The sequence below is a fragment of the Hypanus sabinus genome, chromosome 16 (genome assembly GCF_030144855.1).
Source record: "Hypanus sabinus isolate sHypSab1 chromosome 16, sHypSab1.hap1, whole genome shotgun sequence".
NCBI classification, from domain to species: domain Eukaryota; kingdom Metazoa; phylum Chordata; class Chondrichthyes; order Myliobatiformes; family Dasyatidae; genus Hypanus; species Hypanus sabinus.
In genome coordinates, this window is record NC_082721.1 from 63,507,226 (window position 1) to 63,639,342 (window position 132,117).

General features: G+C 44.1%; 1 protein-coding gene across 2 annotated transcripts; it reads right to left on the reverse strand.

Annotated features, from left to right (window-relative positions):
* Positions 1–4,441: 4,441 nt before the first annotated feature.
* Positions 4,442–102,743, reverse strand: LOC132406374 (phospholipid phosphatase 3-like). Of its 2 annotated transcripts, XM_059991962.1 has the most exons (7): positions 102,590–102,743; positions 102,075–102,342; positions 55,220–55,377; positions 42,715–42,995; positions 40,047–40,104; positions 15,099–15,275; positions 4,442–6,746 (listed from the first exon to the last, which is right to left on the reverse strand). In XM_059991962.1, exons 2-7 carry the CDS (start codon positions 102,247–102,249, stop codon positions 6,645–6,647), a joined length of 951 nt encoding a protein of 316 aa, XP_059847945.1. In that variant the 5' UTR covers positions 102,250–102,342; positions 102,590–102,743; the 3' UTR covers positions 4,442–6,644. The 2 variants fall into 2 exon arrangements, with proteins under 2 accessions (XP_059847945.1, XP_059847943.1); XM_059991960.1 differs by lacking the exon at positions 102,590–102,743 and having other exon boundaries at positions 102,075–102,580.
* Between the last annotated feature and the right edge of the window lie 29,374 nt (positions 102,744–132,117).

Sequence of the window (132,117 nt, forward strand, 5' to 3'; positions counted from 1 at the left end):
GTATGACCTGTGTGGTGGCAGTCCTTGATGATAGATGATGCTTTTTTGTGACAATGCTCTGTGTAGATGTGTTCAATGGTGGGGAGAACTTTATCCATGATGGACTTAGCCATATCCACTAGTTTTTGTAGGAGTTTTTGTTCAGGGGCATTGGTGTTTCAGAACCAAGCTGTGATGTGGCCAGTCAATATACTCTTCACCAAACATAGAAGTTTGTCAAAGCTTCAGCTGTCATGCCAAACTTTGCAAACTCCTAAAGAAGTAGAGGTCCTCTGAAATGATAGCACAGAAGTTATTGCTGTGGCACCACTCAGCCGGATTTTCAATCTTCCCTTCTACAAGCTGATTCGTCACCAACTTTGATTTGGCCAATGACAGTGATATAGTCACTAAACTTAAATATGGTGTTGGAGCTGTGCTTGGGCACACAGTCATAAATGTACAACGACTAGAGCAGGGCTAAGCACACTACCCGTTGGTGCTGATGGAGATCATGGAGGAGATGTTGTTGCCAATCTGAACTGACTGGGGTCTGCAAGTGAGGAAATCAAGGATCCAATTGCACAAGGAGGCATTTGAGGCCACGATCTTGAAGCTTATTGATTAGTTTTGAGGGGACAATAGTATTGAATGCTGAGCTGTAGTTGATATGATCATCCTGATGTAGGCACCCTTGTTGTCCAGATGTTCCAAGTTGAGTGAAGGGCCAATAAAATGTGGACCTGATGTACTGGTGGGCACATTAGAGCACATCCAAGTTACTTTTAGGCAGGATTTGTTATAGTTCATCACCAACCTCTCAAAACACTTCATCACGGTGGATACTGGATGATAGGCATTGAGGCAGATTACCACGCTCTTCTTAGGCACTAGTGTAATTGAAGGCTGAGGTACCCCCCTACTTCAAGCAAAGTGAGAGGTTGAACATCTCAGGGAATACTCCAGCCGGATGATCAGCACAGGTCTTTAGTACTCTGCCAGTTACAGTGGGATCACATCAGCCTCAGAGACTGAAATCGCAGGGTCACTGGGGGTGTGGGAGTTTGTGATATTTCCACCATGCTTTGACAGCCAAAGTGAGCATAGAAGGTATTGAGTTCATCTGGAAGCGAAATCCTGTTGCTACCCATGTTGCTTAATTTTACTTTGTAAGAGGTGATAGCATTCAAGCCCTGCCACAGCTGTGGAGCATCCTTCATTGAATCAGATTTAGTTCGGAATTACCACTTCACCCATGAGATAGCTTTCTGGAGCTTGTATCTGGACTTCTTGTAACTTTCTTGGTTGCCAGTCTTGAATGCCTCTGATCTGGCTCTCAGCAGATTGCAGATCTCATGGTTCTTCCAGTGCTTCTGGTTAGGAAAGACTCTGAAAACTTTTGTGGGGACATGCCTGTCTACAACTGTTTAAATAAAGTCTGTGACAACTGTGGCGTATTTGTTCAAATCCACAGATGAGTCCTTGAGCAAGTCTCAGTCCATTGATTCAAAGTAATCCGTAGCTGTTCCTTTGCCTTCCATGACACCTCTCTGTTGTCCTCATTTCTGGAGCCTTGCTCTTTAGCCTCTGCCTGTATGCAGGTAGAAGGACAGCCCAGTGATCAGATTCCCTGAAATACCATCTGGGCATGGAAGAGGAGGCAGTCCTTATGTTTGTATAGCAGTGGTCTCATGTGTTTGGTTGGATTGTTTCTTGTTCGGTGATGGCATCAGGCGGTATCTCAAGTGCTCAATTATAGTTGGTGCTGGTGGTATGCAAACTGCAATCAGTTCTCTTGGTAAATCAAGTGGTTGGCACGGCCTTTGAGTGTTCCAGGTCGATGAGGACACAAGTACAATAAAACTGCCACATCACAGTACTACAGAGTTTTATCATGAAGCACACACTCCCATCTTCTGCCTCTTCCGAATCAGCAGCTTGGTCCATCCTGCGTATCGAGAAGACTTTGGGTGTGCTTGTCGTATCTAGCATGCTCTGGTAAGCCATTGAACACACCTACAAAGAGTGCTGCCCAAAGAAAGCAGCATCCATCAAGTACCTCACCATCCAGGCCATGCTCTCTTCTTGATACTACCATGAGGAAGGAGTACAGGAGCCTTAGGTTCCACACCATCAGTTTCAGAAAAGTTATTACCCTATAACCGTCAGGCTCCAGAACCAGTGTGGATAACTTCACCACAACACTGAAATTCTCAGTATTATTTATTTACTTATTTAGTTATTATTATTATTTGAAGTTTGTCTTTTGTGCATAGGTTGCATGTCAGTCTTTGTCTAGTTTTTCATTGATTTTATTGTATTTCTTTGTCTTACTGTGAATGTTCGCAAGAAAATGAATCTCAAACTTTGATAACAAATTTATTTTGAACTTTGGATGGCACACAAATAAGTTTTTCACCGTACCTCTGTGTACGTGATAATAATAAACCCATTGCTATTATTTTGCATCCTAACAAATTGTGGTCACCACCTTTTTAAAGTCTGAAGGGCATCAATTTCTTCATTCTCTCTTATAATTCAGCAATCTGAAGTTGGCGCCAGCTCTTCTTTGGAGTGCAGTATCTTGGCTTCTCTCCTAAACCGAGGTGAAACAGTTTGCACCACACAGTTCTGATATAAATTCCCCCTGGATGATTCACCAAACACTGCTCAACACTCTAAGCAAATTGTTTCCTGTTGCACGACAACACGATGTGCGCTGTGCGATGAAGCAAGGGTGGGTGGGAAAGGTAAAGGGCTGGAGAAGAAGGAATCTGATAGGAGAGGAAAGTGGACCATAAGAGATAGGGAAGGTGGAGTTGATAGGCAGGTGAGAAGAGGTAAGGGGACAGAGTAGGGAATAGAATAATTGGGGAGGAGAGGGAACTTTTTTGTTTTAATTGGAAGGAGAAATCGATATTCATGCCATCAGGTTGAGGCTGCCTAGGCAGATTAAAAGGTGTTGTTCCTCTGTCCTGAGACTGGCCCCATCATGGCACTTCCATCTATTTTAAAGTTTCAAAGGTTCATGTATTATCAAAGCATGTATCCATATGCATCTCTGAAATTTGTCTTCTCCAGATAGCCACATTTATTTTGTTATATGCTATAAATGCAAGCTCTTATTGAAATTTTGTTTCACAAAAAAAACACAACTTAGTTCTTGTTAAAATTGAAATAGGAATTAACTTTTATTTACAATAAATTTTTTATAGATATATTGAAGCATTCTCTAAGTTTCTTACAAATTATACTCACAAGTCATAATAAACATCAAAAACCTTGATTAAGGCTGTTGAAGAGTCTACAAAAGTTGCCTGATACAGTTTAAAATAAATGGATCTAGCAGCACAAAGAAGCAATTCACAATCAGGCCATTTCCATTGCATCACATATTGACAGAATTCACAATCTGTACAGCTAAGTGTGGCAGTGATTTAGGAATCAGACTGCCTTTTCATCTTGGTTCGTCTTGCTCAAATCCATCAGTGACTAATGCAATGAGAACCGCTTTCCTCTGGTCTAGAAATGTCCCCTGTAACACGAGACTAGATTTATCCATAGCCCAGTTGTCCTGGCGACACCAGTATCCAGTGTAAACCATCAATGGCTGCTTTAGACTAAGGCACCTTGAACAGGAACATAATCATTCCTCTGGTTCAATATAATAATAGAGAAATTTCTTAACATTTTCATGCAATTGCAAACATTTTGTAAATTTTTGTTGGGCTCTTCAGTATATAAAGTAGAGACCACATTTCAAATGTGATCCTGTAGATTTAGAAATATTTTGGGAAATCGTATCATACAAGGTGCAATCCAAATGCAATTCTTTCTTTCGTTAGAGTCCTGCATCATAGAAGCAGATCCTTTGACTCACTTTCACATCCATTTATATTACTCGTACACTAATCCATTTCTTTACTGAATTGAGGCATACAAATGGCCCTTAATTGCCGAGTTCCCACTCATTTGGCAGTGTCACAATGGACTTGACAGCAGGGGAGAATGGAAACAAGACTGGGAAAACAATATTTCAATTCAGCTTGAACTTCGGCTCCAGTTTTCTACTCTATTGAAACAGATTTCACCCATCCCTACTCTTTTTGCAGCAATTCAGTGAGGCTCCCTTCCAAGTCCAGATCAGATGAGTGAATGTCAGTTTGCCCTTGAGAGGGCCGGAGACAGGAATAGAAAGTTCTCGGAAGCATGGAATATTCTGAATCCTCAGCCAAATACCAGTGTAAGCCCAGTAACATTTATCATGGCAAATACTGTACTTTGTAATGCCCTTCCCCCTATAATAAGTCTACAGTATTATGCAGAGGACTGTAAAAATTCCGCAGTATTGCAGAGATCGAGACTGGCACCAAGTGTGACTGAAATGATGCTGTGGACCGGGAGTTGTATTTGCAAAACAAGCCAGACACCACGCTCTGTGACAATCTTAAAGCGGATTGGATTGGGAAAAATACTTCGGAAACTTTATAATCACACACACACACACACACACACACACACACACAGAGCATGATCAAGAATAAAATAAATCCACAGTGCCAGTGTGCACCAACTCAGTTTTATAATAAACCAATAAAAAAGACATTTATTGCAATTAACAGCATTTATCAGCTTCTTCATATGAAAGGAATAAATTATAGTGGAATATGAATTCTCCAGTTATGCACCTTCAGATCAGATACCACAACAGTCCCCTGTGGTTTTCCCCTGTCAGGAACTGGTTCACCAACTGCTGAGGGCTCTCAGTCTAATGATAACTTAAAGGGAATTGTCACTTGCTCTCCACACCATCTTTCAGTTCAATTACTGTTCCCCCCTCTCACAACTGAAAGTTCCAATCCTCCAGGTTGTCGCCTTTGATTAGGAGACACCAGAATGGATCTCCTGTTGTATTTCGGTAGAGGCATTTTGCTGGGATGATGTAAAAGCTGAGAATTCTTAGTGTCCATAATAAAAAGAAAGACAATATAAAATATCAGAATTAAAACTGCAGTCGAGATGCACCTCAAATTAAACAGCAATGAACACTGTAAGGGTGAATCAGATCCTTTTGAGTACATTACGAGCTACCTGAAATTAGAGTTATTAACAATAGCTTCCAACATTCTCTCCGTCAGATGATCCGGCTCAAAGGCAGACCTATCACATTGCCAGCAAGCCTCAATCAGCTTCTTTTCAACAGAAAATTCTGGAAGCAGTTAACAAGTCAGTCAGCATCTGCGGAGGAGAAACAGAATAAGTGTTTCGGGTCGAAGCCCTTTGCCAGAACTCTGAGGAAGGTTCCTCAACCTGAAACGTTGACTGTCTATCATTCGACAGGTACTAGCTGACCTGCTTTTAGAATCTCTGTTACAGATTTCCAGCATCTGCAATATTTTAATAAAACCTTTCAGCTTCTTTTCAATGCATTACAACTCACCGAGGTCACTCTAGATGAAGCTCACTCCTTTAGACAAGCACCATTCTGTGTTTCAAGGGTCACCCTTTGTTCAGAACTTAGTCTTCTCTTCCCCTTTCTCGCATTTTATGGGACTTACTTCAATTGATCTGTCCAGCTCATCACTTTTGGAGAGAGTAATTGAATGAATTACCTTTCTAATGGTTTTTGCTCAACCATCAACTCTTGACCAACTGCTCACAGATGCTGCCTGTCCTGCTTAACTCAGATAATCAGCATCTGCAACATTTTGCTTCTGAATCCCCTCTTATCTGCTCTCCAGTAATGAGCATTTCTCTGTTTATGGCTCTTTTCTCCTGCCTTATTCCCTTTTGGACAAATTATTTTTGTTTTATCTAAACAGCCGCCACAGAACGTTGTAATAATCAGTCTGGTGAGCCGATATCAGAAACAGAATCCTTGTCACTTTCAACATTAACTGCATTTCCGTCCAATATGATGGTTCTGACATGAGATTTCCCAAAGTCAGTTAATGTTTGGCTCAATTTTGCTTAGTTACAGAAAGTCCAATACCACCCACCTTCAAAAGCAGTGAAGCAAGTTCCGGTTGGTTAGTCTCCTAGAGAAAACAGGACCCATTAATAAAACATGTCATCAAGCTAACTTCCATCCCTGATTTAGATACCATTAGTTAAAGATATAATAAATGTGGGTATTTAATTTTGAATGAAATTAGCTTTTCTTCATCCATGTACTGAATAACTGGTAATATCTTAATTATAGATTTGTTTTTAGTCACAAGAATACACTCAAAAAAGGCTCAACACAGACTGTGATCTATAATATTAATTATTATGGTATTTATAGAATACATTGTTGCTCACAGCATTCAGTTTCCATAGTGTATGGGAAATCTATGAAGTCAGGCACTTTAAGGTTACTAATAAAGGTCCAAAATCCATAGGTCATTGTAGGAGAAGCGGAATGAAATAATTCCTCAGGGAGCAACAGAAAATCCAGCATAATTCCATACAATGGTTGCTGAGCGTCCAGTGAACATGGCTTCAAGGACTTGCTGGAAAAGAAAATCAGAGTGAGGCCATGTTGGTGATTATCCTGGAGATTAAAAAAGAAACTGTGGAAGGTTCTTTGAACACTGGCTTCTTGCTTGGTTTCTGGTCCAATACTGGTACGGTGGCCTGTTCGACCCACAAACATATTTTCCATATCCTGGACCTCAATTACGCTAACACGTTGTATGATTGGTCAGTATGGAATTGTCCGAGTTGACTTTCGATTCCTTTATCACCTTTCTCTTCAACTTAAACATGTCCGATACGTGAAATGCCTGGAAACAAAGAAAGAGCAACTGTGATTTTCTCTTTTCTCATTCTCCTAGACTTATCCACATAAAAATCATTAAGACCGCAGTCATTTGGCCACTGCACCCCCCACCCTCTCAAGTCATGAACTCTAGTTCAACACATGAGCACTCCCGTATTGTACTCCCATGCGGAAATAGGTTCTGCATGGAGTTAACATCCCAGAGAAGGCCACAGGAGGTACAGCAACCACCCCTTCACCTTTTCCCTCCCCACCATCCACGTAAAGTAGCGATTCCTTTGCACTTTTCCCAGTCTAGTGCACTGTATTCAATGTTGAGTTTTGTTTACACCGGAGAGACCAAATGCAGATTGGGTGATTGCTTTGTGGAGGGATCCCTTCACCAGCACACTACAACTTCTCTGCCTGTAGCCTCCAGGTCTGTTACAATGAGGCTTGAAGAACTAGATCTCATCTCCCCAAGGGCTCATTGCAGCATGCAGGACCCAGTACTGAGATCTCCAGCTTTGCTGCCATTGATCACTTTCTTGGTTCTCCTTTTCCATGAGTATCGTTTGGCCTGCTGGCCTTGCTAAGAGCAACACACAACTCAGACACACAATGGGGCTTCTAACTAACGGTCCTTCAACTATCTGACTCCTCGATAACTTCACTCACCTCAACACTGAGCTAATTGTACAACCTAAAGACTCCTTTTCAAGAATGCTACAACTCATGTTCTCAGTATTAATTAATCAATCCAGCAACCATTTCTTTATTTATTATTTGTGCTATTTTTTTATTTGCACATTTGGTTAGTGTTAGTCTTTGTGTGTAGATTTTTATTGATTCTATTTTAATTCTTTGCTCTACTTGAATACCAGCTAGAAAATGAATCTCAGGGTAGTATATAGTGGCATATATGGATTGTGATAACAAAGTTACTTTGAATCTGAACTGTGTCATCACATTCAAAAGCCGACTGTACTTCACTAAATCTGTACCCTACCATACCAAAAAATAGCTAATTTATGGATGCAACATTATGGATGCTAATTTGCTCATTTTGGGCTCGTTCTACCAACTAAATCAACATCACTGCCTATTTTCACTCTTCCTTTAAAAACACCATGGAAGTATATTCAAGATTTCAAAACGTGACTAAATTTTGTGAAGGTTAGCTAGTTCCACTCTGTAGCATGCTCCTATTAAACAATAAACATAAGAGATTCTGCAGATGCTAGAAATTCGGAGTAACACGCACGAAATGCTGGAGGAATTCGACAGGTCAGGCAGCATCTAAGATGAATGAATAGCTGATGTTTCCAATCTCTTCCTTTCCACTCTCGAAGTAGGGTCTTGACCTGAAATGTTGACTGTTTATTCCCCTCTATAGATGCTACCCGACCTGCTGCGCTCCACCAGCATTCTGTGTCTGTTACTTCTGATTGAACAAACTGTCTTGGGCAAATGTTGGAGAGAGGAGACATGTTCCTCTGTTGGTCTCACTGTAATTGGCCTCAGATGTCTCTTCGAAGAAATCTGCTTGGCCCAGAAAGCACTGGGGCTCCTTTTTAAAGAAAAAATCAGTGACCAACATTTTAATATCAGTTTCCAACTGCAATAACAGACGTACGCACACACATTTCAGCATGGCAGTCACACAGCATAATCTCTCCTCAGCAAAACAAGTGCAATTTGAACACATGGAACCGTGCCACTCTCCAGCAGCATCTGACACCTGTGCCAGCCTTAGAATCCGCATTCCTCCTGGATCTGAGGCCTCATTATTCAATTCCTGGACCTTAGCCATTTTGGCGGAGTTGGTGGAAAATGGATAACTCTCACATTACTTGGTAACAACAAATACTCTTGAAGATTGTGCTAAAAAACACTGGCCTCAAAATCTGAGCTTGTCGAACTCATATACAGTAGATGGTTTATTTTTATTCTAGCTCCCTGGGCTGGATTTAAGTTCAAAACTGTGGATTAAAAGCAGTATTTCCAAGCATGCTTAGGGTGCAACAAGGAACTGAACTGCATGCTCACTGAGATTATGAAAGACAAACAACAGTGACAACGATCACCACCCAATATACACCCGTGTCTGTGAAGGGAGGAGGGGCAGGCTCTCAGGAGTTGTAGAGGAGGTTTTTGAGAATAACATATGACGAATATTTGATGGCTCTGGGCTTACACGTGCTAGAGTTTGGAAGAATGAGGAGGGATCTTATTGAAAGCTATTGGATAATGAAAGGCCTAGATAGAATAGACATGGAAAAGTCGTTTCCTATAGTGGGGGCATCTAGACCCAGAGGGCACAGCCACAGAATAGAAGGCTGTCCCTTTAGAACAGAGATAAGGAGGAACTTCTTTTGCCAGAGGATGGTGAATGTGCGGAATTCATTGCCACAGATGGCTGTGGAAGTCAACTTATAGGTATATTTAAAAGAGAGATTGATAGTTGCTTGGTTGGTAAGGGTGTCAAAGGTTATGGGGAGAAGGATAACAGATCAGCCATGATTGAATTGTGAAGTGGACTCAATGGGCCAAATGGCCAATTCCACTCTTATGATCTTATGATCTAAATGAAGGGAAAGGTTGACTGGTACTTACTAAATGGGAAGTCCTTACCCTGGCCATTGTCCAGGAAAGGGTGAGGGTTTGGCGATGGAAGACAACACTGCCATTCACACTGCCTCCCCACTGGAGTAACTTTTAGAAAAGCCAGTTTCTAGCCAACTCTCCATTCAAGGGTGTTCACAGAAGTGCCGAGCAAGTATTGGAGAAGAGGAACAGCCAATCCCATACTTGTCCATCCATTATTTGAATCTAACCCAGCCCACTACCACCAGCACAAGTCCCACTGAGCACTTGCTGCACAGGGACACTAGGGGGCAGTAACTCACACTTCCAGGCAATTCAGAACCAGAATGGCATTTCTTGTCACTGTCTTGTATGACGAGTCATTACCCAGCACTACAGTAATATAGGTCTCGCAATTACACTGCTCACATGCAGGGGACATGCACAATGAAATCCCTCCCTCCCACCCCAGACAAATTCCAGCCCCTAAGATCATAAAACACTATGATTAAGGCCATTCAGTCCATCAAGTCATAACATCATGGCTGATTAATTATCCCTCTCAACCCTATTTTCCACCCTTCTCCCAGTAACCATTGACACAGTTAATAATCAAGAACCTATCAACCTCTGAGTTAAATATACCCAATGACACTTCCCACAGCTATCTGTTGCAATGAATTCCATAGAGTCAGCACCCTCTGATTAAAGAAATTTCCCCTCGTCTCTGTTCTATCCCATTATTGTCCCTTAGCAATTCTACAAAAATTATCACAAGTCTTCGATTTCCAATCTAACCACCAGATTCAGGGCTGCAGAGATCATACTTCCACAAATCCCTCCAAATTCTACGGAAAATTAAGTGGAGCAATGCTAGTGCTCTTTCCCAGACCAACATCCCAGACTTATATTTATGTTCCAATTACACTTAAGCAAAACCAGGTGCTGTTGGGAAGACTCAGCAAGTCAGGCAGTATCCATAGAGTTCTGAGTTTAAAGCTCAATGTACATTTATTTACGAAGTGCATTTATGTCATCACATACTATCCTGCAAGCATTTGCAGGAGAACAAAGAAATACAGGACTGACAAACAACCAACGTGCAAAGAAGACAAACTGTGCAATAATAATTATAATAATAATAATTTTATTTCAGATCTTCAGCATCTGCAGCTTTTTGAATTTTCCCAGATTTACTTGTTATGTACTGATTGGTGACTTCTGTAAGGGTGAATTTCTGAAACCCAAACAGTATCACACCAGATCACTTGCATTCACACTATTGCAATGTTTAAGAATTTTACTGTTTATTGCTCAAGGAAATGAAGACAAAAGTTACAAGCTTACAAACACAAAGCACACTGCACCCGACCTGCTGAGTTCACCCAGCTTGTCTGTACGTCTTACAAGCTTACAAATTACAGGGCATTGATGGGAACACATCTGGTGAACTGTGCATGATGTTTAAACACAAGAGATTCTGCAGATGCTGGAAATCCCGAGTAACACATACAAAATGCAGGAGGAACTCAACAGGTCAAGCAGCATCAATGGAGAGGAATAAATAGTCCTGATAAAGGGTCTCAACTCGAAGCATTGACTGTTTATTCCTGCCTGACCTGCTGAGTTATAGCATTTTATTTGTGTGTGATACTAGTCAACACTGAGGGTTGTTGTAAGTTACAATGGACCACAGCTGGAATGCAAAGTTGGGCAGAGAAGTGGCAAATGGAGTTCAACTCCACCAACTTTCGTGTCAAGTGAAAAACAATTATATTGAATGGCAAAGCAGGTTTGATGGGCTGGGTGGTCCACGCCTAAATTATACCACATCAACTAGTTACAAATATAGAAGCCCACAGGTGGTGCTGCTTGGTCTACTGAGCTCAGTCCGAACGAATACATCCGTGGAGCAAGCATTGCTTACATTTACAAGCTCAGCTAGTCAAAGGCCAGCGATGTGAATGCATGAGAAAGGATATCTGTGGTGGTTGTGCTGTCCCAGGATCAGATATCCATGCAAGCAGGAGGCATGAGATGCCAGTGAGTCAGCAGGCCTGTAGTTCAGTGTCCTGTCATCAGCTAGTCAGGGTTTGACACAGAAGATTGAAGTCCGAAGGTCAATCAGAACGATGGAAGTCAAAGCCCGATGGCTGAGGCCTGGCGGAGCCTGGGATTGAGGATTGTCTATGGGTTGGAGGGAGGAAAGGGGTCTGTTTTGCTGTTGTTGTTTTGTTGCTTGCTGTGTTCTGTGTTTTTCTGCCGAGCATTGTGGGCTCTTTGTGTTGGCACCGGTCTTGTGTGGCAACACTTCTAGGCGTACCCCTGGCACATCCTTAGGTGTGCAGGTGTAAATGCAAATGATGCGTTTCACTGCATGTTCCAATCTACACATGATTAATAAATGAATCTGGATTTGAACAAGCTGCTTCATCACATGACCCTACAGAGGAACGAATCAACAGTTGGCCTCAGAATCCAGGGCTAATGGAGGATAAAACAAAGCAGTATGTTTCGGAAGTTGACTGATGCAGGAATTTGAGTTCAATTTTACTGTTGTCACAAGGATTCAAGCCCGGGATACAAATGCCATGAAAATGGCTTTTTTTTGCATTAGCAGCGAGGAATGTTACAAGAGGAGGACAAAAGAGGACAAGCATAATTTAATATTAACTTAAATTAACTAAAACTATACACATGAAAAGTAACAACAATGACAATACCAGTGCGAGACAGAGAGAGAAGAAAGAAATATAGATTGAGGGCATATAGGTATACAAGGGTTTTTTTTCAAGTTAGTACAAGAACTTGATGGCATTGAGGAAGAAGGTGTTGTTGAACCCTGAGATGACAGGGGCCGGGTGAGTCTTCAGGCTCCTCTTTTGATGAAGGGTCTCGTCCCTAAACGTCGACTGTTCATTTCCTTCCACCGAGGCTGCCTGACTTTCTGAGTTCTTCCAGCAATTTGTGAGGTATTAAGAGGTACAGCTCCTGTGCCTCTTGCCCGATGGCAGCATTGAGAAGAGGACACAGCCCAGATGTTGGGGGTCTCCTTCCCGCTTGGCTGCGATATCACTGGTGTTGGTGATTGCTGGTGGGTGAGTTCAGCACGGTCACGTGAGACCCCCACCTTTGAAGGTGAATTTGTTCCATCAATGACATCAGAGGAACGATTGTTTAAACCGTCCTCGCAGTCATTGCTCAGACGTCAACAGCTTAGCACAGGTTGCCGCAATCCGATTTCCTGATCAGTCTGGCACACAATAAGGTTAAATAAAGTTCAGCTTTAAGCAATAACATAAGGCTCTTCCAGTTTTCTTATTCTCAAAAGTAATAATGGAAAGAATGATACCTTCAAAAACACTGAGTCATTTCTTCCCACTTCAGAAGAAGAGACTTGTCACCTGCTTGACATGGTAGCGGAGCAGCAAGTATGCTTTGTTATACCTCCAGTGAGCTTGGTTTGGTGCTGTCTGTGTGGAGTTTGCATGCTTTCTCTGTGACTGTCTGAGTTCTGCCAGTGTGAAGAGCCCAAGACGCTAATTGCTAGCTTGGCAATGTGATCTTTCCAAAGGATCAGAGTCTTTGTGACAAAGTTAATAATGACAAAAGACAGGGTGACAGAAAGAAGGATTTGAATGCATTCTTTAACCTACTGTGCTGACTCATTCATCCGCAACTTGTTGGTATGCTCTTTCAGTTCCCATGAATAGTACCAGCATTTGGAAATCCTTTGCAGTTTATAAATCTTTTGGAATTTAGAAATAATTTTTCAATCATAAATCCTCTGTAAGTTCTAAATGTGTGTTAACAATTTAAACGTGTATTGTTAAAATAAACTGTGTTTAAACTAATTTGTTAGGTGGAAGCACGTCTTCCTTTGTATGGAATCCACTCAAATAGAGGGTATTAGAAGCTGGAGCTCACTGCAGAGAGGAGACAGGGAAGTCAGCTGGTCTTTGAAGAGCAAAATAACCTCCCTATTGTGACAGTTCGGATAGATATCTATATCAGATAGGACTTTAAATCTTTGCAGACAGTGAGCCCAATACCATCACACCAGCAGCCTTTATCCTGGAAGGATCAAAGATACATCTTCAAGAGGCCGTGCCTCAGGAATGTGATACCCATCACTAAGGACCCTCACCCACACTCAATGATTCAGGAACAGCTCCTACCCTTCCGCTCTCAAATCTCTTTATTGTCCATGAACCGATTAACACTACCACCACATTATTCTCTTTATTTTGCACTATTTATTTTGTAATTTATAGTAACTTCTTAATTTGCACGGTACTGCTGCCCCAAAACAACAAATTCTACAACGTATCAGACAGTAATAATTAACCTGATTTAATTTTACAGTTTTTGATAGATATTCCTACTTCCTTGAACAAAAAACCCAGTAAGTTACTGATGCACCATCAATAACTCACACTGAGACGTAAGGCGAGATATCGGCTTTTATTGACTGGAAGAAGGAACCAGGGGTGAGTGTCTATCATACAATGTCCTGGAGACTGAGGCCGAGCGTCAGGCCTCAGATCTCCTTTATACAGGGGCCTGTGGGAGGAGCCACAGGAGCAGTCAGCAGGGGGCGTGTCCCGACAGGCACATAGTTCATCACAGTTACTTACTTCACAGATCTAAAATGTGACGGAAGTGAGAAAGGGGAACAAAGATCCAGTTGCTTTTGGAGAAGTCATTAATAAAGTGGGCGTCAGTCGTTGCACAAGATGAAGAGTCACGGTGACAGACAGGAGGATGCACCTGGGTCAACATGTTTACCCACTCTCACTCAACTTTTTGTGACATGGAGGGCAGAAACAAGCACATGGTCCCTATCCCTCTATTCCCTGTGTATTTATTCATAGTCTGAGCCTCCTGAACATCTTCATCACATCTGCCTTCACTGCCACACTAGCAGCAAGTCTGAGTCACCCCCCCCCATTCTCTTGTAAAAAACTTTCCTTACACATTTCCTTTGAACTTACCCCTTTAAAGCCAAGTGCATGCCCTTGGGTATTAGACATTTTGACCCTGGGAAGAAGGGACCAGTGACCTATTCTATCTATGCCTCTCATAATCTTATAAACTTCATCGAGTTTTCTCTCAGTCTCTACTATTTAAAAAAAAACAAAGACAGAAGGGATTCTGCAGATCCTAGAAATCTTGAGCAACACATACAAAATGCTGGAGGAACTCAACTGGCCAGGCAGCATCTGTGGAGGGGAATAAACAGTCGACATTTTAGGCCGAAACCCTGCATCAAGACTGGAAAGGAAGAGGGGAGAAGCCAGAAGGTGGTGGGGGGAAGGGAAGGAGTACAAGCTGGCGGGTGAGGTGGGAGGTGGGTTGGGGGAGGCAGGTGAAGTGAGGAGCTAGGAGGAGATAGGTGGAAGAGGTAAAGGGCTAAAGAAGAAGGAATCTGATAGGAAAGGAGAGAGCACCCTGGGAGAAAAGGAAGGAGGAGGAGCACCAGAGGCAGATGAGGAGAAGAGAAAGGGTAGGAGGGGAGCCAGAATGTAGAATGGAAAAGGAGAGGAGGAGGATAGAGAGAAATTACTGGGCATTAAGAGAAATCAATGTTCACACCATCACGTCGGAGGCTGCCAAAGCATTTCATTTCCCTCTGTAGATGCTGCCTGATGGGTTCCTCCAGCATTTTGTGTGTGTTGCTCCAGAGAAAACAACCCAGGTTTGTCCAGCCTCTCCTTACAGCACATGCCTCTAGTCCAGCCAACGTCCTTCTTCACCCTCTCCATGTGAAAACAGTATACCAACTACTTACAATCCAGTAGGCAATTATCGCTCCCTGCAGGAATCCCACAACGACATCGGATGGGTGGTGCCTGTAATCTGACACGCGGGTAAGTCCTGTGTAAATTGCCATCATGATCAGGAGAGCCTGTAGGAGGGGTCTCAGCAGCCTCGCTCCTTTCCAGGTAAATCGAGCCTCCAGGTAGAACTGAGAAAGAGAGATCAAAGTAAACTTATTATCAAAAAATGTCTCGTGATGAATACCCTCCAGTGTACATCTATATAAATTAGCCAAAGTTTTCGGTGACATACCCAATCTACACAAATTCCTAAGAAAGTAGAGGTGCTGGCGTGCCTTCTTTGTGACGGTCCCCGGACAGATTCTCTAATAGGACAACGCCAAGGATTTTAAAGTCACTGACCCTCTCACTTCTGATCCCCTAGTGAGGACTGGCTCATAGACCTCCGTTTTTTTCCCCCTCTTACAGTCAATAATCAGCTCTTTGGCTTTGCTGATGTTGAGTGAGAGGCTGTTGTTATGGCACCACTCAATCAGACCTTCAATCTCCCTCCTAAACAGGTACCAATTCATCACCACCATTGATCTGGCCAACAGAAGTGGTGTTGCTAATGAACATACTGTAAGTACAGCACTGGAGTTGTACTTAGGCACATAATCACAGGTATAAGTGGAGCAGAGCAGGGGGCTAAGCACGCAGACTCGTGGTGCACCTGTTCTGATGCTGGTTGTGGAGAACCTGTTGTTGCCAATCCGTACTGTAGTTAACCCTCAGTTTGCAATACTCTTGTGAAGACGGCAATATTTTGAATTCTTTTGCAATGTCAGTACCCGGTCCATAAATATTGATGTACTCTGGGATACCTATAAATACTAATGCTTTCTGGGATCACATGCAACTAATAATACATTCCTAGCAATCTTCTGTTAACACTATGCACTCTCAGGGATTATCTACAAATATTGACGCTCTCTCAGGGAGTCCTGTAAATACTAACGTATTACTGGAGGTTTTTTCCAAATAGTGCAGTGCTTTCAAATATGGCCATTTATTAATGTTCCCTAGGTATTCCAAGGCCAAAACAGTCCTGTAACTCCATGTAGGAGACTTCCAAACACCAATATCAAAGATATTCCACAAAACATTGAGGCATCTAAAACACTCTCTGAAAATAGCCCACATCTCTAGGGTCCGCCTTAAAGTATTAATATAAATTAATATAAATACAATATTCTTAATTCTGAAATACAGTAACAGCTAATTCAAAGGAAGCGATATAGTCAGAGTCCGTATTTTTTGAAATAACACACACAAAATGCTGCAGGAACTCAGCAAGTCAGGCAATGTCTATGGAAGGGAATAATGAGTCACTATTTCAGGCTGAGACGCTTCATCGGGACCAGAAAGGACCTGTATCTTTGCTGCATTGCTTTGTGTTTCGAAGATATATATTAAAAATGATATATATTAAAAAATGGTTCATAGAACGACAGTCTGTTCCAGCTCAGCACTGTTGGAGATGAACCTCACATTGGCAGATTTGTATGAAGTCCTTGTGCAGACTCTGAGGTGTCAGATGCCCAGGTCAAAAAGCTGAAGCTCAGAAAGGGCAGTCTTTACTTTGGCGCATACACCTGCATTCACAGTACGGAGCAGAATTAAAGCAATGAGGACAATCTGAATCAGTATCCTGAAATCCCAATTTTAGATCTTTTAAAATAGCACTTTATTAAGTAGACCTGTACACCCTCTTGTTAATGCAAATGTCTAATCAGCCAATCATACGGCTGCAACTCAATGCACAAAAACATGCAGACATAGTTAAGAGGTTCAGTTTAAACATCAGAATGGGGAAGGAATGTGATCTAAGTGACTTTGACCTTGGAATGATTGTTGGTGCCAGACGGGGTGGTTTGAGCATCTCTGAAACTGCTGATCTCCTGGAATTTTCACACACAGGTCTTTAGAGTTTACAGAGAATGGTATGAAAAACAAAAAAAAACTTCCAATGAGCAGTAGTTCTGTGGATGAAAATGCCTTGTTAATGACAGAGGTGACGGGAGAATGGCCTGACTGGTTCAAGCTAACAAGAAGACGACAATAATTCAAATAATCACGTGTTACAACAGTGGTACACAAAAGCACATCTCTGAATGAACAGTGCATTGAACCTTGTAGTGGATGGGCTACTGCAGCAGGACCACAACAAATAGGAAGTACCTAATAAAAAGGCCACTGAGTGAGTGTATTTATGAATTCAGAACAAATGAACACTTATGGATTTCTCTTTAACTTCCTTTGGAGGAGAGACAGTACTCATGTAAAGTAAGTTGAGGTAACAGAGAAACAGGTCCTTCAGCCAGACATTTATACTAATCCTACTTTAAGTCCATTTTTAATTTTCCCCATATTCTCATCAGCTCTATCTAGATTCTGCCACTCATCTGCATCCAGGAGCAACTTACAGTGGCAATTCAGCTACTGCTAACAGGCCTTTAGGGTGTGGCAGCAAACTAGAACCCCAGAAGGAAACTCAAAGTTGGGATTGAACCAGGATCTCCAGCACTCTATCAGTGATTTTAACCACTTCATACCCATGGGATATAAAGTGCCCTAGGCAGGCCTGTTACAGATGCAAGTTTGGGCTGACGGGCCCTGGGTCGAGGAAGTGACAACATAGACAACCCGCTCATGGTTGACAGGGAAGCCCAGACACCAGAGTGAGAAACTAGCAGAATAGCTCTGCACAAGGTATTATAGTGCGACCCTGTTGTCTGTTCCTATGGATACAGAACAGTCTTTAATAATGATTTTGCCAAATGTGTCTGGAAACTGATTGTGGAGATTCCTTCCTCAACTAACGACACAAGAAAATCATACCTTATATAAACATAAAGAACACCGCAGATGCTGTGGTCAAAGCAACACATACAACAAGCTGGAGGAACTCAGCAGGTCGGGTGGCATCTGTGGAAACGAGCAGAAACATTGACTGCTCGTTTCCACGGATGCTGCCCGACCTGCTGAGTTCCTCCAACTTGTTGTATGTGTACCTTATATAAAACTTGTAGTTACAATATAAGCCTATTTATTCCCTCAAGTTAAACAAAACTTATTCCCTCCCAATAACAGAAAAAAACTGGCAGTGCTCAGCATGTCGGGGAGCATCTATGGAAAGAGAAACAGTTAATGCTGCAAATTAATATTCCATTGCAATCAGAAACAGGTTTTGAGTTACAGAAAGAAGAAATGGAAAGTGCAGGTGGAGATCCTCTCTCTGGACTCTGTACACACTTCTCACTGCCTCGGTAAAGCAGCCAGCACAATCAAAGATGCCACACACTCTGGACATTCTCTCTGCTCCCCTCTCCCATTGGGCAGAAGATACAAAACCCTGAAAGCACATACCACCAGGCTCAAGGGCAGCTTCTGTCCTGTGTTATCAGACACTTGAATGGACCTCTTGTACAATGAGATGAACTCTTGGCCTCACAATTTACCTTGTTAATGACCTTGCAATTTATTGTCTACCTACACTTTCCCTGTAGCTTCTGCACTTGACTCTGCTTTGTTTTACTTTATTCTGACTCAACGCACTGGGATCTGTATGAACAGTGTGCAAGACCAGCTTTCCACTGCGTCTCTGTACAGGCATCACTAACAAACCCAACACCAATATCAACCACAAGAGAGTGAGTGGCACAACTGTGGTGGTGCGGCTGAGAGAGGTGACAAAGACTGGTTAATTGTAGAGATTCCAGGTGGAGGTGGTGTAAAGAGATGGAATGAATGAACCAAAATCAGGCTTATTGTCACTGACATATGTTGGCAAGTTCATTGCTTTGCAGCAGTACAGTGCAAGACATAAAAATTACTACAAATAGTGATGCTCAGATGTCAGAGGTCACTGGGTCACTAGACACGGTGGGGACTTGAACAGGCGTAGTGTTATTCTCCCTTTCAAAGTGTGTGCAAAAAAAAGCTGCTAAGTTCATCAGGGAGTGAAGCGTCTCCTCCATTTATGCTGTTAGGTTTTACCTTATAGGAAGTAACGACATAAAACCCTGCCACAGCTGTTGTGCATCTGATTGCATTTCTAACTTCACATGGAATCGCACTTTTGCTCTCTCTACATGAATTGAATTGAAATGACATGAATCATTTCCATCCTTCAAATAGATAAGAGAAAAAATCTTTACGTTACGTCTCCGTCTAAGTGTGCAATGTGCAATAAATAGTATGTACAACAGGATAGAAATAATATAACATAGAAATACAGTTGCATCAGCATGAGTTAAGCAGTCTGATGGTCAGGTGGAAGAAGCTGTTCTGGAGCCTGTTGGCCCTGGCTTTTTAACTGTGGTACCGCTTCCTGGATGGTAGCAGCTAGAACGGTTTGTGGTTGGGGTGTCTCAGGTCTTCAATGATTCTTCGGGACCTTTTTACACACCTGTCTTTGTAAATGTCCTGAATAGTGGGAAGTTCATATCTACAGATGCACTGGGCTGTCCGCACCACTCTCTGCAGAGTTCTGCGATTGAGGGACGTACAGTTCCCAGACCAGGCAGTGATACATCTGTATATATAGGTCGCAGCTGGACTTCATGTAGTCAAAAGACACAAGAAAGAAAAGGTTGAAAGTTTAAAGTAAATTTATTATCAAAGTACATTTATGTCACCATATACTAGCCTGAGATTGATTTTATTCTAGGCATTCATAGCGGAATGAAGAACCACAATCAATGAAAAACTACACACATAAAAAGACAAACAACCAATGTGCAAAAGAAGACAATCTGTGCCAATACAAATAAATAAATAAACAAAATAATAGCAGAGCTGTAGAGTCCTGGAAAGTGTGTTCAGAGTTGAGTGGTTCAGCAGCCTGAGAGTTAATGTGTAATAGGTGAACCTGAACATGGCGGTCAGGGGCCTTCTTTCCGATGACAGCAGCGAAAGGGGCGTATGGCCTGGATGGTGGGTGTCCCAGACCATGGATGCTGCTTTTGTTGCAGTGCCCCTTTTGAATGGCGTTCGATTGTGAGACGGGCTTTGCCTGTGATGGACTGGGCTGTGCCCACCGCTGGTTGTTGCTGGAACTGTGAGGGGCAAATCACTGGGACTGCTGGAAACCTGGAGTACAATGAGGTGGTTTTTGGTGGCGTTCAAAGTGGGGTGTGTTTGGTGAGGGTTCGAGGTGTGACATCAGGAGTCACTGACCATGACGCCAACTTCAGCTAAACATGATCTTCGTTTATTATTATCACATGTACCAAAGGACAGTAGGAAGACTTTGTGTTGCATGCCATCCGCACAGATCATTTCGTCACATCAGTGCATTGAGGTAAAACAACAAAAGGATGCAGAAAAAAAAGTTTTACAGTTTACAGAGAAAGTGTAGGGAAGACAGACAATAAAGTGCAAGGTTATAATGAAGTAGAATACGTATCCCTCTATCTTCTGCCTGCCTATGTCCCTGTGTAAGTATCCTCTGACATGCAGAGTATGAGGGCAGCGCAGTAACGTAGTAGTTAGTGCAATGCTTTACAGTGCCAGTGATCGGGGTTCACTGTCTGTCTGTCGATTTGTTCATTCTTCCTGTTTCCTCCAGGGGCTCTGGTTTCCTCCCACATTTCAAAGACATATGGGTTCGGGTTAGTAAGTCCTGGACATGCTATGCATGCCAACAGTTGCAGGCAGCCCCAGACTCCGTTGGGTGTTGGACACAAGAATCAACAACCATTTTACTGTGTATTCATGTGCATCTGACAAATAAAACTAATCTTTATTTTTTCTTTAACATGTTGGTCCATAACTTCCCCAGTAAGTGTATTCTTTGAACCTATCATTCTCTGTGTAAAAAAAAGACTTACCTTGTAAGTCTCATTTAAACTTTTCCATTCTAACCTGGGAGGGAGGTAACAATGACTTAATGTTCAGTGATGAGGTCCTGGGGCAGGGGGAGATCTGAGAACTTGTCAGAACTAGTATTTAGCCTCTATGAGATAGAGGTCAGTTGGCCAATCAAGTTCAAGCTCCAGTTTGATTATCCTTCAACCATACATGAATATAGCCAGATGAAACAGCATTCCTCCAGGGCCAAGGTGCCAAACACATTACTAACAGCTCACAGCATATATGGCTATAATAACAGAAAACACACATTAAAAATAAAAACAATACAGTCCAAGTCCCTGAATAGCATGGCATGTAGAATGATGGTGCATGGGATGTTATCCTGGTCCAGCTTGTTCTTCACCGAGCGAACACTGGAGAGCAGCATGGAGTGAACACTGGAGGGAAACACGATGGGAGGAGCTAGGCCGCAACCTGACACAAATTCCAGCAGGCCCACAGAGGCCTCTGCTCTCTCCCACACCACCCCAGCATCTTCCCTTCTGGGTGGAAGCAACATGGCCAAGGGGTCTAATCCTCTCCACAACTGAGGCAATGCAGCTCCCCCACCATCGGTCTTTCCAATGAATCAGTGTACTACACTTGCAGTACTTCACATCGCCAATGTCCAACAGGGTCTTGTGCTCATAGGAAAAACATCAAAACCTTCACTTGCACCTTTTTTTTAGACCGTGCATGCCTCAGCACAATAAAGGTACGCAACAAGTCCAGGTGACAGCACAACTACGATAAGTAATAAAACAACAGCAGCTTCGATGACAATATTGGTAGTTGTCCTACCATTAAAGAGTTAATTTTACAGACTGATGATCTTTCATCTGAACTGATTAGTTCTAATGCAAACTGGGAGGATTAGTAATCTGAAATTGTTAATTGAATCCCAAGGGCTGTAACGTGCCCTGACAGAAGACGATAGGTTATTCCTCAAACTTAGGTCGTGATTCATTGAAAACACACAAGAAATCAAAACCCGAGAGGTCAGAGGTGAAAATGGAGGCAATGGGAGGTAACTGGAAGGTCAGGGTCACCTAACAATTCCATCTCTGTCAGAAATGCTTCTTCTCACAAACTTGCCCAGTGATTCCCCAAATTGGAAACAGATCCTCAGGCCAACATAGGGAGTACCATTAGCTATTTAGAAACTTGTGTCCCGAGGCTCTGTAATATAGAGTTCCAAATAATAACCATCAGGTTTTTGTTTACAAACCCTTGGCTAACATTTGAAAATACAGCAAATCCTGGAAACATGAATTAGAAAACATCAAAATTTAGAAATACTAAGAATTTGAAATATAAACAAATGAACAACTCCAACATTCCCCAACCAGACCACATAAAATTCAGAACAGATAAATCTGTTTGAAACATGTTACAAAGCATTGGTCAAATCTGAGTGAACTCTTCTCCGAATCCAATTATGTGTCCTACGACTGAAATGCAAACACAAAAATTTTGGTAGGTACACCAGATATTCTGATAAAGGGCCTTCGACCTGAAATGTTGACTCTGTTTATCATTCCATAGATGTCCCCTGACTTGCTGAGTGTTTCTAGCATCACCTGCTCAGTTAGACCCTGGCTAATTTATTCCTCAATGAGACAACAATTATGATCATTCTAGTCATGTGTTTCTAGACCCAATGGCAAAGGTTTCTACATCAATTTTCATGTTTCAAAGCTAGCAGCCATATTGGCTACAACAATTCATTGTGGGTGAATTGAGAATGTGAAAGGTACTATGTAAATATAAATACTTGATATTTTAGTGAGGTTTGGGTAGATAGCATACAGCTTAATCTGTCCAAATTTTATAAGTACTTTGTCAAGACAAAATCTTTGTTTTTTTCTTTGAATGATATGCTCCTTTCCTTTTACGCACGTTCCCCACCATCTCCCATGCCCAATCCACAAAGACTTGAGTTTCGCAACTGCTGTGATAAATGCTCTATGAAATGTTCACCCTCTTGTCAATTTTACATCGTTCGAAAATCTGTAAACATCATTGTTTAGCACTTATATTGATGTGAATGCCTTGCAGCACTCACATCGGCAATGATGAAATGCTTTGACAGGTTAATCTTGACTACACTGAACACCTGCCTCAGCAAGGACCTGGACCCATTGCAATTTGCCTATCGCCACAATAGGTCAATGGCAGACACAATCTCAATGGCTCTCCACACAGCTTTAGACCACCTGGACAACACAAACACCTATGTCAGGATGTTGTTCATCAACTACAGTTCAGCATTTGATACCATCATTCCCACAATCCTGATTAAAAAGTTGCAGAACCTGGACCTCTGTACCTCCCTCTGCAATTGAATCCTCGACTTCCTAACCGGAAGACCACAATCTGTGTGGATCGGTGATAACATATCCTCCTCACTGGCGATCAACACTGGTGCATCTCAGGGGAGTGTGCTTAGCCCACTGCTCTACTCTCTGTATACACATGACTGTGTGGCTAGGCATTGCTCAAATACCATCTATAAATTTGCTGACGATACAACCATTGTTGGTAGAAACTCAGATAGTGACAAGAGGGCGTACAGGAGTGAAATATGCCAACTAGTGGAGTGGTGCTGCAGCAACAACCTGGCACTCAACTTAAGAAAGACGAAAGAGCTGATTGTGAACTTCAGGAAGGGTATGATGAAGGAACACATACCAATCCTCATAGAGGGATCAGAAGTGGAGAGAGCGAGCAGCTTCAAGTTCCTGGGTGTCAGGATCTCTGAGGATCTAACCTGGTCCCAACATATCGAAGTAGTTATAAAGAAGGCAAGACAGCGGTTATACTTTATTAGGAATTTGAAGAGATTTGGCATGTCAATAAATACACTCAAAAACTTCTATAGTTGTACCATGGAGAGCATTCTGACAGGCTGAATCAATGTCTGGTATGGGAGGGTTACTGCCCAGGACCGAAAGAAGCTGCAGAAGGCTGTAAATCTAGTCAGCTCCATCTTGGGCACTAGCCTATAAAGTACCCAGGACATCTTGAGGGAGCGGAGTCTCAGAAAGACAGCGTTCATTATTAAAGACCTCCGGCACCCAGGGCATACCCTTTTCTCACTGTTACCATCAGGTAGGAGGTGCAGAAGCCTGAAGGCACACACTCAGAGATTCAGGAACAGCTTCTCCCCCTCTGCCAACCGATTCCTAAATGGGCATTGAATCTTTGGACACTGCTTCACTTTTTCTTTTATATATAGCATTTCTGTTTTTGCACATTTTTAAAAAATCTATTCAATATATGTATACTGTAATTGATTTACTTGTTTATTTATTATTATTTTTATTTTATTTACTGTTATTATTTTTTCTCTGCTAGATTATGTATTGCATTGAACTGCTGCTACTAAGTTAACAAATTTCACGTTACGTGCCAGTGAAAATAAACCTGATTCTGATTCTGATATATTTACTCTGCAAAACACATCCTCCACAGTGTGCATCTCAGGGTTTACATTCCTTAAAACATTCTTCACTTTTGACCTAAATGTTCACATGTGAGGAGACAGAGTCAGAGACAAGGGAAATGTAGCGGCATAGACAACCAGTACTAGAAGTATTTTAACTTACAAATTATGGTGCTTGCCCTACTTTTAAATGTTGAGCAATATATGTTTAGGTCATTTAGCTCTTCAAGTTTCAAAACCTCATGTTTGTAAGAGTGAATATCAATGTTAAGGTTCAGCAACAAAACAAGGATGAACTAATTAAGGGTCTCAATCTGATATGTTGACTCTGTATTCCCAAACAAGATCTGCAGAGTTCCTTCAGCATTTTGTGTGTGTTACTCTGGATTCCCAGCATCTGCAGAACCTCTTGTGTTTATACAGGCTCACCTTTGGGATACAGGAGGAAACCGGAGCACCTGGAAGAAACTCACGTATAAACTCTTCACAGACAGTAGCTGACTTTGTGATAGCATTATGCTGACTACGATACTACCATGCTGCCCAGTTAAATCCACACAAGGAAAGGAACCGTTGCCTTTCTATCTCCGAGACAGGATGGGGCTCCCATTGATTATCAGTGGTGCCCCTCTCCATTCATCAAGCATCAACGAACAACTTTATTCACTAAAAACATTTATATGTATTAGGAATTTGCTGTGGTGTGTAGGCATGACATGCAAAAAAAAGATATTCAGCAATTATATAAAAAAATATTAAAAAGTAATATAAAAAGAATCTTAGAAGTCCAGATGTATACTTAGTAGCCCCTTTATTAGGTAAACCTGTGCTCATTAATGCAATTATCTCATCAATCATGTGGCAGCAGCTCATGCATAAAAGCATGTAGACATGGTCAAGAGGTTCAGTTGTTGTTCAGACCAAACATCAGAATGGGGAAGAAATGTGAACTAGGTGACTTTAACTGTGGAATAACTGTTAGTGCCAGGTAGTATCCCAGAAACTGCTGATCTGCTGGGATGTTCACACACAACAGTCTCTAGAGTTTACAGATGAAGGTGCGAGAAACAGAAAAATGCCTGGTGAGTGGCAGCTCTGTGGGTGAAAATGCCTCGTTAATGAGAGAGGTCAGAGGAGAATGGCCAGACTGGTTCAAGCCGACAGGAAGGTGACAGTAACTCAAGTAACCGTGCACGGTGTGCAGAAGATCATCTCCAAATGCACAACACATCAATCCTTGTGAAGTGGATGGACTATAGCAGCAGAAGACCACACTGGGTTCCTCTCCTGATTCTAAAAAGTGGCCACAGAGCACAGAACAAAATGTACACAAATATGTTCAGTACAGAAGAGAAACACTGTCCTGTTCCACTACATTTTGCCACAGAACTAGAACAGCGTCTGACTCACTGTCAGAGAAACAGATTCAATCCCGAACCCTGATGCTGTGCAGAGTTTGAACGTTCTTCCTTTGACCAAATGGGCTTCCCTGGGTGCTCTGCTTCCTCCCACATCCAAAGATATGTGGGTTAGCAGGTTAATTCATCTATTGCCTTTAGAATCTGAGGGAATCAAAGGAGATGTGGAATTAATGTAGATTGATGTCAATGGGTGGTTGCCGATTGGTACAGACTTAATGGGCATATTTCCGACAATTTCCTCCTCTGTAATCTCACTCCCCTCATCGTACTTACTTGTTATACTACCAAATATGGAACAAGTATGAAACTGTTCTGCTATTCGATCGAATGAGACCTTTGACAAGATGTCACACAAAAACAGATTAAAAAGGCAAAGATAATTGAAAAGCGAAACAAAAGTGGTGATGTCAGACGCAAGTTCTCTACAACGAGAGTGGAAGGAGTGCCCGGGTGGTGGTAGTGGGGAGACATATTAGGGGCATTTAAGAAACTCTTAGGTAGGCACATGGATGATAGAAAAAATGAGTGCTACGTAGGAGGGAAGGGTTAGATCATAGAGCAGGTTGCAAATTTGGCAAAATGTTGTGCACTGATGGGCCTGCACTGCACTATGCTCTATGTTTTAAAAAAAATCTACTGAAAGTGACACAAAAATAGAAAATGAAAACACTCAGCAGAGCAGGCCGCATCTGCCGGGAAACATAGGGAATTTTTCATCATCACTGACTTGAAATCTGAATCAGGTTTATACCACGGACTATGACGTAAAATAAGTTGTTTTGTGGCAGGAGTACGGTGCAAAGACACAAAATTACTATAAATTACAAAATCAATAAATAGTGTGAAAATTAGCAATAATGAGGTAGCCTTCATGGACTGTTCAGAAATCTGATGGCAGAAAGGAAAAGCTGTTGCTGAATCATTGAGCGTGGGTCTCCGATGGTAGGGGTCCTCCTGAGGACTCAGCTTTCGAAGATGTTCTCGATAGTGGGCAGAGTTGTGCACTGGAGCCTCCACATACCAGGCTGAGTTTCACTTTCCAGATTCAGATTCACTTATTTATCACGTGCACGTGGAAGCAAACAGTGAATAGTGCTGTTTGAGTTAGAAACCTTCAGCACCCAAGGATGAGCTGGGGGCAGTCCACAAGTGTTGTCACATGTTACCGTGTCAACATAGCATGCCTCAAGTGTTTTAGATATTTATTTTTAAAAGGAGAATTGCAGAGCTTCCACAGATACAGCAGAGTGTGTAGACTGAATGTTTCAGTTGCTACAGACTGGGAAAGTACGGGAATGGGACTTGGATAAATGGATTACATTACCAATAACATTAGTAGGCAGAGTAAATGCTGTAAAAGTGAATATACTCCCTAGATTACAATATCTATTCCAAACACTACCAATACAATTACCGCAGAAGTTTTTTCAAGAGTTAAATAAATGTGTGAGGAAGTTCCTTTGGAAAGGTAAGATGTCAAGAATATCGCTGGAAAAGTTGACATGGAAATTTGACCTAGGAGGGTTACAACTTCCAAACTTTAAGAATTATTATAAAGCAAATCAACTTAGATTTATTGCATCTTTTTTTGATGAAGATAAACCGGCATGGATTAGAATAGAATTAGATAAAATAGGAGAAAATATACCAGAAGATTTTATACATAAGTGGGAATCTAAATGGATACGGGAAAAGAAAGAATCTCCTATATTAAAACATTTGATTGATTTATGGGATAAGATAACTGTTGACGTTGAGATAAAGAAATCTTTATTAGCAAAGAGACCTTTAATTCAAAATACACTTATTCCTTTTACAGTAGATAACCAACTTTTACACAATTGGTTTCAAAAAGGGATTAGATATATAGGAGATTGTTTTGAAGGAGGTATATTAATGTCATTTGATCAATTAAAGAATAAATACAAAATATCAAACAACACTCATTTTTGTTATTTCCAATTAAGGCTTATTTCAGAGATAAATTGGGTCAAACACTGTTATTGCTGAAACCTAATGAAATAGAAACTTTAATTCAAAAAGGAAAAATTAAAAAATTTATTTCTTGTATGTATAGTTTGATTCAAAAACAGGCAATTAAACAAGGAATTCATAAGTCAAGACAGAAATGAGAAAGTGATCTGAATATTAAAATTGAAGAAATAAGTTGGTCAAGACTATGTCTTGACAGTATGACAAATACAACAAATGTCCGGTTAAGATTAGTGCAATATAATTTTTTACATCAATTATATATTACACCACAAAAAATAAATAAATTAAACCCAAATTTATCTGATCAATGTTTCCAATGTAATCAAGAAATTAGTACTTTTTTACACTCTACTTGTTTTAAAATTCAACCTTTTTGGACAAATTTAAGAGTTTTATTGGAACAAATTATTGGAACACAACTTCCACATAATCCAACGTTATTTTTACTAGGCATTGAAGGGATATTGAAGGGATAAAACCGAAATCCAAACTGAATAAATATCAGAACGAATTCATAAAAATTGTATTGGCAGTAGCCAAAAAGGCTATTGCAGTTACTTGGAAATCGGATTCATACTTAAGTATAGATCGTTGGAAGAATGAAACTTTCAGCTGCATTCCACTTGAAAAAATTACTTATAATTTAAGAGATAAATATGAAATATTTCTGAAAATTTGGCCCCCTTATTTACAAAAGATAGGATTAAATATATAGGTGCTCTAAAGATAAAATTACTGGTTATTTGGGGAAAGAAATAAATATATATACTAAAGCTATTACCAACTCAGTGGAGCATGTGGGGATCTTCTGATATCCAGGCACTCTTTCTTTCTTTCTTTTTTCTTCTTTTTTTTCTGTTTCTACAGGGGTATGTTAGGGGGAGGGGTTAAAGGGAGGGGGGAAGGTTTGATGATTTTTTTCCCTTTTGTAACCATTTAAAAATTCAATAAAAAAATTTTAAAAAAAGAAAGAAACCTTCAGCACCCAAGGATGAGCTGGGGGCAGTCCACAAGTGTGGCCACATGTTACAGTGTCAACATAGCATGCCTCAAGTGTTTTAGATATTTATTTTTAAAAGGAGAATTGTAGAACTTCCACAGATACAGCAGAGTGTGTAGACTGAATGTTTCAGTTGCTACAGACTGGGAAAGTACGGGAATGGGAATTGGATACTAGTGGTGGAGAGAGAGAGAGTCCCTTTCCCTCCTTGACCCCCTCCTCTTCCTCCAGTTCATCCCTTCCAACTATGGCAGTGTGTTCAGCATCTGGCCAGAGGCCTCCTGGGGTCCAGCTCCGCAGGAAGTCTGGCGCTGGCGCGGGAGCACGGTACGTGTTCGGCAGCGAGCAGACCCTGAACCTCAGAGGTCCTGTCACGCCGGCTCCACCGTCGCGTCTGTTGCATTTTTAGCAGCGTCTGGGGGGGCTCAAGTGCGAGAAAAGAGGCAGCCTGGAAAGGGCGGTAAGGGGAAATGCCGCTCTATTTAAAGGGGAACTCGGCCCTGTTTAAAAAAAAAGACAAAACTTCGACAGTTTCCTCTCCAACACTATTTTCTGCCAAGCCCTCAGATGGGTGTGTCTCTGCACCGTGGCAAAGTTCAACAAGCCACAATCCACTGTCTTCCTGCTTGTCTAATTACATCAGGTTTCCCACTGACAACCTCCCTTTGTGAGGCACACCGGGCTGAGTGCAGGAAAACGCCCTGGGATCTATTTGTGAGTTCAATGCCGTATGACAATTCCTCATGTCACTGAGACCAGGATGAACTAAAACAGTGAGAGAAGGCTGCTAGGGACCATGGGGTTTCATCCAGGGAAGGATGTCTCAAGGTTTCCAAACATGCAGGAGGGAAGATTGTTGATTACAAAGACCCAGAATTTATTCCAACTTGATGGAAATTCATGGTGGATTTAAGTCATGGAGTATTTTTTCATAACGCTGTATGTGGAAAGTAAAGTCTGAGACACCCCCTACCTCCCTCTGTGATTGTTCTACACTCAACTTCCTTTCAGGAAATTCCAAGTTTCCACAGGAAGACGCAGCCAAAATCCAAATTCAAATTCAAGCTTTTCCGAATGCCGATTCCCAGCCTTCAAATGGATTTAACGTCTCAGTCAGAATTGCTAATTTTTCCACGTTCTCTAGATGTAATTCATACTTTTAACTGTACAGTCACCACTGTGACTCAAGGGAACAGCAATGTTCTGGTAACATAGATGTTAACTCACCTCACAAACATTTGGAATGTTGGCCTTGTTGTCTGCCTGCACTACACTTTCCCTGTGACACTACAGTCTGCGTTCTGTTATGGTTTTCCTTTGTACTACCTCAGTGATATGCCAGCAGGCAGGACATGTATCCTGGAGCCTGGTGGTATGTGCTTTCAGGTTTTTGTATCTTCTGCCCGAAGGGAGAGGGGAGAAGAGAGAACGTCTGGGGTGGGTGTGGTCTTTGATTATGCTGGCTGCTTTACTGAGGCAGCGAGAAATACAGACAGACTCCACAGAGGGAAAGCTGGTTCCGGTGATGTACTGAGCCATATCCACAACCCTCTGTAGTTTCTTGCGGTCGTGTGCTGAGCAGATGCCATACCAGTCCATTATGCATCCAGACAGAATGCTTTCTATGGTGCATCAAAACAATTGGCTGTGGTTGATGGGGACATGCCAGATTTCTTTAGCCCCCTGAGGTAGTAAGCTTTCTTTGCCATGACATCAACGTGGCTGGACCAAGACAAGCTACTGGGGATCTATACACCGAGGAACTTGAAGCTCGCGATCTCAACACCGTTGATGAAGACAGGAGCATGTATACCACCTCCCTTCCTGAAGTCAACAACCAATTCTTTAGGTTTTTAAAAAATTACTTGGTACATGTGATAATAATAAACAAATTTACCAAACTAATTTGCATCTCATCAAGGTCACAGCAATGAGATGTAATACCAATATACCTCGATAGGGGGAACATGGAGAGGATGCTTTCATTAGTAGGAGAGTCTAGGGTCTGAGGGCATAACCCCAGAATTAAAGGACCTCTCTCTAAGAGCAGAGGAATTTCTTCAGTCAGAAGGTGGTGAATCTGGGGAACTCATTGCCATAGGAGGCTGTGGAGTCCAAATCACTGGGCGTGCTTAAGGCAGAGACTGCCAGATTCTTTATTTGTAAGGGACTTAAGGGTTATGGGGGAGGAGAGAGAGAGAGAGAGTGTGAGTGGGGGTGAGGAGAGAGAGTGAGTGGGGGGAGGAGAGAGAGAGTGGGGGAAGGAGTGGAGAGAGGGGGGAGAGAGGGGGGAGAGAGGGGGGAGAGAGGGGGGAGAGAGGGGGGAGAGAGGGGGGAGAGAGGGGGGAGAGAGGGGGAGAGAGGGGGAGAGAGGGGGAGAGGGGGGAGAGAGGGGGGAGAGGGGGAGAGAGGGGGAGAGAGGGGGAGAGAGGGGGAGAGAGGGGGAGAGAGGGGGAGAGAGGGGGAGGGGGGGAGAGGGGGGAGAGGGGGGAGAGAGGGGGAGAGAGGGGGAGAGAGGGGGAGAGAGGGGGGAGAGGGGGGAGAGGGGGGAGAGGGGGGGAGAGAGAGAGAGACAACCATGATTGAATGGCAGAATGGACTTGATGGGTCAAGGGGCCTAAATCTGCTCCTATATTTTATGATTTAACTGACGCCAGGAGAATAAACTCCCCATCAACTAAGCTGATGCCTCGGCATCTTTTATACTCAGTAACACACACAAAATGCTTGAGGAACTCAGCAGGTCAGGTAGCATCTAAGCAGAGGAACAAACAATTGACGGTTTGGGCCAGAATCCTTCGTCAGGAATGGAAGGGGACAGAAGTCAGAATAAGAAGGTGGGGGTGGGGAGGGCAAAGGTGAATGGGAGGGTGAAGCTTGGGGTGTAAATGATGTGAGAAGTAGGGAAAGGATAGGTGGAAAAGGTAAAGGGCTGAAGAGGAAGGAATCAGATAGGAGAGGACAGTGGAGCATGGAAGAAAGGGGAGGAGGGGCACTAGAGGGAGGCGATGGGCATGTGGGCAAAGTGATGGTAAGCGGGGAGTCAGAATGGGGAATGAGAAAGTAGAGAAAGGGGAGCAGGAAGCTGCCAAAATTGATGCTGAAGCTACCCAAATAGAATAAGTGGTGTTGCTCCTCTCCTCCATTCAGAGTTTGACCTCAGTGTGACAGCAGAGGAGGCCATGGACAGTATAGGAATGGGAAGTCAAATTGAAATGGATAGCCCAGCAGGTGATTCTGCCTCTTGTGGCATACAGAACAAAGCTGACCCCCTAATTGCATCAGGTTTCATCGATGTAGAGGGGGCCCCACACTGAGTACGCTGGATACAACAGAATACCTTGACAAATTTACAGGTGAAGTGTTGCCTCACCTGGAAGGAGTGTTTCGGTCCTGAATGGCGATGAGGGCGAAGGAGCAGGGCAGGTGCACATATATCATGCTGGCGAGGGTAAGTGCCAGGAGGGAAATCAGTGGGGAGGGATGAGCGGGTAAAGGAGTCACACAGAGATCGATTCTTATGGTGGTTGAAGGACAGAACCCATTGGAGACAGTGGAAGTGATGGAGAATGACTTGGTGGATACTGAGGTTTGTGGGATGGTAGGTAACAACAAAGGGGACCATCCCTGTCGGAATGGCAGGAGGACAGGTTAAAGGCAGGTGTGAGAAGTGGAGGAGATATGGGTGAAGGCAGATTTGAGGGTGGAGGAAGGAAAATCCCAATTGTTGAAAAAAGAGGACACCTCAGATGTTCCAGGATGGAAAGCCTCACCCTGAAAACAGATGACATAGAGGCAGAAGAGCTGAGAGAAAGGGATAACATTTTACTAGTGATAGGGTGGTAAGATGTACAGCAAAGATAGCTGCAAGAGTCAGTAGGTTTGTAAAAGATGTCAGTGGATAGCCTGTCTTCAGAGATGGAGACACAGAGAGAAGTATTGTGACATTGCTGATTCTTATTGAAAGAAGATTGTGGGTTGTTTGCACACACATAGCAGCTAGCACGTGCAGATAACCAAGATGACATGGAGATGCTGCTAAGAGCCATGTGGTGACTAAAGTGACTGAGAGGAGTGAAAACTGTCATCAAAGCAGAATGGGTGGCTGTAACTCCCTTGGGAACACCAAAAAATTCATGCCATCTTCTTTCCCCAGGCAGTCAATTTGATCAACCACTCTTGTTAACCGCCCCACCACCCACCCCTCTCTATTACATGTCACTACTCAGCACTGTAAACACTTGAAGCCCCCTTTTTTAAATAATGCTGTTCACATTGTAAATACAGGCTGATACATACTGGCATGAATTTATTTATGCATATTTTACTCCATATCTGCAGTTCGCACATTATTTTAATGTTGACTATTGATGTTTTTAGTTGTATGTCACACCAACACACCACAGCAGATTTCTAATTCATGTAAATATATACAATGAATAAAGTTGATCATTGTTCCTCACCGTTGACCTGGTGTGGACACAATGTGACTTTAGGCCTTCCTGAACTGAATTTACGACAGGGAGACACAAGTGACGGCAGATACCGGAATCTGGAGCAAAAACCAACTGGAGAAACTCAGAGTAACATCTGTTGGGATGATCGACCTTTCAACAGCTTGGACTAATGCAGGGTCTCAGCCCAAAGAGTAGTTTTGCAATGACAACCTTACACTCAGTATCAGAAAGGCTAAGGAACTGATTGTGGACTTCAGGAAGGAGAAGTCAAGGATACATACACCAGTCCTCAGTGAAGGGTCAGCAGTGCAAAGCGTGAGCAGTGTCAAGTTCCTGGGAGTCAACATCTCAGAAGATCTATCCTGGGCCCAACTATTATGAAGAAGGCACATGTTTCATTAGGAGTTTGAGGAGATTTGGTATGTCACTAAAGACTCTGAGCAAATTTCTACAGATGTACCACAGCGGGTATTCAAATTGGTTTCATCATTGTCTGGTACAGAGAGACCAATGCACCCCCGCCATCATAGACATCTTCATAGGGCAATGTCTCAAAAAGGTGGCATTCATCACGAAGGTCACCCATCTCCTAGGTTATACCCTCTCTTCATTACTACCATCAGAGAGGAGGTACAAGAGCCTGAAGACACACATTCAATGTTTTAGGAACAGCTTCTTCCCCTCTGCCATCAGATTTCTAAATGGACAATGAACCCATGAACACCACCCCATTATTTTTGCTCTCTGTTTGAACAACTTAATTTTCTAAAAAAATACAGTGCATTTAATTAATTGGGATATATCAGGATCAGTACATTTTGGCCCGATTGTGTGACTGCTGCAGTTAGCTGAAGCTTCATGGAAATAGATTGAAACATATAAAAAAGATAAACTACCATTTAACTGAAGAATAGATTATGTATTTAAATGAAATACAGAACAAATGAGAAAACTGCCATTATTACTGGAGGTTGCCCATCGTATCTGACGATGACAGGAAACCCGTGTGGAGTTTTTAAAGTGGGAGAGCCACAGCACTGGGGCAGTTACTCTGCCAACCTCAGAAGTCCAGGTCCAGTAGTACAAATGGTCGTCACAACTGGGGTCATCCTTGGCTGCAGAGGCTGACCATGATGTCTTCTGTGCCTCGTCATGCCCTTCGCTCTTCTCAGTGTTGCAGGGCCTCCTCCTGGCTGCTGGATCTCACTGTAGATATCATCTGCTCAGCCCACTGCAGCTGGCTTCACATGCTAGGACAGCCATGTCCCTGTCTCACCGGGTTATCAGCCCCACCGACTACCCTCACCTGGTTTAGCTCGCCTGTCAAAGCAGTGTACAGGGATGTGACCACTGTTAGATGTAAACAGCTACTTGGAGCTGAGTGTCTGGTGGGGACCAAAGGTAACAGTCAAGATGATTGTCAATATATTCAAATTCTTCGTAGTTCCTAACTTGCTGAAGTAGTAAAATAATTTCACTTTCACTCCTGGCCATTTCTGGCATTTCCAAGCCTGAAAGCTTGAAACCACGGTGAGCAAAACAGTTCTGAATTGTATTACTGTTTATTTTGCACCAACTGTCAGTGACAAAAACCACTGCTTTTTGAACACAAACTCGCGTAACTGATGCTAATAAAAACTTCGCTCTACACACAGTGTAATGTCTAACAGCCACACAAGCGCACGCAACTGCCGTTAGTTAGAAACTGTTTGGCAATAGTCTCCTGTCCCAATTAAGCAGCATAGTGTCCCAAATAAATTAAGTGAATCCCAGCTATATTCTCGATTTCTTTTAATTCTTTAACAGTTGTCCAAATAAGTGGCGGTCCCAATTAACCAATGGCCCAGTTAAAAAGAATCCACTGAATATATAATTTTCGCATTACAATTTACAGTAAATTTTATGCAGTGCATTGTACTGTTGCTGCAAAACTAAGCTCATGACATCGGTCAGTGCTGATAAACTGGATTCCAACTCTAAGTGTCTCCAGAGAGGCTGAGGTCCTCCAGCACCTCGCTCCTTTGCTCTGTATTCATGATGTGAACTTCTGCACCTTGGGTTCCTCTAGTAACAGGAGGCTGGATATACCGGCTAACAAAGGAATGATGTTTATGAGGGACAGAAGCTGCATGCAACATGGAATTTCCAGTCAATTCTTTCCTGGAAAATGCAAACTCGATTGACTGGAATTAATGAAAGGCTGCAGGAGGACATGGGAGAAAAGGCTAATATTTCAGCATGACATCACTTGTGAAACTGAGTGTGTGTGGGAGTAGGGAGAGCGCCAAACCTAAGTGGAATGAAGTTAATCAAAATCAGATCTAGTGACAGTCTCTTCTGGAGATAAAACACACTGCTGTTGAGACTGCTGTAAACTACGGAGCTGTTAACCCTCCCCGTGAGCTCAGTGCCCTTGCTAATTATCAGCTATATTCAGTTGGATTGGGCACTGCCCTCAAGCATAATTCACACTTTATTTCTACTTAATCGCTCACAAGGGATTAGCTCCTTAAACGTTGACTGCAAGATGAGGCAGAGCTCATTTTGTTAAGGGCCATTAAATAAATGCATGTTGAAGCTTGAACCTCCTGATAAAATAAAGACTAAACCTCTCTTTGCCTTGGCAGAGCTGCAACAGTCCTTTCCTATTTATACTTGGATGTTTACAGCATCGGAGTGGGAGGGGACATGTTTCCGTCAAAACAACTCTCTGGATTTTCACTCTGAGCACTCACCCCCAGCACTGAGGAGGGTTGCAGTGAGCACCATCCGCAAAAATTCAGGCCTCTCTCTCTCCAGCTCCCAGGCCAGTGAGCTCAACTCACAATGAATGCCTGCAGGGTTTCCCTCTCATTCAAAGACTACAGATGAGATTTACTTCTGACATGTACATTGAAACACTGAAATGTGTGCTTTGCATCAAATCACTGCAGGCGTCATCATATTTCTGACTGCATGCCCTCAGTGTATGCCATTGGAATATTTCATCTATTAGGAGGTACGATGCAGATCTTGTCTCTTCAGGCAAGGTGGGGCCTGTACAAAAGGGCTGAATGTAGCTGAACTGGAGGGGGACTAATTTCCTAGCAGTAAGGTTGGCTAGTGCTGCATGGGGGGGGGGGGGTTAAACTAGAGTTGGGGGAGATAGCAAGCAGAGCCCCAGAACCAATAGTGGAGTGGTGCTGGAGAAAGATGTTGTTTAGCCTACATTCAAAGTCAGGTTGAGCATGGTGGGACTTATGTCCATATTTTAATGCGAGGAGTACTCTAGGAAAGGCGAGCGGGCTCAGGGAATGGATCAGTGCGTGGAATTATGACAAGTCAAGTTTAGTGTCGTTTAACTATATACATGCATACTGTCAAGGGAGACAACGCTTCTCCAGACCAGGGTGTAAAGCACAGTAGGACCCATAACACACACTCATATAACACAAAATAACTTAGGAAAGTAAGGATAAAATCTAAATATGAATTTCACATATATAAAGTGTCTGAATTAAATATTGTACCTGGGACGCCGGGATTCACTGCTGAACCCTCTGGAGGTGTCATGGGCCTATCAGCGAAACGCTGAGGAAAGAGGACGCCCACTTGATAACCCAGAAGATGCCACCACTCACTTGGCTACCCCACAGAGTCCAGGGAGCATGTCGCAGGAGTGCAAATAGGGGATATTAACATCTAGTCCTACATAACATACTTATAATACAACTACTATATAGAGACATTTAACATCTAGTCCTACGTAACATACTATAAGGTCTAGAACAGCTTAACTGGTGACACTTTAAATGTGAGGTGACAGGGAGTTCGGAAGCCTAATCGCTTGAGGGAAGGAAAGGTTTCCCAACAAGCTCATTCTTGTTTCGTTGCATCACAGCCTCCTGCTTGACGGTAGAAAGTCCAAGAGGACACTGGATAGATGGGTGAGATCCTTAAGGGCCCTGTGTATGCAGCACTCCTGATAAATGCCCCTGAGGGGCGTTAAGGAGACTCTCTAGGATCCTCTCAGCTGTTCTCACAGTCCTTCGTAGGGACTTCCGGTCCGATGTGTGGCTGCTCTCATATCAGATGGAGATGCAGCTCGTCAAGACACTCGCAATAGTGCATCCAGGACAGACTGGGGAGCTTGTCTAGTCAGACAGGGCACACAGGAGAATTCGTCTAGTGAGGAAAGTTACGACCACGTTAACAGGATTATATTATAGACCACCCAACAGACTACAGCATTTAGAGGAGCCAATTTGTATACAGGTGGTAGACTGTTGTAAGAAACATAAGGTTGTGATAGCAGGCAATTTTAACTTTCCAAATATTGACTGGGTCTCCTGTACTGTAAAAGGGCTGGCTGGATGAGAAAGAGTTTGTCAAAAAGTGTTCAGGAAAGTCAGCCCATACAAGTTCCAACTACAGCGAGTCTGATATTAGATCTCCTGTTAGGGAATGAGATTAGATAGGTGACAGAGGTTTAAACACTTGGCACCTTGTGATCGTAATGCTGCTAGTTTCAAGGTAATTATGGAAAAGAATAGGTTTGATTCTCGGGTTGAGATTCTAAATAGGAGAAAGCCAATTTTGATAATATCAGAAAGGATCTGGCAAGTGTGGCTTGGGACAGTTTGTTTTCTGGCAAAGGCATCTTGGTAAGTGGGAGGCCTTCAATGGTGAGATTTAGAAGCATACAGAGCTTTTACGTTCCTGGCAAGGGCAACACGTTTTGGGAATCTTTGTTTTTGAGAAACAGATGGGGAAAGATCTTAAATGGATTTTTTGCATCCGTATTTACTTACAGTGTCTATAGAATTGAGGCAAAGCAGCAATGAGGTCATGGAGCCTATATAGATTAAAGAGGAGGAGGTGCTTGCTGTCTTGAGACAAATTAGGGTGGATAAATCCCCTAGGCCTGACAAAGTGTTCCTCTGGATCCCGTGGGAGGTGAGTGGAGAAATTACAGGGGCCCAGCAGTGATATTTAAAATATCCTTAGCCACGGGCGACGTTGCCGGAGGACTGGAGTGTAGCTAATGTTGTTCCGTTGTTTAAGAAAGGCTCTAAGAATAAGCCAGGCTGATGAGCCTGACATCAGTGGCAGGAAAGTTACTGGAAGGTATTCTAAGGGACCGGATGTACAAGTATGTGGACAGACAGGGGCTGAGGGTGGCGTGGTTAGCACAACACTTTACAGTATCAGCGACCAGGGTTCAGTTTCCGACACTGTCTGTAATGAGTCTGTACGTTCTCCCCACGACTGCGTGGGTTTCCTCTAAGTACTCTGACTTCCTCCCACAGTCCAAAGATGTACCGGTTGGGAGGTTAATTGGTCATTGTAAATTGCCCCACGATTAGGCTGGGGTTAAAATCGGAGGTCGTTGGCTGGCACAGCTTGAAAGGCCTATTCATTGCTGTATCTCAATAAATAAATTAGGGATCTGTACCAGCTGGAAAAATGAGTTAAAAATGACAGATGGAATTTAATGCAGACAAGTGTGAGATGTTGCACTCTGAGGGGACCAGCCAGGGTAGGAAAACCAGGGAACCAGGATGGTTGCAAAGAAAAAGCATTTCAGGATGTATATTGTATACATTTCTCTGACATTAAATGTACCTTTGAAACCTTGGTCTTCGAGCAATATGAAGGCCCTGGTTGAGAAAATGAAAGAGGTGCACAGCAGGCAGGCAGGAATGAGGTATTTAAACGTACAAGAAATGCAGGAGAACACTTAGAAGGAGATTAGGATGGCTGAGGTTGCTCTAGCAGTCAAGGTGAAGGAAAATCGTAGGGGCTTCTCCAGACATATCAAGAGCAGAAGGATAGCAAGGGACAAAATTGGTCCTCTGGAAGATCAGAGTGATAATATATGCAAGGAGCCAAAACAGATGGGGGAGAACTTAGTGGACTTCAGTCATGATACTGGAACCTTTCTACCAATAAGAAGTCCGGTTACTTACCGGTTACATTTGATAGAATATAGAGCAGTATAGGCCCTTCAGCCCACAATGTTGTGCTGACCTTTTAATCTACTCTAAGATCAGTCTAAACAACAAGAGATTCTGCAGATGCTAGGAATCTAGAGTAACACACATAAAATGCTGGAGGAACTCAGTAGGTCAGGCAGTGTCTATGGAGAGGAATAAAGAGTCAATGTTTTTATGGGCCAGGTCCAGCTTGGTTCTGATGAAGAGCCTTGGTCTGAAACATTGACTCTTTATTCCTGAGTTCCTCCAGCATTTTGTGTGTTACTCAAAGATCAATCGAACCCTTTCTTCCCTCACAGCCCTCCATTTTTCTATCATCTATGTGCCCATCTAAAAGTCTCTCTAAATGTCTCTCAGTATCTGCCTCTACCATCACCTCTGGCAGTGTGTTCCACACACCCACCACTCTTGTGTAAAAAAAAACCTACTTCTGTCATCCTTCATACATTCCTTCTGACTTCATCATTCATCCTTCTGACATTCCTTCAATCACAGGGAATATACAGAGAAACTAATCTCCTGCCCAATCTTAATTCCTTGAAGTTGTGTCGTCTGTTTCACAGGTTCCAGGCCCATGCTAGTACAACGATTCCAGCCCTAATAAACACGCTCCTCCACCCTCCACTTCACCCCAGGTTTCTGAAGTTGGAGATATTTGAAATGATGTGCTGCTTTCTCTCACAGAGTGACACACAGTGCTGGCGATGACACAGGTTGCAACATGTTCAGGTGCTGCAAAGGTCAATGGAATTTGCTGAATTGAACACTCACCGCCAGGTAGAGAAGGGTGTACATGGCAAAGGAGGCGTGGCCAGAGTAAAACGACTTCCTGAAAGTGAAAACACAACATCCAAAGTGAGTCACTCAGGTTAAAAGAGCTCTTTGCCAGACAGAAAATTACTCTAAAGTAATTCTGAAGTTCAATTGATGCTGACATACATTATGTCCTGGACAACCCCCTGCAGAATAGTGCCCAACAGTGAAAGCATGCAATGGAGATTTTTACAATCAAACCTGTTTGATCATAGAATGTCCTGTTCCTTTTAAGTTATAGGATCTGAATTCACTGGTAATTACTGCAACCCACATCTCTTTTTACTTTTGATATCTTTACATAGCACAGTAACAGGTCTGATGAGTCAATGGAGCCCAATTACACTCACGAACAATTAAACTACTAGTCCGACCACCTTTGGAAATCGAGCACCCAGAGGGAACCCACACAGTCATGGGGAGAACATACAAATCCTTTACAGACAGCTGCGGGAATTTAACCTGCCTCGCTCGCATTGTAAACCTTTATGAGGATCACTATGCTGCTGTGCCACCACTTTAATGTCTGCTGCTAAAGGAAGTGACAATAAACCCTTTTATTGAACTACCGCACTTTGTGTTGTGAAGGTGCTGTTTGGAAGGGAGATTCAAGGAACAAAATACTTCCTGGTCAGGACAGTGCGTCTGAACAAATGACACCATTCTGACTACTCTGTCCGTTTCAGTCAGAAATAAATATTAGGTGAATCCCACTTCCCAAGCTGGCGTATAACACTGCTAGTCATGACTCTCCATAAGACATAGAAGCAGGATTAGGCCATTCAGCCCATCAAGTCTGCTCTGCCATTCCATCATGGCTGATTTGTTATCCCTCTCAACCCCATTCTCCTGCTTTCCCCTCATAACCTTTGATGCCCTTGCTAGTCAAGGACCTATAAGCCTCTGCTTTACATATACTCAATGACTTGGACTCCATGGCTGTCTGTGGCAATGAATTGCACAGAATCACCGCCTTTGGCTGAAGAAATTCCTCCTAATTTCTGTCTTAAAGGCACATCCTTATATCCTGAGGCTGTACTTTTGGTCCAAGACTCACCCACTATAGAGAACATCCTCTCCACATCCATTCTATCTAGGAATTTCATTATTCAATAGCTTTCAATAAGATTTCCTCCACCTCATTCTTCTAAACTCCAGCAGGTACAGGCCCAGAGCCATCAAACACTCGTATGTTAACTCCTTCATTCCTAAGATAATTCTCGTATACCTCCTCTGGACCCTCTCCAATGCCAGCAAATCCTTCCTTAGATAAGGAGTGCAAAACTGCTCACAATACGCCAAGTTCTTTAACAGAGAGCATTACAGCACAGTACGAGCCCTTCGACCCACAATGCTGCGCCAACCTTTTAACCTACTCTAAAATCAATATCTAATCCTTCCCTCCCACATTTACTTTTCTATCATCCATGTGATGGAAGGGTGGATAAAATCAAATGTCAACAGAACTATCTGTGACCAGTGAGCAGTGATCAAAATCTGGCTTTGCCGGAAAACTCACAATGCCACCAGCAGCAGAGTTTCAGCCTGTGCTGTTTAACAGTTCAACTGGGAGCTGCAGCTGTCGAGGCCTCTACCAACCTACCAGGCAGTGAACTTTGGGGTTGACTAACATTGTTTCTCCCAACTTGGAAGAGGCCACTGAAGAGGATTGGAAAAGAAGCTGCCGAGGATTGTAAACTCAGCCAGCTCAAATCACTGACACCAGCCTCCCCAGCATCAAGGACACCTTTAAAAGATGGCATCTGGAAAAACCCCCATCACCATGCCCTCTTCTCATTAGTACCATCGAGGAGGTTGGTATAGGAGCACAAAGGTACACACTCAGTTCTTTAGGAACAGCTTCTTCCCCTCCACCATCAGAATTCTGAGTGGACATTGAATCCATGGACACTACCTATTTTTGCTCTCTGACTGTAATTTATAGAATATTTTAAGTATTACACTGTACTGCAGTCACAAAACAACACATTTCATGACACATGTCAGTGATAGTAAACCTGATTCTGATTTTATACATAACTCCATCATGAACACTGAAGGCCAACTCAGCCTGGATCTTGGCTCAGTATGCAGTGCCCGCGCTCGCCTGAGCCACTGGAAACCCCAGCAGGATGAAACTAGCATTGGTGACACGAGGGACAGCAGATGCAACAAATTATCTGCTGGAACAAAGCAGCGGGTCAAGCAGCATCTGTGGAAAGAAAGGAGTCATCGATGTTTTGAGTCGAAGACCTACATCAGGACAGGGTTGTAATTCATAAACACAGGAGATCCTGAAGATGCTGGATTGAGCAACAAAGTGCTGGAGGAACTCAGCAGGTCAGGAGGTATCGATGGAAGGGAGTAGGCAGTTAATGTTTCAGGCCGAGACCCTACATCAGGACTGGAGTACAAGTTATGTACAACCCTGCAAGCTGACGCAGGGTTTCAACCAAAATCATCGACTATTCCTTTCCTCCCGCAGACACTGCTTCTCCAGCAGATAGATGGTTGTTGGATGCAACACTCATCCACTTCATAACTGGCGACAGAAACAGAACGGTAGTGGGTGGGGTTGGCTCGATGGATAATCTGAGACACATGCTAAGCAGAGAATGTGCTTTACCTGCCCTCTGTGACTGCCGAGGCCGTCCCATTGCAGACGTAATCCTCAATGTATCCTTTGGTACAGTCAATTTTGGAGAAATCGGGCTTGCAGACGTACAGGAAGTTGGGTCTCAACCTGCCGACAGCAACCTTTGCCAGATCAGTGAGGGACTGGCTCACTGCACAGCCGAAGAGGAAACAGCCGACCTGCTTGTATATCACAGACACGTAGGGATTCGAGACGAAAGACTTTGTTTTCTCCTTCAAGAATCGGACCCTGTAACTTTCACTGATGGCTATCTGCGGGGGAAAGAAAAGAAGGTAGAAAAATGAATTGGTAGTATTAGGTATTTCAGCTCTTCCCTTCCACTCCCTGAGCCTTCCCATTCTGGCACCTTACGGGGTCAAATCTCCTGCTGTTAGGCGTGTGTTAGAGATCTGAACTTGCACAAAGATAGAAGGGAATGGAAAAGAGCACAGGTTCAACGTTCAGAGTAAATTCATTATTAAAATACATATACTGTAGGCCACTATTCATTCCCTTGTGGTCATTCAGCACATCAGAATCAAGGAAAAACTGCATCGAAAGACAACCAATGTGCAGAAGACAACGCATTGTGCAAATACAAAAAAGAAAAAAAAGCAAAAAAAATATTGAGAACATGAGTTGTCGAGAGCTTTCCTACCCTTGAATAGTTTTACTTAACACGTTGATCCAGTCTACGCTTCTCATTGACTCGGAAAACATGCCAGCATAATCAATCCCGGTCACTCTCTCTTCTCCCTCCTCCCATCGAACAAAAGGTACAAAAACACGGAGCAGCAGGCTCAAGGACAGCTTCTACCTAGTTGTTGCAATAGTAGAGTTCTTGTACATCAAAGATGGGCTCTTGACCTCACAATCTATTTCATCATGGCCCTGCACTGCACTTTCTCTGTATCTTTACCCTTGTATGAGCCATATGTACTTTGGCAGGTGAAACAAAGATTTCACTGTTCGTCAGGAGGTGACGTTAAGAAACCGATTCCAATTCCAACTGCATAGCCAGGGACTTTTACCCAGGGCAAAAATGGCAAATACGAGGGCCATAGTTTTAAGGTTACTGGAGGGAAGTATAGGGGATGTCAGAGGTTAAGTTCTTCACATAGAGTGTCTCGGGTCCGTGGAAAACCCTACCAGGGTTGGTGGTTGAGACAGGTACATTAGGGATGTTTAAGGTACTCTAAGATGGGTGCAAGGACGATAGAATGGAGGGCTACGTAGGAGAGAAGGGCTAGATTGGTTTTGGAGTATGTTAAAAGAATGGCACAACATCATGGGCTGAAGGGTCTGTTTGTGCTCCACAGTTTATCTGAGGACTATGACCTTGTTGTAGTGGAGAGATCCCAACAATGATGTCTCTCCTGAGCTTATGGTAGGGCACCCATGACGGTAAGGTCAAGGGGGATGGTCCAGACAAAGTGTGATCCAGGCAAGTCCTCATCAGTGGAGTCAGCTGCAGCAGAGAAGGGTCTCCAATTGTCTTGCATGTCAAGTCACTGGATCGATCCTGATCTGTCAAGGACCATGCAGTGACTGCCTATGCATCAGCAAAGTCACGCACAGGTACTCTCCATTCCTGAATACCCCTTTGGGAGAACATCATATTCAACCTGAATGATCGCGCTACTACTGTGCTGTAATGTTCTACGTTTTAACTCTTGAGACTTTTTCAGTCAGGAAAGGACATGTCGCAATTGCAATATGAATCCAAAATTAACAATCATGTCAATAGGCCTTGGATTATTCTAACTCCTCCTCCCCTGTCAATACGACTGATGCAGACTACATGCTTCATAGGTGGCTGAACTTTGTGCATTAATTTCATCCTGATTCATCCCACAGTTGAAATTCAGTGTAACATGAGTTTCCTGTAGCCACATCATCCATTGCCCATTTATCATAATTCAAGGTCAGGGCGACAGAGCATTGTTATTTAAGGCAGATAGGAAACGGACACTGCATTTGCGTAGTTGGTAAATTATCGTACATTGAAGGTACAGGGCATCCTTTTAAGTTTCCTTAAGTAACATCCTCTGCCACATAAAAGTAGCAGAGGTTCTATTTGTGTCCGTGAAGCAATAGACCCGACCCAGTCCTTCGCTCTCGTATCTGCGCTGTACAAACTCAAGTTAGCAACATCCAAAATGGACTCAACATTTGTGATGTCAGCACAGTTCTGACACCAAGATAAACTCCGTGGCATCTGAGTGAGCAACAGCTCCTTCCCCACACTGTTAATCACACGAGGAGCAGACAGCATGGAAAGACTCGTTACAGTTGACATCTAGCATGAAAATAACGACAGGAATTCCTCTGCAGGAATAAACTGCTGACATAGCAACACATCTTATTAACCCCAGGGAAGGAGCCTCTGCATCAAAAACCATACACACCCAGGAAACTAGGCAGACAAGGGGCAGCAGGACCGTGGGTAATAACATCCAGAGACCCCGGAGATATTGATTTTGAATCCCACTGAAAATCTTTAAATTTAGATTTAAATAATAACTCAAAGTCACTGACATATACTCAATAACAAAATCATTGGGAAGCATGGTAGCAACATGATTGCAGTGCCATTGCAGGGTTCAATTCCGCTGCTGTCTGCAAGGGCTTTGTACGCTCTCCCCGTGATCAGGTGGCATCTCCAGTTTCCTCCCACAGTCCAAAAAATTGCAGGTTAGTAGGTGAATTGGCCACATGGGTGCCATTAGGCAGTGTGAAGGGCCTGTGACCTTGCAGTACCTCTAAAGCTAAACCTAAAAACCGTTGTATCATTACAAGTGTGCATCCATTCCCTTTCGGGAAGGAAATCTGCCTGTCTTCTTCGATCTGGCTTAGGTGTAACTCCGCTTGTTTATTTCTCTCAACAACATTTTCAGGTGGCTCTTCAGGATGGGCAATAAATACCAACCTAGAACTTTCTTTGCACCTCTCCTGTCAAGACCTTTCAAAGAGCTATGTTTCAGTAAGATCTCTCCTTCGTCTGAACTCAAAGCAGTCCAGCCCACTCAGTCGTTCCTAGCTGCTTCAGCCCACAAAGTAGTGGAAGTAATTAATTGACTGAGAATACTTCCAAGACACCTTGAAGTTGTGATAAGGTGCTGTGTCAAAGCAAGCCGCTTAAACACAATGAATGGTTGTGATTAGGGTTAAGAACAAGCCCTTTAATCATGGATTTTGGTAGACATGCGCAAACTTGCAGTTGATGATGTCGTCTGGATCCCTCGATGAAAATCTTGCTACCTTTCTCATTCCCCTGTCATTCACTACCCTGTAGTGGTAGTGTGATCACTCGAGTCAAGTATGATGTTCTCCCAAGGGGTTATTCTCTCAATGGAGGGCACCTGTTTGTCCCTCAGCACATACTCCTGCAGCCTGGAATGTGTCAGTCGGCAGATTTCCTCCACAGACATCTCAATGTGCTGGCAGACCAACAAGCTTCGGGCAGACTAAAGGGCGTCTTTTACCAAGCTGATGATCTGCCAGCAGCACGTGATGTCAGCTCCAACTGTGTCCTTGGGAACAGCTCGTAGATCAGAGTCCTCTGTCAAGCAGCTGCTAGGGCTGAACCGTAACACAGGCCCTTGCATCTCTCTCCACACCCATAAAGAGGTAACCAGCTTAATCCCACAACCCTGCAGAGTGGGTTCCTGCCTTAACTACCATTTCAGGCAAAGCATTCCAACTCCCCTGTGGAAAAAAATACTTCTCATCTCCTCTCTACTCCTACAAATTACCGTAAGAGTACGTCCTCTATTTTTGACATTTTGCTAAGGAAACACAATGTGTTATTTTTCATAGCACAAGAGATTTCGCAGAAGATGAAAATACAGAGCAACACACAAAGTGCCAGAGGAGCTCAGTAAGTCAGGCAGCGTCTACGGAGGTGAATGAACAGCCAAGACTCTTCATCAGGACTGGAACAGAAGGGGAAAAAAACGCAGACTAAAAGGGAGGGGGGTGGGGTAACCTACTTTTTCCACCTATCACCCCTCAGCTTCTCACTTCATCTCCTCCTATCCTACCCAACCACCTTCCACCCCTCACCAGGTCTTGCCCATCAGGTGCCAGCTCAACTCCTTCTCCTCCCCACCTTTCTATTCAGGCTTCTTCCCCTTTCAAGTCCTGATGAATGGTTTTGGCTTCAAATGCAGACTATTTATTCCTCTCCATAGATGTTGCTTGAGCTGCTATGATCCTCCAGCATTTTGTGTGTATTGCATTAATTTCCTCTCCCTATTATAAGTGCCGATGACTTCACAGGTTATAGATCATAAGCTCTTGCTGACTCAGGGCTTGTCTTTATTATTCCTTTTCTTCCGTTTGTTATGGCTGTGGTAGGACTTGGCTCGACAAGGGATTGTCTGCGCCTCACAATGATTTACCACACCGGAGAATGGCCCACAGTCAGCTGTACCGATGTATAACACACAGCATTTAGACTGACACAGGTAGCACATTCACTTTACAGTGCTAGTGATCACTAATTGAAGCTTAATTCCCGCTGATGCCTGGAAGGAGTTCGTACATTTTCCACTTTTAGTAATTATTTTATGTATTGCACTGTACTGCTGCCGCAAAAAAAAACGTGCGAGTGATGATAAACCTGATTCTGATAATGGGTCTCTATTGTGGACTGAGAGTGGGAAGGGGAATTAATGGCTGGGAAAAGGGGAAGAGAAGTCCTAGAGGGAGATTCTATAATGATCAATAGACCAATTGTTTGGAATCAAATGACCTTGCCTGGTGCTTCAGGTCTGGGTGTGTGCGCAAGCTCGCCACACCCCGTCCCGAGCACTCCGTCTCTGCCACTTCCCGTGGTGCTCCACTCTTGCCATTCCCAACATTCTTTATTCCCCCCAGATTTACAAAGACTTTTGCACAGTACTGTATAGGTTTTAGGTCCAGCAACTTGTTTGATTTGACACAAATGGTGCATTTTACTCTATGTTTCAATGTAAATGTGACAAATAAAGCTAATTTTTAATCTTGAATCACTAAATGCACCTCATAGTGCGTACATCTGTGATAATTATCTGAGGTAGAATAAACAGCCTCCTCCGGAAATTGGATGAATAATCCAAACACAGAAGAAAAATTAAGTTAAGACATGAATAAAATAGCCAAAGTATTAAGTCACCTCCACTATGAACGCACAATCAGATGCCGTATCACAATGACGCCAATCCCAAAAGCAACTTCTGATCTATTGCGTCTTGTGTTTTTGTGTCTGTCTCATTCAGCTTCGTTTTCACAGGTATATATAATGCCAGCTTCTATTAACAACCACTCAAGCCCAAATCTTTTCGTGTAGAAGAAAGAGTCTTTACTCACTTTGTTCCAGCTTGTAAATTCTGAATCCTGAAACACTAATTCAAGTTGCACAATGCCTGCCTTGCCGGCACACCCTTTCAACCATCAGTTCCTTCTCATTTGCTGTGATTATCAGGGCACAATTAATGCATCTATGAAGACTGAATGTTGCAGGTTGTTGTTGATGAAAATTAGCTTTGCTTGTCACATGTACGTGGAAACATACTGTGAAATTGGCGTCAAATCCGATCGGTGAGGATTGCACTGGGGGCAGCCCACAAGTATCACCGCACTCCCAGCGCCAACATGGCATGCCCACAGCTCTCAGACCCTCACTGCATGTACGTCTTTGGAACGTGGGAGGAAACGAGGAGAACCCGAAACCTCCTTACTGACAGTGACGAGAATCAAACCCCAAACGGCGATCGCTGGCACTGTAGAACAACTGATCTAACCAATACCCTACCAGACCCTATCGTTACGTAGCATCCACACACATCTACACTGGTAGGCTCTGATTGTGACCGGGGGACACAAGGTACTGCAGATGTTGGAATGTGGCGCCACAAATAACCTGCTGGAGCAACTCAGCACATCGAGCAGCATCTGAGGAGGGAGAGGAACTGTCAACGATGTAGGGTTTGGACCTGAAACAGTGAAGTTCCTCCCCAGATGCTGCTGAACCAGCAGGTAGTTTGTTGTTTTAACTGTCACTCGTTCACTCCATAACTGGGGGAGGAAACAGAACGGCAGTGGTTGGGGTTGGCTCGGTGGGTAATCCGAGACACGTGCTGAGCAGGGGATGTATCTTCCATGCCCTCTATCACCCGTACATCATACAGTGAAGGGTGCCGTTTCCCTGAAATCAAATCGGGGAGAATTGTGCTGGGCAGCCCCCCCAAGTGTCACCACACCTCCAGTGCCAACACAACTCAGTACAGCATCTTTGAAATGTGAGAGAAACCCACACGGTCATGGTGAGGAAGTACAAACTCCTTACAGACAGCGTCGGGATTCGAACCCTGATCCTACAGTGACTGCACTAACCACTTCGCTACCGTGCCATAAGTAGCGTAAAGGTTGGGGTTAGCAAACTGCAGTCATGCTATGTTGGTGCCTCCAGCACATCCTCGGACCGTACACTAAACACCGCCTTTCTCTCCATATGACAAATAAAGCTGATCTTTAGGGCGTTGCTCCAGATTCTTGCATCTGCAGCTGGGTGCCTACATTAAAACTGCTGAATCATTATTAATAAGAAGCAGGGGAAAAAAGATGACTGTTCAGTTGCATCTGAACCAAGTAATGTCACAGAGATGGAAGCCGCAGCTATGATTCACTTTGGCTAGTTAGGTCAAAATGGGAAGCTTACTACACTTCCTCACCGCACTTCAATTCAGCAGATCTGACTAAGGCCCCTGATTTTACTGTGTCACAAGGTGATGGCACAGAAGAACCTCGGGATGTCGAAGATCACACAAATGATGCAAGACTTGGCTGTGACTCTGTCACATATCGTACATCAGTCACACACTCCCCAAACAGCTGGCCTCTTTGACTGAAAGGTCAGCACACTTCTCCAGCTACCACCGAAAGAAATGCATTAAAACATTAGGATTGGGAGTAGTTTTGGGCGCCCTATCAAAAAAATGCTGGCATTGGAGACAGTCCTGAGCATGGTTCTGGGTATGAAAGGGTTAATTGTAAGAGGAGTGTTTGATGACTCTGGGCCTGTGCTCACTGGATTTTAGAAGAATGAGAGGGATCTCATGATTACCTATTGGATACTGAAAGGCCCAAGTGGAGTGGATATGGAGAATGTTTCCCATACTGGGGAAGTCTAGGACCAGAGGCACAGCCTCAGAATGCAAAGACATCCAATTAGAACAGAGATGAGAATGAATTTCTTTAGATAGACGATGGTGAATCTGTGGAATTCATTGTTACAAATGGCTGTGGAAGCCAAGTCATTGGGTATATTTAAAGCAAGGTTGATAGGTTCTTGATTACTAAGGGCATCAAAGGTTATGAGGCAGGGGCAGGAGAATGTGGTTGCGAGGAATAATAAATCAGCCATGATGGAATGCTGGAGCAGACTCGATGGGCAGAATAACCCAATTCTTTTGGTCGAAGACCAGCCTCCTGTTACCCGAAGTGACTCGTGCGTTGTATCTGGCTGTATGTGAGCAATAACTCCTCTGAACAGGCTGTTCCTCACATGAGGTGGCTGCATATAGCCTGAATAAATGGAATACTGAATGTCTGAAAACTGGAAAATATCTCTCTAGAGATGCAAACTCTCGTTTGCTTTTTTAATTATGTATTTACTTTATTGAGATACAGCATGGAGTAGGCCCTTCGGGTGCACTGCCCAGCAGTCCCCTGATTTTAATCCGAGCCTAATCCCGGGACAATTTACAATGATCAATTAACCTACCACCGGTAGGTCTTTCATACCGTGGGAGGAATCCGGAGAACATGCGGTCATGGAGGGAAAATACAAACTCCTTACAGGCAGTGGTGGGAATTGAACCCAGATCGCTGGCACTGTAAAACATTGTGCTAACCACTACACTACTGTGCCACCCACTCCAGAGCTGCTCCCTTTGTACAACAGACAGGTAGAGCCTGGAGTCACAAGCGTGTTTTCTCATTTCTTCAGCAGACCATGAGACCACCAAGCTCCTGGCCGCCACCCTGGTCTCCTCACGTATGAAGTGCCAGTCATGTTATACTGTTTGCTTTTTGTTAAAACTTGTGCTGTAAGAGCACTTCATGCTAAAGTATATTGCTCATTTTCAACTGGATTCAGTGAAACATTGTTTAGTTTGGCGGTATGCATGTACAGGGATGAATGACAATAAACTTGAACTTAATCTGCAGGTTGACTCTTATTTTGAATGAAGTTACAGGAGAAGTTTCTGGAGCCAGTTGGGTGAAATTGAATAGCTTCGAAATATTTAAATCTGCCTAATTGTGAAATAACGATGGAAACATCTTATTAACCTGTTCACCATATGCTTCCAAACTGCCCATTTAATTAGATCAGGAGACAGGAGATGTGGGAGTAATTATTTTCATTAAATCATGTCACTCTCGTGTTCTACATCTCTTCTTCCATGCTCTCCCCCACCACTAGTTAGAAGATTTAAAACAATACATTTTTCAGCATTTCTCTCTTGGACCTTCTAAGCTCGGGTGACAGTACTAACAGGGTTAACATCGTTGCTGCCAGAAGTGTTCCAGCATCTGTTTTTCATCAAATGACATCTTTATATAACCTTTTGTTAAGGTTAACCTCCGATCAGATTAAACAGACATTCCCTATTTCCATTTGAACAGGTCTTGTTAAAGCTTCCATAAATTGTGATGCTTTCTGACGTAGGATGAGCAGCAAATGTACAGGAGCTTCTGTTAAACTTACTACATTGAGACTTAAACCTTTCCTTCTTTATCTTAATGGTTCAGCAGAGAATAGATGGGCTAAAGGACCTGTTTCTGTACTGTAGTGTTCTATGACAATGACCTCCTACAATAATGATGATCTGGAACTGACATCTTCTCTGTTTTGGTAGCTAACTTTTAAAAGTCTGCTTTGCAATGAACTTCTAGTAGTGTAACCTATTTTCAGCTTGCCTTCTAGACATCATTAGCTTTAAATTTGCCAGGACCTGAGTTACACAAAAAGATTAAATAGGTCAGAACTTTATTCCCTGGAACAGAGGAGAATGAAGGAAGATTTGATAGAGGTATATAAAATTATGAGGGGTATAGATAGGTTAAATACAAGCAAGCTATTTCCACTGAGGTAGGGTGAAACTAGACCTACGGGTCATAGGTTAAAGGAGAAAGGTGAAATATTTAAGGGGGAATCTGAGGTGAACTTCTTCACTCAGAGGGTTGTGAGAGTGTGGAACAAGCTGCCAGTGGAAGTGGTAGATGCCGGTTCAATTTCTGCATTTAAGAGAAGGTTGGATGACAGCGGTGTGGAGGGTTATATTGTGACTTCCAAAGCCAGAGTACCCAGTTAAATCAGAAAATGCAGCACCAAATCAAAATGATTGTTCTAATCCTTCACTGACCTTCCACACCTGAACACCTCTTCCTTTCCTTCCTCCTCTAGCACCAAGGTTTTTACGACAACCCTCGATACCCTATCAACCCCTGCTTTAAATGTAGCCAATATCTTGGTCTCCATAGCCATCTCCGTGGCAATGAGTTCCACAGGTTCATCACCCTTTGCTAAAGAAATCCCTCCTCATCTCCGTTCAAAGGGACATCCTTGTATTCTGAGGTTATGCCCGCTGGTTGTAGACCCCCACCCAACTTATAGGAAACAGCATCTCCACACCCACTCTATCTAGGCTTTTCAATGAGATGCCCCCTCGCTCTTCTAAACCCCAGTCAGTGAGTACAGGCCAAGACCATCAGACACGCCTCATGCATTAACCCTTTAATTCCCATAAACCTCCCCTGAACCCTCCCCAATGCCAGCACATCTCTTCTTAGCTACGGATATCTCAAAAACTGCTCACAATACTCCAAATCAACAAATTTGACAACACTTGTCAAGAGTTATAATAAACCTGATTATGATTCTGAAATGTGGTCTGACCAACACCTTATAAAGCCTCCACATTACAACCTTGCTTTTATAACGTAGTAGGTTCACTTAAATCAATCCAATCCAGCACAGAGGCAGTTTGCTCTTGAGTAATGCATTGATGTCAAAGGAACACGCACAGAATTTCACCTTGAGTGAGAGGTGACATGGCCAGGGTCAGGGAGGGCTGTATATGATGAATGCATATTAGGCTTATTACAGGGGGGTGCAACCTGTTGGGAAAGATATGCATCTTCCCCCAGGCACATCAAAACCTTCCAGCACTGCAAACCACGCTCCCTTACATCTGAAATGATTGCATTTGCCATGACGGTATACAAAGGAAGGAAAAGTCTTTGTGCTTGGGTTTGAATTGGCTAGAGTTGGATCAGCAGTTAATTTTATCCAGGAGCAACCCAAGGAAAACATGCCATGGAACAATTCGGAAAAGTGGGAAGTGATACACACTTTGGAAGGTTAAGCTTGAAGCCCGAGTACTGGGTTAATGGCAGGATTCTGAGCTGATCCTGAGGTCCGTGTCCATAGTTGCCATACAAATTGATGGGATAGTTAAGAAGGCGAATGATGTGCTGGTCAGGGACTGAGTTCTAGAGCCACAGATCTATAAAACCCTGGTTAGACCACACGGAAATATTGTTTTCAATTCTCATTATACGAAGGATGTGGAAGTTTAGAGAGGGCCTAGAGGAGATTTACCAAGATGCTGTCTGGATTAGAGTGCATGTCCAATGAGGAGATATTCAGCAAGCTGAGGCTTATCGCTTTGGAGCAAAAGGAGGAGGACAGGTGTATTGATGATAAGAGGCAAAGATAGAGTGGATAGCCAGAGACTTTTTCCCCAGGGCAGAAATGGCTAATACGAGGAGGCATAATTTTAAGGTGGTTGGGGGAAAGTATAGGGAGGGATGTCAAAGGTAATTTTTTAACATAGTGAGTTGTTGGTGCATGGAACGCTCTGCCAGGGGTAGTGGTAGAGGCAGATACAGTAGGGAGATTTGAGAAACTCTTAGATAGGCACATGCACAAAAGAAAAATGGAGGGCTCTATGGGAGGGAAGTGTTAGACTGATCTTGGAGTACAGTAGATATTAAGGTTAGCACAATATTGTCAGCTGAAGGGCCTGCACTGTACAGTTCTACATTTTATACAGTAACAATTACAGTCGGCATTCCTTATCCGTGGGGGATTGGTTCCGGGACGCCCCGCAGATACCAAAATTCACGGATGCTCAATTCCCTTATTTAACCTGTCTCTGTGTGCTGGACTTTAGGACCCGGGGGAGCTCTCGACCTTATTTAACCTGTCTCTGTGTGGTGGACTTTAGGACCCGGGGGAGCTCTCGACCTTATTTAACCTGTCTCTGTGTGCTGGACTTTAGGACCCGGGGGAGCTCTCGACCTTATTTAACCTGTCTCTGTGTGCTGGACTTTAGGACCCGGGGGAGCTCTCGACCTTATTTAACCTGTCTCTGTGTGCTGGACTTTAGGACCCGGGGGAGCTCTCGACCTTATTTAACCTGTCTCTGTGTGGTGGACTTTAGGACCCGGGGGAGCTCTCGACCTTATTTAACCTGTCTCTGTGTGGTGGACTTTAGGACCCGGGGGAGCTTTGGACCCACCACCTGCGACTGCTGATGAATCCACAGTGTTTCTGTTCCTTTGATGGAAAACGATCACAATTGAAAATAAAGTGGAAACAATAAAGCGATCAGAAAGAGATGAAACTCCATCAGTCATTGGAAAAGCATTAGGCTACAGTCGGTCAACGATCGGAACAATTTTAAAGGATAAAGTGAGAATAATGGAGCATGTGAAGGCCCTGCCCTGATGAAAGCTACAATTATTACTAAGTATCGCAGTGGTTTAATTAATGAAAATCATATGTTTCTTAAGTGTTTTATATGCATAGAAAGGTAAAATATATACTATATACTAAGACAAACGTTTGACTAACTGATGCTAAATAATACCAGATGTACTTGTCTGGCTAACGTACAAATCTGACTTAAAGACTGCCTGTACTTTAAATCATCTCTAGATTAGTTATAATACCTGATACAATGTAAATGTTATTTAAATATTTGTTATACAGTATTGTTTAGGGAATAATGACAAGAAAAAATAGTCTGTACATGCTCAAACAACGAGTGCTGGAGAGAGAAATTCCGGGTTTTCCTGATCCGTGGTTGGTTGAACCCGTGGATAAGGAAGGCCGACTGTACACAGTTTCCAAGGCCTGTGTGTAGTACTCCTGGTCAGGGATGAGTTTCTAGTGGATTGCTTTCTTATATAAAGCCACTTCACATCCAGTCATGCTTTGTTCTGAGTAGGTAACCACAATGGAACAGAGTCTTCCCCTCGAGACACTCTCAACAGGACACCCCCCCCCCCAACCACACCCACGATTATAACCATCCTCCTGTCCAAGGCCAGACAAGTTGTACAGCGATCTGAAAGGACACAATGTCCCAGCCAAAACCTGTAGTAATCCTGTAGGCCTGTGTTCCCGGAAACATCCAGGAATAAAAGTACACAAACTTACTGCAGTGACAGTGATTAAAATGCCCACGGTGCACAGAACAGGGTCGGTGATGGTTTCAGATTCCTTCAGTGGGTAGTTGATACTCGTATCATTGCAGTAGAACCCACGATTATATGGCTTAACCGCATTGAACTCCACCATGAAGAATGGCAGGGAGGCTGCAAGAGATAAGACAACACAATGAGAGACTGAAGGACAAATCATGTCCAACGCGGGAGCAGGTCAGTCTGACCCGACTTTGAACTTTCCAATCAAAGTAAATTTATTATCAAAGTACATATAGATCACTATACACCACCCTGAGATTCAATGTCTTGCAGACATTCACAGTAGAGCAGAAAAATACAATATAATCAATGAAAAATACAAAGACTGACAAACAACCAATGTGCAAAAGGCAGCAAACTGAGCAAATCCAAAATAAGTAAATATCATTATTTCTTACACCCTCTCCGGAGGCTGCCTGATTTACTGACACAAGATGGCAAAATTCCTAAGTAACACACACAAAATGCTGGAAAACTCAGCAGTTCAGGGAATAAATAGTTGCTGTTTCAGGCCGAAGTGCTGGTGAAGGGCCTCAGCCCCAAATGTCGACTGTTTATTCCCTTTCATAAAAACAACAGTAAACCATCCAGCGAGCAGCATTTCAGTGAGCTTGTTAATGAGAGCGGTCGGAGGAGACAGGTCAGATTGATTCAAGTTGACACGAAGGTGATGGTAACTCAAGTGACCGTGCGTTATAACAGTGGTGCGCAGAAGAATATCTCTGAACACACAACATGTCGAACCTTGAAGTGGATGGGCTTCAGCAGCAGAAGGCCACTAACATACACTCAGTGATCATTTTCTTAGGTACAGGAGGTAAAAAAAAAGTTGATCCTTTGCTACGGAGCCAAGCCATTCAGCCCATCATTCCCTCTACATTATTTCCTGGGCACAGATAATCTTATCCCAGCAATTGCAGGGTCTATCAGTCAATAACCTGGGGGATGAGGGTGTCTGCATGCTGAACTGACCCCTAGCTGTGACCCTGACGGCATGTAGCACACCTATCAAGACAGGTGTCCCACAGGAGAACCAATCACAGTCAGAAGTTGCCGAGTGTATTATTGTGACTGGCCATGAAGTGCTACTTGGAGCACGGCTTATTAAAACTGAGAATTTTGATTGGGGTTATTACTTTCTGTGTTGTAGGTACTTCATTCATGTCCGTACGGGAAATTTACCTCCTAGTATTTAACACTTAAGGCACCTTAAGCAGGAAATGTAACCCGGCCTCTCCCCTACAAGTGTTTAACACCCAGATTAAACAGGAAATCCATCCTCTTCCCCTTACCCAACCCATACAGGATATTAGCTCATGTATAAAACGGCATCCAGTCAGCACAGAAAAGCTTTCCCTGAACTGTACAACAATGCTTCAATCAAGCAAGTGAACCACCCCTACTCGAAAGCCTGACACACGTAGGAAATTCTTGTACATTCATGTTAAAAATGTTGGATTGAGCAATGCAAAATCTGTCTAAATACTGCAGGGAAAAGAAGTACTGAGGTGTTCACAGGCTGTTCAAGAACCTGATGGTGGATGGGAATAAACTGTGCCTGAATCATTGAGTGCGGGACTTCAGATTAAACTTTGGGTTCAAAATTTAATCCAGTAGATCTGATGGGCTGATTATTTTACTATAATGAATATGAAAATTCTAATTCCAATTATTTGAGCTCCATTTCCAATGTAAAAGTACCCACACATGACCTAACCATGGTATAACTTACATCAAGAACACACACTTAACTAGGAGCATTCCTCCTTAATTTAGTGGATTCACACATACACTCCTCACACTCAATCCACCTTTCCCATGGTTCTGGAAAAATCCGTCTCCCAGGGTTCACGTTCCCAGTGATGCCCTTCCCCAACTGACAGAAGCTGGTTATGGTTACAAAATTTAAATGATCTTTGGACGGGAACATGGAGAGGGGACTAGCTCAGAGAGGCCCTTTGGATAAATTGGGTTAATAGGCCTGCTTCTATGCTGTAGAACTATCATTCTAAACCAAGACAAGCTGCTCCAGTGCAAGATCACTGAATTTCTCCTCCCTCTTCCCATCCTCTGAAAGCCTGAAGAAGTTTTATTCCTAGCTCCTGGTTTATGGGTCATGACACAACAAGAAACTAAAATTCCTCCCAGATTCCAAAACAAAAGCGAATAGAAATTCAATAGAAGCCTTTTATAGTGGGTAACTTTACTCAGCTCCACACTGAACCGACAGGCTCACTTTCAAGGATTCCACAACTCATGCTCCCTGTATTTATCTTTTATTTACACAACTTGTCTTCTTTTGCATCTTGTTGTTTGTCAGTTTTTGCTTATAGTTTTCCATAAATTCTGTTGTATTTCTTTATTTTGCTGCAAAGCCATGAATCTCAAGGTAGTATATGGTGGCATATATGTAGTTTGATGAAAAAAATTACTTTGAACTTTTAAAAAAAGATGCCGAGCAAGGGATTTTCCTCTTGATCTCTTGATCTAAAATTTTCCTCAGTACTGACCCTTACAACATGTCGTTGTCACATTCACAGAGTTAATTTACTATGTTTACTGCTGTTCAAGTTTTGTTTAAACCCCTGGAAATTTTGTTAAATGTTTATTTATTTATTTATTGTCAGATGGATGAGAATGAGAAAAACAAAAATTACAGGGAAGAGCATACTTGCAATGTTCAAAGGTCATGGCTTGGGTGAAGAATTCATTAAAGCAGCAAGTCTGGTCATTCAGAAGTCAGGAAATGTGAACGTTGTGTGTGTGCTGGGAAATGTTGATGCTTCCCTTCCACAGAGAAGAAGCACCTCCCAGCTGATGAGGAGTAGATTACACACAAAGCGGTCACATTCAAGGTATTTCAAGGTCTTGAACCAGTGACATCCTGGCACATTCATTCTACCTAGACTGTCCCACAGACACTCACTGTGCTGACATCATATCAAATGACGGTAGTTAAGTTCAAGCTTTTCTCGGAGATGAGCTATGACAAGTTATGATTAACGAGGTGTTCAATATTCGGAAGGTCAGTGGAGCAATTCTGTTTCCTAAATTCTATGAGTCAGCAACTTGAGGATGCAAGAGTGGAGGACATCATTTGCAAGAGAAAGAAGAGAGAGAAAGGGAAAGAGAAAGAGAAAGAGACTGCGACAAAGTGGGAGAGAGAAAGAGAAACAGTGAGACAGAGAGAGGATGGAAGAGGTTTTATTTCTAGCTACTGGTTTACAAGGAAAAATACAACAAAAAGTTAAAATTCCACATTTGAAAGAAAGACACAGAGCAAGGGATCTTCTACCTAGGGCCAGTCAAGTCCTTGTTCAAAATTTCTCCTCAGAACCAATTCTTATCCAACAAGAACTCATCTGCAAGTTGCTGCCATGTTATTTCTTACCATTTCAGGCCTAATTCACCGCGTTTGCTGCTGGGCAAGTGTTTTCTAGAAATCTTGCTAAAATATATATATTCCCAAACCATCAAAGCCCTAATCATAGATTAGCAAATTATGATCACTTTGCACTAAGTAACACCCCTCCTTTGTTCTTATTACATTATTTCTTGTAAACATTGTGTATAATTTGTTTAAGTTTTCTTTATGAATGCTGCTTAAATAATGTTAGGTGCCGGTGATGCTACTGCATGTAAGTTTTTCATTGCACCTGTACATAACACGTACTTGTGCAAATGACAATCAACTCAACTTCGTAAAGTTAAGAAGAATGAGAGAAACAAAGTTTAAAAATTACAGAGAAGAACATGTTGCAATGTTTGAACGTCATGCCATAAGTAAAATATTGAAGCAAAGATTACAATAAAAGCATTTTAACTCGCTGGCTGTCCTTTAATTAATAAGGTTGTGTCCTACAGCTTTGTATTTTGAAGATTTGCGTTTTTTTTGTTTGGGTCTCAAACTGACCTCATTTCATCAACTCGTTTCCCTTCCTTCAGGACTTCTCCCTCTAACTGCTCTCATTAACCTATTGATTATCAGGTGGCAAACCTTTTGAGAGCATGCTCCCAAATTGGTGATAATCTTCTAAATCATTCCTTCACGTGCCATGGTAAATTTCAGCAGACATTATCATTAATGAATTATTAATAATAATTATGAATTTTTATAAGAAAAAGGACATGTCTTCTTGCTTATTTATATATACTCATTGTTTTACTATTAATAAAAGTACAACAAAGACAGATCAAAATAGATGTACTTGGAAAACCTATTTAAAAATGATTAATATTATTTTTTAATGAAAAAATTTAATTTCTAAACGGTACTGTTATTTTAACTCATATACACTCAGTGGCCATTTTATTAGTATACCTACACCTGCTCATTAAAGCAAACATCTAATAGGCCAATCATGTGGCAGCAAATCAATGCATACAGAGACATGGTCAAGAGGTTCAGTTGTTGTTTAGACCAAACATTGGGTTTGATTATCTCAGAAACTGCTGATCTCTTGGGATTTTCATGCACATATCCTCTAGAGATTACGGAGAATGGCACCTAAAACAAAAATAAACATCCAGCGAGTGACAGTTCTGTGGGCAAAAATGCCTTGTTAATGAGAGAGGTCAGAGGCAAATGGACATATGGTTCCAACTGACAGGAAGCTAACACATTACAACAGTGACGTGCAGGAGAGCGTCTCTGAATGCACAACATGATGGACCTTGAAGAGGAGGACCACACTGGGTTCCAAACTTGTACCTAATAAGGTGCCACTGAGTATGTAGGGTAAGAAATGTGTAAGTGAAATGGTAACATTTGGTGCAGATTTGTAAAAGGAAATAAGCAGAGTGAAGTCAATTCCAACCGGTTCAGCATTTCAAAGTTCAAATGTCACCTTACACAACCCTGAGATTCATCTTCCTATGGGGACACTCAGCAAATCTCTAGAATAGTAGCAATAACAGGATCAATGAAAGAGTTGCAGAAGACAACAGAATGTGCAAATGCAAATTAATATCAGTAAATAACGAGAACATGAGATAACAAGATAAAGGGTCGACTAGAGTGAGATCGTTGGTTGTGGGAACATCTCAATGGATGGGCAAGGGAGTGTAGTTTTCTGCAAGAGCCTGATGGTTGTGGGGTAATAACTGTTCCTGAAGCTGGTGGTATGAATGCTGAGACTCTTGTACCTTCTGCCTGATGGCAGCAGCGAGAAAACAGCATGGCCAGGGTGGTGAGGATCTCTGATGATGGATGCTGCTTTTCTATAGCAACATTTCAGATAGATGAGCTCAACAGCTGGGAGGGTTTAACCTGTGATGTACGGGGCCAAAGCCACCACCTTTTGTAGGGTTTCCCCTTCAAAGGCATTGGTGTTTCCATACCGGCCTGTGATATAGTCTCTATTACACATCTATGTAAGTCTGCCAAAGTTATAGATGTCGTGCCGAATCTCCACACAGTCCTAAGGAAGAAGAGGCACTGCCGTGCTTTCTTTGCAAATGCACTTACTTTCTAGGTCCATAAGGACACCCAGGTATTTCAAGTTGCTAACCCTCTCCAGCTCTGATCCTCCAAATGAGGACTGGCTCCTGGATCTCTGGTTTCCCTCTCCTGAATTTACAACCAGTTTATGATCCAAATACTGATGTGTACTCCAGGTCTGTGAGGCATAATGTTTCATCCAATGTCATGTGCCCTCGCAACCATCTAGCTGGTGCCAGTCTGCATGAGATGTTTCCTGTGAAAGCAACCCAACCCTTCCCCTCTCCTCCGCCCCCCCCCCCCCCGATCTCAGCTCTAATCCTGCTGTGTCTTTGCCATTCCTTTCAACCATCCCTTCCCTGAGGCAGAACGTTCTGCCCGCAGCAAGGATCTTACCTTTACCCCTCTTCGCCCGCGCCTCAGTGAGTTCCGCGGCCAGCACAACACCGAGCTCTTCTCCTAATGTCTCAGTCTCCAGGCCCACTTCTGTGGCAAGGATACCCCAATAACCCCTTCTCCTGCCTGCAACCCTCCTCCTTTTCCAGCACACCCTGCTCTGGCACTTTTCAGCTCTAATTGCAGATGAGACATCAAGCACCCCTCACTCGTCCTCCTCAAACTTTACCCCCCTGAACGCACTGCCCTCTACTCTCTCTGCACCAATCCCAACCTTACCATCACTCCTGCAGACAATGAGGGTGCTGTTATAGCGTGGCAGACTGACCTCTAACCTGTTGAGGCCAGCAGGCAACTCTCAGACACCTCCTCTTATGCTTTGAAAAGAACCCCACCCTGGCCATCAGGCTAATGTCTCCCACACTGTCACTAACCTCACCAACTCTGGAGAGCTTCCATTCATTGAAACCAAACTTAGAGTTCCCTTACCCCACAGTGCTCTACCTCCTACCCAAATTCCACAAAACTGCCTGTCCAGGTAGGTCCTTCCCTGCTCCTGCCCCACTGAACTTGTGTTCACATCCCTCAGCTCCATTCTATCCCCCATTGGTTCAGTCCCTTCAGTTACGCTAACCACTACTCTACCATGCTATCGATGTATGTCAATGTTCCACACACCTACCACTGTGTGTAAAACACTTACCTCTAATGTCCCCCCCCAAACTTTCCTCCAATCACTTTAACATTATGCCCCCTTGTATCAGCCATTTCTGCCCTGGGAAAATGTCACTGGCTATCCACTCAATCTATGCCTCTTATCATCTTGTACACTTTGGCAAACATCACTTGAGTAAAACAAAACTATTACTAAAGCCCTGTGTAAGTGCATTGTTGAAGAGTGAACACGGACTCTCACAATGCAGTTGTAATTGGCACCTTCAAATCACAGAGAGAATGCAACTCAAACCAACTTCTAACCCAATAATTAGCTGTACAACAAAGTGGAGCCCAGAACACTGCATGGTAAACCAGAGGAAACATGTGTTTAATTCCTTTCAACTGGGCAGGTTTCCTTTAAATAAACGGACTGCTTGCTGAAAAGCAAAAAACTGCATATGCTAGAAATCTGAACCTAAAACAGGAAACAGGTTAGGAAGTGACCAGGGGGAGGGGGTGAAGGGATGAAGGGGTGACAGAGACAGAAAAGTGTCAGGTTGACCACTTGCTGTGTGATTTGACTCTCTGATCTGAAACGCTCAACTCTCTCTCCGCAGATGCTGCCCCACTGTTCACCGTCTCTGGAATTGGGGAGCAACTAGCAACCAGCTAACATACTTAACGACTCACTTCCTTACTATAATAGAGTAATCCATTCTGTCCATCAAATCCATGCTGATTCCCACCAGAATAACAACCACTGCTCTTATACCCCTACAATATACACTCAGTGGCCTCTTTATTAGCTATCTCCCATAGTTAATAAAGTGACCACCGAGCGTATGTGTGTGGTATTCTGCTGCTGTAGCTCATCCACTTCAACGTTTGACATATTGTGCATTCAGAGATGCTCTTCTGCACACCATTGTTGTAATGTGTAGTTATTTGAGTTACTGTCACCTTCTTGTCAGCTTGAACCGGTCTGGCCGTTCTCTGACCTCTCCCATTAACGAGGCTTTTTTGAGCATAGAACTGCCGCTCACTGGATGTTTATTGTTTTTCCACACCAGTCCCTGTAAATTCTGGAGACTGTTGTGTGTGAAAATCCCAGGAGATCAGCAGTTTCTGAGATACTCAAACCACCCCGTCTGGCACCAACAATCATTTAATGGTCAAAGTCACTCAGATCACATTTCTCCTCCATTCTGATGTTTGTTCTGAAAAACAACTGAACCTCTTCACCATGTCTGCATGCTTTTATGCACTGAGTTGCTGCCACATGATTGGCCCTTTAGGTACTTGATCATTGAGCAGGTGTATCAGTGTAATTAATTAAGTGCTCACTGAGTGTATATTTTCTCTAATTTACCCATCAACTTTCTTTATTCCTTTTCACTCCTTATGAAGCACAGGGCCTCAACAAAAGTCCTCACCCATCAACTTTGATTCAAAGGGTGATTTACAGTAGCTAATTTAACGATTAGCAATATGGGAAGAAAGCAGAATACCTGGGCAAATGCATTCAGAGACAGAGAGAATGTGCAAGGTCCATCCACGGAGACAGCATTCATATTTTCTCATGATGCAGAATGAGGCTCGCCAGCCCACTGACTCTTGGCTACGTTGCCAAGGAATCCAATCACCCACTTCATTCCGAAAGGCAATAATGAATTTATTGTCATCTGCACAAGTCCGTGTGCAATGAAAAACTTACTTGTAGCAGCATCACAGCATCAGAGACACAACTTTCACAGGAGAGCCATAAATTAAACAAGAACAACACAATTGGGACAGGAAAAGTTAATTCCACTGGAGTCCAAAGTGGTCCTAGCATTGCTGAACTAAGGTCGTGATTAGGGTTGGAAGGTTGCTTCAAGAACTGTGTGGTTGAAGGGAAGGAGCTGTTCTTGAACCTGGTTGTGTGGGACTTCAGGCCTTTGTATCTCCCGCCCTGTAACCTATTCTGTCTCACATATCCACTGTCCCCTCCCTACCCAACTCTCCTACCATCCACCCACTCACTTTAGGGGCAATTCACTGTAACCAATCTGCACGTCTTTGGGATGTAGGAGGAAACTGCAGGACCTGAAAGTAAACCAGGCGGTCACAGGGAGAACGTGCAAACTCCACGCAGACAACGCTGGAGGTCAGGACTGGACTTTACTTGCTGGGTTTCTGAGGCGGCTACTCTACCCCCTACATCACCAAACTGCAGGATTACTCGCTCCCAAATTCCTTGCAAAATGCAAGAATACACATAATAAAGCATCAGGTTATGTTTTCCCTGTAACCAGCCCTCTGAGGTCAGAGAACAACCTCGATTACTTACCCTACACAGGTTGCTTACCTAACCAGATGCCAAAGACGCTGGAGTTCTGGAACAACAACAGAAGATGCTGGAGACATTCAGCAAAGCAAACAGCAGTAGAGAGAGAAACACAGGCCTCCAAACAAGAAATATGAGAAAAAAAGCACATGCATTTGAGTTGCAGGAAAGTGAGTACCTAGTGTGGACACAAAGGTTGTCTTGGGACAGGGGCCGATGACTCACAGCTGATCCGTCTGGGGATTGTGTAAACAGAGGGAGTCATACATGGGTTCTACACAAAAAAATGGCCAGAATGATGAGATGCAAAACACTGCAGAAGACGGTAATCCAAGATTAAAAAAAAGAGGATGCGATGTGGTTCAGATAGAGCCTGCAGTGGGAGAAGAAATGGTTAATGTTACGGGATGGGGGAGGGGGTAATTTTACATCAGAACTGCCCACTTCCGACACAAACTGGTTATTTGAAATTGTTCAAGTCAATAGATTCCAAAGCCAGCTAGTTCCATCGTGTTTACTAGACTCCCCAGCGTCGAGGATATTTTTAAAAGGCAATGCCTTAAGAAGGCAGCATCCATCATTAAGGACCCCAGCACCCAGGAGGCACCCTCTTCACATTGCTTCCATCAGGGAGAAGGTACACGAGCCCGAAGACACACACTCTGCGTTTTAGGAACAGCTTTTACCTCTCTGCCATCAGATTTCTGAATGATCTATGAATCCATGAAATTGTGCTGAACTTTTGACCTTCTCTATGATCACTTTCCTCCCACAGTCCTCCATTTTCCTGTTATCCATGTGCCTACCCAAGGGTTTCTTAAATGCCCCAATGCATCTCCTCCTACCCACACCCCCGGCAGTGTGTTCCACACTCACACTACTCTGTGTAAAGGACTTAACTCTGAAATGTAGTCCACTTTCTTTTTAATTCACAATCGTACACAAGATTACCAAAATCCTCTCCCACTTCGACTGCAGGGTAGCTTTGCCAGTTAATCCCCATCTGTCAAAAGCCATGCCAAAGTCAAGTCCAAACAGAAGCCAGCAACTGATTGTTGGGAACAGCTCCACAGTTTTCCTGGAAAAGGTACTGGAACTCAAGATGAATGGAGTGAGAATCCTCAGGGAGCTCAAAAGCCCTCTCGGCCAGCAAACCACTCACTGGCGTTCCAGGCCTGACAGGCAAATGACAAAAATCTGACTCTGCGTGTGGCTGTAGAGAGCGAGTGCAAAGAGCTTGGTGAATGGATCCTTTGTGCTGTGGATTACTGAGGCATATCGACTTGGAAGGATTCGGCCTGTCCTGATTTAGCTGCCTTACCCACTGCACTGGCAAGTCACCACAACTCTGCTCCTGTACAAAGTGCCTTGTTCTCCTGCACTGCAGACTCTATACACATGCAAAGCATCTTTGATGTTGCTCCTGTCTGGAATCAAAGGGAAAATTAAAGCAGGATTCCACTCTCAAGAGATTGCTGCTTGAAGAAGTGGATGCACAATTGTCCAGATCTGGATTTTGCTCCAACATTCCCAATCCAGGCTTTGGCACAGATGTTCACCTAGGCAAGGGAGTGTCCTGTGGCCAAACGATCTTAACTTCACAAGAAGAAAGGAGGTGAAGTTGTTCTGGTCAGGAAGGAGGAACCCAGACGAACCCACCCTGGTTCGATCAGCAACTGGGTGTCACGTCCTATGAGGATAAGTTGAGTGACCTAGGGCTTTTCTCTTTGGAGCTAAGGAGGATGAGGGGCAACGATGGAGAGTACAAGATGATAAGGGGCATAGATAAAGTGTCACAGTGAGACTGTTCAGCACAGAATAATATGAGGAAGGGCACATATTTTAAAGGTGATTGGAAGGGAGGTGGTTGGGCATGCCAGAGGTAAGTTTTTATACACAGAGTAGTGAGTATGTGGACGCTCTGTGAAGGGTGGTGGAGAGGCAAGTACACCAAGGGCATTTAAGAAACTCCTGGATATGCACATGGATGAATGAAAAATAGAGGGCAATATAGCAAGGAATGGTTAGATTTATCTTTGAGCAGGTTAAAAAAGTCAGCACAACATTGTGGGCCTGTGGTGAACTGCATATACCTGTCTGGTCACGCCCCCCCCCCCCCCCCCGCTGACTGCTCCTGTGGCTCCTCCCACAGACCCCGATATAAAGGCGATTGGGGACTCCGCCCCGGCCTCAGTCTCCAGGATGCAGTGTAGTGGTCAATTGCTGCTTGTTCTTTCTTCCAGCCAATAAAAGCCTATATCTCGCCTCACGTCTCCAAGAGTTATTGATGGTGCATCAGGGCCCAAGGGTCAGTACTGTGCTAGAATGCTCTATGTTTTCTGTGTTGATTGGTGAGGGTGACAGTAGAGATCAGCCAGTTGTACCTTTGAACAATGGACTCCCGGAAAAGCAATCAAAAGGGAGAGCCATGTAATTTGCAAAAGATATGGCTGGATGCAAAGTCCAAACTGAGCTCAGTTGTGTAAAAAACACCTGGGGAGTTCAGTTATACCAGAGGATAGACCTTGTCACTTGTCCTGTGACTGGATCCTGGCCCTGATTGAGTATTGAACCCCATCTCTTTCGCCTCTGACTCTAGCCAGAGGTCACGGCTTCTGGTTGAGAGTTGTGAGCACAACGCAGTCTAACACAATCATTCACACCGTCCACACTTCCCCTGCCTCAAAGCTTGCTCTTCTCCCCCCTTGCCATTGAGCACAAGATACAAATGCGTGTAGCACTAAACTCAAGGACAACTTCTTTCCTGCTGTTACAGAACTTTTGAACAGAGCTCTCACATTCTAGTTGTGGGGCAGAGGTTAGAAGAACACTTTACAGCCCTGGCTGTAAGGTCTGGGTTTGACTCGCACTGCTGCCTGTAAGCACACTCCCCCGTGATCACGTGGGTCTCCTCCAGGTGCTCCACACTCCAAAAACGTACAGGTTAGGGCAGTGGTCGGCAACGTTTACCACTGAAAGAGCCAATATGGACCCATTTCCCACAGAAAACACTGGGAGCCACAAAACCCGTTTGACATTTAAAATGAAATAACACTGCACACAACGGTTTTTTTTGCCTTTATGCTATGTATAAACAAACTATAATGTGTTGCATTTATGAAATTGATGAACTCCTGCAGAGAAAACAAAATTACATTTCTGCATGCAACAAAAACATTTTGAACTCCGAAAAAAAGACGTTGGGTTGAAGGTTACTCCGTAGGTAGCCTACCTTGGATCAAAGAATTAAAAGAAAGCGCGCACTGGTGGGTGTCAGGCATTGGCAGTGGTGATGTATATTAATAGTGATAAAAAACACGTTGTAGCGGTGTGCTACACGCAGCGCTAAAATAAAGACACTGCAGTCAAAGGTAGCTTTATTTGAACTAAACAGCCTTGCTTTAAAGCCTCCCTCAACCCGTCCCCGTGGGCGCGGATGCTCCAAAAGACACGTACTCACAAACCCCCGTAGGCTATCTCCCTTAGCCGGAACGGTGGCTAATTGTGAGCCGGTTCGGATGTGCCGGGAAATGGGGTCTCCACAACGTTTTTAGATTGTACAAGATCACCATAATCTTCAAATTTCGAATTACATTTCAAAAACTAACAAACCACGGGGAGCCGCATCACAGAGATGAAAGAGCCGCATGCGGCTCCGGAGCCGCGGGTTGCCGACCTCTGGGTTGGGGTTAGTGAGTTGTGGGCACTCTATCCTGGTGCCGAAAGTGAGGCAGCACTTGCAAGCTGCCCAGCACAATCCTCACTAATTTGATTTGATGCTAATGATGCAGCTCAATGTACACGTGCTGAATAGAACTAATCTTCTCTTTTCTCAGCTAAAGATGAGCTAGCTTGTCATAGCCCTTGTACTTCCTTTGTTTGCCTGCACTGTAACCCTGTACTCTGCATTCTCTTCCTGTTTTCCTTTTGTTATTACCTCAATTTACTTACGTATGGAATAATTGGTCTGGATGGCACACAAATTAAACTTCCACTGTATCAATAATAAACTAGTAACTAATTACCAAGTTATTATCAATTTCACACAGGTCGTAAAGAGTAGACTGACCTGGAGTGAAGTGTAGATTCCTTGGTGAAAGTAATGGAGGGTTCCGAGAGGTTGACTACGATACAGAATTATTTCCTAGTGTACTTGTCCTTTACAGTACTCCAAATGCAACAACCAACTTGTTGCAACTCCTACTTGTTAACAAAAAAAAAAAGCTGATGCTGAAACCTGAAGTAAAATTTAAAAAATTGGAAGCACTCAGCTGGTCAGAAAGATTCTGTGCAAAGAGAAAGAGGAATTTCAATAGATCGATGGTGGGCAACATTCTGACTGATTGCATCATGGCCTGGTATGGATGCAGCTCGTCAGAATGGTCTCTGCCATAGGTCATTAGAGGCTGTGGAGGGTTGTAGATCCAGCCAGATCAATCACAGGAATGACACTCCTCATCACTGACTGCATCTTCAAGGCCGCAACATCAATCACCAAAGAACCTCTCATTACTACCATCCGGCAGAGGGTACGGGACCTTGATGACACACACTCAATGATGCAGGAGCAGCTTCTTCCCCTTCACCAGCAGATTTCTGAAAGGTCCATGAACACTACCTTGTTATTTCCTTTTATTTGTACAAGTTATTTTTATTTTTAAAGTCTATAATACTGTGGTGCTGCCATAAAACAATTTCACTTCGTCCAAGTCAACGATAATAAATTGATGCTACGTTAGGATTCCATAGATAGTGCCAACTGGGATAGTGTTCTACTCCTTGTAAGCATGCCCACTGCTGGGATAGGATTTCAGATACCAACAGTTCTGTCGCACTGCTTCACACATATCTGTCATCAAAGGCCATGTGGGCACTGACAGTCACAGCTCAATGGCAGGTGCCGCAAGGACAGTCTTGTGTGCCTTGATCTCGTGAACAGTCCAGGATCAAAGTCAAATTTATTATCAAAGTACCACATTCTAGCTTGAGATGCATTTTCTTTCAGGTATTTATAGAGTATAAAGTAATACAAGAGAATTCATGAAAGACTAGTTGTAAGCAAAGACTGAGAAACAACCATTGTGCAGAAGAAAAAACAAATTGTGCAAAAAATTATTGAGAACATGAGTTGTAGAGTGTCCTTGAGAGTGAGTCTGCAGGGTGTGGAATCAGTTCAGAGTTGAGCTGAGTGAAGTTATCCACGCTGGTTCAGTAGCCTGATGGTTGTAGGGTAATAACTGCTCCTGAATCTGAAGGTGCTCCTGCTCCTGAATCTGAATGTGACCCAAGGTTCCCATGTTTCCTCCCCAATGGGAAAAGAGCACGGCCTGGATGGCGGGGGTCCTTGACGATGGATGTTGCTTTCTTGTGGCAGCATTCCATGGAAATGTACTAAATGGTGGGGAGGACTTAGCCAGTGATGGACCACTTTGTATGGCTTTTTCACTTCTGGCCATTGGTATTTCCTGGTGAAGGGTCTAGGCCCAAAATGTCAACTGTTAACTTCCCTCCATAGATGCTCCAGCATTTAGCGTGTGTTGCTCAAGATTTCCAGCATCTGCAGAATCTCTTGCAGGCTAGGATATTAAACAGAGCAAGTGGAGAGAATGGTACAGCAGCTGTTCAAATCCAAACAGTAGTCTTTTCCTGTAATCACTGCCAACAAGCTTTGACAATTGCAAGCTTGTGGTTGGACAGTTACTGATTGAGAGTGAGCTACAAAGAACCAGACTGTATGCCAAGAGCCAAGACTTTGCCACGCTATTAGAAATGATCAGCACATAGCACTTTTCCCAGCACTCCCTAATAGGAGGCACTGTTAGGTAAAGTTATTGTTTTGCAAAAAACCTTGATAACTTAGAAGTTAATCAACGTACTGTTGCAATCACATATAGTAGTGGAGTTCTCCAGGGCTAGTTTCTATTTGACATAAAATGCTTTGCTGTTTCATTTTTATTTAAAACAAACCCAAATAGGCTTTCTCCTCCTCCCCGTGAGTGGCTGAACTCTTGGGAAGCCATTCCTTGACAGAGAGCCTGTCTGCTCTCGCTCAAGGAATGATCAGGCATCGCACAGAAGCCCAGCTGTTAGCACCACACTTTACAGACTGGGGTTCGAATCCTGCCGCTGTCTGTACGTTCACCCCATGATCACGTGGGTTTCCTCTGGGCGCTTCGGTTCCGTCCACATCACAAGAAATGTACATACAGTTGTGAGTTGTGGGCGTGCTACCCAGATTCAGAAAATGCTGAAAACCCAGAGTAACACAAATAAAAGTCTGGAGATCTGCAGGTCTGTAATCCGGGACACGTGGCTCAATGATCCAACCAGGGAGCTTGAGGCTGGTAAGATTCAAACTGCAGAGGCAGCACCTCACCCCCAGGGGCATTAGGAAATCACTGAGCCCCTTTCGTTCGAACAACTCAATGACCAGGTTTGCAAAGATCTGTCAGCATTAGATCTTTGCCTACCAGATTATATGTGGCCTTGCAAATCAATTCAAATTACACACCCCACTGGACAAGAAAAGGAAGAACACATTTTCATCGTACCCTTCAATCAGAAACTTGTAGTAAAACGCTGATAATCTGTTATCCTCAGGACTTGAGTAGCCGCAGATTAACGGATGCTTTGGATTACGGGATGCAACTCCTTTCAATATGGAGTGGAGGTGAGAAGTGACTTGAGAGAGGAGTGCAAGTTGATAAAAGGCATCCATAGAGTGGACAACCAGAGATATTTTCCACAGGGTGGAAATGATTCATACAAGGGGGCATAATTTTAAGGCGATTGGAGAGTGTGGGGGATGTCGGAGGTAAGTTTACTTGTTTATAGCAAAGCAACATGGAGTAGGTCCCTCAGCCCACTACTGACAAACCTAATCACAGGATGATTTACAATGACCAATTAACCTACCTGGTACTTCTTTGGACTGTGGGAGGAAACCAGAGCACCAGGTGGAAACCCACACATTCCATGGGGAGGACATACAGATTCCTCACAAAATGGCACTGGAATGGAACTCTGAAATCTGGAACGCCCTGAGCTGTCATAGCGTCTCGCTGACCACTAAACAATCATGGGATTTACTTACAAAGAGTGGTAAGTAAGACCATAAGTTAGAGGAGCAGATGTAGGCCATTCGGCCCATCGAGTCTGCTCCGCCATTCAATCAGGGGCTGATCCAATGCTTCCAGTCATCCCCTCTCCCCTGCCTTCACCCGATACCCTTTCATGCCCTGGCTCATCAAGAACCTACCTCTGCCTTAAATACACCCAATGACCTGGCCTCCACAGCCGTTCGCGGCAACAAATTCCACAAAGGTAGGAAGGAGAGTACTGGAAGAGGCCAACATAAGCAACATCTCCACCATGATAAAGCAAAACCAACTCCGATGGACAGGTCATGTCATTTAGATGTCTAACTCGTCTCTCCAGACAGATCTTGTACTCAGAGCTGAAGGAAGGTCAGTGACCCCCCCCGGTGGGCGAAGGAAATATTTCTAAGATAACATCAATATCAGCCTGAAGTCATTCAATATTACATCTAAAATCTGGGAAGACATTGAACTCAATCGATACCTGGAGGAAACCTGTTCGACAGGGAGCTGTTCTACATGACGGTGATCTCCCAGAAGATCCAACCAGTAACCACAGCTGCCACTTACTCTTGCCCACACTGCACCAGGACAATTGGATCCCGGATCAGCCTCTACAACCACCTGAGGACCCACCAACAGACAACCCCTTTGAACATCTCACTCGACTGGAGTGATTTCACTACCTCGGATGGGATATTGATGAGTCCTATCTGTGGCTGGGAGGGGCAGCCGTACTGCGGAACGATGGCGTAGTGGTTAGCACAAAGCTATTGCAGCACCAGGGTTATTTCCGTTCCCGCTGCTGTCAAGAAGGAGTTTGTACCTACTCCCTGTCAGCGTGTGGGTTTCCTCCTATGTACGGGTTAGCAGGTTAATTGCTCACATGGGTACAATTGGGCTGGAAGGACCTGTTACTGCACTGTCCTAATTTGAGTAGAAAATGTCTGTAACGGGAGTACAGGGTGTTCATACCAAGGTCGTAACTAGACCGCAGTTGTTCCAATGCTAGAGATTAACGTGCAGATGAAAAGGGATTTCTGCTGCTTGACAAAGAAAACCTGGTTCTAACTGGAGGCTGAGAGATGGGGAATTCCCACTACCCAGGCATCATCGTCCCTCTGGGGTTAAATTAATTAAAGGGCCTGAAGAATATCTACAATCCTATCAAGCATGCAATCAGTTCATTCAGCAAAGCCACCACTTGCAAACTAGAGACACAACAGAGACTCCCGATGCTGGGAGCCTGGAGCAACACACACATGGAATACTGGAGGAACTCAGTGGGTCGGGCAGCATCTGTGGAGGGAAATGAACAGTTGATGTTTCAGGCTGAGGTTCTTCATCTGGACTGGAAAAGAAGCTGACAGAACCCAGAATAAAAGGGTGCTGGTGGGGTAGGGACCTGGCGCATGATCTTGGATCCAGGTGAGAGGTGGGAGACTGGGGAGTCGGGAAAGTGGGAATGATGTGAGAAACTGGGAGATGATAGGTAGGAGAGGCAAAGGGCTGAAGGAGGAGGAACCTGATTGGAGAGGACAGTGGACCACGGAATTAGGGGAAGGAGGAAGGTGGAAGTCATGGATAGGGGCTGGTAAAAGAGAAGGGGTAGTAAGGGAATAAAGGAAAGAAAGTGGGGTGGGATGTGCTGAAGGCAAAGGGAAGTGGTTACCAGAATTTAGAGGACTGGATAGCATGCAAGCCGGTTGCTTTGTTTGTATAATAGAAGTGAAATCACTTCAAAAGGAATCGCAATGTCTTTAAAGCAGTTTGGAACACTCTGAGCTCATAACGATTGGATTCCTTTTAAATGAGACTTTGCAGTAAATCAATATTTCTACTGCAAAGATGCCCACATTTATTGCTTTACAACTCAGAACCAATTATTATTGAATGTAATCAATGCCAGACACTTCTCCCTGGTATAGCCTAGGAAATTACTCCACAAAGATTACTTCTGCATTACATCTAAACTATGGTTACTAATTGGATAGCGGTTTCTGTCTTTTCTATTAAGATGAAAGCTCAGTCCCTGTTGCTAAGTTCCAGTGCTCTGCTATCACGTAACTATTGTCCGCTTCCAAATCTCTTCCTCACTATCTTGTCTCCAAAGCCTATCCCAGCCAATGCTCCAACACTGAACTTCCAATCACCCTCAGCTTCTTGAGGCCATCGAGTGTGCCGTACAGTTGCCTCAACTTGTTTTGGACTCCACCCAACCCCAAACGTATAAACTGACCCCACCAGCCACAATTCCAATCATTTTCCCAATTATTGACCACAAGCCATTCACGCTCTCAGCTGAAGATCAATCTGACAAATGAACACAAGAACCTTGAGTCTGATTACCAGCTCATAAAATGTTTCTTGCTTGGGCATTAGGTACAGTTCTGGGTCTTCGCCTGATGCAGGGCTACATCCACAGTGCCCAGAACTGAACCTTCTCAGTGTAGGGTGGACTGCCTGGACACGCCAATGGAGGGTCCAAATTCAGCAGGACAGGACGGGACTGGCAGAGAAGCATGAAGACATGCACTCAGCATTTCAGCCACCGCTTCACCCCATTTGCTAACAGGTATGAACCCATGAACACTACCTCACTATTTTTGTTCTTTTTTTGCACTAATTATTTTTAATTTTTTTTATTATTGTAATATACAGTATATTTACACATTGTATTGTTCTGCTGCTGCAAAGCAACAAATTTTACGACATATGCCAATGACAGTAAAGTTGATTCTGATTCTGAGGGGGATGTAGATAAAGTAAGTGTTTTCCTCAGGGTAGAACAACACATAGTTAAGGTGAGCTGGGGAAGACTTGGGAAGGATCTGAAAGGCAACTTTTTCCATATGTAGGGTGGTGAGTATATGGAACCAGTGAGAGGTAGCTGTAGAAGCTGGTACTATTAGGCAGGTTCAAGGATAGAAAAGAGATGTAGGCCAAACACAGGGAAATACGATTTGCCTGGACAGAGATCTTGATTGGTATGGACAGGTGGGGCGGAAGGGCCTAATTCCTGTATTCTATAACTCTATGCTAATAGGGGGAGGCAATATTTTAAGGTGAGTGGGGGAGGATATAGGTGTGATGTCAGAGTTAAGGATTTTTCCACAGGGAGTGTTGTGTTGGGTGAGTGGAATGCATTGCCAGGAATGCTGGTAAAGGCAGATATATTGGGGTGTAAGGGATGTCCAGGGAGGGGGAGCACCTCTGGCAAAGGGACATGCGTGTCCATTCTGGGGCAGCTCACTCACCTCTCACCTGTGGCTCTAAGTAGCGACTTCCATGCGACAAATGCCACACCCTGGTACACTGCTTCACGAGTTGGCTAAATCAGGTGAGGGTTTTAGACTTTAAAAACTCTCTCATCCAGGCTTCCTGTCATCATTGGACATGATGGAAAACCACCACATTTGGGGTGTTTGAGAGACTCTTAGATAGGCACAATGAATTAAAAATGGAGTACTGCTTGTGAAGGAAGGGTTTGATTAATCTTAGAGTAGCTTAAAAGGTTAGCACAACATTATGGGCCGAAGGACCTGTACTGTGCTGTAGTGGACTGTGTTCCATGTTCTGACTAAGCAATGAACTGCAAACAAACTGAAGCAAAAAGCTTGGCTGCAAAGTATTCACCTTGTAAGACACATGCCCGATTGATATCTCCTTAAAACACTGTCCCCGAAGTTAACGCTTGATGACTCTATGATATTTCACTGCATACTTCATAAGCAGACATTTACAAGAATCATTTTACAAATTCTATACTATGTAATTAACTTGGTCCCCAAATGGTTCACCAGATATGATCCTATTCAGCAGGAGTCAACCACAGCACAAATACTTTAAATGTATGACCAGCTGTTTTGAACTTGACTTAATTGATGTAACAATTCAGGCAAAGTTCTTTTCATTAAGACCATCCCAAAAAAAAGTTGTGGATGTAGCCTATGGCTTGATTAGACCAGACCTCTGCTAGGCTTCATTAAGAGACTGACAGCATCAAATAATATCTCGACCCCAGAGGAAGTCTTGGGGAATGGGAGGCTGTGGCACTGACCATCAGTTGACACACAGTTCAAGTGTTAGCTCAACAGAGTGCCTTGATTTTTTGTTAAACAGCCACTGGATTATGTATAATTGGCCCTGAACGTACAGAAGGGATTTCTTAATAAATGAGGCTCTGTGCAAATATTTCTTGTAAATAAGCAAATGGTGAAGTTAAGATATACAGGCTGTCAGAGTCACTTCAGATAGCGTTAAGTTGGCAAGATAATTTCTCACCTGATATAAAAAAGAAATTTTGTGGTCAAGTTTAGTGTGACTCCAATAGCTTGGGCTCGAAGCGAGTCAAAGCAAATTTATTATCGTATATACAGGGCAGCTTGGTGGTGCCGTGGTTAGCAGAATCATTTTAGAACGCCACCCTGTAGGATTGGGGATCGATTCCTGCCGCTGTCTGTTTGTATGTTCTCTTCGTGGCCACATGGTTTCCTCCAAGTGCTCCAGTCTCCTCATAGTTGCCCAGATTAGGGTTAGTAAACTCTGAGCGTGTACCACTGGCGGCAGCTGCGGGCAGCCCAACACAACTATCACTGACAATAGACAATAGGTGCAGAAGTAGACCATTCGGCCCCTCGAGTCTGCACTGCCATTCTGAGATCATGGCTGATCATTCACTATCAATACCCAGTCCCTGCCTTGTCCCCATATCCCTTGATTCCCCTATCCATCAGATATTCCCCTATCCACTGATTGAATTTGATTTGATGCAGGCAACACAATGCAATGTATATTTTAATCTACGTGTGACAAATAAAGCTAATCTTTCTTTATAAAGCACATATATTATTCCTAGTGAAGTTATTCACATTGGTTCAGGAGCCTGCTGATTGTAGAGTAATAACTGTTCCTGAACCTGGTGGTGTGGGACCCAAGGCTCCTGTACCTCTTGCCTGATGACTGCAGCGAGAAGAGAGCTTAGCCTGGATGGTGGGGGCCCTTGATGGTGGATGCTCCTTACTTGTGGCAGCTCTCTATGTGAATGTCCTCAATAGTGGGGAAGGCTTTGCCTGCGATGTGTCCACAACTTTCTGTATACTCTTCCATTCCAAGGCATTGGTGTTTCTACACCAGTGATGCAACCAGTTAAGACGATCTCCACTGTGCATCTGTCTCTGCTGAAAGTTAGTTGCTAGCTTAAGGTTATCCACTGAGCCTGGGTAACGAGGGCTGTCAGTCAGGATCCTATTTATTATGCTTTCACTCTTCTCACAGAAATGGTGAATCTCTGGATTGAAGAGATTAGATTATTTTAAGTTCTCAAAGGAGGCAGATGAATTTTTGATGGCCATGGGGATTTGGCACAGAAGAGGAGTTCAGGCCCAGGCAGCCGGGACACAAGATGCGGGAATCTACGGTAACAAACAAAATGTTGGAAGAACTCACTGGGTCAGGCAGCACCTGTGGAAGGAAATGGATAGTCCACAGTTTGGGTCAAGACCCTTCATCGGGACTGAAAGATGGGGGGGGGGTGTGCGGGGAGGGGGTTAGCTTGTGTGAAGCAGCAGAGGGAATGGATGACAAAATCAGGTGGGTGAAAGTGTAAGAGGGTCCCTCAGAACTTCTGTCAAAGAGGGAGGAAAGTTTCAATGTGGGAGACCTTGAAAAGACTTTGGAGTGGAGCAGGACAACGGAGACACAAGCGAACGCAGACGCTGAAGCAACACACAAAATTCTGGTGGAACTTAAGTCAATATACAAAAACCTCATGTCGAATGCTGAGGCGATTTGAAGAGCCCAGCAGCCTATTCCTACTTCCTTTTCTCCCCCCACAAAAATATATTCATTTCAACTTTTAATTGCTACAATACCTCCACAAACTGACTGACACAAAGTAGGTTAAAATGGTCCCACCCTCATTTACCCTGAGGTGCCCAAAAGTTCCAGAACAGTTCAATGGTACTTGTGAATACCACCTGTTCTTTCTCCGGGGTTACCCAAGAATGGACATACCCCTCCCCAAACTAATGGGAGGTCAGTCTGGGCAGAGCCCTCTGCTGCCTCCACTTTTACTCCCCTGTGCTAATTCCATCTAGAGAGTCCATACAGACTCTGCTATGAACTGAAAACTGGAATTGGTTTATTATTGTCACATGTACCGAAATACAGTGAAAAGCTTTTTCTTGCCAACTGTTCGTAAAAATTAAATTATTACAGAGTATACTGAGCTAGAACAATAAAGAATAAAGGATTAAAGGGCAGCACAGTAGGGTTGTTACAGCACCAGAGATCACTGATTGGGGTTCAGTTCCCACCCTTGCCTGTAAGGAGTTTGTACGTTCTCCCGTGACTGCAAGGAATTCCTCTGGGTGCTCTGGTTTCCTCTCACATTCCAAAGCCACCCCCCCCCCCACCCCCAGCACAATCCTTGTTGATTTGATTTAACCTATTTCCTTGTATGTCTCAACGCATATGTGACAAATAAAGCAAATCTTGAGAACCTTAGCAGCTACAGAGGAAGTGCAGTGCAGATAAACAACAAGGTGCAAGAGCACAACGTGATCGATTGTGTGTTCAGGACTCCAACTCCGCATACGAGGGAAACTATTTAAGAGTCTTGTAACAGCGGGGTAGAAGCTGTTCTTGGGCCAAGTGGTCTGCGATTTCAGGCTTCTGTATCTTCTGTCCGACTGGGGGGGGGGGGGTGGGTGGGAGAGAGAATGCCCAGTGTGAGAGGGGTCTTTGATTTATTGGCTACTTTACTGAAGCAGTGAGTACATAGACAGAGTCCACCATGGGGAGACTGGTTTCTGTGATGTGCTGCATTGATCCACTTAGTTGTGAGGGCAGTTGCTTTGCACAAGTGAGATGCCTTCAGGAGGGGAGAGAGAGGTAATCTAGGGACACAACAGCCTTACTAATAAAGATTGCTCTTTAAGAATTAAGGCCCAGAGTACTGCAGAATCTAAATGTTAACAGGTCAGCCTGTTCCCATTTGCTCTGCCAAGCCTGTTCCACAGGGAACCAACATATATGCACAACTGATGGGTGAATATTTTGTTTTCAATGAAGTACCCTGAAGGGATGTCCACAACAGCAGCTGGAACCGGAGAATGGAATGTGCTCAGTTGCAGCACAACAGAAGCAAGCAATAAAGCCACTGCTCTGAAGATTGTGCATCACAGCCATAAACACACCGCTCTCTAAGTCGCGGGGAAAATGGGCTGCTGAAAGGCACGCTGCAATGGACAAACACTTTCAAAGAAATCCCACATACCACGATAAACACACAGGCTGATAGGAAACCTTGCCATCACTTAGTTTGTTCAAACATGCACCAAATGGGTCTTTGTTCCTCCTCCTCCTCCACCATCTCAACCGTCACCTTTTCACAGAACTGTTAATGCCAGGGAGGCCTTGCGGCCCATCCAGACTATGCTAGCTCATCTTGGAGTAAACCAGCCAGACCCATTCCCTGGCATAAGAGATGCTAGAAACCTTTTTCTGATTTTTACTTAGAGATACCACACTGCAACAGGCCTCTCTGCTCCAAATGAGCCCGTGTCACCCAATTACACCCATGTTGACAATTAACTTACTAACCCGTACACCCATGGGATGTGGGAGGAAACTGGAATGTGAGGAGGAAAGCCATACAGTCAAGGGGGAGAAAGTGCGAACTCCTTATAGACAGCAGTGGGACTGAACCTGGGTTGCTAGCACTATAATAGTGTTATGCAAACCACTATGCTATCAACACACACAAAATGCTAGAGGAACTTGGCAGGTCAGGCAGCATCTATGGAGGTGAGTCCTGATGAAGGCTCTTAGCCCGAAACATTGACTCTGTTCCCCACCACAGATACTGCCTGATCTGCCGAGACTCCTTTCCTGAATATTTCAATACAAATTCCACCTCCCCACCTCTCTCTCTTGATTGATTGATTTACTGGTCTGAATGGTCCAAGAACACTAATTCTCTCACATATCCTCTTTTACACCATTTCTTCTAACACAGTAATTGTTATGTCTTGTGCCGTACTGCAGCCACAAAAACAACAAATTTCATGCCATACACTGCTGATAATCACCTGACTCTAGATTTCAGCCCAACAGATGGCAATACCAGTCCTGATGCAGAGTCTCAGCCTGGGGCGTCAATTGTTGATACCCCTCCATGGACGCTGCCTGAGCTGCCAACCTCCTCCAGCATTCTGAGTGTGTTGCTCAGGCTTTCCAGCGTCTGCAGGACCGCCTGCCTGCTCATGATCCAAGTTCCAGTGCTGAAGAAGGGTCTCAGCCCAAAACATCCACCATTTACTCTTCTCCCCAGATGCTGCCTGACCTCCGGAGTTTCTCCAACATTCTATGTGCGTTGATCTGCGAAGTACCTTGTGCGGAAGTTCCAATCATCGCTGCTCATAGCAGAAGGTTAAGTTTTCCCTACAATGCAGGGTTAATGGCAGGATTCCTAGTACTGTGGAGGAACAGAAGGATCTTGGGGTCCAAGTCCATGAATCCACTGAAGTTGCCACATGAGTTGGCCTTCACTAGTCAGGAGATTGAGTTGAAGAGCCAGGAGGTAATGTTGCAGCTCTGTAAAATCCTGGTTAAACCACTCTTGGAATATTATGCCCCGTTCTGGGTTGTCTCATTATAGGAAGGATGTAGAAGCTTTAGATAGGATGCCAAGATTTACCAGGATGCTGCTTGGATTAGAGTGAGCCAGGGCTTTTCTCACTGGAACGGAGGAGGATGAGAGACAACACGATCAAGGTGTACAAGATGATAAGAGGCATAGGTTGAGTGGAGAGTCAGAGGCTTTTCCCTGGGTGGAAATGTCTACTACGAAGGAGCATAACTTTAAGGCAACTGGAGGAAAGTATAGGAGGAAGAGGCAAGTTTTTTTAAAAACGCACAGAGTAGAAAACCCTGCCGGGGTGGTGGTAGAGGCAGATACATTAGGACACTTAAGAAACTCTTAGAAGGCACACAAAGGAGAGAAAAATGGAGGGCTATGTAGGAGGGAAGGGTTAGATTGATCTTGGAGTTGGTTGGAGTTGGCCCAGTATCGTTGGCTGAAGGGCAATTTTCTACCTTTAACCTTTTAATTGGGACTCTTGCAACCGGCTTCTTCAGCCACCTGTGAATGGGAACAACTTCCCTCCACCCAAAATGGTGACAAAAACCTCGTCTGAGCGGGTGGCTACCTTTTGAACCACTTTAACAGTTGCAGTGGAGAGGGGGGGGTCACGCCTGAGGCCACACCAGGAATGCTCACCTGATAACATGAGCAGCAGGGAGTCTGCAAGGTAAGGCAAAGAAGGAATGCGTGCTGGCATTTCCTGCCCTAAGATAACTGATAAGCAGCCAGCAGGAATGTTTTCCAATATACGTGACAAGTTCCAGCAACCTTAAAGAATCAGTTCTTGTTTGTTTCTGCTGTTTCACCCCCTTCCCGCTCTGATACCTCGCGTCCTTTCCGAGCTTGTGCTTGGCATGGCTCAGTAAAGCCTCTCACTGCTCAGACTGTTTGAGTTGGAAGGCTTCATGACTGCAGAAAAGTGGAAGGCTGTGCGGGAGGGAAGGGTTAGGTTGATTTTAGAGGAGGTTAAAAGGTCGGTACAATTTCATCCTATGTTCTATATTCAGCCCTTCCCCCACCCACCCACCTTCCTCCTCACCTGGTCTCACCTATCACCTGCCTGTCGGTACTCGTCCCCCTCCCATCATCATCTTCTCCCGGCTTCTTCCGTCTTCCTTTCCATCCTAATGAAGGTGACTTGGCCCAAATGTTACAGATGCTGACCCGTTGAGTTCCTCTGACAATCCGCAGAATCTGTTGTGTTTGTAAAGATGCTGCCTGGACTTGAGGAACGGAGTTACCGGACAGGCTAGGACTTTCTTCCTTAGAGCAGAGGAGAAAGAAAGGTGATCTTATAGAGGCGCATAAAGTAGTGAGGGGCAAAGATAGTGTGAAAGCACACCACCCCGGCCCCTAGAATTGGGAAAGCAGGAACTAGAAGGGCATAGGTTTACGATGAGAGGAGAGAGATCTAAGAGAAATTTGAGGAGAAACTTCCTTTTTCTCCCCCCACACACAGGCGTGGTATAAATGGCAAATGGAGTACAATGTATGGTTGTGCACCTTGGTAGAAGGAATAAAGGCAAGGGCTATTTTATAAACAGAAAACAAATTCAGTAATCAGAGGTGCAAACGCTCGGTTCTGCAGATGTACCGAGGACAGCGTTCTCAGTGTTTGCCTCACCACCGGATACGGAGGGGTCAGCACATAAGGTCGGAAAAAGCTGCAGTGTTGGAAACTCAGCCAGCCTCATCATGGGTACCAGCATCCCCAGAGGGCATCTTCAAAAGACCATGCCTCAATAAGGTGGCGTCAATCATTAATGATCCCCACCACCGTTCTTCTCAATACCACCACCAGAGAGGAAGCACAGGAGTCTGAAGGCACACACATCTTCCCCTTCGCCTTCAGATTTCTGAATGGACAATCAACCTATGATCACTACCTCACTACTTATGCTCTCCTCTTGCACGGCTTAGTGGATTCTTATACAATTTATAGCATGTTTTACGTATGACATTATTATGCAAGAAAGCAAAAGCACATCTATATCCTGAAACATGGATAACTTCACTCACCTCAATGGTAAACAGATTTCACAACCCAAGGACCCCACAACTCATGTTCCCAGTATTATTTATTTACTATTTACTTATTTTTTTGCACTTGCATAGCTTGTCTGTCAGCCATTGTTTGTATGCAGTTTTCATTGTGTTTCTTTGTTCAGTGGAGAATGCCCACAAGAAAATCAATCTCAGGGTGGATTTTGGTGACATATGTGTACTTTGATATAAAAAAATCACTTTGAATTTTGAACTTGGCACCATACTGCTGCTGAAAAAAACCTGATTCTGATTGAATACAATTCCACATCTTTGAACAATAGTGATTGGTATTACACACACACACAAAATTCTCCCCTTAAACCACGACAACATCAAGGTGAGTCTAAGGACTTTCACTGCGGCTTCTAATCAATAACTGATGATAGACTCTCCTGTTAACGAGTGCTGTTTACCCACCACGACGGGGAAATTTCCATTAACGCTCACTGTGTCCACAGAGATGCTGGCAGCAATCTCCGACTCTGTTTGATTTTACCGTAATGAATAGCTTGACCTCAGCAGGTCCTTTTCTATCTCGTGTTCTGTCAACATGCAAAGGGGTTGTCAAAGGTCAGAAGTTAATGATCAGCAATGGCTGATCACTACTATATCTAGTAACTATTCTTACTAGAGGAAACGCCCCCAGCGGTTCATCTGGTCCAACCAGCAACAGCCAGACCAAGGCTGAGACACAAGCTGCCTTGGACTGCATGTTGCTGGCTGGATGAGATGAACCACTGGGGCCTTTCCTCTGATAAGGATAGTTAGGACCCTGGATCAACTAGTGTGCTTTAAAGGCAAGAGATCTTTAATGAGACTAACCATATTTGTCACGTGTATGTCAAAACATTGAAACTTACAGTGAAATGCATTGCTTGCATCAATGACCAACACCAAACGAGGATGTACCGGGGCAGCCCGCAAGCATCGGCTCGCTCCCGGTGCGCATGGCTCACTTTAACCCACGCGTTACAGGAAATGACCGTCGACTGGTGACGGCCGGCACTGTAAGCCGACTGTGCGAACCACTCCAGTACCGTGCCACTTCTGAGCCAAGAAAGAAGAGGAGAGCAAAGGCAGAAGCCCCACTCCCGTTCACAGTGCTTCACATGCACATGCTGCTTGGGCCTCCATAACGAGAGCCAGCTTACACTGGGTTAGCGTGCCTTTACACAATGTATAAACACAAGAGATTCTGCAGATGCTGGAAATCTTGAGCAACACACACCCACAATGCTAGAGGAGCTCAGTAAGTCACACAACATCTCTGGATGATGTTTCTTTATTTACTTTTATTTATTTAGAGAAACAACACAGTAACAGGCCCTTCTGCCCAAAGAGTCTGTGCATTCCAATTGCTCCCATTAACCCACTAACTGATAATCTTTGGGATGTGAGAGGAAACTGGAGCACCCGAAGGAAACACACGTGGCCATAGGGAGAGCACAGCAACTCCTCACAGACAGCAGCGGGTATTGAACCTGGCTTGCAGACGCTGTAACAGTGTAATACTCACTGCTACACAACGGGACTGCCATAATTCCTTCTGGTGCTCTCAGTCCAGACATCTTGGACGAGGACTGTGAGTGCCTGGGGACCTATGACCTTGGCAAAAATCCATAACTCAGAGGAAGGCAGGGTGGAGTGGAAAAATACACAGGTCTTATCGTAATACAATGCTGAGGGAACATCCTGAGTGACAAACAACTTGCTGGAGCAACTGATCATGATGAAGGGTTTTGACCGGAAGCGTTTCACTGTCGGCACTTTGTTGCTTGGTACGGTCTGTTTTGTTGTGTTCCTCTGCCAAGCATTGGAGGCATGCTATGTTGGCACCGGAATGGATGATGACACTTGCGGGCTGCCCCCAGCACACCCTTGGTTGTGTTGGCTGTTAACACAAATGACGCATTGTATAGTTCAGTGTACACGGGATAAATAAATCTGAATCTATCTCTAGCTTCCTCAGAAAAGCAGCATAGGGCTGGCAACAAGGGAATGTTTTAAGTGAACAGATCTTAGTTTGATGTTGGTATTAATCTGCCTAGAATCCCAATGGTTTTTATTGAATAGCTAAACTAATTAGGAAGTCCCACAGATAGAATGAAAATTGGACTCTATATTTTGGACAAACAGATAAACTTCAGGAACAGGAATATTTAGAATTAGTCCACATCAATTCCTACATACAGTAGGTACAAAGGCAAAAAAGAAAAAGAATTCAATTGAATTCCTCAATCCTGTTCCTTGTAAACATCCAAGGGATCTGACTAGCATGGATTCTGTGTTAGTGACACAGCTTATCTCTGCTACAGCATTGAAGAGAGAGAGCCCTTGACTTCTCCTCCTAAAGCCTGGGGTCAATACGGTGATGCACATGGACAGCCAGCCAAGTGGGACAACAAAAATACATGCAGTTGCACTCCACTGATGAATATTTAGATCACAAGTCATCAATACAACATGCTGAATATCCTCTCACAATCTCTCATAAAAACTTTCTTCTCTTTCATGTCAATCCTTTCTTCTACTGAAACAGCAGTGCTATGTTACCATAGAGCACAGATTTATTGCGGGAGAACGACACAATGATCTCTTCCTTGCTTTCCTGAAGTCTGTGAATGTGTCTCACCCATCTCCTCGAGAGCCTGTCAGTCATTGTGCTGTCTACATTCCCTCCTCTGAAGAGATCTGAGATGTTCCAGCCTTTCAGGAAGCTCTACTGGAATTGGAATCATACACACAAGAGATTCTGCAGATGCTGAGGATCCAGAGCCACACACAATACGCTGGAGGAACTCAGCAGGTGAGCTAGCATCTATGAAGGGGAATAAACTGTGAACATTTTCAGCCAGCACCCTTCATCTGGACTGGAAAGGGAAGGGGGCGGGTAGAAGCCAGAATACATCGGTGAGGGGAAGGGATGGAACACCAGCTAGAAGGTGATGGGTGAAGACGGGTGGGTGGGGGGTGGGGGATGAAGTGAGAAACTGGGAGGTGATATGTGAAAAAGGTAAAGAACTGAAGGAAGAAGAATCTGATAGGAGAGATTGGAATTGGAATTGATTTATTCTTGTCACATACCGTGAAAAGCTTTTGTTTACATGCAGCGCAGACATATAATTCCAAAAATACACTGAGGTAGCAAAAAGGGGAAGAGAATGCAGGACATAGCGTTACCTTTACAGAGGAAGGCTAGTGCAGGTAGACAAATAAAGTGCCGAACTTTTTGGGCATTAGTTAGTTTTCTGAGCGGTGCTTCAACCAGGAGCACTCTGCCTTTGGGTTTGAAAGTTACATTTGTGCACTAACAGACCTGGCACTCTAGCGCAGTAGGAAGGAAGTGCAGCTTTGCCGGAGGTGCCAGCATTCACATGTCGATTCCGCTCCCTCTGCTGCATATGAAAGATCCCACAGCAGTTATTTTGAAGACAATCCATACAGTTATCTTGAAGTGATCTTTCTTCCACATCAAGCTATTTACGACGCACCCTTTGATAAAACTCCTTCATGAGGTTAACACTCAGACCACCACCTCTCTCCAAACCAAGTCTATTCTTTCTTGCTCCAGTCCTGCTGAAAGATCTCAACCTGACACACTGACGGTTTACTTGTTTCCATAGATGCTGCCTGGCCTGCAGAGTTCCTCCAGCATCTTGTGTGTGTTGCTTGGATTTCCAGCATCTGCAGATTTCCTCTTGTTTGTGCAAGTAGATTCCCGTTTTCTTTGACTCGATGACACACGGTAATCAGTTTAATACTCAAACAGCGTGCAAAACAGATCCAAAGATCTGCTAGTTGCCTTCAGATGGGCCGGGTTTCGCTGCCTGGCTGCAGCAGTGCAACAATGAGCCATTGGGATTCCTGGAATACACCAGGAAGACATGGAGATGATGAGTGAAATGGCTGTGGGACCCAACTTTTACTGTGAGAGGTAATTTCACAAGATTAATCATGGATGGGAGTGGTATGGACTGCAAGAGGACAGGTGTGGGTCGATGGAAATATACAGAGTAATGGTTCAGCACAGACTAGACGGGCCGAAGGCCTATCTTCTGTATTGTAATGCTCTACGACTCTACTATCACATGGTCATGTGTGGAATCTCTCGCCAGGCAGACTGCCATATTACCACAATGACCATCACTGGCTACGAGCTGACTTGGGGTGCCCCTAAAAGGATGTAAAATGCACTGTGAGCCCCGAAGTTTATTCCACTCCTTAGATGCTACCTGACCTGCATTTTGTGTGTGTGTTGCTCTGGATTTCTAGAATCTCTTGTGTGTATAACAGGACAAATCCTTTTCTAAAATGTGTACAGAAGGAACCAATTAGCTCCCTGAAAGCCAGAGTTGCATTTTGAATGGAGGTCCGTTCCCTTTCTTGGTTTAAAGCTTGGTTTCAAATTGGGAGTTATTTCCTTAGGCTTTCATTGAAATCCACCCCCCCCCCCCCATCGACCTCTAAAAATATACCCCAGGAGGGAGATGGATCTGAACTGTGCATTGCTGAGAACCTTGTAGGGACTGCTGATTCCTCAGTTAATGGCTAATTGTCACACCCACATCCTCTTCCTTTTCACCTTTGATAATGCACATCCATTCATTGTTCGCAGGCTTCACATTTCCTGCTGTACTGTGCATTACCCCACACTTTGCTTTAAACCATCCACTTAAAATCACCATGTCTGCCGAGCCTGATTCATTAGAGAGGATGCAGCAATGTCACCACCTGCACAGCTTTTTCAACCAACACAGCAAGTGTGCTGGGCGGTGGCGAAGTTCACAACTCGTGCCCTGGGGACATTCACAGATCCTCCACAATCTCCTTAGCGAACCGCCCTTCCTTCCACACCCACTCACTAAATAAACCCCTCCTTCAAGGGTCAACACTTGGAAAGCCACCTCCCTACCCAGTACACTCCTGTTTGCTTTGACTCAATGACACACAGTAGAGTTTAATATGCAAGCCACATGTAAAACGGATCCAAAGATCTGTCAATTGGCAACGGATGGGCTGGATTTCACTGCCAGGGTCCAAAGCTGATGGGTTTCCTGGAATTACACCAGGAAGACATGGAGATGGTGTGCCAAGGGGCTGTAGGAACCCCATGACTCAGTAACTTTGAGATTACAACACTGTTGAGTAGCTCCAACCTTGTACGGAATGCTCTGGCCGCGTACCACTGCCAGGCTCCTGCCCACTAATGCCGAGGGTTTATCGGGAACATGCGAGGAGTGAAATGGTGCCAGTGTTCAGTCGGTGGGATGATGGTCAGCACAGTCTCAAATGACTGGAGGGCCTCTCTTCCTGTTTAAACACACTGTCACATTATGTAAAGAACTGTGCCGTTTTCTCATCTGACTATATTTACTATCAAAGTAAATGGGAGGAGTTCAAAGTACATATATGTCACCATTTACTACCCTGAGATTCACCTGCTTGAGGGCATTCATGGTAGCACAAAGAAATACAACAGCATCAATACAAAGACTGACAGACAACCAAGGTGCAAAAGGTGGCAAACTGTGCAAATTTAAAAAATAACAATATTAAATAAACTAAAAAAATTGAGAACATGAATTGTAGAGTACTTGAATGTGAATTCATAGTTCAGAGTTGAGGTGAAGGAAGTTATCCACTCTGGTTCAGGAGCTTGATGGTTGAAGGGTAATAACTGCTCCTGAACTGGCGGTGTGGGACCTGGGACTCCAGTACCTCCTCCCTGATGTCAGTAATGAGAAGAGGGCTTGACCTGATTGATGTGGGTCTTTGGTGACAGGAGCTGCTTTCTTGCCGCAGCGCTCCACGTAAATGTACTCAAAAATGGGAAGGGCTTTGCCTGTGACGGACTGGACTATACCTGCCATTTTCTGTATGCTTTTCCATTCTCAGGTGTTGGCATTTCCATACCATGCAAACAGGATACTCCCCATTGTGCATCGACAGAAGTTTGTCAGTGTTAGATGACATGCTGAATGCTATGGTCCAACTCCAAGTGTTTCAAGACGAGCAAAGGGAACTTTTCAATTGTTTTTTGTTTTCTCCACTTTTAGGGAGGATCTTGTTTCCATTCATGAGAGATCAGTGGACACCTTCTAGCCCAGTGAACAGTCAGCCTTCAGTCATATTCGGATGTATAATCCTCTTCACTATTGATGAACTGTTGCAAATCAGCACTGGATGGGAATTCATTACTTAAACAGGGAAGTACCTCTCGTGGGAAAATGCTTTCAACAAACAATGCTTGCTTTGGTATCTATATCCTGCAGCTTATGTGACATTGCTGGCAATCCCTCTTCTACAGGCAGCCCACAGATCCCGGAGGCAGGCGCCACATACAGCTGAACAGGTCTACCACAGTGAGAACGTGCACCATCTCTACAAGCTTTAAACCAGTTGTCTTCCTTTCTTGTCTGCACACCTTTCATCTTCCCCTGAGTGTGTCTGAGGAGCTTCAGTGATGTTTATAAAAGAATAAGGGTAGTCAATTCATCCGGTAAACTCATTGCTGGGAATGTGAATGCTTCGTGTTCAGGGAGAGGTGGGCTCTGCTGAGCCGTCATTGGGAAGCAGATACGGCCAAGAAAACTTAATCAGTACCCCTACTTCTTCAGCGTCCCCCGATGGCTCTCAGAAGCTTTTATATAGATGCATAACAGAAAGCATCCTGGTCAGATTCATCCCCTTCTCTCAACTCCTGTCTCCACTGCATCTGCTTTCAGGATGAGGCTGAAAGAGATGTCCTCCTTCTTCCAAGAAAATGGCTTCCATTCTTCCACCATCAATGTTGCCCTCAACCACATGTTTTCCATTACATGCACATCAGTTTTCACCCCATGCTGCAGCCACCCCACCAGGGCAAGGGTTCCTCACCTAGCACCCTACCAGCTTCCATGTCTGGCACATAATTCTCCATAACATTGGTCATCTCCAATAATACCCCACCACCAAGCACATCTTTCCCTCCCCCCACTTACTGCGTTCCGCAGGGATCGCTCCGTCAGCAAATCCCTGGTCCATTCAACCCTCCCCACTGATCCCCCTCCTGGGACCTAGCCTTGCAAGCAGAACAAGTGCTACAACAGCCCCTACACCTCCTCCCTCACTACCATTCAGGGCCCCAGAAAGTCCTTCCAGGTGAGGTAACGTTTCACCTGTGAGTCTGTTGGGTCATCTAACGTATCCGGTGCTCCTGGTGTGGCCTCTTGTAAATAGGCAAGATCCGATGTAGACTGGGAAACCGCTTCACCAAGCACCTACACTCCATCCACCAGAAGAAGCGGGATCTCCCAGTGGCCACTTCCCATTCCCATTCTGACATGTCCATTCATGGCCTCCTCTGCAGTTGTGATTAGGACATCTTTGGACTGGGGGAGGAAACTGGAAGAACTGGAGAAAACACAAACATTCCAGGGAGGACATTACAGGTGACATCAGAATTGAACTCTGACCTCCAACCCGTAATAGTGTTGTGCTAGCCGCCACGTTACCATGGCAACCTCCTTCAACCCCTAACCTTTGATGCCTTTACTAGTTGAGAACCTATCAACCTCCGGTTTAAATATAGCAAATGACTTGGCTTCTACACACTCTGGCTAAAGAAATTCCCCCTCATCTCTGTTTTAAAAGGGTGCACTCTGGTGCTGGACTCTCCCACTATTAAAAACATTCAGTCTATCCAGTCCTTCGATATTCAATATTCAATGAGAATCTCCCCCCACCCCCGTTATTTTCTAAACTCCAGCAAGTACAGGCCTGGAGCCATCAAATTAGTTCATACATTAACTCTTTCATAGCTGGGATCTTTCTTGTAACCTTTCCCTGGACGCTCTCCAATCCCAGCACATCCTTTCTTCAACTGCTCACAATACACCAAATGCAGTTTGACAATGCCTTATCAAGCCTCAACTTTATAAGCTGGGAAAGCAGAGGGATAACTGGGGAAAATAGGGAGAGATTTTCAGTTCCCATCTAGTAGAGCTGAGACTGCTTAACAAACATCTGTCTTTAATATTAATGGGAACCTACTATCCCACTTTCCACTCACTTTGAGCACAGCTTCATGACCTGGAGAGTTTGATGGAAATACAGCAAAATAACAAGCCAGGATGAACATTGTACATTTCTCCTTGTGCCAAGGACTGGTCCGAAAATATCTAACAATTTCAAATTTATGAATGTCAGCTATGAGTTTAAGTTTCAGGGATATTAATTTACAGAATGCATAGACATAAAACGCGCAGGCCAGGTGAAGCAGCATCTCCAAATAGTTCCAAAAGAAATTCAGAATTCAGGAAGTTCTGGAGGGAGTCTGGACTTAAATGTCAAAGTGATGCCATCAACTAAACGAGAGCCTTGCGGATCCCATTTTAAAACAGCACTTGTTTTAAATGTGCTTAAATTAAAGGCTCCTTATTCAGACCAGCTGATGGAAAGACCGATTTCCATCAGCTGGTCTGAACAAGGAGCCTTCAATGTAAGCAGCTTTTCATTCTCCTTTCTACTGAATGCTTTAGACTTTATGTTTCAACCCAAAAGGGTAGGAGTCCGGGTAATTTTTCCTTCCCTCCCTTCCATTCCCCACTTTGGTTCCCCTCTACCTCTCACTTACCTATCACCGCCTCCTGCTGCCCTTCCTCCTTCCCTTTCTCCCATGGTCCACTCTCCTCTCCTATCAAATTCCCTCTTCTCCAGCCCTTTCCCACCTATCACCTCCCAAATTCTCACTTCATTCCCCTCCCTTCCATACCCACCTAGTATCACCCATCACCTTTTAACTTGCACTCCTTCCCTCCCCTCCCACCCTCTTATTCTGGCTTCGTCCTGATTCCTTTCGTGTCCCGATGAAGGGTCTTAACCTTTGACTCTTCAGTCCTTGCAAGTCCAAGTTCAAGCTTAATTGTCATTCAACCATACACATGAATATGGCCAAGTGAAAGTGTTCCTTTGGGGTCAAGTTGCAAACCACAGAACCAACAGTCACAGAACACAGCATCCATAATTATGATTGCAGAAAAGTATACAGTTACAAAAAAAATTAAAAATAATCAGACAGCCCAAATCCCCGATTGTCATGACCTGTAGATTGATAGTGCGTGGATGTTGTCCCTTAACGACGTTTCTGCAAGAACGGCCCACAGCAATTCTTCATATTACGCACAGCAGCTGGAGGCGAATGCAATCCAGTTTGAGCGAATCCTGTAGAGCAGCCAGCCCCCAACCTGGTGTGAACACTGCCAGAACCGGCGTCTCCTTCCTGTGACCACAACAGGGGCCCTAAGGAACGAATGAGGGCCTGGTCCTTGCCACAACCGAGGCCATGCAGCTCCCCCACGTTCGGTCTCGCCAATAAACCGGTGAATTGGATTCATAGTATTTTACATTACCGATGTCCAACAGGGTCTTGCGATCACAACAAAGACGAAAAAGGCCATCGCCTGTACCATCCACTGGATTGCGCTACTGTCATGTATGGCTGAAGCAGGCTATAACAAGTCCAGCTCCACTGCTATACAGCGGCTCACTAGTGGGATAGACCTGTAGTATCTGATGTTTTTGACAATCAGCATTGTCCTGTGATTGTGAAAAACACAAAGGATGACAATCACACTTCTGGTTGGACCCAGAGAGGCCACTGTGCCGGAGTGCATTGCCATCCCACTGGAAGCCTGTCACGATTTCTGTAAATTCTGCGTGACCTGCTGAGTTCATCCAGCACTTCGTGTGTGTTGTTCTGGATTTTCAGCATCTGAACAATCTCGTGTTTGCTGTAGGACTTGAGTGTGTGTGCGGACTGTTTAGAGATGGGAGTAACATTTGTTATCAGAGGAAGAAAAACATTGCTTGGGATTCAATGCAATAACTGCTAATTATTTTCCAAAAGCACAAAGCTTTAAATTCTCTCTTTTCTTCGCACATGCCCATATGCCCATAGACAGTACTTGACAAAGTTCAAAAAACTCTAAAAGTTCAAAATCTGGATCAACACAGTCAACATGCTGGGGGAGCTCAATGGGCCGGGCAGCCATGACTCTTCATCAGGATTGGAAAGGAAGAGGACAGGAGCCAGAAAGAAAGGATAGGGGGCTGAGGGTGGGACACCAGCTGGCAACTGATAGATGAATCCATAAGACAAAGGAGCAGAAGTCGGCCATTCGGCCCATCGAGTCTGCTCCACCATTTCACCATGAGCTGATCCGATCTCCCCTTTAATCCCATTCCCCCGCCTTCTCACCAGAACTTTTGATGCCCTGGCTACTCAGATACCAATCAATCTCTGCCTTAAATACACCCAATGACTTGGCCTACACTGCTGCCCGTGGCAACAAATTCCATAGATTCACCACCCTCAGGCTAAAAATTTTTTTCACATCTCTGTTCTGAATGGGCGCCCTGCAATCCTCAAGTCATGTCCTCTCCATGGGAAACAACTTTGCCACACCCACTCTGCCCATGCCTTTCAACATTCAAAATGTTTCCATGAGGTCCCCCTCATTCTTCTAAACTCCAAGGAATACAGTCCAAGAGCGGTGAAACGTTCCTCATATGTTAATGATTCCTAGAATCATTCTAGTGAATCTCCTCTGAACCCTCTCCAATGTCAGCACATCCTTTCTTATATAAGGAGCCCAAAACAGCATGCAGTATTCCAAGTGAGGTCTTACCAGTGCCTTATAGAGCCTCAACATCACATCCCTGCTCCTATACTCTATTCCTCTAGAAATGAATGCCAACATTGCATTCGCCTTCTTCACCACCGACTCAACCTGAAGGGTAACCTTAAGGATATCCTGCAAGAGGACTCCCAAGTCCCATTGCATCTCAGAACTTTGAATTCTCTCCCCATTTAAATAATAGTCTGCCCATTTATTTCATCTACCAAAGTGCATGACCATTCACTTTCCGACATTGTAATTCATTTGCCACTTCTTTTCCCATTCCCCCAATCTATCCAAGTCTCTCTGCAGACTCTGTTTCCTCAGCACTACCAGCCCCTCCACCTATCTTTCTATCATCAGCAAATTTCGCCACAAAGCCATCTATTCCATAATCCAAATCATTGATATACAACGTAAAAAGAAGCGGCCCCAACACGGACCCTGTGGAACACCACTGGTAACCGGCAGCCAAACAGAATGGGATCTCTTTATTCCCACTCTCTGTTTCCCGCCAATCAACTAACAGTCTATCCATGTATGTAACTTTCCCATAATTCAATGGGCTCTTATCTTGTTTAGCAGCCTCATGTGCGGCATCTTGTCAAAGGCCTTCTGAAAATCCAAATTCACAACATCCACTGCATCTCCCTTGTCTAGCCTACTTATAATTTCTTCAAAAAATTGCACTAGGTTTGTCCGGCAGGATTTTCCTTTAAGGAAACCATACTGATCTCTGCCTATCTTGTCATATGCCTCCAGGTACTCCGTAACCTCATCCTTGACAATCAACTCCAACAACTTCCCAACCACCGATGTCAAGCTAACAGGTCTATAATTTCCTTTTTGCTTCCTTGCTCCCTTCTTAAATAGCGGAGTGACATTTGCAATCTTCCAGTCCTCCATGTGAGAGGCTTTTGTAGAATCTAGACCCTTCCTCTTTGCAAGTCCTAGCAGACTTCTGTACTTGATGGCAGGGCACACTCTACTGTTCCACTCTTCATGGCCTTTCATAGCAACAGAAGAACAGAACTTCACATCCTTCTCCCTTCTCATAACCCCACCGGGTCTAGTATCATCACATAATCATCAATAGGACAAATCTTTGGTATAGACTCACAAAGAGGAGAAGATCTGCAGATGCTGGCAATCAGCCCAAAATGTCAACTGCTTACTCATTTCTGTAGATGCTGCCTGGCCTGCTCAGTTCCTCCTGCATTTTGTGTGCACTACTTTGGTATAGATTGTCTGGAGTCCAGGTGTAATAATCCCTACCAAATGTCACCTGTCACAGGCTGAAAACTTGAGAAAGACCAATTATTGCCGGGCTTTGTTTTCCATCAGTTAACCAGATCATGGTCCGTGACTGCATGTTACTCACAATTTCATCTGTGTCAAGGCAACATGAGTTACTAAAGCATTGTTGGAAGTGGAAACCCATGAGAAAACACACACACACGCAAAGCTACAGATTAACCAAAGTGCCTGTTAGATCAAGTTGGATAAATCACCGGGACAGAACGAAATGTACCCCAGGCTTACTGTGGGAGGCGAGGGAGGAGAGTCCCTGTTAGATCAGCAATTAACATTGACTCCACATTGGCAACTTCAAATTCAGACGCTCAATGCACACTATGAATACAGTCTCCTTCCATAGCAACATGTATCATAACACTACACCGGGGGTCGGCAACCTGCGGCTCCCGAGCCATTTGTGGCTCTTTCACCTCTGTGCTGCGGCTCCCTGTGGCTTTGGGAAATAATTGGTCAGTATTTAATTAAAATGTATTTTATGTTAGTTTGTTAGCTTTTGAAATGTAATTATGGTGATCTTGTACAACCTAAGTGTAGCGACACATTTCCTGCCACATCCGAAACGGCTCACAATTAGCCAGCATTCCGGCTAAGGGAGATAGCCTACGGGGGTTTGTGAGTACGCGTCTTTTGCAGCATCTGCGTCCATGGGGGCTGGGTTGAGGGAGGCTTAAAAGCAAGGCTGTTTAGTTCGAATAAAGCTATCTTTGACTGCAGTTTACTGACACCGCTACAACGTGTTTTTATCGCTGGCTGTCCAGACGGAAGGTGCTGAAACGCTTTGTCGCGTGTCTGGAAGAAGTGAAAACTTTCCTGGGCAGCAAAGGGCTCACCTTTCCTGAGCTGGAACAGCCAGAGTGGCTGGAAAAGCTACACTTCATGGTAGACATGACAGCGCACCTGAACACGCTGAACACAGCTCTTCAGGGGAAAGGACGTACAGCCCTGCACATGTTGGAGGATGTTTTGGCATTCGAGCGCAAGTTGACAGTGCTTGCCAGAGATTTACAGAAAGGCACTTTGTCTCACTTCCCCAATTTGAGAGAGTTCAAACAAGGTCACGACATGATAATTTCGGAGTATTTACATACTGCAATCATCGCAATGCAAACATCGTTTGGGAAACGCTTCTGTGAGTTCAGAGAGGAAAAAAACACATTATCCTTCCCGGTCACTCCCTTAAGCATCGATCCTTCCCTACTGAATACGACTGCATTGGCAGGTGTGAGTCAACCTGATCTTGAGATGGAACTGGCCGACATAGCCGACAAAGACATATGGGTGTCCAAGTTTAGACGCTTGACAGCAGACCTTGAAGATGTTGCCCGTCAGAAGGCCGTTCTTGCTCAGAAACACAAATGGAGTGATATTGAAAACCTCACAGATGACAGCTTGCGATCCTGTGTAAAGATGAAGGTGACATCATACAGCCCTGATGTGCAGACGCTGTGCGCTGAGGTCCAGGAGCAGAAATCCCATTAACCAAGTATGATAAATATTTTAATTGCCTATTATTTTACTTATATTCATATTTTTTCATTGTTCAGTGAAATAGTCCTTTCATTTTTCAGGATGACAGCTGGCTGACGTTATTTTTGGTTTGCTGCTGGCGGAAAATTTAAGTTCGGCGTTTTTCATAAATACAAGAAGGACTCAAATAGACATTGAATATTTTACTTAAAAGTAACTTTCAACCCAACGTCTTTTTTTCGGAGTTCAAAATGTTTTTGTTGCATGCAGAAATGTAATTTCGTTTTCTCTGCAGGAGTTCATCAATTTCATAAATGCAACACATTATAGTTTGTTTATACATAGCATAAAGGCAAAAAAAACGTTGTATGCAGTGTTATTTCATTTTAAATGTCAAACGGGTTTTGCGGCTCCCAGTGTTTTCTTTTCTGTGGGAAACGGGTCCAAGTAGCTCTTTCAGTGGTAAAGGTTGCTGACCCCTGCACTACACAGTTACAAAAATCACCAACATGATATTTAGCTTGGTAGAGCATAGAAGCGTGCAGCACAGTACAAATCTATCAGCCCGCAATGTTGTGCCGACCTTTTCCCAAGATCAATTTAACCCTTCCCTCCTGCATAGTGTGTGGTGCATGGCCAAGTGCTTAGGGAGTTCGACCAGCGACCTGAAGGTCGTGAATTGAAGCCCAGCTGAGGCAGCGTGTGTGTCCTTGAGGAAGGCACTTAACCACACAACACTCCAGTCTACCCAGCTGAAAAATGCTGGGGGTCAACCTCGCGATAGATTGGCGTCCTGTCCGGGGGGGGGGGTGGAATTCTCGTACTCTCAGTTGCTTCACGCCACAGAAACCGGCATAAGCACCGGCCTGATGAGCCACAAAGGCTCGGGACAGGACTTTGACTCTGACCCCTGCATAGCTCTCCATTCTCCCCAGCATCCATGTGGCTATCTAAGAGTCTCTTAAATGTCTCTAATACCTCTACCACCACCCCTGGGGGTGCACCCAGTGCATTCCACACACCCATCACTCTCTGTGTGGAAAAACCCGCTTCTGACAATCTCTCTATACTTTCTTCCTATCACCTTAAAATTATGTTCTCTTGTATTAGTCATTTCTGCCATGGGAAAAAGTCACTGCCTGTCTACCATATCTACGCCTTTTATCACTTGTACGCCCAGAGGAATTCAATCGATCAGATCTGATATCAAATCAAAGAATGGGGTAGCACAGAACGACTCCTGCCACTGTCTGTAAGCAGTTTGCACGTTCTCCATGTGACCGCGTGGGTTTCCTCCCACTTTCCCAAGACATGCGGTTAGTAGGTTAATTGATCACGTGGCTGTGATTGGGCGGCATGAGCTTGTTGGCCAAAAGGACCTATTACCATGCCGTATCTCTAAATAAATAAACAGGACGTTCGGATAGGTTGACCAGAGGTAAACTTTAAACAGGATCTTCAGAAGCTGATGAATTGCTCAAAGGAAATGCTGCTGTCGTGTAGCACTGTGAGCAATTCACCACAAGTCTGTAGCTGGATAAACACTGCTATCATCTAGTTGTCTAGCTGAATCATATTCCTCGTAACTAGGCAGAACGTTATTCCACAGGACACTGCAAACGTAACAGGGAATACAACGGGCTGCTGGTTCTTTCCCCATTAATACTAATTCCCTCTGACCTTGGCATCTGTTCTCATTATCAAAAGAAATCAGGCCATAACAGAATAAATCATAAATACACTACACTTTAAGAAAACCACTCTGTTATTATGTGGGTGGGTTGAACCACAGAATGTGATTAAGATACAAAATGAGTCAAGTTACTACTTATCAAGTCGAGTCGCAAGCTGGGACCTTCACACCACTAGGGTTATGTACCTGCGTCGTGTCCCAAACCTAGAGTGCTGAATCGTCCCAGTGTAACTGATACTCCTCAGCAGAGAGCAAAATCAAAGACCGGCCCCACCCCAGACATGCTCTCTTCTCTCCTTCATCAGGCAGAAGATACAAAAGCCTGAAAAGATGTATTATCAAGATAAAGGACAACTTCTACTCCACTGCCGTAAGACTAATGGACAGTTCTCTGTTACAATAAACTGGACTCATAACCTACATCGTCATGATCTTGCATGTTATGGTTTACCAGCACTGCGCTTTCTCTGTAGCTGTTACACTTTATTCTGCATTGTTATTGTTTTACCGTGTTCTACCACAACGCAGTGTGTAACGATCTGATCTATACGAACAGTATACAAGACAACTTTTTCCAAAGTGTCTTGGTACATGTGACAATAATAAACCAACTCCGATTCGTTCCTCACTCCAGGGCTCTGGGCAGAATCAGAACAGCAAATGCATTGATGCATCCCTTCTAGTTCCATGTGCCTCACTTCACTTTTAAATAAAAGACAAAAAAAGCAGCTTCTTCTTCTTGGTGTTCCTGATCTAGATGACTGAATAGTTGGCTATGGACCAGTGCTAAGAATATCTGGGCTAGCCACCATTCCAGGGGAATTTCTCTCAGCGATTAGCCACAGATCCCTATAGACAGACCCTTGGCACAAAAGGCAAGCCACGTGGGTGGCCCCCAGCACATCCTTGGATTGTACAGGCTATTGGTGCAGACAACGTCTTTTACTGTATGCTTCAACATACATGTGACAAATACAGCTAACCTTTATGATGAACAATTATCAAGGTGTCCTCCTTTATTAAACAATCTGAAGCGAGATACCAATAATTAAACTATTTCCTGTTCATTGTCATTGAAATGTAGATCAAAGAAATGAGCTCTATCACCTGCTTCAAGCCAACCATGATACTTATTGACGCTATTACCATATTGCCTGTATCCTTGTATATGTGCTTGTCAATGTTAAAAAAAACATGCAGACATGGTCAAGAGTTCAGTTGTTATTCAGACCAAACTTCAGAATGGGGAAGAAATGTGTCGTAAGTGATTTGACCGTGGAATGATAGTTGGTGCCAGACAGGGAGGTTTGAGTGTCTCAGAAACTGCTGATCTCCTGGGGGTTCCACACACAAATTCTAGAATTTAGAGACCGGTGTAAAAACAAAAAAAAAGACATGCAGTAAGCAGCAGCTCTGTGGGTGAAAATGCCTCGTTAATGAGAGAGATCAGAGGAGAATGGCCAGACTGGTTCAAGCTGACAGGAAGGCGACAGTAACTCAAATAAACATGCTTTACAACAGTGGCGTGCAGAAGAGCATCTCTGAACACACAACACATCAGGCCTTGAAGTGGATGGGTGTCAGCAGCAGAAGCCACACCAGGTTCCACTCCTGTACCTAATGAAGTGGCCACAGAGTGTATGTCAGTGATAATAAACACATTTGGATTCTGATTGTCCAGCTGAATCCAGGCACACGGAGCCAGAGAGTATTTACTGAAATCTGCATTTTCTTTCAAAAAAAGCTGAGGCTAGTCTTGCATTGTTACAAGAGGAACCTCGAAGAGGCATGATCCCTGCTGATGCTGAAACGTTCTAGATAGATAGATAGATACTTTATTCATCCCCAAGGGGAAATTCAACATTTTTCCAGTGTCCCATACACTTATTGTAGCAAAACTAATTACATACAGTATTTAACTCAGTATAAATATGATATGCATCTAAAATCACCCTCCCAAAAAGCATTAATAAATAGTTCTGCCATATAACTCTACTTCACAGGAACGTATATCGACTAGTTCTAATGAAACTGATGGCGACTACTCAGTGAATGGTGATAACAGATGACTAGTGAAAATGCTACTTTATCCTCCACCCCCTACTTCCATTCCCCACTGCCCCCCTTTACCTCTTCGCTGCTCCCCAGCTGGCTATCACCTTACCTTCATGCCCCTCCTCTTTCTCTCCTTCAGTCAGATTCCTCCTTCTTTAGCCCTTCACCTTTTCCACCTATCACTTCCTAGCTTCTCACTTCACCCACCACCCCCCCACCCACCTGGCTTCACCTAGCACCTTTTAACATGCGCCCCCTCCCCTCATGTTCTTATTCTCCCATTCATCCCCTTCCTTTCCAGTCCTGATGAAGGGTCTTAGCTCAAAATGCTGACTCTTTGTTTTTTCCCGTGGATGCTGTCTGACCTGCTGGGTTGCTCCAGTGTTTCTGTGTGTTTCTCTGGATTTCCAGCATCTGCAGAATCTCTTGTACTTACTTTTAAAAAAGAACTTTTTTTTTTTGGATGGTTTGGTGCTGGACACTTTGGACAAGTAACCAAACCCAAAAATACACTGAACACCAGAGCAGTCATTTCCGCTGAGGAAAGGCGGCAGGTCAGGTAAAAATATGATAAAAGGCTGTCACTCAAAACATGAAAACATACATTTTTTTTGAACAGATGTGTTGGTGAACTGTCAGCAGACTTTCTCATTTCAGCAGCTTCCCTGTAACCTTTAATCCTGCATCAAAGTTTGGCAGAAGGTGACCTAATTGTGCCATGTTTGCAGGGACTGGGCTGTGAAAAGGTACTATAACCTGAACCAACAAGAATCAGAGTTTCCACGGGACAAGGGCTGGTGAGAGTTACAGCTCTCCTTTCAGAAACACAAGTGTGCAAACACTCTCAATGCAGTGAAATATAATGGGTTACGTCCCAAGCGATTTGCGAAAGTTGATACTGAGCCAGTTAGGATGTCAGAACAGGATGGGTGGCTACGGTAGGCCAGTTAGTTACTGCTCTCAGTCCCGGCGTCCGAGGTTCACTTCCGACCCCTCGAGTGGAGTTTGCATGTTCTCATGTTGACCGTGTGAGTGCTCCGATTTCCTCTCACACTAGAAAGAGGTGTGGGCTGGTAGGGGAGTCAGTGGCACAAGTTGTCCCTGGTGCACAGTAGTGTAATGATTAGCACAACGCTTTATAGTACCAGCAACCGGGTTCAATTCCTGCTGCTGCCTGTTTGTACATTGTCCCTGTGATCACCAGGGTTTCCTCTGCTCCCGTTTCCTCCCACAGTCCAAAGGCGTACTGGTTGGTAGGTTAATTGTCTCGTGATTAAGCTAGGATTAAATCGCGGGTTTGTTGGGCGGTGAGGCCGTTAGGACCTATTCCGCGCCACATCTCAACAATTAATAATAAATAAATTAAACGTGGAACTTGAGGGAGGCAAAGTGGCAGAAGAACGTTTAACGGGGTCAACAACTAACATTGGAAATGGGATTGTCCTTTGAATCAATGAAACCGCCAGCTTTTTAGTCATAAGCAAATATGGAATATACAACAAAGGGCCACAACTATTGAGGGTTTTAAGGAACATATAAACCAGAGGCAGAAATGTAAATAGTTTAAAGAGGGAACAACAGACACAAAATGCTGGAGGAACCCAGCTTGTCAAATAGCATCTCTGGCAATGAATGAACAATCAACATTTTGGGATGAGACCATTCATCAGGCCTGGATGTGAAGGGAGAGCAAGGTGGGGGGGGGGGGGGGGAAGGGAAGGAATACAAGGTAGAAAGTGATAGGTGAAGGGGGTGGTAGGTGGGTGGGAGGAGGTGTAATTCATGTGAGAAGCTGAGAGGGGATAGGTGGAAGAAATAATTGGCTGAAGAGAAAGGAATCTAATAGGAAAGGACAGTGGGTGGAACATGGGAGAAAGAGAAAGAGGGGCACCAAAGGGAGGTGATAGGCATGTGAGAAGAGAAGCCAGAAGGAGGAAGATGGGGAAGAAGTTACCAGAAGTTAGAGAAAGTTAGAATTAGGGTTAAAGAATGGATGCTAGAATTAAGAGTCCAGAGTTTGTAGAATTCAGGAAATCCACCAGAACTGGATCAGAGAAACCAAGATGGTTATGTTGAACAAGTTTACAGCGATCAGGAGGGCTGGACTGCAGAGAGAGCCAAAAAACGACAAGTCAGACTGGAGACTGGGAGAGAAAGTAACATGTGAAATTCTTTCTTACAGGTGATCAGTATTGTACCTTGCACTCTGTAGATGGAGCCTCACAGAGGAGAGCTGGCAATGGGATATCACAGTGCTGGATCAGGGCAAAACAGTTCAGACAAACTGCTGAGAGTGGGAGCTGTGTGGGCATGCAGCGATGTGGGGAGCGAGCGAGCACAGTGAAGATTCTTCAGACTACTCCCTCCTACGGCTGGGCTGTCATCCCTCAGGAAATTGAGCAGCATTTGGAAGAAAGAGAGGTGACCGAGATCATCAGAGGGTTTGACAGGGCAGCTGCCAAGAGCATTTCCCCCTTGGATAAGAGGTCTGGAACCATGGGTCGCAGTCTTAGGATCCGGACAGATATATTCCCAGAGACTGGGGATCACCCGAGAGTATATTCCCCTCAGCTGAGAGGAACCATCATAGTCTTGGGATAAGGACTGTGATGAGGAGGTGACTCCGTGCAAAACAGAGTCCCTGGAGATCTGTGTTTTCTCAGTCATTGACTGCATTAAGAAAGAAATGGATAGATTTATGTACAAGAGTAACTCAAGCCGGAGCCAAGGCAAATCACCCATAACTGATGAATAGTACAGTATCAAGGGGCCGAGTGGCCTTATCCTTCTCCTATTTCTTATGCTCTAATAAACCGTGAATAAAACAGAGATTACAATGTCAGGTTTAAATTACTTTGCAGGACCGTATATGGGATAATTTATCCTGGGGCAATAATATTTAGGTAAACAATTCTATGTCTGTTGTGTAACCCTGGGCCTCAATAAGTATTACTGGGCACTTGCTGCCACTACATCAGCCCCAGGGTACTAGAATGCCTCGGCTCTTACCCAGAACGATGCAGATTATATCCAGGAAGACCAGCATTGGTCTCCCCCGCGGGGCTTCTTGTCCTCCGGGACCTTCATCTCCAGCCTCGGGCTCGGAGTCGCGGGCATTCCCGTTGTCCGGAATCCGCACGACGGCTGCAGTCGTATAACTTCGGTCCGCTTTGCTCTTGGACATGGCCAGGCTGCTCGTTGCCGGTCTCCGGTCCCTCTATCAGTCCAGCTGGGTCACTTCCCCGTTAGCTCAGGCGCCGCTCGAAAATGACCCCAACTTTAAGAAAAAGAAAACAGACTTGCCAAAGTAGTTACACCGACACTCCTCCGCCTCAATATTTCTCAAAACCACTCTCTTAACTCTCAGTTAAAAATACTACAAAGTCCATGTTTTCAGAAACTTTCCTTTCAAAGTTTTTTGGCTTCTCGGAAGCTGCTACTGTGTAAAGGCTCGCAATCCCAGCGTCACTGCTCACTGCCTTGCCTCTGTCCTTGCCTCTCCCCCGTGGTCAGAACTTCATTACCTGGTGACTGCGAGGCGGGGTCTCTGCTTGCAGATCGAGTCCCGGAGGGGGTGGAAGACATCTGCTGATTGACAATTCCAGCATTTGGGAGGGAGGGAGGGAGGGAGGGGCGGGGGGCGACCGCTGAAACGTCTTCACACCCGCACCCGCGCCGATTGCTCGGAACTTTAACTTCAGTGCTTGCAACTCGGGCACGGCGCAACAGCGGGGCCGGTCATTTGCGCCCTCAGGAATTTCACTGGAACTTTGCAGAGAAATGGGACGAGTTTCAGTGCGATCTGGGTGAACAGACTAGAGCCCGGGAACGGGGAGGGACCGAGCTTTAGCCCAGGGAACGCCAAACGTTGTCCTCAAAGTTCGTTTTAATTCTTGTTATTCCTGTTTTGAATTTAGGAAAACACCGCTGAAGTTCCGCGATTGGCGGAACGATCTTCATCAGCGGCAGGAGCAATTTTGAGATCAACAAGTCACTGGGATTGCAACAAATCTGCAACAGATCTCTTTAGAAGACACCCTGTTTGCACAGAACATGGACATAAAACACACATCATAGAACAAGTACAACACAGAATGGGCACCTCGGCCCTGAATGTTGTACTGATAATTGAACTTTCTCCATAATCAATATAACACTTTGCACCCCTCCATTTCTCTTTCATCCATATGCCTATCTAAGAGTCTCTCAAATGTCCCTAATGCATCTGCCTCAACTACCACCCCGGACAGGGTGTTCCAATCACTTGTCACTCTCTGTGTAATAAAAATGTCTCTGATAACTCTCCTCAACTTCCCTCCAGTCAACTTAAAAGGGTGAAATTAGCCATTGTGCCCCAGGGGAAAAGGCCCTAGCTGGCAAATTATGCCTCTCATAATCTTATAAACCTCTAGCAAGTTGCTGCTCATCCTCCTTCCCTCCAAGGAGAAAGCCCTAGTTCACTCAACTTTCCTCATAAGGCACGTTCTTTAATCGAGGCAGCATCCTGGTACATCTCCTACGCTCCTCCTCTGCATCTTCCTATATGAGGCGACCAGAACTGAACACAACACTCCAAGTAAGGTAAAACTCCTTACCGCAGATGTTTTTTCACAGTGAGTGAGTGGGCCAGTGAAGGAGTGGAGATTTGAGGCTTTGACTTGAGAGGCTTCAACGAGAAGAGGCTGAGGACGAGCTTCACTCCAAGTGAGGTAAGGCCAGGTAAGTTCCTTTCAAAGGAGAACGTTTCAAAAGTTGAGGCCAGTATTGAGTAGGACCTGGCAGCTGAGATCGGCCCAATGGTTTGTTCATCCTGCAGCATGTGGGAAATCAGGGATACTTCCAGTGTCCCTGACGACTATGTGTGCAGGAAGTGTGTCCAACTACAGCTTCTGGCAGACCTCATTGAGTGTCTGGAGCTGCGATTGGATTCATACTGGAGCATTCGTGATGCTGAGAAAGTCGTGAATAGCATGTTCAGTGAGCTGGCCACACCGCAGGTAAAGGCTACACAGGCAGAAAGGGAAGGGGTGGCCACTAGACAGCATAGCAGTAGGCAGGTAGTGCAGGAGTCCCCTGGGGTCATCTCCCTCCTAAACAGATACACTGTTTTGGATACTGTTGGGGGAGATGTCTCATCAGGGGAAGGCAGCAGCAGCCGAGTTCATTGCACCATGGGTGGCTCTGCGGCACAGGAGGGAAGGAAAAGGAGTGGGAGAGCTATAGTGACAGGGGATTCGATTGTAAGGGGAATAGATAGGTGTTTCTGCGGCCGCAAACGAGACTCCAGGATGGTATGTTGCCTCCCTGGTGCAAGGGTCAAGGATGTCTCTGAGCGGCTGCAGGACATTCTGGAATGGGAGGGTGAACAGCCAGTGGCCGTGGTGCACATAGGTACCAACGATACAGGTAAAAAAATGGGATGAGGTCCTACAAGGTGAATTTAGGGAGTTAGGAGATAAACTAAAAAGTAGGACCACAAAGGTAATAATCTCTGGATTACTACCAGTGCCACGTGCTAGTCAGAGTAGAAATAGAAGGATATTTCAGATGAAGACGTGGCTTGAAAAATAGTGCAAGGGGGAGGGATTCAAATTTCTGGGGCATTGGAACCAGTTCTGGGGGAGGTGGGACCGGTATAAACAGGATGGTCTGCACCTGGGCTGGACTGGAACCAATGTCCTAGGGGGAGCGTTTGCTACTGCTGTTCAGGAGGCTTTAATCTAATGTGGCAGGGGGATGGGAGCAAGTGCAGAGAGACAGAGGGGTGTAAAATGAGGGTAGAAGCAAAAAGTAGTAAGGTGAAAAGTAAAAGTGGCAGGCAGGCAAATCCAGGGCAAAAGCAAAAAGGGCCACTTTTCAACATATTTGTATAAGGGCTAAGAGTGTTGTAAAAACAAACCTGAAGGCTTTGTGTGTCAATGCGAGGAGCATTCGTAACAAGGTGGATGAATTGAATGTGCAGATAGTTATTAATGAATATGATATAGTTGGGATCACAGAGACGTGGCTCCAGGGTGACCAAGGATGGGAGATCAACATCCAGGGATATTCAATATTCAGGAGGGATAGACAGGAAAGAAAAGGAGGTGGGGTAGCATTGCTGGTTAGAGAGGAATTAACGCAATAGAAAGGAAGGACATTAGCCTGGAGGATGTGGAATCGATATGGGTAGAGCTGCATAACTCTAAGGGGCAGAAAACGCTGGTGGGATTTGTGTACAGGCCACCTAACAGTAGTAGTGAGGTTGGGGATGGCATTAAACAGGAAATTAGAAATGCATGCAATAAAGGAACAGTAGTTATAATGGGTGACTTCAATCTACATATAGATTGGGTGAACCAAATTGGTAAGGGTGCTGAGGAAGAGGATTTCTTGGAATGTATGCTGGATGGTTTTCTGAACCAACATGTCAAGGAACCAACTAGAGAGCAGGCCATTCTAGATTGGGTATTGAGCAATGAGGAAGGGTTAGTTAGCAATCTTTTCGTGCGAGGCCCCTTGGGTAAGAGTGACCATAATATGGTGGAATTCTTCGTTAAGATGGAGAGTGACATAGTTAACTCTGAAACAAAAGTTCTGAACTTAAAGAAGGGTAACTTTGAAGGTATGAGACGTGAATTACTGAGATTGACTGGCAATTGATACATAAAGGGTTGACGGTGGATATGCAAAGGCAAGCACTTAAAGATCGCATGGATGAACTACAACAATTGTTCATCCCAGTTTGGCAAAAGAATAAACCAGGGAAGGTAGTACACCCGTGGCTGACAAGGGAAATTAGGGATAGTATCAAGTCCAAAGAAGAAACATATAAATTAGCCAGAAAAAGCGGCATACCTGAGGACTGGGAGAAATTCAGAGACCAGCCGAGGAGAACAAAGGGCTTAATTAGGAAAGGGAAAAAGATTATGAGAGAAAGCTGGCAGGGAACATAAAAACTGACTGTAAAAGCTTTTATAGGTATGTGAAAAGAAAAAGATTGGTCAAGACAAATGTAGGTCCTTTACAGTCAGAAACAGGTGAATTGATCATAGGGAACAAAGACATGGCAGACCAATTGAATAACTACTTTGGTTCTGTCTTCACTAAGGAGGACATAAATAATCTTCCGGAAATAGTAAGGGACCGAGGGTCTAGTGAGATGGAGGAATTGAGGGAAATACATGTTAGTAGGGAAGTGGTGTTAGGTAAATTGAAGGGATTAAAGGCAGATAAATCCCCAGGGCCAGATGGTCTGCATCCCAGAGTGCATAAGGAAGTAGCCCAAGAAATAGTGGATGCATTAGTGATAATTTTTCAAAACTCCTTAGATTCTGTATTAGTTCCTGAGGATTGGAGGGTGGCTAATGTAACCCCACTTTTTAAAAAAGGAAGGAGAGAGAAACTGGGGAATTATAGACCGGTTAGTCTGACATCGGTGGTGGGGAAAATGCTAGAGTCGGTTATCAAAGATGTGATAACAGCACATTTGGAAAGAGGTGAAATCATCGGACAAAGTCAGCATGGATTTGTGAAAGGAAAATCATGTCTGATGAATCTTATAGAATTTTTTGAAGATGTAACTAGTAGAGTGGATAGGGGAGAGCCAGTGGATGTGGTACATTTAGATTTTCAAAAGGCTTTTGACAAGGTCCCACACAGGAGATTAGTGTGCAAACTTAAAGCACACGGTATTGGGGGTATGGTATTGATGTGGATAGAGAATTGGCTGGCAGACAGGAAGCAAAGAGTGGGAGTAAACGGGACCTTTTCAGAATGGCAGGCAGTGACTAGTGGGGTACCGCAAGGCTCAGTGCTGGGACCCCAGTTGTTTACAATATATATCAATGATTTAGACGAGGGAATTAAATGCAGCATCTCCAAGTTTGCAGATGACACGAAGCTGGGCGGCGATGTTAGCTGTGAGGAGGATGCTAAGAGGATGCAGGGTGACTTGGATAGGTTAGGTGAGTGGGCAAATTCATGGCAGCTGCAATTTAATGTGGATAAATGTGAGGTTATCCACTTTGGTTGCAAGAACAGGAAAACAGATTATTATCTGAACGGTGGCTGATTAGGAAAAGGGGAGGTGCAACGAGACCTAGTTGTCATTGTACACCAGTCATTGAAGGTGGGCATGCAGGTACAGCAGGCAGTGAAAAAGGCAAATGGTATGTTGGCATTCATAGCAAAAGGATTTGAGTACAGGAGCAGGGAGGTTCTACTGCAGTTGTACAAGGCCTTGGTGAGACCGCACCTAGAATATTGTGTGCAGTTTTGGTCCCCTAATCAGAGGAAAGACATTTTTGCCATAGAGGGTTCACCAGATTGATTCCTGGGATGGCAGGACTTTCATATGAAGAAAGACTGGATCGACTAGGCTTTTACTCACTGGAATTTAGAAGATTGAGGGGGGATCTTATTGAAATGTATAAAATTCTAAAGGGATTGGACAGGCTAGATGCAGGAAGATTGTTTCCGATGTTGGGGAAGTCCAGAACGAGGGGTCACAGTTTAAGGATAAAGGGGAAACCTTTTAGGACCGAGATGAGGAAAATCTTCTTAACATAGAGAGTGGTGATTCTGTGGAATTCTCTGCCACAGGAAACAGTTGAGGCCGGTTCATTGGCTATATTTAAGAGGAAGTTAGATATGGCCCTTGTGGCTAAAGGGATCAGGGGGTATGGAGAGAAAGCCAGTACAGGGTTCTGAGTTGGATGATCAGCCATGATCATACTGAATGGCGGTGCAGGCTCGAAGGGCCAAATGGCCTACTCCTGCACCTATTTTCTATGTTTCTCTGTTTTTTTAGCAGAAGGTGATAAATGACTGGAATCATCTGGCCATGAGGATAATGGAATGGAGTCCCTTTTCTTGCTTCTCTATTAGACAGGAGGTGCAGAAGCTGCACGATGCACAGCGGAGGAGTTACTGAAATGCTCCCCTGCACGTAGCCTTCGCTGCTGCACAGCTGGAGTTGTTTTAACATACTGTTAATATAATTGTGAAATACCCTGTGATTAATTAAATACCCTGTAATTATGACAATAATCCATAAATTCTCTAAATAATAAATATACCACTACATTTACTTTGAAACATTTTAGAGCTTCAACATATCTACATTGTCAGTGTTTCAAGTTGCAGCACTGCTACAAATGATACCAATGAACCCAGAAAGGAAGTTGGTGTAACTCATTGTTAATAAACCACTGGACAACCGAACACTGACCCCTCTAAATATTCATAGTATTCATATTACAAAAGAAAACATTTAAAGTGCACAGTCTTCAGGCTGTGTAAAAATTCCATGCTCAGACCAATGGTCCAAAACTTTTAGAGGGTTCGTTGTCCAGAAGTCCAACACCAGTGGGTTGAAGGCAACTACTTCCCTGCAATCATCCAGCTTTTGAAATAACCTGCACAACCCTTATCCTGCCTCAGCAGTGGAACACTGCAGACCAGATCTTGCATGATGATGGACTTGTCTCTGAATGTGTTTTTTGAACTAATGTCTTGTTTTGCATGGGTTTTCTTCACAGTTTTAAATAGAACATATAGTACAGGCACTCCACCCCCATGATGTTGTGTCGACTCCACGATGAATCTAACCCTTCTCTCCCACATAGCCCCTCATTTTCTTTCATCCATGTGCCTATCTAAGGGTCTCTTAAATCTCCCTAATGTACCTGCCTCTATCACCACCACCACCTCTGTAAAATACCCAGCTCTGACATCCTTCAGTATTTTCCTCCAAGAACCTTAAAATTATGGCCCCTCATTCTAGTCAGCTCTGCTCAGTGAAAAAGTCTCTGGCGGCCTACTGTATCGATACATTATTATCATTTTATACACCACTAATATAACTTAGATTCTGCGTGTTGTCCATGCCCATGTGCCTCTGATGCTGCAGTAAGCAGGTAAAATTTTCATTGTAGCTGTACCTCAGCATACCTGCGTACATGATAATGAACTTGACTTAAAAAATATTTGAACGATGGGCCAGACTTGAGGGGCTGAATGGTCTACCCATGAGAACCTTCGAGACCTGTTGTTGGCTTCGGAAGTAAGATGGTGGTAGTGTAAGAGTGCCTTTCAGGTGGCAGACTGTGCAGAGGCAAAATTCTGCTGGGTTTGGAAATAGATTGATCACACCAGACAATATTAGCAGGTCAGGTAATGCTGGTGACATGTCATCCAGCTCAAAGTCAAGTTTATTGTCATATGCACAAGTACATGTATGCACAGATGCAATGAAAAACTTGCAGCAGCATCTCAGACACTGAGTGCCATGTAAGCAACATTCACCAGAGAAAAGTACATTAAACACAGCATTGGATCTGTTTCTCTTTCCACCAGGCCCAGCCCTACTGAGCTCAGCGGAAGCAGGTCATGAGAACGTAAGGAGCAGGGGTAGGCCATTTGGCCCATCAAACCTGTTCTGGCAATCGATAAGATCACAGCTGATCTGGCTATGGACTCAACTCCACCAACCTGACTTTTCCCCAGAACTGTTAATTCCTCTGCTATACAAATATCTAACTCTGCCTTAAATATATTTAACAAGGTGGCCTCTACTGCTTCCCTGGGTACAGAATTCCACAGATTCACTACTCTCTGGGAAAAACAGTTTCTCCTCATCTCCATCCTAAATCTATTCCCCTGAATCTTGAGCTATATTCCCCCCCCCCCCCCCAATTTCTGGCCTCACTGTCACCCTCTCTTCCGCTGGACTGCAAATGAAGAAGAGTGCGTGTGTAAGTGTGTACCTGCGTATGCTGAGTCCTGATTAACGCTTCGGCCTGAAACATGCACCGTTCATTCCCTTCCAGAGACGCTGCCATACCAGCTGAGTCCTCCCATCATTCTGTGTGTGTGGCAACTTATACCACAACATTCTGATCCTACCCCTCGTCTTCCATATTCTGTGTGCTGTCATAATAGCCACAAGATTTGAAAATGGAACATAGAACAGTACAGGCCCTTTGACTCATGATGTTGCAATAACTGCACAATCGATATAACCCTTCCCTCCCGTATAACCCTGCATTGTTCATTCATCCACGTGCTTATCGAAGAGTTAGTTTCTTAAATCTCCCTAATGTATCTGCCTCTACCGCCACCCCTGGAAGCACATTCCGTGCACCCACAACTCTGTGTAAAATAAAATTACCTCTACTATCCTACCCTATACTTTCCTCCAAATACCTTTAAATTATGTCCTTTCACATTAGCCATTTCTGGGAAAAAGACGCTGGCTGTCCATTCAATCTATGCCTCTTATCATCTAATGTGCCTCTATCGAGTCACCTATCTTCTTTCTCTACAAAGAGAAAAGCCCCAGCTTGCTCAATCTTTTCTCATAGGCCATGCAGCACCCTTCCACACCCTTCCTATAATGAAGAGAGCAGAACCGAACACAATTTTCCAGAGTTTTATAGAGCTGTAACATGACCTTGTGGCTCTTGAACTCAATCCCCTGAATAATGAAGACCAACATGCCATAAACCTTCATAACTATCCTTTCAACTAGCAGCCTGTCAATTGAAACTGCGGTACGTAGGAACTTTCCCTTGCAGATTATGGTTAACCTCTGGAATATTCTACCCTGAGCAGATGTGGAGGGTAATTTATCGGGAGTCTTTAAAGATGAAGTGGATATATTTCTGGAAGACTGGCAAAATGAAGGTTGTGGGGAACTGGCACAGAAGAGGAGTTCAGCCATAATTAGGAGCTACAAGGAGGTAAGTTACAAGAAGCAGGAGCCTGGGTGACTGTCAGGAGAAGTAAAGGAAATGGGCTGTCAGTGCAGAGTACCCCTGTGGCTGTTCCTTTCAATAATAAGTACTCTGCTTTGGATACTGTTGGGGAGAAATGGCCCACTGGGGAAGCAGCCTCTGGCACTGACTCTGAGAAGGGGGAGAACAGGACTGCAGTAGTAATAGGGGATTCCATAGTTAGAGGAGTAGACACAAGATTCTGTGGAGGTGATAGGGACAGCTGGATGGAATGCTGCAGTGTAACAAGGGGACAGAATCAAAAAAGAGTGGTGTATAGCGGGCTGAAGGTGTTATATCTGAATGCACGCAGTATATGAAGTAAAATAGATGATCTCATAGTGCATTTAGAGATTGGTAGGTAAGATGTTGTGGGCATCGCTGTGATGTGACTGACATAAGGCCAGAGTTGGGAGCTTAACATCCAAGGATACACCTTGTATCGAAAGGACAGGCAGGTAGGCAGAGGGGGTGCATTGGCTTTGTTGGTAAAAAGTGAAATCAAATCCTTATAAAGAGATGACACAGGATCTGAAGATTAGAATCCGTGTGGGTAGATTTAAGAAACTGCAAGGGTAAAGAGACCCTGATGGGATTTATATACAGGCCTCTGAATAGTAGCCAGGATGCGGGCTACAGATTACATCAGGAGATAGAAACCACATGGTCAAAAGGGCAACGTTACAATGGTCATGGGGGATTTCATTGCAAGTGTCACTCCACTTTTTAAGATCTCTTTCCTGTAGCCCTTTTGTCATCATCTGTGATTCTGCCAACAACAGTAGTATTGTCAGCAAATTTACAGATGCCATTTAAGAGGTGCCTAGCCTCACAGTCATTGGTATAGAGAGTAGATCAGTGGGCTAAACACACATCCCTGAGGTGTGCCAATGCTGATTGTTAGCAAGGCGGAGATATTATTTCCAATCCACACAGATTGGGGTCTTCCAGTTAAGAAGACGAGAATCCAATTGCAGAAGGAGGTTTAGAGGCCAAGGGTCTATGGCTTTTCGATCAGGACTGTAGGAATGATGGTGTTAAATGCTGAACAATAGTGAATAGACAGCATCGTGACCTAGGTAGTTGCATTGACATAGGTTATTTGCTTGAGTTCACACAAGATCTTTGTTCAGGGTGAATTTCACTCCTGTAACCTCAGACTGGGCAATGTGATCAACCTTCTAAAGCTAGCTCAAAGTTTGACTGTAAGGAGGTTCTGAGAGACAGCTGGAGAATTAGAGATGTTTAGGGGTGAAGTTCTAGAGCTTAGGGCCCAGCCTGCGAAAGGCAAGTCCACTCTTAGTACGCACCATTAAATATGGGGTAGTTTTGTCTCATGTGAGAGGGCATCATTCTGAGGTGATTGAAGGGAGGTGAGAGGGAGGATTTTTACACAGAGAGTGGTGGGCGCATGGAATGCCCATCCAGGGGTGCTGGTAGAGGCTGGTACGTAAGAGATGTTTAATGGACTCTTAGATTGGCACTTGGATGAAAGAAAAATGGAGGGCTATGAAGGAAGGAAGGCTTAGTTTCTTAAAGTAGGTTGAAAGGTTGGCACAACTTCATGGCCAAAGTGCTTGCACTGTGCTCTGCTGACTTACGTGCTGTAATATGAGATTATAGGATCAGGAGTAGGCTGCTTGGACCTTCAAACCTGACCCACCTTTCGATATAATAGGACCATAAGAAATAGGAGCAGGCACCCAGGAAGCTTTCCAAAAGGGTCATAAAAGTTCAAAGAGCAAAGGAAATTTATCAAAGTACGTCTATGTCACCGTATACTGCCCTGAGATTCATTTTCTTGCAGGCATTCACTGTAGATACAAAGTAATACAACAGAATCAATGAAAATCTACATATGACTGACAAAGTGCAAAAGAACACAAACTGTGCAAATGCAAAAAAAGTAGTAAATAAATAATACTGAGAACACGAATTGTAGAGTACTTGAAAGTGAGACCATAGGTTGTGGAATCAGTTCAGAGTTGAGGTGAGTGACGTTATCTGCACTGGTTCAGGAGCCTGATGGTTGAACTGCTCCTGAACCTGGTGGTGTGGGACCTAAGGCCCTTGCACCTCTTTCCCAATGGCAGCAATGAGAAGAAAGCATGGCCTGGATAGTTCAAAGTTCAAGGTAAAATTTATTACTAGTCATGTCACCGCATACAACTATGAGATTCTTTTTTCTGTGGGCATACTTAGCAAATCTATGGAGAACTAACCATAAACAGGATCTGTGAGCTGTAAACAAACTGTGCAAATGCAGATAATAAATAAACAGCAATAAATAATAAGCAGGAAATAACAAGATAAAAGAGTCCTTAAAAGAGTGTAGTTATCCCCTTTTTGTTCAAGAGCCTGATGGTTGAGGGGTTGTAACTGTTCCTGAACCTGGCGGTGCGAGTCCAGAGGCACTTGTACCTTCTGCCTGATGGCAGAAGCAAGAATAGGGCATGGCCTGGGTGGTGACGATCTCTGAAGATGGATGCTGCTTTTCTACGGCAACGTTTCATGTAGATGTGCTCAATGGTTGGGAGTGTTTTACCCGTGATATACTGGGCCGAATCCACTACCTTTTCCACTCAACGGCATTGGTGTTCCCATACCAGGCTGTAAGACAGCCAGTCAGCACACTTTCCACCACACGTCCAAAGCTTTTAATGAAATGATGAATCTCCACGGACTCCTGAGGAAGTAAAGGTGCTGTTGCGCTTTCTTCGCAGGTATGTTTATGTGATTGGTTCAGGAGAGGTCCTCTGAGACAGTGACACCCAGGAATTTAAATTTACTGACCCTCTCCACCCCTGTACCTCCGATGATTACTTCTCATGGAGCTCTGATTTCCCTCTCCTGAAGTCTACTATCAGTTCCTTGGTCTTATTGATATTGAGTGAGAGGTTGTTGTCATTACACCACTCGGGCAAGTTTTCAATCTCCCTCCTGTATACTGATTCATCGCCCCCTTTGATACAGCCCACCACAGTGGAGTCATCAGTGGATCTTTCGTGATGGACACGCCTTTCGTGTGGCAACGCTCCTTGTAGATGTACTCACTGGTGAGGAGGGTTTTGCTGGTGATGGACTGGGCTGTATTCATCTCTTTCCATAGATTTTTCTTTCCTGGGTATTGGTGTTTCTGTACCAAGCCAGGATGCAACCAGCCAAGATACTCCCCACTCTGCTCGGTAGAAGTTTGTCAGAGGTTTTGATGATATGCCACATCTGTGCAAACGTCTAAGAAACTAGAGGCATTTTGTCATGGCGCTTACGTGCTGAGCCCAGGACAGATACTCTGATATCATAACAGCAAGGAATTTAAAGTTAAGGAGGCTGACGGAACACTCTCCACTTGTGTGGCTAGTGTAGCTCTAACAACAGTCAAGATGTTCAATGCCAAAGTGACCCATTTGTCTGACACCCATTCATCACTTTTGATACTCAGTCGCCCCACTTTGGGCAAACTGTGGCTGCAGCATTCACCATTGATGAAGTGCACTGCAGGTCCTCAGTTGAGCTACTTTGGCAGTGTCTCCCACATGCATGGTCTCCACACCCAAAGGGAAAAAAAGCCCCCACTTGCCACCCACAGGTTCCCCTGCAGCTTGCTTGGCTTGGAAATATATCGCCGTTCTTATATTCTCACTGCGTCTGAGCTTCAGAACTCCTTGAAGAGTACTACAGAACGTAGTACAACCATAGGCCTTTCCACATTCAGTAGGTTTCAATGAGTACACCATCCATACTTCTACAGGGAGCTAACACTTTATCAGTTCAAATCACATGCAAGTATTGGAACGTGTTCCAGAGGAAATGCATGCCTGGGAGACAAATGGATCCTGGAGGACGAGGGAACTATTTGGATAAAACAGAAACTTGATCTATATATCTTCCTGATCTATATTGTGAGAGATCTCTATCCCTCTCTGGTTTTTGGAATGGGATGGTTAGCTAATACAGTGCCAGCAGTCAGCCATTAGGAAGTTTGTACATTCTCCCTGTGACCGAGTGAGTTTCTTCCAGCTGCTCCGGTTTTGTCTAACATTCCAAAGCTGTACAGATCAGAGTTAGTGAGTTGCAGGCATGCTGTGTTTGGTGCCAGAAGCACGTCGACACTTACAGGCTGACCCCAGACTGTTTTGTTCATTAATGCATGCAATGGATTTCAGTGTATGTTTCAATGTACTTGTGATAAACAAGGCTAATCTTTAATCTCACAATGGAGTCTCTGTCCATAACCTCAAATCAAACTCAGCGCACTCTGATGGAACTGTATACCCCCATGCTGCTTGGACAGTGGGTTTAGTAGGGGGTCTATGTCTCCACCAGGAGAAATATTTCTTGACTGTCTTGTTATTATCTCACTTTTTCCTCATACCATCCGCCTTCTCACTTTTTGTCTCTTTCTCACAAATTTCTCCATCATACGGCCTGTTTCTAGGCTGTGTGACTCTACAACTCTCTGACTATGCAGGTGTTAAAGATACCAAGCCACTACATGAGGATAGAGGACAGATGGCAAGTTCTACCTGAGCCTTAGCCAACATGTATCCTTCAGTAATAATTATCCAGATTCCTCATTTCATTGAGTCTTGCCTATCCTCATTTTGATGTCTTTCACTACAACAGTTGCCATGTCTTCAAACTAACTCAGGGATATTAAAAGCTGGGATTATAAAAGGAAAAACAAGTTTCTGTTTTATCCAAATAGTTCCCTCGTCCTCCAGGATCCATTTGTCTCCCAGGCATGCATTTCCTCTGGAGCACGTTCCAATACTTGCATGTGATTTGAACTGATAAAGTGTTATCTCCCTGTAGAAGTATGGGTGCTGTACTCATTGAAACCTACTGAATGTGGAAAGGCCTAGACAGGGTGGATGTGGAGAGGATGCTTCTAATGTTGGGAGAGTCTTGGACCAGAGGGCACAACCACAGGATAGAAGAATGTCCCTTTAGAGCAGAGGTGAGGAGGAGTTTCTTTAGCCAGAGTGAGGTGAATCTGCTTCTGTTGACAACATTATTTATTTATATTTTCACAGATTGTCTTCTTTTGCATGTTGGTTGTTTGTCAGTCTTTGTGTGCAGTTTTTCACCAATTCTGTTGTATTTCTTTGTTCTACTGTGAATGTCTGCAAGAAAATGGATCTCAGGGTTGTATATGGTGACATAAATATACAGTACCTTGATAATAAATTTACTTTGAACTTTGAATTCATTGCCACAGATGGCTGTGGAGGCCAAGTTACTGGATATATTAAATGCACAGGTTGATAGTATGTAATTATTGAGGGTGTTAAAGGTTATGTGCAGAATGTGGTTGAGTGAGAAAATAAATTATCTGTGATCGAAGAGCAGAGCCGATTCAATAGGCTGAGTGGCCTCATTCTACTCCTATGTCTTACGATCTTATGGCTAGAATTACTAGTTGTGTAGATTTTAAGGAGTTTGGTGAAAGGAGCAAGTTGTACAAAATTATGATTGGGCAGAAATAGAAGGAATGAGGAGAAATGTTTTCTTGCAGTGTATTGGCAGCATCTGGAAAGGAGGGGTCTGGGAGGGGGTATTAACTTCAGTTGTCTCCCTCAGTGGAGAATTGGATTGTTTATGGTTTGTTTATCCCACTCCCATCAGGGAAGAGGCTACACAGCATCCACACAAGGACCATTAGACTTAGAAACAGTTACTTCCCCCAAGCCATCAGGCTGATCGACACCTCCACCATTAACCCTTCCCTCCACCACATCCCCATCAGACCCTCCTCTCCAAAACTGCTCAGAGCCTTTTCTCCTCCCCATGTACTGCCACTTTATGCTTATACTCAATACCCAGTACCTACCCTGACATGATCACTGCCCTCTCGTGTTTTCATTTGCCTTGCTGCTAGCTGGAAGTGTTCCTCTTGTTAGGGACACTTTACCATTTTATCATTTCCTGTCAGAGACACCTTATGTACAGGTACCCCTGCAGCCAGCATCACTTTATGTGCAGACAATCAGTCTGTGTATATAAGTCAATCTTATGTACATATGGCTTTATGTATATTATATATATATCTTATCTATATATTAAAATCTGGCTGAGTGGTGCCATAACAACAACCTCTCACTCAATGTCAGAAAGAAGGAGCTGATTATTGATTTCAGGAGAAGGAAACCAGAGGTCCATGACACAGTCCTCTTCAGAAGATCAGAGGTGGAGACGGTCAGCAACTTTAAATTCTTTGGTGTTATAGCTTCAGAAGATGTGTCCTGGGCCCAGCTCATAAGTGCAATTCTGAAGAAAGCACAGCAGTGCCTCTACTTTCTCAGGAGTTGGTGAAGATTTGGCAAATTCTGTAGCTGTGTGGTGGAGAGTATATTGTTGGATGCGTCGCTACCTGGTATGGAAATCCTAATGCCCTTGAATGGAAAATCCTATAAAAAGCAATGGATTCGGCACAGTGCATCTTGGGTGAAGCCCTCACACCATCGGGCACATCTACATGGAGCGTTGTCACGGGAAAGCAACATCCATCATCGGGGACCCTCTCCACCCAGGTCATTCTCTTTTCTCGCAGCTGCCATCAGGAAGAAGGCACAGGAGTCTCAGGACCCACACCACCAGGTTCAGTAAGTTATTACCCCTCAACAATCAGCCTCTTGAACCAAAGCGGATGAATTCACTCAACTTCACTTGCCCCGTCACTGAAATGTTCCCACAACCTATGGACTCACTTTCAAAGATTCTTCCTCCCATGCTCTCGATATGTATTGGTTATTTATTTATTATTTTTCATTCTTTCTTTTTGTATTTGCACAGTTTGTTGTCTTCTGCATTCTGGTTGAATGCCACTTGGTGCAGCCTTTCACAGATTCTGGAATGGATTTATTGAGTATGCCGGCAACAGGCCGTATGGACTCTTCCTGTGCTTGGGAGATATGTTAATGTTTGGTTTCACTTGTTTTCATGTCAATGACTAGAGGGCATCTCAGCCCCTGGTTTTGTTCTGCAGGGGAAATCCTCCAGCTCATTCCCTGCCTCAAACCACAGACACCCTTCTCCAGCCGCAGCACGTGGCCACACAACGTGGAGTCGTCTGGTCTGATTGCTGCGTCAGCAACTAACGTGCGGAGAGACAGGCACGGAACCGCAGCAACCACTGGTGAAAACTTCTCGCCTAAAACCAACTTACAGTCTGTGTGTAAAACAGGGCAGCTCGTAAGTCTTGTCTCAGTCCGCCTTGCACATCCTTGGACTGACAATCCCAACATTATTCACCTGTGCTTGGATCTCACTAATTTACTCATGCTAATAATGATACTGTATTTCTAAGCTCACTCATGCTCTCACCATCCCTCCCCACACCCCCCCAACATACACACACACTCACAGGCACATATACACAGACACACATCTCACACGCGGGCACATACAGATACACTCAAGGGCATTTTCACATTTACCCTTCTCACACACAGCTAGGTATGCACACATACACAGTTATTCTTGGGCAGTCCATTGGAGACGTGAACGCTTGCCTCAACTCGGGGCAGGGGCAGGGGCTCTCTGCTGGAGTGCAGGAAGCTTGGAAGCGATGCGCTTCATCTACTACTTACCCTGGACATCTCTGAGCTTCTAATGCCACAGAGTCATAGAAACAGACCCCTCGGCCCATACAGACCATGGCGAACTATTATTCTGCCTAGACCCATCAAGCTGCAGCTGAACCATAGATATCCACACTCCTCCCATCCATGTACCTATCCAATTTACTCTTGCATCCATCAATTCTGCTGGTACCTCATTCCACAGTTCAGCCTCTGAGTGAAGAAGACCGCCCTCATGTTCTCATTAAATATTTCACCTTTGACCCTTACCTATGACCTCCAGTTCTTGTCTCCTTCAACCTCACTGGACAAAGCCTGCTTGTCTTTACCGCTCATAATAACCTTGTATACCGAGTGCTTAGTGCATTTCCCCACAGTAACCTCATATCCCTCGACACCTTTAAAATCTAAGAATCTTCCTAACTTCGATACACTGAATGTTTGAGCTTCCATGGACACTTGGGCAGGGAATCCCAATGATTCACTTGTCATTCTGGAAGGATGTATCCCTTATTCTGAAACTTTAAACCCTGATTCCGGAAACTTCCATCAATCAGTAAGTTCCTGCTTGATATTCTACCAAAGTCCCCTTTCCACTTGTTCCCAAGATCCCCACATTCCCTTAATATCCAAAAATTGTCATCATTCAAAAACTGACACTGTCAAAAGGCCCAAAAAGGCAGTATCTATCATGAAGGACCCCAGCACCGTCTTCTCATCGCTACCATCAGAGAGGAGGTACAGGAGCCTGAAGGCACACACTCAATGTTTTAGAAACAGCTTCTTTCACCTCTGCCATCTGATTCTTGAATGTATAATGAACTCATAAACACTACCTCACTATTTTTACTCTTTTCTTACACTACTTATTTAGTCTATATACATTTATTTCTTATTGTAAATTATAGTGTATTTTATGTATTGCACCGTACTATTGCTGCAAAACAAGATTTCATGACAAACCCAAGTGATAATAAACCTGATGCTGATTCTTACTGAGATTGGTCGCCCATATTAATTCACTGTGACTGAGCCTTCGCTGCCCTCTAGTGTTCACTCCCATGAACTATCCTGCCTGGGAAATTACCTGTGCAGTCCCATTGGTTGAGATTAGATTAGATTAGATTTCTGTTGTCAATGCACCAGACTGCAATTAAATTCCTTGCCTACGTGGAACTGACAGAGTAAACAGTGTAGGCAATAATAATAAAAACAGGGAGATGCGCACAATGATTGTATCCTGATTGATTGGATCATGGCCTGGTACGGAAACACCAATACCCAAGAAAGAAAGGCCTATAGAAAGTGTGGATACAGCCCAGTCCATCACAGGAAAAACCGACCACACCACTGATCAGATCTACAAGGAGCGCTGCCACAAAAAAGCAGCATCCATCATCAAGGATGCACGATATGCAGTCCATGGTCTCCTCACGCTGCTGCCACTGGGACGGAGGTACAGGACCCTTGGGTTCAGGAACAGTGCATGCCATCCACTGAAAAACACACAGAACAGCAGGACCTGGACACATCTGCGAGTGTGAGGCTTAGAATAGTGAGTGGTGGGGGATGCAACAACCAGCCGTCCATGCATCCAGAAGGGGAGGGGACAATAAAATGGCTCTGTGACCACAACCATCTACTGATATCATTCATGAAATGGAGGAAAGGAAGTGAAACCATGCTCCGAGAAATGAAACCATGAGTAGAATCATTTCATCCCCGTCTCCTTGTAACCCGATTCTGTTTTTTTAAAATGTTTTTAATGAAGTTCAGAGAATGCACAGTGCGTATGTCACACAGCACAATTGGCTTCAAGTATGTGGAGCATGCAGTATATGGAGCATACATCATATGTAGCACTGAACTACCCATCACAATTAGAACACAGCACACGTAGTGCAGAGATTGGATAACATGTATAGGACATGTATAGCATCTGTTGGCCAATCAAAGATGGTGATGGATCGGCATAAAGGAGAGGGTCTGAAAATCTGGTTCAATCATGCCACAAGTACAAGCTCTAACTAAATGTCAGCAAAACCAAAGAACTGATTATTGACTACAGGAGGAAGAAATTGGGGGTCCTTGAGCCAGTCCTCATTAGGGGATCAGAAATGGAAAGGATCATTTATTTTTAATTCCTGGGTGCTTTCATATCAGAAGATCTGTCCTGGGACCAGCACATAAATGCCATTTCAAAGAAAACGCACCAGCACCTCTACTTGCTTAGAAGTTTGCATAGATGTGGTATCATATCTAAAATTCTGGAAAACTTTTACAAGTGCACACCGGAGAGTATCCTGGCTGGTTGTATCACAACCTGGTGTGGAAACACCAATGGCCGGGAACAGAAAAGTCTACAGAAAGTGGTGGATACAGCCCAGGTGCCCGGAGGAAAAACACTTCCCTCTATGGAGCATATCTACAAAGGGTGCTGCCACATGAAAGCAGCATCCTTCCACCATCCAGACCTTTCTCTCTAGAGTAATGTAACTGGGAGAAATGTACTTAACCCACAACCACTGACATTGAGTTAGTGTTTCACTTTAAGAGGCTGGTCTGACATGATGACATTGTTACATAAGATTTTTAGCATACTTTTTGTTAAGGTTTTGAAATTCAATAAAATGTGTACCGGGTTTCATTAAAGATAAAATGCCTCACTTTGTTTTACTTGCAAAACCTACATTACCATCAGGTGAGAGATACGGGAGCCTAGGGTCCCACACCATCAAATTCAGGAACATGAATTACCCTGCGACCATCAGACTCCTGAACCGGTGTGGATAACTTCACTCACCACAACACTGAACACAACCCATGGACTCACTTTCAAGGATTCTACAACTCATGTTCTCAGTATTATTTATTTAGTTGTTATTATTACTTGTTTCGTTTGTAGTACTTCCACAGTTTGTCTTTTGCACATTAGTTTCTTGTCAGTCTTTGTTTTTATGTAGTTGTTTATTGATTCTATTGTATTTTATTCTACTGTGAATTCCTGCAACAAATTGAATCTCAGGTAGTATAGAGTAAAATAGCATATTGATAATAAATTTACTAAGAACACTGAGCTTTGAACAGAGGTGGTAGAGCATGTACAAGTGAGAACACAATTAGAATAAAAAGAACACAAAGTCTACTTTAGTAGAAAGTGATCAACATGGTCATAGTTTTGCTAGAATCCAGTGACAGAGCTTTACCGGTTGGATCAAGAACCAAATGGTTACAGGGAAGTAGTTGTTCTTGAACCTGTTGTTGTGGGACTTCAGGATTCTGTACCTCCTGCCTCTGTACCTTCAGTGTTTTGCATACAGGGGCAGAAAGCTCAGAGGATGTCCCACAGAGCATGAGTCACTGAACATGGAACAACGGGAATTTACATTGTAAGTGACAACCATTGGGGTGAAAAGGCAATGATCCACTCTTGATACAAGAGAGATTGCAGATACTGGAAATCTGGATCAACACACACAAAATACTGGAGGAAAATGAATAGTTGCCATTTCAGGCTGGGACCACAGCTCCTCACATTATTCCCTTCCCCCCTCTCTCACCCCCTCCTACATTCCCCCTCTCACCTGGATTCACAATCACCTGCCAGTACACTCTTCCTCATCCCCCCAACCATTTATTCTGGCCTCTGCCCCCTTCCCTTCCAGTACAAGTGAAGAACCTTGGCCTGAAACGTCAATGATTCATTCCCTGCGGAGATGTTGCCCGATCTGCTCAGTTCCTGCAGCATAATGCTTAGGTCTTTAACTAATTGTCTCATGTTCTCATTATTTATTGCTATTAATTTATATTTGCACTTGTGCATTTATATTTGTCTTCTGCACTCTAGTTGATTTTTCACTGATCCTGTTATAGTTACTATTCTATAGATTTGCTGAGTATGCCCACAAGAAAATGAATCTCAGGGTTGTATATGGCGACCTATATGTACTTTGATAATAACTTTAATTTGAACTTTGGCCTTTGAAAGTGGTGTTACAGGCAGACAGAATGATGAAGAAGGCTTTTGGCATGCTGGCCTTCATCAGTCAGGGCACTGAGTATATAAGTAGGCATGTTATGTTGCCATCGTACAAGCCGTCGGTAAGGCTGCATTTGGAACATTCTCTTCAGTTTGGGTCAATCTGCAATATGAAAGATGCCATTAAGCTGGAAAGCATGCAGAGGAGCTTTTACAAGAAGGTTGGGTCCTGAGGAGTTGAACAGCTTGGGACATTATTCGCTGGAGCTTAGGAGAATAAGGGGTGATTTTTAGAGGTGAAAAAGATTATGAGAGACGTGGATCTACACGGTCAATGTGCATGGTCTTTTCCCAGAAATCAGGAACTAGAGGATGTAGGTTTAGCGTGAGAGGGGAGACAGTTAATGGGGACCCGAGGGGCAACTTTTTTCATCCAGAGGGTGTGCAGTATATGGAACAAACTGCCAGAGGAAGTGGTTGACACAGGTACATTGACACCTTTGAAAAGGAACGTGGATAGTAAAGGTTAAATGGGATACTGGCCAAAAGTGGGAAAGAGCTATTAAATTAGATGGGAATCTTGCTTGGCATGGATGAGTTATGCTGAATGGCCAGTTTCAGTGCTGTGAGATTCCATAAAACCATAATAAATAGCAGAATTAGGCCATTCGTTCCATCGTCTGCTGTCTGTAAGTTCACCCCTCCCCCAATGCTGATTTATTTTCCCATCAACACCCATTTTCTTGCCTCCCATAAGACATAAGAGCAGAATTAGGTCATCTGGCCCATTGAGTCTGCTCCGCCATTCAATCATGGATGATCTTTTTCTTTATCTCCTCTTCAAGCCCCAGTTCCTGGCCTTCTCCCAGTAACCTTTGATGCCATGTCCAATCAAGAACCTATCAATCTCTGTCTCAAATACACCCAATGACCCGGCCTCCACAGCTGCATGTGGCAACAAATTCCACAAATTCACCACCCTTTGGTTAAAGAAATTTTCCCACATCTCTGTTTTGAAAGGGCGCCCCTCTATCCTGAGGCTGTGCCCTCTTGTCCTGGACTCTCCCACCATGAGAAACACCTTTCCACATCTGCCCTGTCTGGGCCTTTCAACATTCGAAAGGATTCAGTGAAATCCTCCCCTCATCCATTTGAACTCCATTGAGTATAGACCCAGAGTCATCAAGTGTTCCTCTATGATAACCCTTTCATTCCTGGAATCATCCTTGTGAACCTCCTCTGGACCCTCTCCACTGCCAGCACATCTCTTCAAAGATGAGGAGCCCAAAACTGTTACAATACACAAGGTGAGGCCTCACTAGTGCCTTATAAAGCCTCAGCGTCACATCTCTGCTCTTGTATTCTAGACCTCTTGAAATGAACACTAACATGGCATTTGCCTTCCTCACCACTGACTCACCCTGCAAGTTAACCTTCAGGGTGTTGTGCACAAGGACTCCCAAGTCCCCCTACATCTTAGATTTCTGGATTTTTTCCCCGTTTAGAAAACAGTTTGTACATTTATTTCTACTACCAAAGTGCATGACCATGCATTTTCCAATATTGTATTTCACTTGTCACTTTCTTGCCCATTCTCCTAATCTGTCGTAAGTCCTTCTGCATCCTTCCTGTTTCCTCAACACTATTTGTCCCTCCACCAATCTTCATATTATCTGCAAACTTGGCAACAAAGCCATCTATTCCATCATCTAAATCATTCATATATATCATAAGAAGTGGTCCCAACACCGACCCCTGCAGAACACCACTAGTCACTGGCAGTCAACCAGAAAAGGATCCTTTTATTCCCACTCACTGCCTCCTACCAATCAGCCAATGCTCTAACCATGTTAGGTTCTTAACTTGGTAAGCAGCCTCATGTGTGGCACGTCGTCAAAGGTTTTCTGAACGTCCAAATATACAACATCCACTACATCCCCTTTATTTATCCTAATCTCCTCGAAGAATTCCAACAGGTTCATCAGGCAGGATTTTCCCCGAAGAAAACGATGCTGACTTTGTACTATCTTGTCCTGTGTCACCAAGTACTCCATCACCTCATCCTTAACAATTCACTCTAACCTTCCCAACCACTGAGGTCAGGCTAACTGGTCTATAATTTCCTTTCTGCTGCCTTCCTCCTTTCTTAAAGAGTGGAGTAAATTTGCAATTTTCCAGTCCTCTGGCACCATGTCAGAGTCTAATAATTTTTGAAAGATCATTTCTAATGCCACCACAATCTCTAATGCTACCTCTTTCAGAACCCTAGGGTGCAGTTCATCTGGTTCATCTGGTGACTTATGTACCTTTAGGACTTTCAGCTTTTTGAACACCTTCTCTCTTGTAGTAGTAAATGCACCCACTTCTCTTCTTTCACACACTACAATATCAGGCATACTGTTAGTGTCTTCCACAGTGAAGATTGATGCAAAATTCGCATTTAGTTCATCAACCAATTATTTCTCCTGACTCATTGTCTAGCAGTCCTATGTCTATTCTCATTTCTCTTTTATTTTTAACATATTTGAAAAAACTTCTCCTATCCACTTTGGTATTATTTACTAGCTTGCTTTCATATTTCATCTTTTCCCTTCTAATGGTTTTTTTAGTTACTCTCTGTAGTTTTTTAAAAACTTCATAATCCTCTATCTTCCTTTTTTCCTTTGCAGTATGTCCTTTCTTTTGCTTTTACAATAGCTTTGACTTCCCTTGTCAGCTTTGGTTGTACTATTTTACCATTTGAGTATTTCTTCATTTTTGGAATACACATGTCCTGCACCTTCCTCATTTTTCCCAGAACTGCACACCATTGCTGCTCGGCTGACATCCCTGTCAGCAGCTCCTTCCCACTTACTTTGGTCAACTCCTCCTCTCATACCATTGTAATTTCTCTTACTCTACTGAGGTACTGCTGCACCAGATTTTACTTTCTCCCTATCAAATTTCAAGTTGAGCTCAATCATATTGTGATCACTGGTTCCTAAAGGTTCTTTTACCTTAAGCTCCCTAATCACCTCGGTTCATTACATAACACCCAATCCAGTTTAGTTGATCCCCTAGTAGGCTGAATGACAAACTGCTCTAAAAAGCCATCTCTGAGGCATTCAACACACTCACATCTTATCCATTACCAACCTGATTTTCCCACTCGACCTGCATGTTAAAATCTCCCATGACTACCATAACATTTCCCCTTTGACTCGCCTTTTCTACTTCCTGTTGTACTCTGTGTTCCACCCCCCCAGCCACTGTTGGGAGGCCTGTAACCCTTGCAGTTTCTTAACTCAACCCACGATAATTCAACATCTTCTTATCCCGTGTCCCATTCTTCTACCGATTTGATGCCATTACAGCCACACCACCCCCTCTGCCTACCTTCCTATCCATCGGATATAATGTGTAACTTTGGACATTCAGTTCCCAACTACAACCATCCTGCAGCCACAATTCAGTGATGGCCACAACATCATACCTGGTAATCTGTAATAGCACAACAAGATCATCCACCTTATTTCTTATACTATGCGCATTTAGATACACCTTGAGTATTGTATTTGCTATCCTTTCTGATTCTGCAACCCTAATGTTTTGCTACTCAGCTTGTTGGCTGCAACCAAGTCCCATCACCAGCCTGCCCTTCCTGACAGCCTGACTGCACGCTATCTTTACTTTTTTACCATCTGTCCTAACCTGAGTCCCTTCACTCCGGTTCCCACCCCCCTGCCAAGTTATCTTCCCCTCTTCTATTCCAGTAACTCAAGCACTAAGACACTAACTCTCCAAATTCAGAATTGACTCGCTTTTCTGTATCTCCACCAATGTGGAGAACATCACATCCTGCCACACATTCCAGGGATCCTCACGGCCACACCCACTGCTAATGTTGGATAAACTCAACCATCCTCACACTTTTCAGTCAGTTGGGAATTGGATGTGTTTGATTTAATTTTTTGTCTAGTTCACCTCAGCCAAGTAGTTTAAAAAAACAAGTTCCATCAAAATATGCAGAAAAATGTATGGACTTGATTTAGTTACATCCTAAAGGTAACTAGAAAAATTTGTAATATACTCATAGAGACATAGAAACACATGCATACACACACATGCACCACAACAGACGCAAAACACATGCGCACTTGCACAACACACATGCAACACAAACAAAACACAGACCTGAACACACACACACACAAAACCATGCAAAAGCACAGCACACACATTTGTAAGTATATACGCACACTAAACATACATGCACACACACAACACATACAGAGCACATATGTGCGCTTGCCATCCACTGAAAAACACACAGAACAGCAGGACCTGGACACATCTGCGAGTGTGAGGCTGAGGATAGTGAGTGGTGGGGGATGCAACAACCAGCCGTCCATGCATCCAGAGGGGGAGGGGACAATAAAATGGCTCTGTGACCACAACCATCTACTGATATCATTCATGAAATGGAGGAAAGGAAGTGAAACCATGCTCCGAGAAATGAAACCATGAGTAGAATCATTTCATCCCCGTCTCCTTGTAACCCGATTCTGTTTTTTTTAAATGTTTTTAATGAAGTTCAGAGAATGCACAGTGCGTATGTCACACAGCACAATTGGCTTCAAGTATGTGGAGCATGCAGTATATGGAGCATACATCATATGTAGCACTGAACTACCCATCACAATTAGAACACAGCACACGTAGTGCAGAGATTGGATAACATGTATAGGACATGTATAGCATCTGTTGGCCAATCAAAGATGGTGATGGATCGGCATAAAGGAGAGGGTCTGAAAATCTGGTTCAATCATGTCACAAGTACAAGCTCTAACTAAATGTCAGCAAAACCAAGGAACTGATTATTGACTACAGGAGGAAGAAATTGGGGGTCCTTGAGCCAGTCCTCATTAGGGGATCAGAAATGGAAAGGATCATTTATTTTTAATTCCTGGGTGCTTTCATATCAGAAGATCTGTCCTGGGACCAGCACATAAATGCCATTTCAAAGAAAACGCACCAGCACCTCTACTTGCTTAGAAGTTTGCATAGATGTGGTATCATATCTAAAATTCTGGAAAACTTTTACAAGTGCACACCGGAGAGTATCCTGGCTGGTTGTATCACAACCTGGTATGGAAACACCAATGGCCAGGAACAGAAAAGTCTACAGAAAGTGGTGGATACAGCCCAGGTGCCCGGAGGAAAAACACTTCCCTCTATGGAGCATATCTACAAAGGGTGCTGCCACATGAAAGCAGCATCCTTCCACCATCCAGACCTTTCTCTCTAGAGTAATGTAACTGGGAGAAATGTACTTAACCCACAACCACTGACATTGAGTTAGTGTTTCACTTTAAGAGGCTGGTCTGATATGATGACATTGTTACATAAGATTTTTAGCATACTTTTTGTTAAGGTTTTGGAATTCAATAAAATGTGTTCCGGGTTTCATTAAAGATAAAATGCCTCACTTTGTTTTACTTGCAAAACCTACATTACCATCAGGTGAGAGATACGGGAGCCTAGGGTCCCACACCATCACATTCAGGAACATGAATTACCCTGCGACCATCAGACTCCTGAACCGGCGTGGATAACTTCACTCACCACAACACTGAACACAACCCATGGACTCACTTTCAAGGATTCTACAACTCATGTTCTCATAAAAACACAGAAACATAGAAAACATACAGCACAATACAGACCCTTTGGCCCACAAACTGTGCCAAACACATCCCTACCTTAGAACTACCTAGGCTTTACCCATAGCCCTTTATTTTTCTGAGCTCCATTTATGTCATAGGGGGACAGGAGGCTGGACCCAAGTGCAGGACACAGGCACTGAAGTACTAGGGGCAGGATAGGAACAACTAAACGAGAGACAAGACCATGGTGTGCGTGAGGGACATGACGATCAAGGTGCTGCTGGGGTTTCGAGAGAGTCTTAAAGTTCAGGCAGGCAAGGCGGATCCCGGAGTTCAGGCAGGGTCTGGGAGTTCACTGGGTGGGCCACATAACTCCTGGGCAGGGCCTGGACCTCCCAGGCAGGAACACTGGGGCCTGAGCAGGTCATGGGACACCTGGGTAGGTTGCAGGGCACAACCCGTCAGCAGCAAGGGATAGGTAGGGGCAAAGTCCCAAGCCAGGCAACAGCAGTCCAGCCAGGCTTGCCCAACAGAGGCAAGGGATAGGAAGGGAACTAGGTCCAGGGTGACTGCCAGACTTACTCAAAGAACTCATCTTTAACGAGGGGAACTCCAAGCCAGGGCAATCAGAAGAACAAGATAAGCAGGGCAAACTCCACCGTCTCAGAGCCCCCTATATACACCGCCAGCCGATGGGCATCAAGTGCGTCTCCTCGAGCCCAAACAAGCCACGATGATCCACAGGTGTGACGACTTGGGCTCAAGGGTAAAAGGAGGGATGGCTACAAGACCCGGAGACCAGAGTCTGCGGACCGGATCAAGAACCGGAATGTGGGCTCCGGACTGGACCATAACAATTTAGCCATCCAGGAGTCTCTTAAAAGACCCTATCGTTTCCGCCTCCACCACCGCTGCCGGCAGCCCATTCCACGCACTCACCACTCTCTGAGTGAAAAACTTACCCCTGACATCTCCTCTGTACTACAACCCAGCACCTTAAAACTATGCCTTCTCGTGCTAGACATTTCAGCCCTGGGAAAAGCCTCTGACTATCCACACGATCAATGCCTCTTATTTTGTCCACTTCTATCAGGTCACCTCTCATCCTCCGTCACTCCAAGGAGAAAAGGCCGAGTTCACTCAACCTATTCTCATAAGTCATGCTCCCCAATTCAGGGAACAGCCTTGTAAATCTCCTCTGCACCCATTCTGTGGCTTCCACATCGTTCCTATTGAATTGAGCACAGGTGGGGTCTGACCAGGGTCCTCTACAGCTGCAACATTACCCCTCGGCTCTTAAATGCACCGTATGCCTTCTTAATCACAGAGTCAACCTGCGTCTCAGTATTATTTATCTATCTATCTATCTATTTATTTATTTATTTATTTATTTTCTTGTTTCTTTTCTAGTACAAGCACATTAGTTGCTTGTCTGTCTTTGTTTTTATGGAAACACATTTCCTGTTTTAAAATTTTTTTGTATGGAAGACTGCACGTCTCCCCTCTCCACGTCACCAATGTTGTCCAAGGGAAGGGCACTAGGACCCATACAGCTTGGCACCGGTGTCGTCGCAGAGTGATGTGTGGTTAAGTGCCTTGCTTAAGGACACACACACTGCCTCAGCCAAGGCTCGAACTAGCGACCTTCAGATAACTAGATGAACACCTTAACTACTTGGCCATGTGCCAACACTTGTTTTTATGTAGTTGTTTATTGATTCTATTGTACTTTATTCTACTGTGAATTCCTGCAACAAATTGAATCTCAGGTAATATAGAGTAAAATAGCATATTGATAATAAATTTACTAAGAACACTGAGCTTTGAACAGAGGTGGTAGAGCATGTACAAGTGAGAACACAATTAGAATAAAAAGAACACAAAGTCTACTTTAGTAGAAAGTGATCAACATGGTCATAGTTTTGCTAGAATCCAGTGACAGAGCTTTACCGGTTGGATCAAGAACCAAATGGTTACAGGGAAGTAGTTGTTCTTGAACCTGTTGTTGTGGGACTTCAGGATTCTGTACCTCCTGCCTTTGTACCTTCAGTGTTTTGCATACAGGGGCAGAAAGCTCAGAGGATGTCCCACAGAGCATGAGTCACTGAACATGGAACAACGGGAATTTACATTGTAAGTGACAACCATTGGGGTGAAAAGGCAATGATCCACTCTTGATACAAGAGAGATTGCAGATACTGGAAATCTGGATCAACACACATAAAATACTGGAGGAAAATGAATAGTTGCCATTTCAGGCTGGGACCACAGCTCCTCACATTATTCCCTTCCCCCCTCTCTCACCCCCTCTTACATTCCCCCTCTCACCTGGATTCACAATCACCTGCCAGTACATTCTTCCTCATCCCCCCAACCATTTATTCTGGCCTCTGCCCCCTTCCCTTCCAGTACAAGTGAAGAACCTTGGCCTGAAACGTCAATGATTCATTCCCTGCGGAGATGTTGCCCGATCTGCTCAGTTCCTGCAGCATAATGCTCAAGGCTGCTCTTGTTCTGTGGCAAACTGGCCCCATCTGCTGGATACTTTGAGCCAGTGCATTTGTGAATCACAGTTTGTCTCGGTATCGATCTCAGTTTAAGAAGCAATTACTTGTGGTATACGGAGATTTAATCATTTCATTTTAATCACCTTCATGGTCTAGGATTATGATGATTATACATGCACATCTACAAGTTCGAGTTTCAAGTTATACACAAAGAGAATTAACTTTTTGCAGCTGCAACATGGTATATCACAAACATGACAAACATAAATTGCTTAAAGTTAAATGAACATTAACTTTTTATCATCTTAGCGTGTGTGTGTATGCATGTGCATGTGTGTGCCTATATACTATATACACGTGTATTCTGCTTTGAGAAACTGTACGCACAAATTTATGTGCGCATGCCACTTGTGCACAGTTACACAAAATTTTACATCAAGGCATGCCTTGATATGCCATGTTTCTGCACAGGTGTGGACCTCAATGTGGTTCGAGGTTTGCGCGATGTCGTGTCGGAATCAGAATCAGCTTTATTATCACTGACGTATGTTGAGAAATTTGTTGTTTTGTGGCCGCAGTACAGTGAAACACATAATACATTAAGTTAGAAATATAACAAAAAAATCAATAGTGCAAAAAGAAGCAAAACATAAGATACTGTTCTTGGGTTCCTAAAACACTGGACCTGCATCCACAGACTCCTGTGCCTGCTTCCCAGTGGTGGTAATGAGAAGAGGGCATGTCCTGAATGGTGAGGGTCCGTAGTGATGGATGCCTTCCTCAAGATGGATGCTGCCTTTTGAAGATTTCTTCAGTGGTGAGGAGGCTAGAGCACATGATGGGACTGGCTGAGTCAACAACCCTCTGTAGCTTTTCCAATCCCCTCCATACCAGGCAGTGTCGCAACCAGTCAGAATGTTCTCCATGATACATCTGTAGTGTCTTTGGTGACATACCAAATCTCCTCAAACTCCTAAAGAAGCATAGTCACTAACATGTCTGTTTCATGATTGCATCAGCATGCTGGGCCCATGAAAGATCTTCAGAGATATTGACACCAAGGAACGGAATCTGCTTGCCTGTCCCACTGCTAATCCCTCTATGAGGACTGGTGTGTGCTCTCTCGATTTCCTCTTCCTGAAGTCCACAATCAATTCCTCGGTCTTACTGATGTTGACTTCAAGGCTCTTATTTCAATACAGCTCAACCAGCCAGCCTGGTTCACTCCTTTACGTCTCCTCATCACTAACTGAAAATCCAGTGTTATTTCATCGGCAAATGAATAGATGGCATTTCAGCTGAGCCTAGCCTATTCGAGCAGCTGATAGTCACACAGTCGTGAGAGTAGAGAGAGCAGGGCAATTAGTTAAGCACGCATCCTTGAAGGAATGGCAGAGCACCAACGGTTCCACCAGCGTTTCCTGATTCTCCAAATGACTGATGGAGGATTGCGAGTGGGACAGTGAGCCATTGGGGGATACGCTCTGTGGTTAAGAGCAGGAGTTTGTGAATTAAGCTGCAGGTATGTGTACGATCTATGCTGGACCCAGCACATAGATACAATCAGGAAGAGGGTGTACCT

What these genes read in the sequence shown, in the direction of transcription:
- LOC132406374 (XM_059991962.1), bottom strand. Translation starts at nt 102,249, where the DNA reads ATGTCCAAGAGCAAAGCGGACCGAAGTTATACGACTGCAGCCGTCGTG. An exon ending in TATAATCTGCATCGTTCTGG is followed by an intron (nt 55,378 to 102,074) that starts GTAAGAGCCGAG and finishes TATCTCTTGCAG; the next exon opens with CCTCCCTGCCATTCTTCATG. An exon ending in TTTTAATCACTGTCACTGCA is followed by an intron (nt 42,996 to 55,219) that starts GTAAGTTTGTGT and finishes TTTCCCCCGCAG; the next exon opens with ATAGCCATCAGTGAAAGTTA.